This window comes from Muntiacus reevesi, chromosome 1, assembly GCF_963930625.1.
Source record: "Muntiacus reevesi chromosome 1, mMunRee1.1, whole genome shotgun sequence".
Taxonomy (NCBI): domain Eukaryota; kingdom Metazoa; phylum Chordata; class Mammalia; order Artiodactyla; family Cervidae; genus Muntiacus; species Muntiacus reevesi.
This window is the reverse complement of record NC_089249.1, coordinates 164,347,484-164,465,024: the sequence shown is the minus strand read 5'-3', so window position 1 is coordinate 164,465,024 and position 117,541 is coordinate 164,347,484. Positions and strand designations below refer to the sequence as shown.

General features: G+C 43.1%; 4 protein-coding genes across 5 annotated transcripts; 2 read left to right on the top strand and 2 right to left on the bottom strand.

Moving 5' to 3' along the window:
* Window positions 1-1,667: 1,667 nt before the first annotated feature.
* TMCO2 (transmembrane and coiled-coil domains 2) lies at window positions 1,668-4,487 on the top strand. Its single transcript, XM_065915665.1, has 2 exons — window positions 1,668-2,049; window positions 4,128-4,487. Exons 1-2 carry the CDS (start codon window positions 1,816-1,818, stop codon window positions 4,440-4,442), a joined length of 549 nt encoding a protein of 182 aa, XP_065771737.1. The 5' UTR covers window positions 1,668-1,815; the 3' UTR covers window positions 4,443-4,487.
* Window positions 4,488-7,509: 3,022 nt separating this feature from the next.
* Window positions 7,510-17,837, bottom strand: LOC136153637 (uncharacterized). Its single transcript, XM_065915652.1, has 2 exons — window positions 17,414-17,837; window positions 7,510-8,191 (listed from the first exon to the last, which is right to left on the bottom strand). The coding sequence occupies exons 1-2, from the start codon at window positions 17,832-17,834 to the stop codon at window positions 8,004-8,006; spliced, it is 609 nt and encodes a 202-aa protein (XP_065771724.1). The 5' UTR covers window positions 17,835-17,837; the 3' UTR covers window positions 7,510-8,003.
* A 184-nt stretch (window positions 17,838-18,021) lies between these two features.
* ZMPSTE24 (zinc metallopeptidase STE24) lies at window positions 18,022-60,634 on the top strand. 2 transcript variants are annotated; one of them, XM_065915601.1, is made up of 10 exons: window positions 18,022-18,220; window positions 20,413-20,559; window positions 28,209-28,295; window positions 34,140-34,256; window positions 34,792-34,944; window positions 36,235-36,376; window positions 40,975-41,159; window positions 53,962-54,066; window positions 55,679-55,822; window positions 58,932-60,634. In XM_065915601.1, the coding sequence occupies exons 1-10, from the start codon at window positions 18,098-18,100 to the stop codon at window positions 59,154-59,156; spliced, it is 1,428 nt and encodes a 475-aa protein (XP_065771673.1). In that variant the 5' UTR covers window positions 18,022-18,097; the 3' UTR covers window positions 59,157-60,634. The 2 variants fall into 2 exon arrangements, with proteins under 2 accessions (XP_065771673.1, XP_065771681.1); XM_065915609.1 differs by lacking the exon at window positions 20,413-20,559.
* A 7,434-nt stretch (window positions 60,635-68,068) lies between these two features.
* COL9A2 (collagen type IX alpha 2 chain) lies at window positions 68,069-82,936 on the bottom strand. The gene is made up of 32 exons (XM_065913103.1): window positions 82,865-82,936; window positions 81,528-81,602; window positions 80,298-80,333; window positions 80,151-80,213; window positions 79,058-79,111; window positions 78,899-78,934; window positions 78,782-78,805; window positions 78,399-78,452; window positions 78,096-78,149; window positions 77,928-77,975; window positions 77,644-77,700; window positions 77,508-77,561; window positions 77,116-77,169; window positions 76,685-76,738; window positions 76,528-76,581; window positions 76,354-76,407; window positions 74,741-74,794; window positions 74,292-74,345; window positions 74,007-74,060; window positions 73,003-73,047; window positions 72,566-72,619; window positions 71,923-71,976; window positions 71,606-71,659; window positions 71,449-71,520; window positions 71,171-71,206; window positions 70,931-70,975; window positions 70,809-70,841; window positions 70,451-70,597; window positions 70,176-70,230; window positions 69,674-69,862; window positions 68,870-68,947; window positions 68,069-68,427 (listed from the first exon to the last, which is right to left on the bottom strand). Exons 1-32 carry the CDS (start codon window positions 82,934-82,936, stop codon window positions 68,228-68,230), a joined length of 2,067 nt encoding a protein of 688 aa, XP_065769175.1. The 3' UTR covers window positions 68,069-68,227.
* Between the last annotated feature and the right edge of the window lie 34,605 nt (window positions 82,937-117,541).

Below are 117,541 nucleotides of genomic sequence, written 5' to 3'. Positions count from 1 at the left end.
TACAAGTCGTCTGTTGGATTCTTGCTGTCTTCATAACTGATCTCACAATTTATATGATAACACTTGTGTGTGAACTACCTTTTTTCATGTAAGACTTTTAGGAACAGACCTTGTATTTTATCTTTTCATACCTCCTTGTCAAGTGCATAGGGACTAGTCAGTAAATAATGGATTTGATAACATGGCATATAGGTTATGGGACAGCATGCTAACCCTATATCTTATGAAGCAGAGATAAATAGATGAGCACAATGAGGCTCAAATATGTCAAAAGCTTTCCCAAAGATACAATTTCTAAGCAATCAGTTCAGTTCAGGTCAGTCGCTCAGTCGTGTCCAACTCTTTGTGACTTCATGAATCGCAGCACGCCAGGCCTCCCTGTCCATCACCAACTGCTGGAGTTTACTCAAACTCATGTCCATCGAATCAGTGATGCCATCCGACCATCTCATCCTCTGTCGTCCCCTTCTGCTCCTGCCCCCAATCCCTCCCAGCATCAGGGTCTTTTCCAATGAGTCAACTCTTCACATCAGGTGGCCAAAGTATTGGAGTTTCAGCTTCAGCATCAGTCCTTCCAATGAACACCCAGGACTGATCTCCTTTAGGATGGACTGGTTGGATGTCCTTGCAGTCCAAGGGACTCTCAAGAGTTTTCTCCAACACCACAGTTCAAAAGCATCAATTTTTTGGCGCTCAGCTTTCTTCACAGTCCAACTCTCACATCCATACATGACCCCTGGAAAAACCATAGCCTTGACTAGACGGACCTTTGTTGGCAAAGTAATGTCTCTGCTTTTTAATATGTTATCCAGGTTGGTCATAACTTTCCTTCCAAGGAGTAAGCATCTTTTAATTTCATGGCTGCAATCACCATCTGCAGTGATTTTGAAGCCCCCAAAAATAAACTCTTGACACTGTTTCTACTGTTTCCCTGTCCATTTCCCAGGACGTGATGGGACCAGATGCCATAGTGACATACAAAAAAGGAAATGCTACAAAATGATCCAGTAATAACCTCCCTCCACATTTCCCAAGTCAACTATTAGCTTGGGTGTGTGTGTGTGTGTGTGTGTGTGTGTGTATGTTTAGTCATGTTCGACTCTTAGCGACCTTGTGGACTGTAACCTGTCAGGCTTCTCTGTCCCTGGGCTCTTCCCAGGCAAGAATACTGGAGTGGGTTGCCATTTCCTTCTCCAGGGGATCTTTTCAGTCCAGAGATCAAACCCATGTCTCCTGTATTGGCAGGCAGATTCTTTACCACTGAGCCACCCGGGAAGCCCAGCTCTTTAGAAAGTCCCTCTTTAAATCCTATCTCCTCAAATCTCCACTTAACCTCACTTTTCTCATTTGAAATGTGAAAATAACTGTTCTCCATCCCGTGGATTGTTGGAAATGCACTATACACTAAGAGGTAACCACATGTGGCTACTTAAATTTAATTAAAGTTAAATAAAATGTAAAATTCACTTCCTCAGCCACACTCACCACATTTCAAGTGACTAGTGGCTTCCATGTTTGAAACTGCAAATATATCATTACCGAAAGTTCTATTGAACAGTGCTGTGTCAGCGCTAGAACTGATCAAAGATCAGAGAAAGTGATATGATTGAGGACTCAGGCCATTGCCTGGTTGGTTTTGAGTGAGAAGGTTCAGTGGGTGGGTGGGAAGCAAGCTGACCTTCAGAACAGTGACATCACAAAGAACAGCTCACAGTGGCTCTGGGACACCTGGACTCCCAGACCACTCTTCCTAACTCATATCTAGGTTCCTGAAGCCTCTGCACATGTAGTTCCTGGAGCTGCTGGTATATTAAAATGTCATCTTCATCTTCTATCTGGGACACCATCATAGATTATCTCTCTCTGAGCACGATATGGAATTATCTACAAGCAACTCTTCTGGGAGAGACTAGTGCGCCTCAGCAAACAAATTTGGGGCCACTAGATAACCTTGCTCCGGCTGTGCAAGTTATCCTGGGAATTTCCTTTTTGATTTTGTTGGGAGTGGGAATGTATGCCTTATGGAAACGCAGTGTTCAGTCAATTCAGGTTATACTCTTTTGTTATGGAGAAATTTAAATAGTTAAGCATTGTGAAATTTGATCAGTTCTCTCCCATATTGCTGCCACCCAGTTTTAAGACCATGCAGATGAGCCAGAGTGCACCTTTTGTCTCTGAAGTTGGTTGAAATTAGGTTAGCCTTAAAATTTTTCCTTCAATTAGGTTTTTGACATAAAAAAGCTTTCTCACAATGATCTTTGCCTTGCTTATAATAAAACAGATTAAAGAAGCTTACAACATGAGAAGGCAGCCTTATCTCCAGATTTCTTTGATCACGTATTTGTATTCATCTTTGAGTGTCTAACCGTGTGCCAGACACCATGTGGAGTACTTCTTATAGAATAGCACCACAAGTGTAACTGGGATCTTGGGTTTTGCCTTTCTGTTCTTACTGTGCCTTTGCTCTGTAACTGATGAGGAAGCATGTATATGTTTATTTAGTCATTGCAATGAATGTACAGGGGCTCTTTGGGGGATTAGGAGTATAACTGGCTGGAATTACAAGAAACATTTAGGATTTTATATACTTCTGTTTAATTACCAATAATAACAGCTATATTTATAATATAGTTAAAATCTTTTGAGAATCTCAACAATTCCATGAAATGGATAGAGTTTCTTTTCATGTGACAAACAAGGAAAGAGGTGCATTGACATTCAGCCTAAATTTAAGAAGATGGGCTTTAAAGAGGGCTTTGTTAAGAAGTGACTGGTTTACTTGGTAAATGTTGGAAGTTATTATTGGATTATTTTGTAGCATTCACTTATTTTCATGCCACTCCTCTTGAGAAATCACTCACCTGCATTTCTCTCAACCTTCGAAAACCTTGCATGGTAGGCAGGGCAGGGATTATTGACTCCATTTTGTAGGTGGGGGAATTTGGTTATCACCTACCCAAGGTGACATAGATTGTAAATGCTGGCCAAGCTGAGATTCAAACCCGATTTTTAGCATTCCAAATTACATTCTCCAAAATCTCATTTACTATAGTCCAACTGATCGAAATCCTTAACAGGGATTTGTGTGTCTACATATTCATATTCTGCATTTCAATTAGCTAATAAAAGAAGAGAAGCCAAAACACCAAACTCTTATCTGTGCTACTCGGTTTTGCTCGTCTGATTATTGCTTAATTCAATCAGATGAATTCGCAGCCCTCCAGGCACTTCATCCAAGAAAAAGCGGTGCATAACAATAGTGGTTAATAAATTCTGGAATCAGACTACAGGGGTTTCTTGGTTTTGCCACTTCCTGAGTGAACTGAGAGCAATCACTTAGGCCCTAAACCCCAGTTTCCTTATCTGTGAAATGGGTTTGATAACAGTGCCCCCTTGGGGTTTTTGTGAGGATTAAAGGAGGTATTGTATGTATAAAACTTAGCACATAACAGTGCTCAATAAGCAATGCTAGTTATTATAAGGAAAAAAGGTGATTTTTTTCCCTTTTCCTAGTTAGACTCTGTCCTAGCACCCTAAAAAAAAAATTTCCATGACCAAGAAATCCAGCATTTCAGACTGCTGTGTCCTAAAAGAATGTACATGGAAGTCAGAATTCCTGGATTCCAGTCATGGCTCTACCATTTCCAAGTATATGACAATGACAGGGTACCAACTGGAAGGTATCTAAATGATTACCTGGTGGTTTTTTTTTTTTTCCTACATAAATAGGTCATGCACAGGCAAGGAAACTCCTAGCTTGGACATGGACAATGACAGGGTACCAAATGGAAGGTATCTAAATGATTACCTGTTTTTTTTCCCCCTACATAAATAGGTCATGCACAGGCAAGGAAACTCCTAGCACAGAGCCTTGCATGAAGCAAGCTTTCAGCAAACATTATCTACTATTATAATCTTTATTAATTAGATGCAAATAATAATCTCTGATCTGCCTACCTCTCCACTTTGTGGTAAGTAAAGATCAAAAGACACAATAGCTGTGAGGATGTTTTGTTAGGAATGAGGAATTATTATTACTATTAGAGGTGTTTTTTTGCATTTACAGTAGACTGTGGCATTTCACGTGAATAAACAAGTAACATTCAACTTCTGTTGTTTTATTTTAGAAAATACTGTTGTTTGCAATCACACTCTACAAACTTTACAAGAAAGGCTCAGATTTTTTTCAGGCTTTGCTGGTCAACCCAGAAGGGAGTGGTCTCACACTTCAAGACAATAATATTTTCCTGTCTTTGGGTCTGCAAGAGAAGATTCTGAAAAAGCTTCAGACAGTGGAAAACAAAGTGAAGGACTTGGAGGGGATGATCATTTCCCAAAAACCGACCGCGAAGAGGGACTACTCCTCCGAGCACTACTGCAGCTGCTCCGACTGCCAGAGCCGCCTGCCTGCCTCGGGCTTTACGTCCACGTCTGAGCTGTGACGGACGCCAGCTTCCTAGGAGAGCGCTGTTTTCCTCATGTGTGCGGCGGCGTATCAATAAAGACAGAGATCTATACTGAAATTACCTGGCCAGGAGTGGTTCTCTCTTTAGCAGGGCTGTTTCCACTTGTGTGTGTGGTGGGGTCACGAGGGGGATCATGGTGGCTACAAATGGCTGAGCTTGTGGGGCCGGCTTGACAGGCTGGAGACCATAAGCAGCCATACAGAAAAGGAACCATGGGCGAGGGACTAGAAAGGAGAATGGTCAGGGTTGTGACCTTGAGTTCCATGCTGAAGAGGTTGGATTAGATACAATAAAAACAGTCATTGAAACACTTTAACACCTAAGTGAAATATTTTATGTGCAAATAAAGTGACTTGTTGCCATACTCAAGAAAAACTGGCTGCCTTGTTCCACAGGAGACAATATAGCAGTCTCCCAAGTGGCGTCTTCCTAAGGGATTTCTGCAGGTAACTCTGATCATAACTTTTGTCTAGTGCACAGGAATTAAAATGCAACTGCTGAATAAAGATGAGACCATGCAAAAATTGGCTAGTGAATACAGGGTGCGGGCCAGGAAAGGCTTTGCAGAGAAAGTGAAACTCTGCAGAGAAACTTTGCAGAGTTATCCCATAAAGGGTTACATAGGCAGACAATGACATGGAAAGTATTCCTACTTGGAATAACATGGGGTTAACACACAGCCAGAGACAAAAGAGGATGGTTGACCTGGTGGACAGAAAACTAAGATCATGGCATCTGGCCCCATTACCTCATGGGAAATAGATGGGGAGACAGTGGAAACAGTGTCAGACTTTATTTTTTGGGGTTTCAAAATCACTGCAGATGGTGACAGCAGCCATGAAATTAAAAGATGCTTACTCCTTGGAAGGAAAGTTATGACCAACCCAGACAGCATATTAAAAAGCAGAGACATTACTTTGCCAACAAAGGTCCATCTAGTCAAGGCTATGGTTTTTCCAGTGGTCATGTATGGATGTGAGAGTTGGACTGTGAAGAAAGCTGAGCACTGAAAAATTGATGCTTTTGAACTGTGGTGTTGGAGAAGACTCTTGAGAGTCCCTTGGACTGCAAGGAGATCCAACAGTCCATCCTAAAGGAGATCAGTCCTGGGTGTTCATTGGAAGGACTGATGCTGAAGCTGAAACTCCAATACTTTGGCCACCTCACGCGAAGAGCTGACTCATTGGAAAAGACCCTGATGCTTGGAGGGATTGGGGGCAGGAGCAGAAGGGGACGACAGAGGATGAGATGGCTGGATGGCATCACCGACTCGATGGGCATGAGTTTGAGTAAACTCTGGGAGTTTGTGATGGACAGGGAGGCCTGGCGTGCTGCAATTCATGGGGTTGCAGAGTCGTGAGCGACTGAACCGAACTGACCTGGTGGACAAAGAGAATTTCGGGATGACTGAGAACTGGCTATTTCCAGAGCTACCATGAAGGATTTTGGCTTCAGGCAAGGACACATCCTCAAATCAGCTTTAATTCATGATGTGAACAGAACAGATGGGGTTTATCAATAATGTACATTAGCTGACAGTGTAGGTGGGAAGGTTTTTAATTGTGCTGCTGAAGGAGTGCCAATCAATCTTTTAAAGTCAGTGTCTCAATTTTTGTGCTAATTTTCAGTGCCTTCCTGCAAATTTCTAGTTTTCGTGTCTTGGTTACCAATCTGGGCTATATCAAAAGGACCTAGAAGAGTACAGTGATGTTGAAACAGGGCATACATTTTAAAAGAATGGCCCGAGGACATGACATAAACTGATTAGACCCAAATAGGTCCAAGATGGTGGACAAGTCAACTTCCACTATACCTGGTGCTTCAGTATACACTCATTTTAACACATCAGAAAGCTAAATGAACACCCACAGGCATCATGAGAGTTCTGAGACTGACCATCAAAGATCAAAAAGTGGGTATTGGCCCAATTCCTGGAACTCCCCACCCCTTCCCAAAATAATTGGAATAATTCTCCCACTCATGAGCCTCTGAAATTACCCAGCCCCTAAAAAATAACCAGTCTGTCTGTTATGGCCCAGTCATATGGCCCAGTCGCTGTCTGTGGGGTGTGCTTCTCTCTAAACAAATCCATTTCTTACCTATCACTTTGTCTTTCACTGAATTTTTTCTGCTCTGAGACACAAAGAACCTGATCCTCAGTAAGTCTAGACACCAGGTGAGTGATTCTAATGAAAAAACTATGGACTCAAGTTCCAATCAGAGGTGCACCGTTTCAATGTCAGGTAATGAAGGGCCTTAAAGTTCGTACCATTACTCTTGGAAATGGCCCAGTATAGGTTTTTAAACAGGGGAGTAACATAGATTTGGTAGTCTGTGAGGGAGACAGAGGATACAATGAGCTAGATGCAAAAGAAACTGATGGGTGTCACCTTGTTCCTAGCTCTCAGTTCCAGAAAAGATAGGTGATTCACACTACAATCATAAGACATTGATACCGAACAACTCATTCCTAGTTGGGGAGGGTCATTCTTTTCTTGAGATCAAATCACTTATGTAAAATACATCAATTAAGAGATCTTGGATGCTTGGCAAGCGGAGAATCAAGGCAAAATAGGGAAAAGGTTTGAGAGCTACTTTATCATTCAGGTTAGATGGGGTACATGAACTACCTTATACCAGTGGCCACCACTCTAAGGAGGAGAATCCTTACCCACCAAATTCAGTCTCTCTTCTTTGGCAAAACCCAGACAACAGCCTGTTTTGAGGCTTCCGTGTCAGTCTCCACGCAGGCAAGCCCATCTTTTTTTATTTTTTTGGTAGATGAAGGCTTGTTTTTTAATGAATGAGTGATCTATGCAATTGCTGAAGCCACTATGTACAGAGAAGAAGGGGAAAACTTTATTTCTTGGTCTCTGTCTTCTTGGACAGAGTCTTGATGATTTCCTCCTTTTTGGCCTGGAGATGCTCTTCATGGGGCTTACAGGCTTCCTTGGTCTTAGACCTACGAGCCTCAGCCTGGTCCACCAGAAGTTTCTTTTGAGTCTTGTCTACCTTCAGCTTGTGGATATGTTCCATGGGGATCTGCTTGTTTTTGAACATGTTATCCTTCACCTTCAGGTACAGGCTGTGATATATGTGGCGGTCAATCTTAGATTCACGGTACCAGCTGAGCAGCTGGCACAGAATTATCAATCTCCTCATCCAGGTTACCTTCCCAGGCATTTGAACACTAGTAGTACAAGGCAATGGCACCCCACTCCAGTCCTCTTGCCTGGAAAGTCCCATGGATGGAGGAGCCTGGTGGGCTGCGGTCCATGGGGTCACTAAGAGTCGGACACGACTGAGCGACTTCACTTTCACTTTTCACTTTTCCACATTGGAGAAGGAAATGGCAACCCACTCCAGTGTTCTTGCCTGGAGAATCCCGGGGACAGCGGAGCCTGGTGGGCTGCCGTCTATGGGATCACACAGAGTCGGACATGACTGAAGTGACTTAGCAGCAGCAGCAATACCCTTTTGCTTACCTATGCCTATATGCCTGCCCTTCTGGCAAGCCAATGTTTTCAGGCATCAACCCTAGGAATGGACAGTCACAGGCTTCCCCATGATCAGCCTATCTTTGATCAGCTTCCAGATCTGCTGATGGGAGGTGGCACTGGCAATTTCATTAGTCTCACTGGGATCCAACCGGACCTTCTTTTTGCCACAGCGGAGGACCCTGGAGGCAAGCCTCTCCTGAAGTCTGAGTATACTCATGGCTGCAACTGCAGTGGCAAAAAGAAAAAAAAGTATTATTATTTTTTTTTTTCACTGATGAATTGACATTTATGGAGCCCCTTTCTTGTTCCAGGTTCAGGGCTAAAGTTACAAAGGATGAATAGGGGCTGCCTCATGGAGCTCTCCAGCCCATCTATCAATACTATTTTTCTGCAAAGGGGAACAAGTTATTACTCATTTTCCATGATTTACTTCTCTAGAGCTACACCCCTACCACCCAAGTCCCAGCCACAAACATTTCTCATCTGGATCTTCTATGAATTGGGCTCCTAACTGGACCCCCTACTTTCATCTTTGTCCCCTTTCAATTTATTCTTTACAGAGTAGCTGAAGACATCATATTACTCCTTTTATCAAAACTTTTTAATAGGTTGTTTCCTTCTGTGTAAAGGTCAAATTCTTAAGTAAAAGACTGTGCATTACGGCAAGACCCACACTGCCCTCTCCTTACTTTTCCCACTCTTCCCCAGTTCCTTCCTCCTCAAACATGCTCAACATTTTCAGACCTCAGGGCCTTTGCTCTTGCTGTTCGCTGTGCATGGCACACTTTTCCTGGACCCACAGTTTTTCTCTTACTTTCTTTGGGTCTGTCTGTACTCAAATGTCAGTTAATCTTGTAAAGAGATAACATATGAGGCCCTCAGAGAAAAAGAACCAGACATGGCTTTCTTGACATAAGAAAGAATCCATTTTTCGCCTAAGCCATTTTGTGATCTAAGCCTGGCAAAAATGGTTGCCCTTGAACAAGCCTGAGTAATTAATGGGCTTAAGTCATGTTCAGATGTCAGATCTGGACCATAAAGAAGGCGAAACGCAAATTATTGATGCTTTTGAACTGTGGAGAGTCCCTTGTATTTGAGAGTCCCTTGGACAGCAAGGAGATGAAACCAGTCAATCCTAAAGCAAATCAACCCTGAATATTCACTGGAAGGACTGATGCTGAAGCTGAAGCTCCAATACTTTGGCCACCTGATGCACAGAGTCAACTCAGTGGAAAAGACCCTGATGCTGGGAAAGATTGAGGGCAAGAGAAGTGGGTGACAGAGGATGAGATGGTTGGATGGCATCACTGACTCAATGGACATGAGTTTGAGCAAACTCCAGGAAATAGTTAAGGACAGGGAAGCCTGACATGCTGCAGTTCATGGGGTCACAAAGAGTGGGAAAAAAGAAGGCAGCAACATAGGAAAAGCAGTCAAGAAACAATAGTTCAGTGCTAAAACAGAGTCTTTTAACAGTCTGATGTATATCTTTGAGCTGTTCTTCAGGAACTAAGGTCTCCACCTTAGTGGCTTCCCTCGTTGCTCAGATGGTAAAGAATCTGCCTGCAATGCGGGAGAGCTGGGGTCGATCCCTGAGCTGGGAAGATCCCCTGAAGAAGGTAATGGCTACCCACTCCTGTATTCTTGCTGAAGGTCCTGAGAACCCCTATCTCTTATGTCTCCTGCACTGGCAGATGGATTCTTTACCACTAGTGCCACCTGGGAATAGGAATAGAATAGAAGTTATACAGGTAGCTGTGAAAGTTCCAGTTTTTGTTGTTCAGTTGCTAAGTCATGTCCAACTCTTTGTGACCCCCATGGATTGCAGCATGCCAGACTTCCTTGTCCTTCACTGTCTCCTAGAGTTTGCCCAAATTCATGTCCAGTGAGTTGGTGATGCCATCTAACCATCGCATCCTCTGCAACTCCCTTCTCCTTTTGCCTTCAATATTTCCCAGCATTGTTACCCAAGGGAGGTGTTGGGGGGGGGGCTGGGGGGGGGCGGGGGTGGAGGAGGGTGTCCAGTTGCTCAGCGCTCAAAAGCCAAAAAGCAAAAAAAAAAAAAAAAAAAAAGCCAATAAGCAGACCAGGTTGGTGGAAAGTTTGTTTTATTTCAGATGCTGGCAACTGGGGGGGAGGGTGGCAGACATCTGTCCAACGGCCAATTCCCCCCAGCTCCCTGCCAATAAGGAGGGAGTGAGAGTTTTTATAAATAGAGTGGGTTGAGGGGCAGTGGGTTACATGCAGCAACAGCACAGTCATCTCTAACAGTCATGTTCAATTGGTCATCAGTGGTCTGACCAGCATCATCTTGGTTGTTTTAGGTACAGTTAAATCTTCAGTTCCAGGGTACACTTGCTCCCATTTCTTTGAGGTCAGTTCTCAAAACTGTGACAGCTCAAGTCCTGAGTACAGTCTGGTCAGCATGTAGTTAACTTCTCCACCTGGTGTTTTGGTATCTGTAAGACAGCTCACAGGATATGGCTCAGAACATGTATCTATAGCTCTTGAGAAAGAACTAAAGGTCCTTGACTACGGTTAAAGACTATGCTTAATGACTACATTATTATCATTTAGTCTCCTTTGTTTTCCTTTGTTTCAGCATTTCTCACTTCTCTGATTAAACTTATTCTTTGACTAAAGTTTTCCACAGCCAAAAGACAGGCAGAGGACATGGTGTGGGGTCAAGGACCATATGGTCCTGCTCTGTTTCATCATCAGGGTCTTTTCCAATGAGTTGGCTCTTTGCATCAGGTGGTCAAAGTATTGAAGCCACCTCCAATGAATATCCAGGGTTGATTTCCTTTAAGACTGATATATAGAGGGAAACCTAGGAAATTTTGGGAGACCACTGTATGTCAATGATCACTCAAGAAAGCTAACAGAACAAGGTCATGAAATTAAGTAGTCTTGCTTAACTATAAAGCCAATAAGAGCACAAGATATGCCTCCAGGTCATTAGGTGAAAGAAAAATGTCACTACCCTTCTACTGATTTGAATAAGCACTATGATAACCCTAGTTTGACCTCATAGGGTCAGACACTGTCTTCCCGATATTAAGGAGGAGATAATGATGTAAGCCTGATGTCTACTCAGAAAAGGGGGTCTTTCCTACTCCAAAACTTTCCTTTGATTATAAAACTGTAGCCCACTTAATCCTTGGGGCAGAGGTCCCTCACCTGCCCACTTTCATCTCTTACAAGCTTCCTATACTAATAAATCTACTTCTTGCCTATCAGTTTGTCTCTCAAGGAATTCTTTCTGTGATGAGACATCAAGAACTTGAGCTTCACTAAGTTCTGAAATCAGGTGTGTGATCTTAGATGGAAGACCATGGGTTTTGCCAGGGTTCAAGTCTCAATCTGACACGGACAGTTTCATCTGGACTGCCAGGGAATTTCCATTGGTTGTGTTCTTTGGCTCGATACCCACCATAAAGACTGGTGACCCAGTTTTTTGCATAACAACCTGAGAGGTTTTCCTTGACTATCTAATATGAAATAGTGCCCATCCCAACACACTGCCTCCCTCTTTCTCTACTTTTTCTTCATAGAACTTATTACATTCTCAGCTTTTATTGCTGTATATATGCTTCTTAGCTATCAACTCCTCATCCATTTCAGCCCATTACGAAAGTTAAGTTTCAGGAGAGGAAGGGGCTTTGTTTGGTTCATTGTAATATCCTCAGCACCTAGAACACTGTCTAGTACTTCAGTTCAGTTGCTCAGTCATGCCTGTCTCTGTTACCCCATGAACCACAGCACACCAGGTCTCCCTGTCCATCACCTTAGCAGACATATATTTGTTAAATAAATGACTGAATTCCAGTTTTGACTTTTAGAAATCTCATACCAGCTTTCTGATCCCCTGTCTTCTCAGACTAATGGTGACAGATCAACTAAGGTGCGATTCTCCGAAGTATGGTGAGCTAGTAGTTAATCCTTATTGGATACTTACTCAGAGCCAGACACATGACTAAGTGCTCTACATGATTTTCCTCATTTAATCCTCACAAAATGGTGGGGTAATACTATTATTCTCATTTTACTGATAAGGAAATGATGCACAGAGGTGTTAAGCTACTAATATGTGGTGTAGCTGTTAAGTCCTAGCATGCAAGCAGTGACTCTACATCTGTACCTTTAGCCTAGGTGGCAGGGGCTTCTGTGAGGTTCTGAACTAAATGCAGCAGGCTGGATGAATCGAGAGAGAGGAGACAAGATTGAAGAGGACACAGCAATGAAAGTCCAAGAAAGCATTTTGAGAAAATGATTATCTCCTTGCATTTTAAAGTTGATATCTAATTTATCTTCTAAAAGAAGGCTGAGGACCGAACAATTGATGCTTCCAAACTGTGGTGCTGGAGAAGACTCTTGAAGTCCCTTGGACTGAAAGGAGATCAATCCTAAAGGAAACCTACCCTGAATATTCATTGGAAGGACTTTGCTGAAGCTGAAGTTCCAATGCTTTGGCCACCTAACCTTGAAGAGCAGACTCATTAGGAAAGACCTTGATGCTGGGAAAGATTGAAGGCAAAAGAAGAGGACGGCAGAGGATGAGATGGTTAGATAGCATCACTAACTCAATGGTCATGAATTTGAGCAAACTATGGGAGATAGTGAAGGACAGGGAAGGACAGCACACCCCCTGGTGTGCTGCAGTCAATGCGGATACAAACAGTCAGACACGACTTAGTGACTGAACAACATCTAAAAGTTTTCAGCATCAATTGGAATAGTTGCAATGTATGTAAATCCTGGAAAATTGTCAGTCAGTTCAGCTGCTCACTCGTGTCCAACTCTGCGACCCCATGGACTGCAGCACGCCAGGCTTTCCTATACATCACCAACTCCCGGAACTTACTCAAACTCATGTCCATAGAGTTGGTGATACCATCCAACCATCTCATCCTCTGTCATCCCATTCTCCTCCTGCCTTCAATCTTTCCCCCATCAGGGTCTTTTCCAGTGAGTCAGTGCTTCACATCAGGTGGCCAAAGTATTGGAGTTTCAGCTTCAGCATCAGTCCTTCCAATAAATATTCAGGACTGATTTCCTTTAGGATGGACTGGTTGGATCTCCTTGTAGTCAAAGGGACTCTCAACAGTCTTCTCCTACACCACAGTTCAGAAGCATCAATTCTTTGGCGCTCAGTCTTCTTCATGGTCCAACTCTCACATCCATACATGACTACTGGAAATACCATAACTTTGACTAGACGGACCTTTGTTGGCAAAGTAATGTCTCTGCTTTATAATATGCTGTCTAGGTTGGTCATAACTTTTCTTCCAAGGAACATGCGTCTTTTAATTTAATGGCTGCAGTCACCATCTGCAGTGATTTTGGAGTCCCCCCAAATCAAGTCTGTCACTGTTTCCATTGTTTCCCCATCTATGTGCCATGAAGTGATGGCATCACTGACTCGATGGAAATGAATTTGGGTAAACTCTGGGAGCTGGTGATGGACAGGGAGGCCTGGCGTGCTGCAGTCCATGGGGTCACAAAGAGTCGGACATGACGGAGCGACTGAACTGATGGGACCAGATGTCATGATCTTAGTTTTCTGAATGTTGAGTTTTAAGCCAACTTTTTCACCCTCCTCTTTCATTTTCATCAAGAGGCTCTTTAGTTCTTCTAAGGGTGGTGTCATCTGCATATCTGAGGTTATTGATATTTCTCCCAGCAATCTTGATTCCCGCTTGTGCTTCATCCAGCCCAGTATTTCTCATGATGTACTCTGTGTAAAAGTTAAATAAGCAGGGTGACAATATACAGCCTTGATGTACTCCTTTCCCAATTTGGAACCAGTCTGTTGTTCCATGTCCAGTTCTAATTCTTGCTTCTTGACCTGCATATAGATTTCTCAGGAGGCAGCTCAGGTGGTCTGGTATTCCCATCTCTTGAAGAACTGTCCACAGTTTGTTGTGATCCACACAGTCAAAGGCTTTGGCATAGTCAATGAAGCAGAAATAGATGTTTTTCTGGAACTCTCTTGCTTTTTTGATGTAATTGTAAATTGTAAACAATGACAATTTAAGATAAAACTTAAATCATTCATCATAATATCTCCAACAGGATCTACATAACTGAATAACCATCAATCATTTAAAATTACATAAATGAGGTCTTCAACATTCTGTAATTCTACACTGTTCTTTTATAACTTATATTTATGTTCTACTTCCCCATAGAATGGTATCCAAATGTAATATGTTTTATGTTTGAAAAACATTTTACTGATCACATCGTTGCAATAAAAATATGTATATAGGTAAAACTTTAAAATATTTTCTGTAATTGTATGACTGTATTAGAAAGAATCCTTCTGAACTAATTATTATAGTCATCTTTAAAATGTAGCTGCTCAAAATAACATGATTACAAATTTGTTAATGCATAAACAAAAAAGGTAAAATTCTACTGGAAATGCAACTCTCAGTGAGATAGATGGGGCCTCTCTACTAATTAATTCATGTATCTGAATGACTACTTCTTGCTGTTAGATAAAAGGTTTCCCTTTCAATTTTATTTCTTCTTTGTTTTAGCTGATACAGTGCTGAGGAATGTTACTCACAAGAATATATGATAATGCTGGTAGTTTTGTTAGAAGAATATTAATCAGTTCTTTGGTTTTATGGACAACAAAATGCTGCCTACTATTTCAGTAAACAAAGAATGTTGCCTGCAAGAATTCCCTGCTGCCCCTGTGGTTAGGGATTTGTGCTTTCACTACAGTGGCGCTGGGTTCAAATCCTGGCCAGGGAACTAAGATCCTGAAAGCTGCAAGTGGTCAAAAAATGAGAAAACAACAACAGAAAAAACAGAGACTGTTGCCTGCCATCAAGCCATCAGCTACTGCAGCCACCCCAACATTGCACCCTGAAAGGAATTTAGGATGGAGAAAATTTGAGCATACTGGCCCTAGATAGTAAGACGCTATATCAAAGGGAATAATTTCAATGAGCCCAGAATCTTACATCTTCCCATTCATAGAGAATTGATGCTTTTGAACTGCGGTGTTGGAGAAGACTCTTGAGAGTCCCTTGGACTGCAAGGAGATCCAACCAGTCCATTCTAAAGGAAATCAGTCCTGAATATTCACTGAGAGGACAGATGCTGAAGCTGAAACTCCAATACTTTGGCTACCTGATGCGAAGAACTGACTCACTGGAAAAGACCCCGATGCTGGGAAAGACTGAAGGCAGGAGGAGAACGGGATGACAGAGGATGAGATGGTTGGATGGCATCACTGACTCGATGGACACGAGTTTGAGTAAGCTCCAGGAGTTAGAGATGGACATGGAAGCCTCAAGTGCTAGTCCATGGAGTCGCAGAGTTGGACACAACTGAGTGACTGAACTGAACTGATTCATAGAGAAGCACTGAAACCATTAACTTGAGATGCCTGTTTTTTGTGCTGAGCAGTAATCTTTTCGTGTTTGACTACATGTTTTGTTTTGTTTTTTTCCCCAGCAAAAACTCACTTATCCTGGCTTACCCCTTACTTCTTTGAAACAATCCCTCAGTTCTGAGAGGCCTTCCCAGGTTATAGTCTTCAGCAATGTCCTCAAAAAAAAAGAGATAATTCTCAGCTTTTAAGTTTTCCATTTTTTTCATTGGACAATTTCCTTCTGACTTTATGTCAAAAATCCAATAGTGTTCCTTCATCAGCTGACAGGTCAATTAGCTTCACTACTAATTTTATTGAAAGAAAAGAACTTATAACCATTTGACATGCAAAAAAATTTGTTATTCTGTCATTAGATTCATTAACTTTCTCAAGGGACCTTTAATTATACTGATCACTCTCACTGAGAGGCATTTAGGAAGAGATGAGAAATTCGAGATACTGTTAATTGCAACACATCTTTAGCATTAAAATATCACTTTAAATATATCTTAGCTGCAGCTGCAGCTTTAGCTCAATTGATTGTAAATAAGAACCACGCAAATTAGCAAGGCCAGTTCCTTTGTCAAACTAGTTAAATCAGACTTCAGTCAGAAAAATTTTCAAGTCAAATCAATGTGCTAACAGGTATTATTGTGACCACAAGTCATTTGTAAATTTCAAGACACACATGGCATGGAGTTTTGATAGAAATCTGTTCTTAGATAATGAGTAAAGCTCTTTCACTTTAGGTAATTTTTTAAAAACTTTTCATTTTATATTGGAGTATAACTGATGGACACTGTTGTTGACACTTGTAGGTGCACAGCAAAGCACTCAGCTATATATATGTATCTATTCTCCCCCTCCCCTGGAACCAATCATCATTTGTTCTCTAAGTCTGCCAGTCTGCTTCTGTCTTGCAAATAAGTTCATTTGTATCATTTCTTTTCAGGTTTTGCATATAAACAATATCATATGATACTCCTCTTTCTGTGACTTCACTCAGTATGACAATCTCTAGGTTCATGCTTGTTACTGCAAATGGCATTATTTCATTCTTTTTAACGGATGAGCAATATCCCATTATATATATACTATATATATACCATGTCTTCTTTACCCATTCCTCTGTTGGTTGATATTTAGGTTGCTTCCCAGCACTGGCTATTGTAAACAGTGCTCCAGTGGACACTGGGTGTATGTATCCTTTCATACTGTGTTTTTCTCTGGATATTTGCCCATGAATGGGACTGCAGGATATGGTAGCTGTTCTTAAAGGAAACTCCATACTGTTCTCCATAGTGGCTGTATCAATTTAAATTCTCAATTTAAGTTTAAACGGTATAGGAGAGTTCCTTCACTTCAGATACGTCTAATGTAGCTCCTTGCTTTAATCCAGGGCACACTCTGTTTGGCAAAATGCCACATCTGACTTCACTTGGGATGGGACCCTAAATGAACATTCCCGTCTGCTGCAACTACTGAACCAGCCTGCTGCAACTAGCAAAGCCCCCCGTTAGGACTCAAGACTTTCACTGCTATTGCCTGGGTTCAATTCCTGGTGAGGAACTAAGATCTTCTAAGAGCTTGTTGTTTCGTCGCTAAGTGTTGTCCAACTCTTTTGAGACCCCATGGACATTAGCGCCCCCCCCCCCCCGCCCCGCCCCTCGTCCCCAGACTCCTCTGTCCATGGAATTTCCCAGGTGAACATACTGGAGTGGGTTGCCATTTCCTCCTCCAAGCGATCTTCCAGACCCAGCGATTGAGCCTGCAGCTCCTGTGTCTCCTACATTGGCAGGTGGATTCTTTACCACTAAGCCACCCGGTAGCCCATACCGTGCCTTACCTCTTCCATTTGGCTATTCCTCAGTTGTATTCTTATAACAAACCTGTAAAGTAAGTGAGGTGTTTTCCTTAGTTCTATGCGACGTTCTAGAAAATTTGTGAACCTAACTGGTACAAAGTGGCGAAAGAAAACAAAAAATCCCTTACTACCGCCCACCCTCTAACATGCCTAAATTCAGAACAGCTCAATAAAGTAAAAATACTACACTTACAATGTCTACTCCCGCTCTTAACTATTCCTTTAGTCTTAAAATTTCCCCGGGATGCACACCACGCTCTGCGAAGCACCAGTTTAGGGGAATGATTCCTAGAGCCTGGGAAGCCGGCTCGTCTTCCGTTTTTCCTCAGGGCTGGAGCAGCGGTCCACTCTGTTCGTTCCCAGTTAGCCCCAAATACAGTGGACTGGTCCTGGCCGCGGAAAGTACAGCAGAGGTTGTAGCCCAACCAGGACAAGACCCGGAAGAAGAAGTAATTTCCCCTCTGGAGGCTAGAAAGCGGAGATTCCACCTCACTGCCTGGGATAGAAGGGAAACCGGAACACTTAGCAGGCACCCGGCGTGAAGTGGAGGGTGGGAATGTTGGTGCAACGCAGCAACAGGGACGCTGGGGCTGGCGGAGGCCGGAAATCGGCATCTGGACCTTCTTCGGGCCGGAAGTGAGAAAGGCGGGTCTTGTCCTGCTCCAGCAGACACTAGGCGGCCCTAGGGAGCGTCAGTATGGGGAAGACTGTCTGTGTAACACTGCGGGCTGAACGGAGAGAATGGGATGGGCGGGGTGTCGGTATAGAGGCGTTCGGGAGGGACGCGTATTGCTGTGACACTGCGGGGACTCTCTGCGGGGACGGGTGTCGGTGTGGCACCAGTGCACGCTGAAGGAGCCGGCGGAACCGGGTGGCCATGGGGATGTGGTCATTGCTGGACGCGATGTGGGAGATGCCGGCCGAGAAGCGTATCTTCGGGGCCGTGCTGCTCTTCTCCTGGACAGTGTATCTCTGGGAGACCTTCCTAGCACAGCGGCAGGTGAGCCTAGACAGGGCCCACCTGACCCCGACACCCGGCCTGCCCTAGGCCAGCCTCGTTCTCCATCCAAGTCGCTGGATGATTGCTGCGGCCACAGCAGCAGCCTTGACCTGATGGGTCCCTCTGAGCCTCCTAACTTGGCCCGATGGTGGCGTAGGCCCTGAGGGAATCCGGTGCTTCAGGATGTTTTCCGCAACGTGGTCATGGCCCCAGGCCGCTTAGGGCCTGGTGAAAGGGGAATCAGGGCTTCCGCCTTGTCAGGCCTGAGCTCTTGTACCTGCCCCACAGCTTCTGAGATTCTCGGACCCAGACTTTCCTCCTTTATGTTTGGCAGCAACCCATAAGCCTTTAGAAGGAAGGTGCTGAAAGTTTAGAATCACAGCTTCCCCATGACATTTGTGTCTCGCTTAACCGTAGGACTAGGAAGCCGTTTTCTGAAAATAAAGATTTATCAGTCCTTCCAAGGACCTGAACTTTTTTCCCTTAAAAAAAGAAACAAGTATGTTGGTTTTTGCCCAAAGAGCAGTATTTTCTTAAAAGCATATTTATTGTTTTTTTTCAAACAAACAGTAAAGTAGAAAGTGAAAGTTAACCTAGTAACAGTTCCCTGGAGATAATCAGAATTAACAGTTTGATGGATTACAGATCTGAACTTTTCTTTTTCTGGCAGCACGGTACTGCTTGAGGGATCTTAGTTTCCCTACTCACCCTGGCAGTGGAAGGGCAGAAGTTCTAACCACTTAACCACCAGGGAATTCCTGAAATGTGAACTTTTAAGTAAGATAGATTTTTAAGTGTAATTGACCATTTTAGTTGACCAGTCTGGTTTTCTTCTATGTTGGCACTGAATTGTCAACTGTGATGGTTAGGAAGACCTTTCCTTTTTTAACTGTTGGAACATTTTTCTTGAGCATTACATTCTTTTTCCTCTGCAATTTTTTCCTCTCAGATTGCATTCTATATGAATCTTTAAATCAAAATTTTAATTTTTCTATATCATGTCTGGATTCTATCTAGATTTCTTTTTTTTAGTCCGCGATATTCAAAGAGGTGTTAAACTGTATAGCACTAGGTTCTCTGACTAAGCTCTTAGAATAGCTTCATTAGTACAGAATCTTAGGCCTAGAAGAAGTACCTTTGCAGAAAGTAAGCACACAGGATCTAGTGTCTAAATTGAAGATGGGGTATTGAACATCTACCTATCTTTAATTATAAGCCTAGTTATAGTAACTACTTTTTGGTAGTCTTCTTTATTCAATTATGCTTTAATGTAATGCCAGTTATCAAGGGTTTGTTAAGGTGTCCAATAATAAATAGAAAAGCCATTTGTTATAAAACCATTGTAGAAAATGCTGTCCATTATATTGTTTGGAATCTGTTCCCTCTATTACGTACCATGGAATGAAATTACTTTTTAGAGTTTGGTATAATGAGTTTCTTTCTTGAAGACCTGATCTGTTTCTGTCATTTCTCAAATTTCCCTTAATTTGGCTTCTAGAATCAAATTTAATGACTAGTCCCAGTAGCCATTAATACCCATGGTTAGCATATTTACTTTCCTCTATCCAGAGATTTGTTTTCTGTGTTATAGGATATATGTTATTCCTGGGATAATTGGTAGCCTTTGTAATGTTACAGTTTTGGTTTACCTGTGCAAACTTAAGTGTGATGACAGCTTTGATTTTAATTTCACCTAGTCAACTAGTTTCAGGTTTTCTCCTTTTACTTTCTTCTACCAGTTGTTTTAGTGGTCAGTGTATTTGACCAAATGCAGTATTTGTGCATGTATAGAGCAAATTCTGAAACTCTAATACTTTGGCCACCTCATGTGAAGAGCTGACTCATTGGAAAAGACCCTGATGCTGGGAGGGATTGGGAGCAGGAGGAGAAGGGGACAACAGAGGCTGAGATGGCTGGATGGCATCACCGATTCGATGGACATGAGTTTGGGTAAACTCTGGGAGTTGGTGATAGACAGGGAGGCCTGTGGCCTCCTGTGATTCATGAAGTTGCAAAGAGTCGAACACGACTGAGCGACTGAACTGAACCGAACTGAACTGAGAGCAAATTCATCAGGCTTAAGTGGCAGGTTAATGTTATAAGCCAGTCAATGTTTCATTGTAAACAACTATTGTAAAAGTAACAAGTTGGCTTGACTGTTTCCTTAAGGTGTTTTCTTCAAAATATTTCAGAGACGGGTATATAAAACTACAACTCATGTACCGCTGGAGTTAGGACAGATCATGGATTCAGAAACATTTGAGAAATCTCGACTGTATCAGCTGGATAAAAGTACTTTCAGCTTCTGGTCAGGACTCTATTCAGAGGTTGAAGGCACTGTGAGTACCTTACTTCTTGGAGAGACAGTCTCTCAAATTACTTAATACCTTGTAATGTTTATTTTCATTTTTGTGTTTTGTGACACAAAAGAGGGTAGGTACCACACCTAAAATCCCAGAATAATTTCTTAACCTTTATTGTTGATAGTAATGAGTGGGAGCAAAAGAGGCAGAAACATAACTGTCTATAGACAGTTGAAAATTGTGGAATATGGTAACTGTCACCCTGAGGCCATGTATGAAAAAGAACCTTACATTGTAAGTTATTTTTGTAACAATTTCAGCTTGTCTTCTTGCTTCACTCATAACTCTAACCCGTTCTCCACATTGCAGCCCAAGGAATCCTGAAGCACAATTCTGGTCGTGTTATTCTACATAAAACCTTTTTGCTAGCCCACTGTTTCCTTCAGAGTAAAGTCTAAATTTCCTGGCATGATTTAAGAGGTCCTTTTGACTGGGGCATTGCTTACTTGAGCCTCATCTTTTTATTTCTTTCCCCAAATTCTTCTCACTTCTTTATTGTCCATCTCACACCCAGATTGGTTTTTTATGACCTTGCGTCTTTTCACATGCTGTTATCTCTGTCTGGGCTGCCCTTCCTGTCTCCGTTCATCTCCACTCTTGCACTGGGGCCTGATTAATCCCTATTCTTTCACTAGAATCCAGCTGAGACATCATCTTTTCTAAGAAATTCTTTGAAATTTCCCCATCCCTCAAGTCTGGGTTAGGCAGCATCCCATTATTATTCCCATCAGAGTACTTAACTTGGCACATTGTATTGAATTTGCCTGTTTGGATTACAGACTGGTAGTTCCTTAAAGACAGGGTACTTTAAAGTCTTGTTCATCATTTTATACCTAGTATCTGACATATAGTAAGCATATAATTCATATTTACTGAGTTAAGTAATGAGTGACAGATAGTTTTTACTTAGTAAAACAGGGCCAGTCTTTCCCCATACTAAAAGAAGAGAGGCTATACAATACTGAGCCGTTTCTCTGTCTTCTTCTTATGATCTTTCCTGGCCCCTGACCCTGGTACTTTTTTAGCCAGTTTTCCTAACTGCCCCTCCACAGATATCTGTATGTCTGTTTCTGTACTGTCTGTGTATATAAAATTGTGCTTTACACATAAAATGAGTAAGATTTTTTCACGACCACACCCTAAGCCTGATTCTTCGTTTTCCACCCCTGAGAACCATGCACCCTGGAGAAGGAAATGGCAGCCCACTGCAGTACTCTTGCCTGGAAAATCCCATGGACAGAGGAGCCTGACAGGTTATGTCCGTGGGATCACAAAGAGTTGGACATGACTGAGCAAGTAAACAGCAGGAACAATGGAAAGTACATGCTGTTGAGGTTAAGAGCTGACTGAACTGCAGTGGCTTGAGTTTGAATCTCAGCTCAATCACACTAGCTTTGTGACCTCAAGCAAGTCATTCAGCATTTCTGTGCCTAAAATTTTCCATTAAAATCGTATGGTAATAATAGTTCCTCATTCATATGTTGTTGAGAGGATTGACAATTATTTAATATCTGTAGGATGCTTAGAGCAATTCCAGATCTACTGTAAGGTGCTCCATGAGTGTTGTCTATTGTGTATTTTATCATCATAGTCGTGGTTATCACTGTGCCCCCAGAACTCTTTTATTTACATTTTTATTATTTTTATTTATTTTTTTTTAAAGACAGAGCTGCTACTCTTTATCCATTTATAAAACTTAGTTTAAAACCCAGCACCATTCTGTTATTCTGAAATGTGACTCATTCTATGTATCTATCATATATCTAACTGAGCCAAAACACCATACTCTACTTATTTCATTAGGCACAAAATTAAGTTATAAAACTTAAATTTTGTTGACGTTTTTAAGAGCTACTGTTGATAAATAGTACAATATAGAGTGATATATATATGAATAGAATCCACAAGTTTATATTCATGAAAAATGGATATATATTCTTTTTTAAAAAATAGACTATTTTTTAGAGCAGTTTTAGGTTGACAGCAAAACTGAGTGAAAAGTACAGACATCCCCATACACCCTGAGCCCCCACATATGTGCAGAACTCTCCCACTGTCCACATCCTGAGTTTGTTTCAATGGATTAACCTAAACTGACACATCGCTATCACTCAGAATCCATCATTACATTACCATCGCCCTTGGTGTTTTCCGTTCTGTAGGTCTGGACTAAAGTATAATGACAAATATTCACCATTACTGTACCATACAGAATAGTTTCACTGGCCTGTGCTCTGCCTGTTCGTCCCTGCCTGCCCTCTCATCCTCAGCAACAACTGATCTTTTTATTATTCCCATAGTTTTGCGTTTTCCAGAATGTCATGTAATTGGAATCTTACAGCTTATAACCTTTTCAGATTGAGTGCCTATTACTTGAGTGCCTATTATTAAGTCTCCTGTGTCTTTTCATGGCTTGATTTTACATTCTTTTTCAGAGAATACTCTGTCATAATTTCTCCAGAACTCTTTTAGATCCCTCAGTATCACTACGAGAAAGATTCCTAAATTGAAAATAAGATTTTAGGTACTTTTACTGTAAGCATCTTTGCTGCAGACATTTTCTTCACATAACCAATTGACTGTAAGGCATTTTTGCCATAAAAGATAAAATAATGAAAAATAAGAGAGACATTAAAAAAGACATAATGAAGCATGTAAAATTAATACCAAAATTAAGAAGACATTATTGCAAAATGTAGAACATTTGAATGCATTTAAAATGTGTGTGAATTCATGTCAATACTGTGTAACAACTAATGTTATTTTGTGAATTGTACATAAGCATTTTTGTCTTCCAAGTCTTTTGTTCATAGTATTGTATACATTTTTTTCTTGTTGATTTGTTTCATTGTTTAGTATTGTACTTTTTCACTAAAACTTATTCCTTTGTTAAGAGAAGTATTGGTCTACAAATACTAGGATGCATATTTGTAATTGAGCCCTGTATTGCTTTGTTAAAGCCTCTATACTGTATTTTTTTCTGGTGTATAGTAATATGTCCACTGATAGATGTTCCAAAATTCTATGGAAAATGTGGGTTCAACTGTGCACCTTTGAGATGCTCAATACCTCTTTCTCCTGTGAAGTAGTATGTTTCAAAGTAAGAAGCCAATTCATTAAAACCATTAATAACATCAGGTTATGCTGCAGGTTATGCTAACTAATTTTAGGCAGTTGAAACCAAACTGTCAACCCCCAAACTGTCAACCAGTTGTTTTATCTTTCACAAGAAATTTCACTTACAACCAGTTGGTTATGCAGTGAAAATGTTCGCAGCAACTTATTTAAGGCAAAGAAGCTTACGGCAAAAATACAGACATGGGAAAGTAATTGAGATTAGATACCATAATTGTTTCATCAGTTAAAGAAACCCGCTGTTTGTGGCTTTGTTAAATGATTATGGAATTGTCTAGTAAGTCACAAAATTTGCATTGACAAATATGTATTGTTAAGACTAGTATGGTTAAAACTGAGTTGTTAGGAACCTCTCTAATTTCCTTAAGAGTATGGAAAATGGCAAAGATTCTGGAAAAGTTAAATCTTGGCATTTTAGAAAAATTAATAAATGGTCTGAAAAATAAAATTATATTGCCTTTTAGGGTCCAGAGTGATTGCTAGTAATTAGTCTTTTCAGAATTGACTTTTTATTATATTTTTACTAGTCCAAGCCACGTTTACTGAGATATTGAGGATTAATATTAAAACTCAGTCCCTTCCAGCTAAGCCAGGACAGGTATACATGTGTGATATATGTGGATTGTATCTGGTTTTGGCTAATTTATCTGAAGCATTTCTCCTATTAGAGACATGGTCCAAGTAGGAAATCTGCCTTCAGATGGAAGTAGAGGGGCAAAATTTAGACACTGTCCTCTTCCCTCAATGATGTTTGATTCTTTGAAATTCATTCACTTACCCCTACAAGGCCATTATACAATGACAGGGAAAATATTTTCAGTCTCCTTAGCTGTCACATAAACGGTTCTAGGAAAGATGCGTGGTAGCTTGTTTATTATGCTTAGTGGCCATGAGAATGGCTCAGTTTGTTCTAGGAGATGACAGAGGTAGGGAGAATCCATATGTAGAATGAGAGACCTTTGTAATGTGCTACGGCTCAAACTAGAAGCTGTACTGATGGGCTAAAGCTGGGAACAGTAACAGTCATCTTCATGATAATTGTATGGGTTGTGATTTTCACTTCATATGTTGCTTTTATATTTATTGTTTTGTTTGATATTTACAACAGTGCTCTGGGGTTCTAGAAGGGCTTCCCAGGTGGCACTAGTAAAGAACTGGCCTGTCATTGCAGCAGACGTAAGAGACATGGGTTCAGTCCCTTGGTCAGGAAGATCCCCTGGAGGAAGGCATGGCAACCCACTCCAGTATTCTTGCCTGGAGAATCCCCTGGACAGAGGGGCCATAGGGCCGCACAGAGTTGGACTTGACTGAAGCGACTTAGCCACACACACATTGAGGTTGAAAGTATATAGGCATTATTATTCTCTTTTTATGGATGAGAAAGCAAAGGCTCAGAGAAATTAAACAGCTTGACCATATAATGGCCAGGTGACACTCACTGCCAAATGAGAGAATGGAGTTTCAGACTCTGTTCTTCTGAATCTAAAGAAAAAACCATTCTTGAAACTCTTGGGACTGCAACATGGATATAGTAAATTTACCCTTGGGGAATTAACAAGCTATATTTGCCATCAGATAAGAAGTGTTTTGTGTTACTTTGAAATTCTGTTCTGTTTGAAAGCAAATTCATTAGTTCCCATTTTGTGTTGATTATAATTAATTGGTTTGTAAGCTTTGATCACAAAGAAAAAGTACAGAGATTAAATAGACTTTTTTTTGCTGTGCTACTTTCTACCCAAGGGAACGTAAAAGGCCCATGTGACCAGTTACAGATGCCGCTGTTCACACAAATGTGACAGAGCACCCATATATAAAATGTCCCCCCTCTCTGAGACAAACTTTCCTGATATCTCATAGGTGTCACTAAAGAGTCCTCTCAAGAAATGGAATGGGTGGGGAGTAGAGTAGGGTAGAGTGGAAGAATTTCAAACTGTAGCTTCTCTAATTTCTGATCACTTCTGAGTGAGCAATTCATCCTCTTTAAGTCTCATTTTTTCTCCTCTTTTAAGATGAGAAGCAGGTTGATTAATATCGTGTTTCATATGGTTTGTGGCAAGGACTGAGTAAGGTAATATAAATGAAGCAATGAGTACAGTACTCAACACAAAGCAATGACTTAGTCATTGGGTTTCTCTGGGCAAGTTACTTTAACATTCTGAGTGTCAGTCGCCTTATCTATAAGATAGAGATTACTGTGCTCCCTAGCCTGGCTGCTTTTCAAGACTAGTGAAATAATATATGTGAAAGCAGGTGACTTGTTTTTCTTGGCATCATTAGTTCTTTTTGAAGGACATCCTATCTATACAGAGAAACTTTACCGTTGGCTGTGTTTTGTTTTTCATTCCCCGAAGCATGCTAAACAACATTAGCAATAGCTGTTTCCAAATGCATTCAGAGTTCATATTAAAGCTACCCTTGATACTTACTTAAAAGCTGGACTTTTAATCATAGGTGTTCCAGCCTTTTCCCCAAAGCATTATAAATCCTTAATTCTGCATTATTTATTAGTATTGAGAAATAGGATGAAGGAAATGCCATTCCAAGTCAATTAGTTCAACAAGTGGAGCATATACCACATAAAATGGTGCCAAAGCATGTCCTCTGGGAAAATAGTTTATATCCAAGATTGAGTTAGTTAAAGTGGAAGTGACTGGATGTAGAGTTAAGGGGGCCTTACTTTTATAAAGCAGTTTATTAAAATAGTGATTTTCAGACTTTGGTTGTACATCACATATAACAGGAGACTGACTCTCGGGTCCCTCTACCAGTTTCTGATTCTGGTTCTAGGGTGGAGCCGGAGACGTATTTCTAACAGATTCCGGCAAGGCTGATGCTGCTGTCCAGAGACCATATTTGAAACCTGTGGTATTATATTAATCCCCTGCATACTGGTAAAACTCCAAAAGATGGGGACTTCTCTCATGGTCCAGTGGTTAAGAATCTGCGTTGCAGTGCAGGGAATGTGAGTTCGATCCCTGGTTGGGGAACTAAGATCTCACATGCTGCTGGGCAGCTAAGTTCACACAGTATAACTACTGAGCCTGTGTGCCGCAACGAAAGATCCCACGTGCAGCAACTAAGACCTGAGGTAGCCAAATAAATATTTTTAAAAATCTGAAAGATGAATAGATCAAGTATGAGTGAGATAGTGGGGAAAACAGGAATGCTCTAATGGGAATGTAATTTGGTATAAACGCTTTAGAGAACAGGCTGATGATGCCAAATAAAGTTAAAACTCACCATTTATGTATCTAAAAAGATGTAGAGTGTAAAAAGTAAGTTGTAGAATGATAAATACAATATGATCTCATTTATATATATTCTTAAAAGGCATAGGTAAACCATTATATTAGGCTTTCCTGGTGGCTCCAGTGGTAAAGAATCCTCCTGCCAAGCAGGAGATGCAGGTTTGATCCCCGGGTTGGGAAGATCCCCTGAAGAAGGAAATGGCAACCCACTCTAGTATTCTTGCTTGGGAAATCCCATGGACAGAGTAGCCTGGCAAGCTACAGTCCATGGGGTCAGACAGAGTCGGACATGACTTAGCAACAAAACGATACCAGTAGCGCCAAACCACTATGTTATTTATGGATATATAAGTGGAAAGTGGGTTGGAAGGACACCTGTGCAATATATAATAATGCCCCAAACTCTCAAAGCCACAAGGAACCATGTCTGAATGGATGGGAATATTGTGCTTCTAACCAAGGAGTGTGATCATTGTGTTTCCAAGGCTCCATGGGTGAAGAAACAATATATTGATGACTCTGGCCAAAGTGCTTCCACAGACTTGGTATTTGTTGTGAGAAGTCGTGTTTTGTAAGCATATATCCTTTTCACATTTTAAGAGCTGCTCCCTCATTCATATGTCCTGTTGGTTTGGTGGATATCTCTGTTCACTTTATCTGCTCAAGACAAAGGGTGGTGCTGAGAAAGGGGCCTACTCCTGTGAAACCCTGATTCCCACCTCAGGATTCACTTTTTCCTTATTGAAAGATGACTCTGATAGCCTATTCTGTCCCCAGATTTGGTAGGTGGACATGTTTAGTTACACCTATACTAATACTTTGTCCTAACCAAGAGAACTGTTTCCTTTTAAGGAGAAGCCAGTTATAGAGCCATAGAGCCTGGCTTAAATCCCATTTCTGTCACTCATAGGATTTTTGATAAGTTGACTCAGTCATTCTAAGCTTAGTTCCTAATTCCTAAGGTCTTTTGTGGTCTTTTGACAACAGTTTTTTTTTTTTCCTCTGTCTCTAAACAGCTTTATTGAGATAAAATAACATATACAATTCATCCATATAAAATGTATAGGCAAAAAACTTTTGCTTAACAGTCTAACCTTAGTATATCAGTTGGTTTGTATTTGTCTAAATGTGTATTTTATCCTAAATAAGATAGATCTCTCTCTCTCTTTTTTTTTTTAACATCTCTCATATGGTAGTTTCTAGTACTGCTTAAATGTGACCAACATATGCTTTGTTTTACAGCTTATTCTTCTCTTTGGAGGAATTCCGTACCTCTGGAGACTCTCTGGGCGCTTCTGTGGTTATGCTGGCTTTGGACCAGAGTATGAGGTATGTCATTCATTAGCATATATTTGTCAGTCTTTTCTTCTTCCTTGGCCAGCTTTCTACTCAAGTTAATTTTTTGGCATCTACCTAATGAAGGCTTCTCTGTGTAGTGCTCATCCACTTATGTTAAGATAATGCACATTACTGTAGTAAACTCCTGAATTTCAATGGCTTATCACAGTAGTTTATTTCTCAATCACATAATAGTCCAGTGTGAGTATTTTGGGAGTCAACAGGTGACATCCTTTTATGTAGTAAGCCAGAGACCCAGTCTTTTCTTATATGGCTCTGCCACTCCCTAAGTTCCCCTATGTTCTCTGCATCCAACAGGCAAAAGGAATGAGAGGGTGGAGAAAGTGCATCCCCTTCTTAACTCCCTTGGCTCCGAAGTGATACCTGTTCTTGGCATTCATGTTTCACTGGTGAACCAGTCATTTAGTCTCAGATGCAAGGGAGCTAGGTAATGTAGCCTCTGGGTAGGCATCTGATTCTTAGAAACCACTCTGTGCAATCAGTGAAAAGTGAAGCATGAATTTTGTTGAACTTAATGCTAAGCAGATTCCTGTGACACACATGTATAGCAGATACTTTGAACAGAGACAAAATATATCTCCTAGTATCTTCACTGAGCTCCTTGAGTTGGTGGCCCACTCTTCTGGGGATTCTAGGAACAGTGTTGGAATAAAAGCCTTAGACCTGAGACTTTGCCTGTACTGGATGCTGGGACACTGTTTTTGACTTTTTCTCAGTAATTAGTCTGTTCTCTCCTTCCTGTTTATTTGAAATGATGCACCTCTTCAACATGACATGTGTAGGTACCTTGGGCTTTAATTCAGCTCATACTGAGTCACATTTTGTATACCATTTTCTAAGGAAGCCAAACTCTTTTAAGACCTCTTCTTCCTGTGATATCTCTGTATCTTTGTAGACATGCCCTGACCTGCCATTGCACTGTTGCTGTTTACTTGCTTGTTCTCTGCATTGTTTTGTAAATAGTTTAAGGTGGTTTTCTATAAACATGACTGGTTCCTAAGAGGCCTTCTTTGACCACTATCAGCTAAAATAGCATCCCTCTATCACTCTTTAGTGAAGCACATCACCTTATTTTATTTTCTTTACAAATGCATTTACCACTCTCTGCACTTATCTTTACTGTCTGAGCCACCAGGGAAGCCCTCTATCTATCTTGTTGTTTATTTGTTTACTTTTGATCTATCACCCTGACAAAACTTGTAGGTTATAAGGGGACAGAGATCTTACATATTTTCTTCACTGCTGTGACTTGTGCCTAGAACAATGCTAGTCACAGAGTAGGTACTTCATAAATATTTGTTGAGTTAATGAACCCAATCTATATACATACATATAAAAATATTCCTTACCTTAACAGGAAGTTTTTTATATAATGTTCTTAGATGTTATCTTTGCATTTAACAATGTTTTAGAGCTCTCTTTCTGTCTGTGTATATAGATCTTCATTTTCTTTGATGGGTGCATGGTACTGGCAGCAGTCCTCACTCTGCACCATTCTGATATACACACATTTCAGTTTCCCTGGTTTAGTTAATGACACCAGCCCCTCAGCAGTTTCAAATTTCACTTACCAAAATATGTTATATGTGTAACTGCATAAAGTACAAGTTCCCTGCTAGCTCTTCAGTTCATAAATTGCTGTGCAAATAACAGATGCTCATACAGTGACTGATCACATCACTCTTTTCAAATTCTGCCAGTGACTGGTCACTGCCCAACTGCTGCTCAGTGATTCAGAGTGTGCAGTTGTGTTGTCTCCTGTCTCCCAGCTATAAACCCACATGACATTTTACAAAGATGGATCATTGAAAGAGGGAATTGGCCAACAAAGATGAAAGAATAGGGACTTCCCTGGTGGCCCAGTGGTTAAGAGTCTGCCTTCCAATGCAGGGGGCATGGGTTCCATCCCTGCTCCGGGAAGATCTCACGTGCCGCAAAGCAGCTAAGCCTGTGGGTGACATGACTGGAGAGCCCGTGTGTTCTGAAGCCCATGTGCTACAACTGGAGAGGAGCCTACAGGCTGCAACAAAGAGCCTGTGTACCACAGCTAAGACCCGATGCAGCCAAATGAATAAATACTTAAAAAAAAAGAAAGTAAAGAAATGAAAAATGATAACATTGGTATTGAAATTCATATCTAATGTACATGATATGGAGGAAATAGCTGACCAAATTTCTACCTGAAACAGCTCTTCTTGGTTTATGTTTTTTCATAGTGTATGAAGTACTAAAATGCCTCTTTCTTGGGTCCCAACAGTACTTATTATATACATGATATTCTTATTTTTGCCAGTTGGACAGGGAGAAAATATTATTGTACTATTATTTCATATAACTTATTGTTGAATGGAAAAGTCAGTAATGAAGCAGCATATGAAAGTAAAAGTATGTGTGAATATCCATACAGATTTTTCATATAACTAGTGTCCTAGTGATGAATATTTAAGTTGGTTCAATTTTTCTTGATTGCATATAGAGGTGTCCATTGTTGTAGACAGGTTTCAAATCTATAAGAAACCTGAACTAGTACATACCAAAATTCGAAAAGTAGTTTCGTCTGGAGAGAATTTGGCAGTTTTTATTTCCTTATTTTTGCTTATCTCTTAAGAAAATTCAGTAATGAGCATGTACTTCTTATATAATGAAAACCAATTTCTTCACTAAAAAAAGAAGAGAACAAAGTGGACCTCAACCTATCCTTAGGCATAGGTAGTGTGTTTTTCGGCAGGACTTTCTGCTTTCCAGGATTCCCTGATAGCTCAGTTGGTAAAGAATCCGCCTGCATTGTGGGAGACCTGGGTTCGATCCCTGGGATGGGAAGATCCCCTGGAGAAGGGAAAGGTTACCCACTCCAGTAAACTGGCCTAGAGAATTCCATGAACTGCATAGTCCAGGAGGTTGCAATGAGTCAGACACGACTGAGTGACTTGCACTCACTTTTCTGCTTTCCAGAATACCAACAAGTGGTCTCATAATTAGTGTCCTTACTTTTTGACAGTGAGATTTGGCCCAGCCTTTTCCAGCAAGTGCTCAACTTAAAGACTCAGAATGCTCCAGAGTTCTGTTGCCACGTTATGAATATGAGCTGGAATGAGCAGGTTCATCTCAGACAAGAGGTGAAGTGTGCCATCAGGCCATTTTGGTCTGGATCACTCCACCCTCATGGCGCAGGACTTTATAATACTCTGTGTCTGGAACCTTAAGTTATTCACTTATGGGGCTAGAGCCCAGATCTTTTTGCCCTTGAGAGGCTATAAGTCAAAACCCTTTCCCCTCACTGCCCAGTAGATCTTGTTTCTAAGATATTTTCTCCTTTCTGAGTTAGAATTAGGGTTCTTCTGAGAAAAGGTCCTGGGCTTTTGTGTATTCTCCAATTTTCCCAATGTGACTGTCACACCTCCTTTTTTCACCTAGAGTATTAATATCTTCCTTAACTCAATCATCTTCCTTAAATATTAGCTTACAGTTACCTGTTAGAAGTAGAAGGGTCTTAGAAAAGAGTAGTGAAAAGTAGCATTTTGGGATTGGATTATGAAAATTGTTAAAAGTGTAATGAGTTTGCAGTCTTTTAGAGCCATTACAAGTTTTTCAAGTAGAGAAGTGGCGTTTTAGATTCATCTGGTGTGTATGTAGGATGGATTGGAAGGGGAGGGATTGATAATAGGCAGGGAATGGTGCCGGCTGTTTTAGTGTTTAAGGCAAAATAATTTAAAACACCCTTGGAATCTTAGTGTTTAAGGGGGATATAAGCTCAGTGATTAGGGAATTAGACTTATTAATTAATTAATTAATTAATTAATTGACTACATCACATGTGGGATCTTTGTTGCAGCACCCAGACTCTAGTTGTGGCACATGGGCTCTGGAGCTTGTGGGCTTCGGAAGTTGCAGCAAGCATATCCTATACCAACATTACATTATGCTCTGTTATTTAATATGGTTATATATATATTTTTTTGAGGGGGTGTTTTTACATTTTAATATTTAACTTGCAATTTGGTTTTAATTTATTTATTAATTTTTTTCATTTATCTTTATTAGTTGGAGGCTAATTACTTTACAGTATTGTAGTGGTTTTTGTCATACATTGACATGAATCAGCCATGGATTTACATGTATTCCCCATCCTGATCCCCCCTCCCACCTCCCTCTCTACCCGATCCCTCTGGGTCTTCCCAGTGCACCAGGCCCCAGCACTTGTCTCATGCATCCAACCTGGGCTGGTGAGCTGCTTCACCCTAAATAATATACATGTTTCGATGCTGTTCTCTCGAAACATCCCACCCTCGCCTTCGCCCACAGAGTCCAAAAGTCTGTTCTGTACATCTGTGTCTCTTTTTCTGTTTTGCATATAGGGTTATCATTACCATCTTTCTAAATTCCATAATATGGTTATATTTTTTGAAGATGGGATTCTGACTCAGTAGTTCTGAAGAAGGTCCTGGAATCTGTTTTTTGTTTGTTTGTTTGTTTTTTTAAAAAATATCTCATTTTCCATTTGGGGACAAATGCTGAAATAAATCACCTGCATGTTGTAGCCAAATCTCCTTTCTTCCTATTCCCTTCTCCCTTTTTCTACGTTTAGAAACATAGTGGCTGCATCTTTACTACCAAATCAAATATGCTTTGGTGGTATGCTCCCATTTAAAAGAATTCAGTTTTAGGGACTTCCCTGGTGGCACATTGGATAAGAATCTGCCTGCCAATGTAGGAGACCCAGGTTTGATCCTAGTCCAGGAAGATCCCACATGCCTTGGGGTAACTAAGCCCATGTACCGCAACTATTGAGCCTATACCCTAGAGCCAGTGAGCTGCAACTACTGATCTCCCTGCCTCGGCTGCTGAAGCCTGCAAGCCCTATAGCCTGTGCTCCGCAAGAGAAGCCACTGCATTGAGAGGCCCACACACTGCACCTGGAGAGTAGCCCGTGCTCACGGCAACTAGAGAAAACCCCGTACATCAATGAAGACCCAGCACAGCAAGCAGTTAATTGATTTTTTTAAAAAAAGAAAGAATTCAGTTGTCCACTGCGGAGTAAGAGGGAGAGTGATAATGTGGTGGGAGGGAAGGAGAGGGTTCTGTTTGCTTCATTGCCCTTTCCCCCTCCCTACAAGTCCCTTTATGCTAATTAGTCCTTGTTCTCCACTATCATAGGAAAATGTTTGTGAAGAAAAATGAGGCAGTTCTTAGCTTTTGCTTTCCTAAGGATCTGTTGTAAAGGCAATGAAAGGAATCCTTGAGAACAATTGTCTCTATTGGATTTGGGCTCTGTGAAAGTTTCAGCACACTCTGCCCCACCTGCCCTGGCCCAGCTTTTCTGATGCTCCATTATGTTTCTCCGCCTGGTCCCAACCAGGCCCATCATCTTGTCATCTTTCACTTTCAGGACGCTGTTTTCTTTCTGCTTGCTTTTTCAAATTGTGTGGAATTCCTCTTTGTCTTTTCTGTTCCACTAATTTATCTCTTTCTTCAGAGTAGCACTCCAAGTCTCATCAGCTTTGTAAACCTCTTGAATTCATTAGCGTGTGTGGCTGTCTCTCATTTTTAAGTTCTTTTAACCATTTTGTCTGTATGACTTCAAGTTAACTTTCATATGGTGCTTGTGTAATTAAAGAAGTATTTTATTGCCTCCCTATCTTACAAATAAGCCCTGAGGGTGGAGGTGATGTTTTAGACCTTGTGTTACCCATAGAATCAAGCACATTGCTTGAGTTATAGTAAGTACTTAGTGTATACTCATTGATTTGTTCCCTAGTAATTTGTTTGAAGAATGAATTAATATTTAAAAACTGCCTTTTTTTCTCTTGTGTTTAGATCACTCAGTCCTTGGTGTTTCTGCTGTTGGCTACACTTTTCAGTGCATTGACTGGTTTGCCATGGAGTCTTTATAATACTTTCGTGATAGAAGAAAAACATGGTTTCAATCAACAGGTAAAATAGAGAATGCAAATGTTGTCTTTTCAGTGCGAAGATCTTCTGTGCTTTTGTCCTCTGCTAGTAATAATTAAAACGTAATTTGCTATTTTGGAGAAGGAAATGGCAACCCACTCCAGTATTCTTACCTGGAGAATCCCATGGACAGAGGAGCCTGCCAGGCTACAGTCCATGGGGTGACAAAGAGTCAGACACGACTGAGTGACTAACAACAACAACAATCTGCTATTTTAGAGCATGAATCTAGAAAAAAGGAACTGCAGATATGGTAAAGATCATAGTTTAAGGTCTTGCCATAAATTCTTCTACTACTAACGTCTAGTGTTTTTCAGCTAATAACGTTTAAATAAGTTTATTTTAAACTGTAAAATGCAAGGCATTGACTTATTGTCTTAGGCTACCTGTTGTCATATAGTCTTTATATGACTGCCTTTTCATTTTTAAACTTGCTTTAATGATATATCCTTTGCTATTCACTCATTATTTTAAAAGCAGTTTCTTAGTTTCTTATGATGACTTTTTATTTTTTCAGACTTTGGGGTTCTTCATGAAAGATGCAATCAAGAAATTTGTTGTGACTCAGTGCATTTTATTACCTGTATCTTCACTTCTACTTTACATTATTAAAATTGGAGGAGACTATTTTTTTATTTATGCCTGGCTGTTCACGCTAGTTGTATCTCTGGTGAGTGAAATCTTTGTTTCGATTTTCTTTTACAAAGCGTACCTTGGTGAGAAAACTGTGACTTAATCTTTGTTAGCATCTATACGGTTCTTAAGAAGCAGAAGAAATATAAATAGGTGCTCATATAAACTCCCCTTTTATTTTCTGCTTTTAGCTATAGAAATAGGAGAGCTGACTCTGACCATAGATTTTCTTCTCCTTATACTGACTCTTACAGATTCTAGAAGCTAGTTGTTAGTTACTTTTAATTATCCAGTTGTCAGGCAGTTTGGGGCTGTGCATTTGTGAGTTGCCACCAGAGTGATGACTGACAATTTTGATGACCCTTGACTGAGCTCCAGTGTCTAAAAACCATGGGTATTTTGAAGAGAGAACAGATGTAAGTGGGATGAGAAGAAGAAAGCATGACTGTATTTGCTTTCTTCTGCCCTCCTTCCCCGCCTTTCCCTTCCTCCTCCTCCCCTTTCCCCGCTACCTTTTCTTCCCCGTCCCCTGTGCCCGTCCCTTCCCCATCTCCTCCCTTCTCTCCCCTGCAGCTCCCTTTTCTTCCTTCTCATCCTCCTCCCTCCCTCTCTCCTCTCCCCCATGATCCCTGCCTCACGTCTTCTTTTCCTCTTCTCTTTCCCAAATTCTAAACTGCTTCATGGTACAAACACTACTACAACAGAATCAAAATGGTCTATTAACAGCCCCCAGAAAATGCCACCTATCAGCTGCACTCATGATGAGTTACTATGGTGCTCATTGCTTCACTTCCAGCCAGTGGATTATAACTGCAAAACGGGTGTTGGTTGGACTTACAAATATATGTTGTATGGCTAATTGAAATGAGAGGGGAGAGAGCACAAGAAATGCTCCCAAGATGCTTAAAGAAGTGCTGTTTCAGCCAGTGTGTACACTTGTGAGCTGCAGGTCATTAGTGTTAGCAGGCAAATTAAGCTCTAGTAGTTCTTTTTTTAGCGAGCACTTCAAGTCTATTATGATTACCCTGAAAGAATTCCAAGTTATGATGGGCTTATGAAGTGTCAGAAATACCCAAGATAGTTTTGAGCAGACCATTTGGCTTCTTAATTATTATCATCTAGGGACTACTCATTTTGATTTATTTCATCAAACGCATATTAAGTGCTTACTGTCCTATACTATTTGGGGCTGGGAATACCAGAACAAATAAGATAAGGTCCCTGCTTTCAGGGCTTGGAATTACATAATTGTTTTTGTGTTGAATTTGTATAGTGAGTTGTTTCTCTTTAAGGACATAATCAGGTTGATCTAACATTTGCTTTTCAGGTGCTTGTCACCATCTATGCTGATTACATTGCCCCTTTATTTGACAAATTCACCCCTCTTCCTGAGGGAAAGCTGAAACAAGAAATCGAAGTCATGGCGAAGAGTATTGACTTCCCTTTGACTAAGGTGTATGTTGTTGAAGGTAAGGCTCCCTGGGGTAAGAAGGTTTTATTTGAGTAATTTGTTTTAGTTGAGTACTTTATTCTTAAAACTTTAGTAAAAGAGCACATCAGTTGGTTTTTGGGGGGTGGGTGTTTGTTATTGTCCTTTAAAGAGTAGGATTTTCCATTTTGGCTTTTGAAGATTTATAAGAATTGATAACATAGTCCAGGGATAGAAACTGGTGGCCTGATGCCAAATCCTGCTCTTGCCTCTAACTGCATTTGTTTGGCCTTACAGTATTGTTAATTCTGGGCCAAGGCCTTTTTCAGTCCTTGTTATGTCATGATACTAGACTGATTTATTCACTTCTGTTACCTACCTGGCTTCTTTAGGTAATTGAACTGGACTCTTGCTTTGTCAGATTCCATTTGGCATGGTTTGGGGGCTTGGAAACAAAACCAGTGTTATTGACTTTATCTCCCCCAAGAAGACTTCCAATGTTCTGCTAGACTCTGATTTCACCTGCAAATTACCCAAGGCTGGTCCCACTGAATACTTTATATTAGTTATATTCTGCTTTTCTGATGATTACTTTTGAGAGTTAAGCTATCTGTGTTAGCTTGTGTAAGACTACTAAAGTCTCAAGGAGTCTTTCATCTAGGAAAGATGAGTTAACAGTAACCAGAAGAGTAAAGAAATCTTAGACATTTAGTGGCCAACTGAAGGCACAATTGGAACATATCTTTGGGGAAATGGTAGAAAAATAAGCCAATGCATACTACTTCTTTAGCCTCTGAGATTATTATTCTTTTAATTAATATTAAACCAGTAGCGCAATGATGAGTATAGTAGAACAGTCTCTGAGGCACTTTTACTGAGGGAGCAACCTAAGTTGCTGACCACTTAAGTTATAATCAGAAAATGTGAATGCTAATGCTATGACAATAGAGGTAATTGAGAAGATATGTGAAATATACTATCAGTACTATATGATGTTAGCTGAAATAGAGAAGGCTTTATGGAGGGTTATATGGGACTTTGTGGGAAAATCAAGTTTTGAGTAGGTGGGGATAGCATTTCAGAGGTCAGGTTGTAGAGCCAATAGGCTTGGATTTAAATTCTAGTTCTATCACACAGTCCCTTTTTTACTTTGGGGAACTTACCTCTGCTAAACAGAAGTTACTCATCTGTAATGCATATTTTTGTTGTTGTTAATAATGGTAACAATCCTCAAAAATATTTTGAGTGAATGAATATTGTCACTAACAGCAACACATATTATGGATTTGTAAACTGAAAGGAAAAACCAAGTGAAAAACTAATAGTCTTGATCCCAGAAAATATCAGGGAGCAAGTATTGCACAGAGAATTAAACTGGTGTGAAGTGACGAAGAATGACTGAGTAGATACTTTAGATTAGGTCATTAGACAAGACTTCTCCAAGCAAATGAATTTAAACTGAGATCTGAAGGAAGGAGCCATCCATGGGGAGACTATCCAGAGCTTGGTATCTTCAAGAAACAGAAAAAAGTCCAGTGTGGCTGCCGCATGGCAGGAAAGTGTTTTGACATAAAATCTGAGACATAGGCCAGAGTCAGACCACACAGGCCTTTATAAATCAGGGTGAGAATCTTGAATTTTCAGTCCACAGATAAGCTGTGGAAGGTTTTAGGCAGGAAAGTGACATGGCCTGGGTTTTTACTTTTTAACCCATCTCAGGTTGCCATACAGAGAAGGTGGTAGGGAGGCGAGGGCAGAAGCAGGGTGAGCAGTTAGAGGCTGGTGCCGTTCAGGAGAGAAGGTTAATTAGGCCAGAGCTGTCTGTCCTGAGGGCTCAGTGGTAGAGAGTCCATCTGCCAGCCTGGGAGACCTGGGTTCCATCCCTGGATCAGAAAGATTCCCTGGAGGAAGAAGTAGCAGCCCACTCCCGTATGCTTGCCTCCGAAATCCCATGGACAGAGGAGCCTGGTGGGCTACAGTCCATGGAGTTGCAAAGAATTGGACACAATTTAGCGACTGAACCACAACAACAGTAGTAATTGATGGAGAGAAGTGGGTGTATCAAGGATGTGTTTTAGAGGTAGGGTTGATGGAATTTGATAATAGATGATGTGTAAAAGAATAAGGGAGCTAGAGACCTTAAAGATAATGCCTTAGATTTTTGGCCTAAGCAGTTGGATAAATGGTAGGCTACTGAGATGGGAGAAAACTGGGAGAAGAACAAGTGTGTGAGAGTTGGAGTTCTGTTAGGTGTGTTATAATTTGAGATACCTATTGAATATCATACTGGAGTTCTACAAGCAATAATTAGTTGCAAGTCAGCCATAGAAACCAACTATGGCTAATTTAACATGAAAAATTCCTTTTGAAACAATATTTGATAACTCACAAGGTCACAGGAAAGTTAAATTTGCCAAACTTGGGAAATGGGCTCTTCACCGGGAGACTAGGAACTCAGAATCACCCTGAATAACCAGTCTAGTGAGGACAATGCTGTTGGAATTTAGCAGTTTTCATCTCTAACATCCCTCCCACTAGTACCTGCAGAATTAATTTCTCACCGCCTTGCTTCCTCGTGTAATTAGCTACTATTCAGAGTCCCCAGTGGGTGCATCTGATGGACTGAGCCAGGGCACTGGACTAGCTGTCAGGAGTGCTGGGGAAGCAGATATCTAGCTTTTTTCGATTTCTTAAATGAGAAGCATTCTCTCACAAGTCTTGCATGATGCTAAATTCCCTAAACTCTGCAAGGGGATTCGAATACTGGTCAGGGAAAAAATGACATGTGAGAATATAAACAGGAAAGGTGTACTATAGACATTCTTGTGGAGATGTAAGCATGTCAAATAGGCAGCTGGATATATGACTCCAGAGTTCTAGGGAGAGGCCAGGACTGGACATAGTAGTCTAGAAAGTGTCTGACATGTAGATACTTCGATGGATGAGGGCGTTCAGAGAAGAGAAGGGGGCTCAGGTCAGGGTCAGCAGAAGGGGAAGAGCGGGCAAAGGAGGCTGAGGAGGAGAGACCACTGAGGTAGGAAGAAAATGAGGAGAAGATGGTGTTTCTTTTGGGATAAGAGAAAAAAGTGTTTCAAGGAGGGAATGGCCAACTGTGTCAGATGCTGCTGAGAGGTTGATTAAGATAAGACATCATTAAAAAAAGATGAAGAGACAGCCGGCAGTGCCGTACAGTCACATAGGACATTTTGGTGTTCAGAATTCTCAGATACATTATTTCATACCTCAAATGGTACAATAAATCTATTCAGTAAACAAGCATTATTGAATAAATGCTACATGCAAGGCACAGTGATACAAGAGCTTATTTTCTTAAACTTTAGTGAGTATAACAATTCCCTGGAAAATCTGTTAAAAGATTCCTTGGCCCCATTCCCAGACATTTTGACTTATTGGATATTTCTGCTGTTTACATCTAACAAGTACCTGCAGGTGGTTTTGGTGTAGGCATTCTTTGGGCCATACTTTGAGATTCTTCGACCAGTGGGAGATACTAAGACATTAATTTCGTTTTGCTTATTTTTCTACTTCCATAGATAACTTCAGGTAACTTCTAAGAAATATTTTTAAATTAATTAAAAAATTTGAAAAAATAGGAATGAGATAGAAATACAAGATGAAGATACACAACTTTGCAGATACACAACTTTGCAGATGCTAAGATCCTCTATCATTGATGAAATTGGACCACATGTTTGGCTCTTAACTTCCAGGCAATCAAACCAAAAAGTCCTAGCCTCATATCATAAACAGGAAAATAAAGCTTAAAGAAATTAAGAAAATTTCTTGCATTTATATGAATAATACATGGCAGAGTCAAGATTTGAACTTAAAGTTTATCATTAACCAATTAATTCACTGCACATGGCAGGACATAAAATATAATGAAAACAAAGAAAAATATAAAGAAGAAAATAAATGTCAACCATAGTTTAGCTATTGTTAGCCACTGCTAAAAATTTAGGGCTTTTTTTTTCCAGTTGATTTTAAGATAGTTTTAATTTTTCTGATTAAATAAGTATACTTTAAAAGCTTTGGAAGAAAAAATAAAAAATAAAAAAAATAAAATAAAAGCTTTGGAAGAGAAGAAAGTATAAAGGAGGGAGCAAAAATCCATGTTTCTATAAGCCAGTGATAAACACTTCAGTATTTTAATATATTTCTTAATAGTCTTGTGTTAGGCTTTTCTATTTACATGTACATTTTTTCACAACAGTAATGGGACTTTGTGTACATGAGGTTTTATATCCTTTTCAGTATGTTGGTGAGCTTTTCCAATCTTGTTAAAATATTTCAATAGTATAGTTTTTTTCTGGCTGCTTAAAATTCCAACTCATAGCTTTATCATAATTGAATCATTCCACGACCGTTGGATATTTAGGCTTTATTTATTTATTTATTGTTAGAAAGCTGCAATGAGCTTAAATATTTGTTGTTAAGACTGAAGAAAAACAGACACTCTCCACTGCTGGTGGTGATTTACGTTGATATAATATTCTTCAGGTATTAAACAATTTGAAAATGTTAACGTCCTTTCTAGTAATTCAGTTTCTAGGCATCTCTCCAAAAGACCCCAGACTTTTTAATTATTTTCCATGCTTTGAACTGTCTTTTCCTTAGGATCTAAACGCTCTTCCCACAGCAATGCTTATTTTTATGGCTTCTTCAAGAACAAGCGAATAGTTTTGTTTGACACTCTACTAGAAGAGTATTCTGTACTAAACAAAGACATCCAGGAGGAGTCTGGCATGGAACCCCGCAATGATGGAGAAGGGGACAGTGAAGAAATAAAAGCTAAAGTTAAAGTGAGTTCTTCTTTTCCTAAGAGACCCTGGCTTAGTTTTTATAAACAGTTTCTATGACAACTCAAAATAATATTAATTTCTATGTAGTGAGTGTTGAACTCAGGGAGACTATCAAATAAAAATATAACTGCCCCTTTATAATTGTGGTATTTGGGAAAGAATATCACTGTTGTTACATGTTAACTATCTTTCAAGTTTTCACAGAATGTGCACAAGTATAAGATAGGAAAATTTGTATGATTATAAACTTTTTAAAAACAGGGACTTTATATATAATTCCTAATATGTTTATGATTGAAGAATTCCCACAGACAAGACAAAGAGGAGATAATAATCATCTCATTTTTAACTTCACTGAGATGTAGTAATTATAGTCTTTGGTGATGGAGACTTAAATCTGAATCCTGGTTGTCATTTAGTAGCTGTGCATTTTGGAGTATACTGTGTAACTTGGTCAGTTTTCTTTTGTTTGCTTAACAAACATTTATGAATTGTAAACTCTGCTGAGATACTTTCTTTGGAATTCAGAAACGAAGAGGGAAACCTTGCTGTCAAGGAGCTTATAGTCTAAAGGGGAGAAAATCATACAAGCACAGCTCCATATGGTGGTTACTGCAGCGAAGCTATATATACTTGTGAGAGCATAAGAAATGCAGTGAGAGCCTAAGAGAAGACATTTCTTTAATCTGACTTTATAGTCTGAGAAAGCTTCTTCTGAATTTTCTCCTAGGTGAGGTCAACTGATGGTAATTAGCAAAATCTAAAGTATACCACGACTAAATGGGGAAGGGGAGACAGTGATAAGAAAATAATTCATGTTTAATCAGAAACAGTCTCTAGTAGTTGCATATGTGATGGGATGTGCCATTGGCTTTGATGGCATTCAGAGATGATTTGAGATCTGTGTAACTGTGCAAATAAGTTAAGCTGTCTAAATCTTTGATTTCTTAACTGATAGACAATGCCAGCAGGGCCTCTCATCTTGAAACTATTGACATCTTGGACCAAATAGTTTTTCACTGTGGGAGGCTGTCTTGTGCCTCATGAGATGTTTAGCAGCATCCTTGGCCTCTCCCTACCAGGTGCCAGTATCAGTCCCTCCTTTCCCAGCAATTGTGACCATGGAAAATGTCACTAGATATTCCCAGATGTCCCCAGGGTTGGGAGAGAAGAGGCAAGATCACTGCTAATTGAAAAACACTGAGATGAAGATGCCTACCTTTTAGGGTTGTGGAGATTCAATGAAATAATATATGTGAAAAACCTGTGTACTCTGAGTACCAGTGGAAAAAACTATTATCATTGAGCATCTGTTTTGATTTTAAAGAGACGGTCTAATAGAGTGCCTGGACTGTTATAAATATCTAGACTGTATTATAAATATCACAAAATGTGGAGGGGTTAAATAGCATTGGATGAGGGTTAACTCTTTGGATTGTATTTTTTTTTTTTTAAAGTAGATTTATTTTATCAGGCTATTGGGATAAAAGTCATTTTGATTTGACCAACAATCATAGGATTTTAAGCTAGGAAGAGCTCTTAAGGTCATCTTATAGATAGGAAAACTGAAGCCCAGAGAGTAACCAGGTAAGAACACTGGGGAATCATGCACGTTCAGCAAGTCAACCTGCTGAAGTGGTATCTACATACAGGGTAGATGACTATAGTCAGACCTGGGTGTTAGATAGTGAGTGGTCTGCTGGTTTCAAGCAATCTAATGAAATTACTGACCTTTAGTATCTATGAGCCTCTGGAGGAAGAAATGACAACCCACTCCAGTATTCTTGCCTGGAGAATCCCATGAGCAGAGGAGCCTGGTGGGCTACAGTCCATGGGGTCACAAAGAGTCGAACATGACTGAAGTGACTTGCATGCATAACACAGTATCTATGAGAACAGTATTCTTTGGTTTAGATCTTAGAAAAGGTTAGTCTTTTGAACTGTGTTGAATGGAGTTTGAGTTATTTTGTTAGCCTCTTGAAGAGCCTGCTTTATTTCATTGATACCTGCAAAAATTTTATTTTTTTAAATTAAAAAAAAAAATCATTTTATTTGTGGTTGTGCTGGGTCTTCATTGCTGCATGCAGGCTTTCTCTAGTTGTGGTGAGTGGAGGCTACTCTTTGTTGTGGTGTGCGGCCTTCTCATTGCTTCTCTCGTTGTGGAGCACAGGCTTCAGTAGTTGTCACATACAGGCTTAATTGCGCCTCAGTATGTGGAATCTTCCCAGACCAGGGATTGAACCGGTGTCCCCTGCTTTGGCAGGCGGATTTTTATCCACTCTACCACAAGGAAGTTCAGATGCAAATGTTTTAGCATCTTTATATAAATTACATAGTCCTACCGTAGAGAACCTGTAGTAGAGGAGACTAGATTTGGCTCATAGTTTAAGGCAGGGGGTGGTAAATAAGTGGCTGAAATAGTGTGACTTTTAGAAATTCAGAAATGAATGCAGATTCTAATGGTCAGACAGATTTCTTAAAAGAGAGGATATTTGAACTAGGCAGAATTTTGATTTGGGGCTGGAGCTTTTCAGGATGAAGATGTGTAATGAATAAAGCTATAAAAACAACTGCACAATGGCTACTCTAAGACTAATGAATAAATGGATTCTTATAGAAGGGGATAGAAAGGTAGGCCAGGACCAGTTTGTAAAGTACTTCTTCCTGAAGACATTCTAGTGGTTGTTTTCAGTGACCTGGAAAGTTTCGATTGATTTGGGTAAAGACCAAGGGGCTTCTCTGGTGTTTCGAATGGTAAAGAATCTGCCTGCAATGAGGGAGACCCAGGTTCGATTCCTGGGTCAGGAAGATCCCTTGGGAAAAAGAGTCCAAAGCTTGTTTTAGGAAGTTTAAGATTTGATGGCAACATATATGATAGAGCAAAGATTAGAGGCAAAGGGGACTGCTAGGGACTTACTGCATCAAGATAACCCAGATAGGCATGAAGTAAGGGCCTACACCAGAGTGAGAGGTCAGAATAAGTGAGGAGTCATAATAAAAGATGGACTTAACGGTGATTGCTATTATGGATACTGAAGGAGAAAGTCAAAGATTGACCCAAGTCTCATGTATTGCTTTTCAGTGCATGTATACAGGTGAGGTGATTTTTGTAGGATATCAGTATTTGAAATTTGAATGGCTATATGTGTATTAATGTATATTAGGAAAAAGATCAAACTAGTGTATCATGATTTCATGAAAGTTGTCATTTGGGATAAGCTAAGTTTTAAAAAGTGAATTTATTTTTTAAAAGATATTAAATAATTACACAGCAAGTTACACAAGTGTGGCAGAAGTTTAGGACATGGTGGTTTATTCAGCACTTGGTACTATATATCTACTACGTGTTGATACAACACAGTGGGGAATGCAGAAATGGTTTTAAGTCTGGATAGTGTAGAGAAGATGAAGTGTTTCAATTTGAGCAGATGTTTAAAGAAAAAAACTAAATCCCTCTTCTTAGAGATAACTATTATTAACAATTTCGATGAGTATCTCCATACTGGATATTCACATTTTAAAAGATGTCTAGGAAACTTTCTCCCTGCAGTTTATCCTTCAGAAGACAAATTCAGTAATTAGAACAACCTGTCTCAAAAGCATTTTAAGTGAAAGGAAAATTTTAAATATATAAAAACTGTCCTTTTATAGAAGAAAACAAGTATTTCCCCAACAAGAGCTAGGGTCATGTGAATGTCTTCCCAGGTGATAAGTATAATAGAAAGAGGACAAGATCCAGAGGTGTGAGTTTGGGTTTTACCCACTGCTTATCAGCATGATAATCTTAAGATATTTTAACTTCCTGCCGTCCATCATCTCTAAAATGAAGATAATACTTCCCATCTTGCCCAGCTTGCTGTTGTGACGATCAAACGAATCAGCATGTGAATTTTATTTTATGAAAAGGAAAGTGCTATATAAAAGAGAAAGATACTTATTTTTTTTCTTATATGTAAAATTAACATGGGAAAAGAAAATCCAATTTTATCTAAGAATCTACCACAAATAAACAGATTTCATTTTTGCAAAAAATGACCCTTATTTAAGCTCTTGTCATTCCATATCTTTGAACATGACTCCATGGAGTTCTGAATAGCTTCCTAAATGCAGACATCAAACCAAGATACAAGAACCTATGTTTTCTAATAGAGACCTGCTTGTTTTATAAAAGAATTAATTCATAGTTCAGATTAAGAACCAATGAGACTGATGATAGCTGCCTTGTAGTAGTGGAGATTAACTGTTTGTAAAATATGTAATAATACAATGTCTGGTACATAGGTCATTTAATGAATGGAAATTGTTAATCATTATTATTAAACATAGCAGCCTATTTTGCTTATTACTAAAGTAATAGATAAATTAGAAAACATGAATAATCCAACTAGCCATAAACATCTTGCTATATATATTTCTGTTTTTTTTATTAAAAATCATTTTTCCTCTTATTGGGTATATGGGTTTCCAGTTTTTTGCTGTTAAAAAAGTTCTTGTAATGAATATTTTTGTATGGAAATCTTCAGTTGCATCTCTTAATTTCCCCCTTAGAATAGATGTCTGTTAATTAGTGCTTTGTTCTCCCCTCTTGATGGCCATTGCCTGAAGGTACAGGTACACGTGTCTCTGAGCCATTTAAGAAACTAGGCTAGTTAGCTCATTCTTTACTTTCTCTACCAAGTGTATTCTGACCTAGATTCTCATGTTTAAAAGGAAAAGAGATAGTGAATGTAAAAGCTGTCTTGCCAGTCACTTTTAATCTATCCCTCTTTTTCATGCATCTACCCAGCCTTGTTTTTAAGTGGTCATTTTCCTTAAAAATTAGGAATTGGTGAAGAAATGCAAAACTGGTTGAATATCTAGATTCCAGTATTTTGCAGCCTGTGTTCCCATTAGGTTGTGTTTTTCTAAGGTGTATAAAACAAAATCAGTTCCATGTTCATCTGTTTGTACTTCACTTTTTTAAGTAGCTGGAGTTTATTTCAAAACCATTAGCCTTCACTTTCTAGGATATATATTCTCTCATTGTTTGCTGCAGAACTGATATGTCTCCCATAGATGAAGCTTTTTTTTAAGCTTTTTTATTATTTTGTTTAAATCTTTATATCTTTGTTGACATTTTATTTGTTTGATGTCTTAATTGATAACGATGTGTTAACATTCTCTATTATGATACATTTGTCAGATTTTCTTTGTATATCTGATAATTTTGAATGAATATATCCTGAGGCATTAGTATTAGGAACATACAAATTTAGAATTATGTGTCCTCCTGGTAAATTGAATCTTTTATCATTCTTTTGTGACTTTCTTTAATAGTCTTTTTTCCTTTAAGTTGATTTTGTCTGGTGTTAATACAGTGACACCAAATGCCTATTGGTTAATATTTGCTGGATGTCATCCTTTAACTTTTTAACAATAGTATTGAGATAGAATTTACCATTGTAACCATTTTAAAGTGTACAATTTAGTGTTTTTTTAAGTATATTCTTAATGTGCAGCCATATTACTTTATGGCTGCACCATAATATGGTGATATGGATATCACCATATCACTTTCATCCTTTTACTTTTAACCTTACCATGTATCTTTGTCTCATACATAGATATACTTTGTTCTTATGATTGCTTTTAAATCCAAACTGACACTATCCTTTTTTTGATGAGCTTTGTTTGTTCATATATATTGTGATTACTGGTATATTTGGAATTATTTCTGCCATATTATTTTGTGGCCTTTTTTCCCCTTTATCCTTTTTATATCCCCTACCCCACCTCCACCCTAAACATGCACACACCTCCTTCTGCTTTATTTTTAGAACTGACGGAAGGTTTTTAAAAAATTATATTTGAGTTTTCATTTAGGTTTGAAGGTTCATATGTGACTATTCTTTTATGGTTGCTGTTAAAAATAGATCATGCCCACAAGGCCTAAAATCTTAAAATATACAGTATCTTCACTGCTTCCTAAACAATCTAGGAACCTTAAATAAACAGTTTGATCTAATTACCCCTTTCATGTTATATTTTAGTTTTATCTTGTTTATTTTTCTTTGCTTTTTTTTTTTTTTGGCTGCATGCAGCATGTGTGATCGTAGCTCCCCAACTGAGGATCAAACTCACGTCCCCTGCAGTGGAAACATGGAGTCTTAACCACTGGATCACTAGGGAAGTCCCTCACACCTTCCTTTTAGAAATTACTTTGGTTCTTCCAGAAGTATATGCTGGTTTTGTTTTTATTTTGCTCTCATTCTTGATGTCAATTCAAGATTAACAACTATTTATCCTAGCACTTTAAAGATACTATTCTATTTTGTCCTGGTTTCCTTTGTTCCTGTTGAAAAAGTCTGCTCTAAGCTTAGTTGTGTTTTACTTATTTATTTTTTAGTTCTTTCTGGTTATTCTTAAGATTTCTCTTTGATTTTGTGTTGTGCAAGTATGAACTTTATCCCAGTCCTACTTGGGATATATTTTGAGCCCCTATAAGGACTCATGTCTTTTCCTGAAGTTTAAAAAATTTTTTCCGTTATATCTTTGAGTATTGCTTCTTTCCCATTCTCCCCAGTTTATCTTTCTGAAATTCCAATTAGATGAATGTTGTACCATCTCATTCTGTCTCCCACAGGTACTGACACTTTTAAATTTGTTTCTTGGAGCTCCACATTCCAGTTCACAGGTTCTTTCTTTAGCTATGTTTAGTCTGTTTTCTGACCAGTCCATTGTGTTTTAAAGTTCTGTTTGGTTCTTTTTCAAATCAGTCATTTCTGGCAGCCTCCTTTTCCTTCCTTGTGTTTTTAGTTCCCTTGTTTGTATGTGTGCTGGGCTAAGTCGCTTCAGTCGTGTCCGACTCTTTGCGACCCCGTGGACTGCAGCCTGCCAGGCTTCTCTGTCCATGGAATTCTCCAGGCAAGAAGACTGGAGTGGGTAGTCATTCCCTTCTCCAGGGGATCTTCCCGACCCAGGGATTGAACCCACATCTCTTACATCTCCTGCATCAGCAGGCAGGTTCTTTACTACTAGTGCTACCTGGGAAGCCCACTCTTCTCTGTATAAAACATGTTTATTTCATATTCTGTATCTGATGGTTCCGTTATCTGAAGTCTTAAGGAACTACTGCAATTCTGTATTGTTTCTGCTAACTCTTATTTACTGTGGCTTGTTTTCTGAAGTATTTGGTAATTTTTACTGTAAATTCATAATAGTTCAGTAATCTTAATCTTCAGGAATCTTGAAGGGTCTGGGTTTAGGGTACGTTCCTCAATAGAGCATATGCATTTGCTTCCGTCAGTTGCCCCTAGTGCTAGCAAGCCAGCTTGGCATTTTCTGGTCCAGGCAGATCATGTTTTTGAATTTTTTTTTCTTTCTTTTTTTTTGCCGTGTATGCCATTGGGCATGCAGGATCTTAGTTCCCCATCCAGGGATCGAATCCATGCTCCCTGCAGTGGAAGTGTGGACCACTGGACCACTAGGGAATTCCCATGTTTTTTAATTTCATTAAGAGACTTTTCTTTTTCTCCACTTTAGGTGAACTTGACACAATTGGGTTATTTTGCCAGCATTTTTCCCCCCTAGCTCACTCTTTGACTCAGAGTATAGCGGTTCATAGTTTTATACAAGGAATGTTAATTTCACCTCCTCAGCTTTTCCTTACTTTAAAATGAACTAAACTGTATGTTTAAAAGAATATTTGTTTTACCTTATTAAGCATTTTTTAGATGTTTTTCAGAGTGTGTGTGTATTGGTGAGTGAATGTGGGTAGGCACATGTGAGTGTGTGTATAAGAAATTGTTCATTGTGTCTTGGCACTATTTAAATTGAACCTGGAAGGTTTATAAACAATGAGAGTTTTATTTGGTTTTGTAAACATTATATTGTATCATTCATATGACCACCTACCATTTATGTTTATTTTAAAAGCAGTACTATAACAATATACAAATGATTACATATCTGTTAACTAAAAATTATTTATTTGATAAATGTTGAATAATTTATTTTTCTATCTGTAGTTGTGTGAAAGTTGAAAGTACAGGTCTCTGGCATCAGACTACTTGGCTTCAAATCCCAGGTTTTCTATTTGTTGGCTGTGTGGCCATAGGAAAATTAGCTAATCTCTCTGTACCTAGATTTTCTCATCTGTAAAATAGTAATAAGTATACTTATTTCATATCATGATTATGATGTATAAATAACACAGTATATAGCACAGAGGGCCTGGTACATGGTCAGTGTTTAATACATGTTAGCAACTTTTGTTGTTATTTTTTAAATCTTTCCTGGCCTATTCTTCATGTGTGTTGAAGGAAAAAATATATGTATGCATGTGTGTATATATATTTTTGTGTATACATATATATGTATTTACATATATGCATTTTTAATGTTGGTTTGAGGAGCTATGATAAAATTAGGGAAGTAGAACGCCGATAAATTTTAACATTAAATTTGGCTTTATTAAAGTAATGTAAACGTATTGTTTAAAAGTTAAGAGTACAAAAAAGCATATGAGGAAATATAGTAGTTTCATGTTTCTCCCTTCTCTATGCCTCTCACCCCGTCAGGCTCCTCTCCCTACAGATTTCAGCTCTGTTAGCTTCTTCTGACATTTATGCATATCGTTTATATACAATATATGTATACCATTATCTACTGATAGTATCTTGACTTTTAGTTATGGTAGATGAGGACTTAGTTCTTGCCTAACATGTGCTCTGCTCCTACCTTCCCCCAATTCTTCCAGTATAGTCCAGTTACAGTTCTTGTGGGTTTTTTAAAATTTATTTAGTTTTAATTGAGAGATAATTGCTTTACAATTTTGTGTTGGTTTCTGCCATATATCAACATAAATCAGCTGTAGGCATACATATGTCCCCTTTCTCTTGAACCTCCCTCCCACCTCCCACCCCATCCTATCCCTCTAGGTTGTCACAGAGCCCCAGTTTGAGCTCCCTAAGCCATACAGCACATTCCCACTGGCTGTCTTATTTTATATATGGTCGTGTACTGTTTCCATGCTACTCTCTCCATTCATCCCACTCTTTCCTCCCTCCCCACCACACATCCCACCCCCACCCCGCCCATAAGTCTGTTCTCTGTCTGTCTCTCAACCAGTATCAAAACATTATTGAAAACATTATTGTTAAACAATATTGTACCTTTTCACTGCTGAGAAATGTTACCTTTCTCCCCCTCTTGCTTAATAATTGCTTTTTTTTTTTTAAATGTGCTTAGTGTTCCTTTTTCTTTTTGCTAATTCTTCTCACAACTTTTGCTATCTCTCAATATAATCTCCTACAAGGTTAATTGCATGATTAACCTTATTAGTTTTAGTCCCCCTCATCCCTCCTACACCCTGGGGGAGATTTCTGTTCTCTTTCTTTGGGGCATTTCTCTGAAGTCCTGCTCTCCAGCTCTCACAGTAGACTTCCCCTGTGGTTATTCTTCTATATTTGGCTGAGCCAGGTCTTAGTTGCGCGTGTGGGGTGGCATGTGGGGTCTAGTTCCCTTACCAGGAGTCAAACCCAGGCCTCCTGCTTTGGGAGCACGGAGTCTCAGCTGCAGGACCACCAGGTCATTCTTGATATTTCTTTTCCTTTTCTTTAGGTTGAAATCAGTGTTGATCTACTGTGTTCTCTTAGCAGTGTACATCTTCTCCAGATTTCTTCAGGTTAAAAGATGCTATGGTGACTGAAAGAATGCGATCATGGCAGTCCTCAGCAGATTTGTCTTTTGAGTCACATTGTTCAAGTCTGAATAGGTTTTCCTCTTATCTGGTGTACAGTTGTCGTTCTGTGGTTGTCCTTTACCATTAGAGGATTCCCTTCACTTCCCTCCTTCCCTGGGTCTCCTGTGTTCTATGTTCCATGACTATTTGTTCTTAATTTGCTCCTTCATTTTAGTAAAGAACATCCTCCAGCACCTTCCTGAGAAAGGTTACATAGTAAAGTTCTTGAGTTCTTGCATGAAAATGCCTTCATTTTTCTGTCACATGTTTTTCCTGTCACTTTGACTAGGGTTTAGATTTCTAGATTGAAAATACTTTTTCTTCAGGATTGTAAAGGCACTGTTTCATCACCATCTTGATTCCAACATTGCTGGTGAGGTGTCTGAAACCATTCAAATTCCTGATCCTTATTATGTTACCTTAATTTTATTCTTCTGGAAAATTGTTGAATCCTTTCTCTGTGTTCTGAAATTTCACATACCTTGGTGTGTGCCTTTTGTTTTTTAAAATTGAAGTATAGTTGATATACAATTTTATACTAGTTTCCAGTGTACAACCTTGTGAGTCTGTTTTTACCCATTGTGCTGGGTATGTATTTGGCCCTTTTAATTTGGAAATTGAAGTTCATTGGTTCTAGGAGACTTATTGAAATTGTTTTGTTGATGATTTTCTCCTCTCTATTTTTTCTTCTTTCTTTTCAGAGTTCCTGTTGTTTGAATGTTGGCTTCCTTATACTGAACTTTCTTACCTTTTCTTCCCTGCTTTTCCATTTGTTTATCTCTTTCTTCTGTTTTCTGGGTGATACCATCATCTTCCAATCATTCTCTTAAGCTTAAATTTCTAAGAATTATTTTTCTCTGAATGTCCTTTTTTTTTTTTAACTTATTTTTAGATTTTTTTTTTTTTTTGGCTGCTCTAAGTCTTTGTTGCTGCACGCAGGCTTTCTCTAGTTGCGACCAGCGAGGGCTCCTCTCTGGCTGTGGTGCACCGGCTTCTCACTGCAGGGGCTTCTCTTTAAAGCACAGGCTCGGTAGTTGTGGTGTACAGACTTAGTTGCCCTCAGATGTGTAGAATCTTCCCAGGACCAAACCTGTGTCCTCTGCATTGGCAGTTGGATTCTTAACCTCTGAACCACCAGGGAAGTCCTGAATTTCCCATTTTTTGTAGTATCTTCAATTTTCCCATGAAAGCAGTGTCTCTCTCAGTTTTCTCCTTAGGTAATTTGTTTCTTCCATATTGCATTTTTTCTGTATCTGGTCTTCCATCTTGACCCTTACCTTGTATATCTTATATACAATTGTTTGTCTACTCCTTAGTAAGAGAATGGGCTTCCCTAGTGGCTCAGTTGGGAAGGAATCTGCTTGCAATGCAGGAGACTTGGGTTCAATCCCTGGGTTGGGAAGATTCCCTTGGAGAAGGAAATGGTAACGCACTCCAATACTCTTGCCTGGAGAATTTCATGGACAGAGGAGCCAAGCAGGCTACAGTCCATGGATTAGCAAAGAGTCAGACACGACTGTGCAACTTTCACTTTCTTTCATTTTAGTAAGAAAATGGGACTAAAAACCTGGTTGATTCTCTGAGCCTGTAGATAAGGCTTATCAAGTTTGAGCTTCACTGTGGTGTGTCCTAGGGGTGCTTGCAGTTGGGGGATTCCTGCGTTAGTATCTTCTGATCTTTTCTGGTAGAGGGATCAGAGTTCCCAGGGAGTACTCTTCCAGTCTTTTGCCTGGAGGGGAGTGTTTTGGGAGCCAGGTATGGGGAGAGGGCTAGCTTGGGAGCGGGAGTGCTCAGTAGTCAGTGTACCATACCATTAGGTAAGCAAATCCATGGTCTGTTGATGTACCCAGGCCTTCAACTATGCTGAACTCCACTTGAAGTGTCCTTTTCTTTGCCCTATCTAAAATGAGCTTTCAGGCTTTTGCCAGGATGAGGGACGAGCATTTGCCTTTTGCTCAAGTGTGGAGTTGGAGAGGAATCTGTACCATTTCTCAAACAGCTCTCACCCAATTCTTATATTTGCCACAACCTCCTTCCTGTTCCTCCCATTTCAGAAATACCTGGTTACTGTTAGTATTCGAGTCCTTTGAAGACACTGTAGTGTAAATCAGATTGGTTCTATATATTTTCTCCACTGCTGGCTTATGATTCTTCTTGACCTGCCTAGTCCATTTTTATTTGTCTGTCTGCTTTCCTGCTTCGAAAATCTTGTTACTATTGCCAGCTCTCCTGTTTTCCCTATCCTTTTCTCTATCCTGTTTATGTCTTAAAAAAAAAAAAAACTCTTGATTGTAGTTTTACTGGGGTTTTTGGAGGGAATAAAATTAGATGTGAATGTTCCTTTTGCCATTTTAACTTGGAGGTCTCAGTTTTTAAAACAGCAATTCATGATGTTTTTGGAGGTCACAAGTGACAGGTACTTATTTGTAGATCATTTGGAAAATAGGAATGATCTGAGATAGTTAAACATCACTGTATTTCTACCATACAGAAAAAACTGTTAACATTTTGATACACTTTCAGTCTGTTTTCTTTGTGTATTCTTACATACACATTTGTCTCTTTTCATAATTGGAATCATACTATTTATTTTTAGTTTTATTTCCTGCTTTCTTCATCTAATGAACCATTTTCCCCTTGTCAGAACATAATCTTTCAAAACATTTCTAATGGATGTATAATATAGATGTTGTTTGGCACTATCATGAGCAGTTTCCCATGTTATAACATAATCTTTGAAAGCAAAATTTCTGGTGGGTTTATAGTATGACTGTTACATGACTTTGTCATGATTTATTTAACTCTTTTCCTATTGATAAAGATTTATATGTTTTCTAACCTAAATTAGACTCATGTAATCAGAATATGTGTGTCTTCTTCATGATTCTATGTTTGAGCTTAACCCAGTATCTAATGTGGAGTGGCTGGGGGAATAATGTTTTGTTCAGTGGATGAACAGTTTTGCACAAAAGTCTGATTGTTTCCTTAAGTTAGAATCTAAGAAGGGCTCTTACTTGGTTAAAAGGTATAAACTTTTTGAAGCTTCTTGATGGTTTATTTTCAATTTGTTTTTTGATTCAGAATAAGAAACAAGGATGTAAAAATGAGGAGGTGCTTGCTGTACTAGGCCATGAACTGGGGCACTGGAAGTTGGGACACACAGTCAAAAATATCATTATTAGCCAGGTAAGTCTGGAGTAATTCTCTCTCTACCCCTTTCTCTTGGCCACACCGCCAGCTTTTCCAACCAGGGATTGAATCCATGCCCCCTGCAGTAGAAGCACAGAGTCTTGACCACTGGACCACTAGGGAAGTCCCAACAATTCTCTTTTTATGGCAGGAGAGTCAAATAATAAGTATAGCAGGCATGAGAGTTCACATAGTAGAGAAGTGAAGACAAACTCTGTAGCCAGGCTTCACATCACAGCTTGCTGACTTAGTGCCTTTGTGACCTCACACAAGTTCCTGAGCCTCTCTGTGCCTCCATTCCCTTGTTGAGTGATGATACCTCATAAGACTGAAAGAATTAAATGAGTTCATATATGTAAAGAATTTGGAGTAGTACCTGAAATGTGGTAAATACTACATAAATATTTATTGTTGTTATCAGTTGCTCAGCTGTAAGAGCTATAAAGATCAAAAAGAGTGAACCTAGATAAGTTGGACATTAAAATGCTTTTTAAAAACCATTTTTTTTCTCTTTTAAAAAAGTCATTGTACAATCATTGAAAAGAAATTGCAAAAAGTAGTAAATATAAAGAAGAAAATACTTTCTGTAACATTCCTCTTCTGGGTATTAATACCGCTAAACCAACAGAATGACCATAGTTTTCAGGCTCTGAGTGAAATAGCACTTTTTTTTTTACTGGTTCTGAGCATGTATGGTCTCAGTTGCATCTTTAATGGTCTTTGTAGCTTTCTAAAAGGTCAGCTGGTTCTGGGTGATGGATTGCATGGGAAGACTTATGTACCTGCTCCTATAGGCACTTCTTTGTTGCCTTACATCTGTAGGTATAAAAATGAGTGCCTTGGCTGGAAACTATGTTGTATGGATACATGGCAGTGAGTAAGACATTAAATTAAATAAGTCCAAATCCAAGTTTTATTTAAGTACTCAGTTTAATAAGGAAAATCACTGGGCCATTCATGAAAGAAGGGGTCCAGTAGCCTACTGTGAGGGTAGTGGCTGATCCCTGAGGTGCCTCATCGGGGCTGGAATTGATTGCCTCTTCTAATACATTGGGCACTTCAGCTAGAGCCAGTGGGGAATGTCTGTGTTGCTGATTAATGCATTGACTCCATCCCTGTCACTATGGCCACTCTTTTCATGAGCAATTGACCAAGTCCTAGAGTGGCTGGGCAAAGAAGCTGGCTTACATCCACAGAGCAGGTATCTTCTCTACCTGAGCATTGAGAGAGCTGCTTCTGCTGTGGATTAGTTTCGGTGAAACTTCACATTAGACCTAAGTATTATCATATTCTGGGCTAGTTTTGGAAGTTTTCCCATATACCTCTTTTCCAAATCTCCTTGTTAGCCATCCTCTAGTTTGTTCCAAGGCCCTAATCATCCAGCTAAACCATTATTTGCTCACTAATAATGAATTAGTATATATATATATCCTCAACTCAGGCCCTCTCTACTTCTAGAATAAAAGCAAAACCATAAAACCACCTAAGTAACTTTTTCTGTGGTCACGCTAACATCATTCTTAAAATCACATCATGATGTCTTGTTCTACTGATCCCACAATGAAATTAGCTTAGTAATAACTTAGAAATTTTGTGTCCTTCTTTCTAGATGAATTCTTTCCTGTGTTTTTTCTTGTTTGCTGTGTTAATTGGTCGAAAGGAACTTTTTGTTGCATTTGGTTTTAATGACAGCCAGCCCACTCTAATTGGACTGTTGATCATCTTCCAGTTTATTTTTTCACCTTATAACGAGGTAATGTATAATCTTTAAAATTATCTCACCTATGCTCTTGTCTATTTCAAATCTACTACCTTGAGAGTAGTGAAAAAAGAAACAAAACTATAGTTTTAACAAGCAGATAAAACAAAGTTTTAGTCCCTTTATTTACTGGCCAGTATAAGAATGTAGCAGAAAAACCCAGTCCCAAATAATAAGTGCTTCTATATTGTTAGGGGAAAAAAAGTGGAGAATTAGACTTTAGTGGTGAAAACCTCAATGTAGCATGTACCTCAGAGACTTGGTAGATGGAAATTAACTATTGGAACACTATGTCCTAGACCACATTTCTCCAAGTACTGGTGAAAATCTGTGTGTGAGGGGACAAAACTACTGATAGTTGAGTGTGTGTATAACTGGATAAGAGAGATTGTATGACTGTTCCTCTGGTTGCATTTCCTGACCACCTGCTTCATAACAGACTTAGCATCCCACTCCAGACCCTCTGAAGCAGAGTTGGATGTTTTATGGTAAGCAAAGTTTGAGAACCACTGGTCCATGACTGGTCAGTAGGGGAACGCCATATAGGTTAAGACATGGATTAATGAGACTATGTATGAATAAATCCAGTGATGGCAACATACTACTTGATTAGGCTTCCAGAGTAAGCCAAGAGATCAGGGATCTTGAGATATCTCCATTCAGAAGAATTCTTTCTTTGGGACAAGTTGTAGAGTTTAGGTTTTAACTTTCTCCTTAAAAGGTGGGGGTAGGGTGAGGTATAAGGCACCAGGAAAGAAAAACGGGGAGGAAGAGATCATGTTTATATAACATTGTCCACAGAATCTACATTCATTTTCCAGAGAAATAATATTTATTATCATTAAACTCTAAATGTTTTAATTTTTTAACTTTTGTTGAGAATATTTATAAAGTGCTGTATGCTGATTGTTACTTCTTAAAGAGGTATAGAACCGCTTGTAATGGTATTGTGGAGAAGGAAATGGCAACCCATTCCAGTATTCTTGCTTGGAGAATCCCATGGACAGAGGAACCTGGCAGGCTACAGTCCATGGGACATAACTTAGCAGCTAAACTACCATCATAATGATATTGTCATTTCTGTCTTCAGTCACAATTCAGGAATGCCGTAAAGACATAGAGCTGTGTGTATGAAATGCCCCAGAATCCTCTGCTCTTTATGCAGTCATGCTATTTATTTACATAGCTGATTTTCTTATAATCTCTTCGTTGACTGTCAGGCTGATAATCCTTGCTAATGTCAGTGTAACTTTCTGATATGGTCATTATTTTTTTCTAATTTTCTTCTTCAACCAACTATAGACTGGGGAATCAGATAATCAAGCTCATTAGGTAAAAGTTACTGGATTCTGACTGAGTGTAAGTGTCCTCTGATAAATAAGGCACCAGTAATGTTCGTCTGCTTTGGGCATCTAATTTGGCCTCTCAGTTTTTGGTTTTATCTCCTTCTATTTTGAGTAGTTGAGTTCACTTCAAAAAATAGCTAAGTAAATTAGATATTTACTTAGGGATATTAGAGTGATTTGAAATATAATTAATTTAGAGATATTAGCAACTGTTTTAAAAACCTCAATGAGTCCAGGGTACTCATTTCAAAAAGACTAAGTATTTAAATGAAAGATTGAGGGCAGGAGGAGAAGGGGACGACAGAGGATGAGATGATTGGATGGCATCACCGACACAATGGACATGGGTTTGGGTGGACTCCGGGAGTTGGTGATGGACAGGGAGGCCTGGCGTGCTGCGGTTCATGGGGTTGCAAAGAGTCGGACAGGACTGAGTGACTGAACTGAACTGAAGTATTTAAACAGAGAACTGTATGTTTAATGTCTGCATTTAAGAGGTCATAATAAGGAAGAGATATTTTCCTGGGAAATGGGAAACATACCTTATTGAGAAGGGTCTGAAAACCTACAGTGGAGCAGATGAATGCGGGCTAGTGTCTGCTCAGGGTTTATTTGTGTCATGGTGAGGTTCAAGGGACAGCTGCCCTGGGACACTTGAAATCAGGAGACACATAGACAGACAGATTAGTTAATGATTATAACTCAAAAAGTACATTCAAGATTTGGAAAGAAATTTCAGGTAGGAGCCAGATATTAGCTTTGAACATGTCTAAGAAAATATCAGGAGCTCCCAGACTTTATGTTGAAGCTCTGGATCTGCTGATGGCAATATGAGGTACAGTTGAGAGATTTAAACTTTTTTTTTTTTGCTTTATTGCTTGATGTATTTTAAGGTAAGAGACAGACATCATGTCATCCAGCTTGTAATATTAATACGTCAGTATGCAAATAAATTATTTTTCCCTCAGAAATTTCTATTTTCAAATGAAACTTGTCCCCTTCATAGTTGTCACCCTCGGAGACTGAATATTCTAATGAAGCTACCATAGCTCAGAACACTCTAGAAAATTCTATTTTGAGGCCATCATTAGAGGCTATAGCATGTTTGTATACATGTATATACACCTATACATGTATATTTGTGTGTGTATATATATATATATATATACATATATATATATATATATATATTAGAATATTCTCAGTGAAGACTGTTGTTAACATCTAAAGGTGGGTAAGTGAGCAAGTATTTTTTTTTTTTAATGAAAAAAAGAGTCTGAATATAAATCCCCACATCTTACCTCTGAGAAAGATGGTGTCATGGGCTTTGGAGTCATCAAGAATGTCAGCACTACCACCTTTTAGTTGTGTGACCCCGAACAAGTTGTGTCACTCCTGAGACATGCCTTCTTCATCTGTAAAACAGGAGTAAGAGTAATCACCTTGTCGGATTGCTGGAGAATGTAAAATGCCAACTCAGTACCTGGCCCATGACAGGTTCTCAGAAGTCAGTATCTCTTCATTAAGATTGACATGTCTTTGGATATATATCTGTTTCTGATCTATTTGCTTAGAGGGGGAAAGGCTCAATTTCTAATAAATCCCCCACCCTAGGGTCTCCAAAATACAAGTGATGTTTCTTTTGGCTTGCTGTTTCTCTTATCCTGAGCTGAACTTCCTCTGCAGTTTTGGCTCATGAAAGCTTTAGTGACAACAAAGAGGGGAAGTGGTTAAAATGCTTTTATTTCCTTTTTCAGGTTCTTTCTTTTTGCCTAACAGTCCTCAGCCGAAGATTTGAGTTTCAAGCCGATGCATTTGCAAAGAAACTTGGGAAGGCCAAAGACTTATATTCTGCTTTAATCAAACTAAACAAAGACAATTTGGGATTCCCTGTTTCTGACTGGTTGTTTTCCATGTGGCATTATTCTCATCCTCCTCTACTAGAGAGACTTCAAGCTCTGAAAAATTCAAAACAAGACTGAGTTGCCCAGGATCTGCAACTGAAGACATTTCTGATTATTTTCCATCCTGGCAGCATGTTCTGGCTCTTGATGTTTTTAACTTTTTTTTTTCTTTTTTTAGGAAAAATGATTAAGTACAGAAAAGCCAAGATTTAAATACATTTAATATCTCATTTCAAAAATGATTTTAATATTCCATTTCTTAAAGAAAACACTGGATGAAATTTTGAGGCTTAATGTTTTTAAAGGCATAGTTTTATCTTTAAAATCTAGTTTACCGTCAACTTGTAAAATTGAGAAAATACAGAACTTGTTTTATTTACATGCTTATATGGAACCTGCATATAAGGTATTTGGGGGCATATGTTTAAAAGGGAACACCACCTCTGAATTCTCTCTGTAAGGCAGAAACGGGTCCCGAATCACCGTGCTCATACCTAAGTTGAAACTTATTTCTACTTTTAAACTGTTATGATTTAAGCTGGCCAATCAGTGTTTTAAATAAGGAAGAAAGATAATAATTCATAAGGCTGATGTTATGTAACTGAAAGTAGTTAGAAATACGCTCTCTACTATTCTACCAAATTTCTCTGTTCCCTCTCTTGTTATACACTGATCAGGAATTTCTAATAATGTTTTGAAATTAGAAATTATGTACGGAGTATTTGGGTTTTATTTTTCTTTTTTAGAAAATCTCAGTCTTTATCTTTCTTTCCACCTGGTGGGTATGATCCCATTAGGGGTAATATAGTATTTTCCCAAGCATTCAGCTTTTTTCATTCATACTCTTAAGTATTCAATAAATAGTGCATCCTTTTACTTAGCCGAAATTGCCATATTGAACAGGTTTTCTGTTAAAAGTGGGAGAATGTGGAAAGAAGAAGAAATGACATTTTAAGAGACATAATGGTGAAATATTGATCATTCTCTTATCATGTTACAGGAAGAAATATAATTTTCTATCTCTTTGGACAGAAGAGTTTCTGTTTTTATTTTTCTAATTTTTATTAGTAAGTCATGAGTACTATTTTATTTAATCAGACCTAATTCCATTTTAGAAAATTTTAGTTCTTGATATGCAGGCAATTTTTATTTTCAAAACAAATGTCATGAAAGATTTACAGTTTTTGAAGCTGCATGTTTGACTCACACCTCTGTTCACTTTCTGAATGAGACCCCACTTTGTGCCCAGAGTCCCACTCACTGGTGATGTGTACCTTCTAGGCATTTATTCCAAAGTGGGATCAACTGTGTGTACTTGGCCTCTGGCCAGAAAGTCTTTTGCTCAGCTGATATTTGGATGATGTCTCTACATGGAAACATAATAAAAATAAACCTCTAGTTTAGTACCACATTATTTATTTTCCTAAGGAACAGTCCTATGATTTTATCCAGCTTCTTTTACCTATGAATTCATGATAACTGCCTTTCCTTCTTTCCTTGCCTTTAAATACAAATTTCAGTTCTACACCAGTGAAACATTAAAAATTGCCAATGCAGATTGATGTACTTTGTCTTTGATTTGACAAAATCTGTGTCATTTGTTACCTAGGATGTATGTGTATTACCCTAGGGGAGCTGAGCGCCACTAGTGAAGAGCAGGTGAAGGAACTGCCGCAGTGCTTCATGGTGGCAGGACCATGGCTGTACCTCACCCAGAGCCCTCTTCACTGCCTTCCTCCTGAGCCACTCCAGAGCATCACCAATTCTTGCTGATGTCTCCTCAGACGCGTCGTTCAGAACCATTCCTTATCCATTCCCATAACCTCTCATTGTCTTGGTCTGTTTGGTCTACTCCAGCTGCCTCTTCGGTCTTCCTTTCATGTGGCAGCAGTAACTAGCTTTTTAATATGTGATTGTTTTGACCTGGTCCCCTACAGTTTATGGGAGGCCTAGGGATGGCCAGACGATACTACTGGTAGTTCCTGAGGTATTGGCCAATCAAGGGAGGGAGAAAGGCCAGCCATGGAGGGAAGGAGGTTACACTCTATACCCTAATACTTGGTGGACAGAATGAAGTAGATCAAGGCCTCCGATAAAATGGCATGACCTCAGCGGAGTTGATTTCTGAATCTAAGGCAGAGTCCTTGTTGTGTGTATATACTGCCTTTGTCTGACTTGGTCCTCTGCTAAAGTCTGAGAGCTACTAGTAAATGATACCTCTGTTTAGGATAGGAGCTGGGATCAAGTTAGTGATTTTAATAGCAATGCTGGTCCCAGCTTGCCCTCTAACCTGTATATCCTCATGGTCACCCCAATCCTTTGTGTGGTAACTCCACTCCCTGAGGACTGCTTCTTCCACTCGGTCTTTGTCATCCATTTTTTGGTTTCTTTTGTGCATATGTACTTCATGTAGTTTTGATTGTTTTGAGAGTTCTACCATCGTTTGCAGAAAAGTTTTCCCATAGCAGAAAGCTTACCTTGAAGGTCTTAAGTTCTGTCTTAGATGCCATACAAAGAAAAAGTACAGAGAACCCCTTCCTAAAAACTCCTGATTCAGGATCATGATGATGTGAGCAAGTAACTTCTGTGCCAGGCTCTGTACAGTCTGGTGGATGACCTGGAACAATTCACAGTGGGATGGTATAGCCCTATTCAGACGATATGGATAGGAAGACCTCTGCTCTTCTATTATTATCCAGGGTGGTTTCCAGGGAGGAGGGTTTCCCAAACAATTTGAACAGATAGGAAGACACCTCCATGTGTCCTAAAAACCCTGTGAAACCAGGACTGTTCCCACCTGGCGAGGAGGATGAAGCCTGCACCTTCAGGAGAGAGCTCCCCTCTGGCTCTCTGCCTGATGAGTGACAAACAGGGAAGCTTCACTTAGGCTTAAGATCCAGGGCAGGGCTCTAGAATGTAACACACCACTTACTAGGAAGACCTTGGGTAAGAAACTGACTGAGCTTTTATGTCTCTCGTCTGTTATTTAGTCAGCACATGTGGGGCCCCCACGCTGTACCAGGCTCTGCTCTAGGTGCTACGGGATGCATGAGCAGATAAACCATAAGAAGAGCCCCGCCTCGTGGGGTTTACATTCTAGGGTGGAGAAACAGTCAAAATAGAAATTCAATAGTGATACATGTCTTAGAGAAAAAGGAAGGCCTGAGGTGTTTGTGGAGTTGGGAATATGTGAAAGTTGTCATTTTAAACAGGATGGTTGAAAAAAGTGTCACTGAAGGTAGTGTTTGAACAAAGGCCTGGAGGAAGGGAGTGATCGCTTGCTACAGGTGTTTGGAGGAAGAGCATTCCAGGAAGAGTGAACATGAACAGCAAGTGTAAAAGCCTTGATGTGGGAGTGAGCCTGGCGTTTGAGAGACACCACAAGGCCAGAGAGGCTGGGATGAGGTGTTCTAAGAAGATATGGCAGGAGATAAAGTCGGAGGGGTAGAAATGCAGCAGATTTAGAGGGCCTTGTAGGCCACTGGAGGGACTCGGACTTTGATTAGACTGCAGAGGGGAAGCCATTGGAGGGCTTGCGGTCAGGGAATGACATGATCTAAGTGTTAACAGGATCGCTGGCTACTAGGTTGAGGAGCAAAGGTACAAGCCGGGGACTAGTTGGGAAGCTCTTTCAATACTAACAGCAAAAAGTAAAAATGGATACTAGGGTGATAGTGATGAGAAGTGGTTGGATTCTGGAAATATTTTGAAGGCTGAGCCAACAGGATTTGCTGATGGATCAGTCCGAGGTACAAGAAAGAGTGGAGGAGAGAATGCCTCCAGCATATTTAGCTTAAGTCACAGAGAGAATGGCATTGCCAGTAACTGCGATGGCGAGGAGGGGGATTTTGGAGGGGCAGAGCATCTTAACATTTTCCTTATATTAAAATTGAGATATCTACTAGGCATCTAAGGGGGGATGTTGAGTGGGCAGTCCAATAAATGAATTAAGGGGAGCGAGTCAACCTAGGGAGTTACAGGCGGAATTGAAAGCCACTAAACTCAATGAGACCACAAGTGGAGTGAGAGAAAAAGATGTGTCCCAGCCATGTGGTCCTCTGACTTTCACGTGCCGGGGAGACGAGAGACCCAGCAGAGGAATCTGAGTAGGACAGGTGGTGAGCTAGCAGCCAAAGTTTGTTTTGACTTTTTTCAAACAACTTTTTATTCTCATACAAAGGAGCAACAATGTGGGATGGTAGCTGTCAGGAGACATGGGATTGAGAGAGATTCATTTTTTAACATGACAAATGAGGCTATTACCTGGTTTTTAGGAGCTGTCTTAAGGGTTGAATGAGATCACGTTTGCAGGATGTTTAGCACAACAGATGATAAGAGCTCAATAGCTGATTAATAATGGTGATAATGATATTAATAATTCATCATAATTGCTATGGTGTAAATAAGCACAAAAACAGAAGTGCCTAATGCAGCTGGCAGTTGGGGTGAGGAGAGGATTACTAGAGGACATGATTAAATTTTCAAAGAGAAGGAATCAGGTAGACAAGGGCAAGGGGGTACAAAACTATGAGAACATGGGGCACTTGGGGGACTATGAGATATTAGAGTGGGAAGTGAGGCTGGAGAGGAAGAGGGCCACATGTAAAGGCCTGTGTGCTATAATAAAGCAAATGGATATTATCCTGAATAATACAATCAGGCATTTAGCTGATACGTATTAAATCCCTGCCAAATGCCATACATTGTTATAGGCTCTGAGGGTACATCAGGGAACAGGACAAGATCCCTTGTTTCATGTAGCTTATATTCTTGTTGAGGAGACAAAGAACAGCATTCAAAGAATGAATGAATAAATATTTGCTAAACAAATGAGTGAAAAGGTGGTCAACAGGGTTGGAGATGAATTTGCAAGACAAGGTGAAGGCAGATAGAGTTAAAGATGATGCAGGTTTCACAGTCCTGGGTACTAGGTGGATGGTAGAACTAGATACTAAGATAAGGGACCCTAAGGAGCTGGTTAGGGGCAGGGGTGACCAGTTTTGGATGAGCTGAGTTTGAGGTGCTTAGCAGAGAGGTATTCAAAGGGGCACAGGACACATTTCTCCTCATCCACTATAGTTGATTGTAACCTCATGAACATCATGAGAGTGGTGGCTCCAAAATCACTCCAGATGGTGACTGCAGCCATGAAATTAAAAGACGCTTACTCCTTGGAAGGAAAGTTATGACCAACCTAGACAGCATATTAAAAAGCAGAGACATTACTTTGCTAATAAAAGTCCATCTAGTCAAGGATATGGTTTTTCCAGTAGTCATGTATGGATGTGAGAGTTGGACTATAAAGAAAGCTAAGCGCCGAAGAATTGATGCTTTCGAACTGTGGTGTTGGAGAAGACTCTTGAGGGTCCCTTGGACTGCAAGGAGATCCAACCAGTCCATCCTGAAGGAGATCAGTCCTGGGTGTTCATTGGAAGGACTGATGTTGAAGCTGAAACTCTGATACTTTGGCCACCTGATGTGAAGAGCTGACTCATTGGAAAAGACCCTGATGCTGGGAGGGATTGGGGGCAGGAGGAGAAGGGGGCGACAGAGGATGAGATGATTGGATGGCATCACCAACTCAATGGACATGGGTTTAGGTAGACTCTGGGAGTTGGTGATGGACAGGGAGGCCTGGTGTGCTGCAGTTCATGGGGTCGCAGAGTCGGACACGACTGAGCGACAGAACTGAACTGAACTAACTGAACTAATTCTGCCCCTACCAGAAACAGGGTAGCCTTTCTACTGCTGCTCTACTGCTCTTGCCAGTGCTTACCCGACGAAGTCTTTGTCAGCTTCTAAGCCCACCCAATGCCATCATACTGAGACCTACTCTTGGTGGTGGAGGGAATAACCTGGATGCTCTCGGCCAGGGGTCCTCCACCCACAGAAGTACAGCAGGCAGTGAGCAGTGAGCGAGCAAGCAAAGCTTCATTTGTATTTACAGCTGCTGCTCATCACTCGGGCTTCCCTGGTGTCTCAGTTGGTAAAGAATCCGCCTGCACTGCAGGAGACCTGAGATCCATCCCTGGGTTGGGAAGATCCCTTGAAGGAGGGCATGGCAACCCACTCCAGTATTCTTGCCTGGAGAATCCCTGTGGACAGAGGAGCCTGGCGGGCTACAGTCCATGGGGTCACAAAGAATCGGACACGACTGAGAGACTCAACGCAAGCTCATCACTCACATTACTGCCTGAGCTCCGCCTCCTGTCAGATCAGCAATGCTATTATAGTCTCACAGGAGCATGAACCCTTCTGTGAACTGCACATGTGAAGGATCTAGATTGCTCGCTCCTCATGAAAATCATCTCAAAACCACCCCCCCCCCCAATCCCCCCAGTCTGTGGAAAAATTGTCTTCCAAGAAACCAGTCCCTGGTGCCAGAAAGGTTGGTGACTGCTGCTCTGGACCATCTTAAGAAATGCCTCAGCCACACACAAGCTGAGACCAAATCCCTTCCTGGTTTGATGATTGGTGGAGTCCTCTCTGAGCATCCTGAACATAATTACGCGTTCACTTAATCACTATTTTATTGAGTACGTGATATGTGCCAGGCACTGTTTTAGTCTTTGAAACTCTTATTTTTCTCTTTACACATGATTTTTTTCATATGTATAGAGTATGTATGCATATATGTATCTTTGGTGAAACATTTGAATTCTACTCTCAGCAAATTTCCATTATATAGTCTTATCAACTATATAGTCACGTATGTTTTACATAAGCTCCCTACCAGGCACTGTTCTACGTGGTGGGGAATGGAGTGGCCAATGAGACCAGAGTTTCTGCCCGTATATGTTATATGTTGACTAGGGGTAAGTGCTAAGGAAAAATAGTAAAACCCAAGATGAGTATCAACACTGGGGTAGGGATGAGAAGGTCACTTTTGAGTAAAGACCTGACCTGAGATCGTGGACTATATTTTGGAAAAGAGCTTTCCAGTTTCAGAGCATAAATAGCAAGCAAGTGGCACAGCATGTTTGAGGAGCAGCGCAGGGGCTCGAGTGGCTGGAAGGAAACGAACCAGGGTCCAAGCATGGACATGAGATCAGAGAGTCTTATAGATCACAGTAAGGATGTGGGTTTTTCCTGAGTGAACCACCCTCCAGGAAGTATCAGAAAGGCTCCCTGCCACTAGTCCCTGGGAGTCAGCCCCCTTTTGGCTCCTTCAAATGCCTCTGAGTCATAAGGAATGAAGTGTAACCCTGCTTAAGACCTGTGAATCATGTAATTCAAATCCTCCAGTGGACCTACTCAGAAAGTCACAGAGAGGGACAAGAAGGGAGGCCAGGAAACCTCAAGGACTAAGTAGACTGGCTCTTTAAGTCCAAAGTCTCAGGCACCAGGAGAAGTAAAGAGCCATGGCTTTGGAAAGGAGAACACTTCCCCATCAGATACTATAGACCTGGGAGCCAGCTCCGGGCCAGTCTTCACTGCCTCCTGCAGCCCTCATCCGCTTCCCCAGCACTGAACGCTTGATTCTCTCTGCATTCCAAGCATTCCCCCAGCAGCCTACGGCAGCACCGGGGCCTTCTGTGGGGTCTGGGATGCCATGATTCAGGATTTGCAAAAGCACTGGGGGTAAAGCCACCTCTGTGGGCCCTAGGGCTACCTAGGAGTAGCCCTCTGTCCCTGGAGGAGTAATGGAGCTGAGAAGTCACCCACGGTGTGTGTGTGTATGCGGGCAGGGAAGGCTGTTTAGGGGAGTCCCGGCCTCTGCTGGCCAGGGGAAGAGGAGGTTGCTTCAGTACAAATGGGGACATACAGCCAAGTTTAGGGTGAGATGTAGGAGGGCCCAGATTTCCTCAGATGCTGGGACCTCAGGCTGGAGTTCTTATGTCTCCTGGAGGGAGCCAGCAGAACTCTTCATTTGGGGAATAAATGCCCAGATCAATAATGGAGCCAAGGGGTTGGTCACTCGATGAATTTCAACAGCTCCCACTGTCACATGGGCCAGAGGCACCTGCCACACCCTTTCCTGTTCCTGCTGCTTGGAGCAGCCTTGCTGGCCTACATGGCTAATGAGGCTGGGAGCCCCCAGACGGACACATCCGAGCCAGTCTCCCCTGGATGTCCCCTCAGTGAAAGTGGCGTGACTGAATGTCACTTCTGCTCTCATCATCCAGGTTCAGGTCTGTTTGTCTCACGGACCTGGTAACCCCTGGAAGGCAAGAGCCAGGTCCTCCCATCTTTGGCTGCCAGCTCCTGCCCCAAGGCCAGCACATGCTGAGTGCCAAAACTCACAGAGGACCTCCTGTGGGCCGGGCTCTGGCAAGACACTGGGTACTCTCTACAGGATAAATGAGGCGAGCTGGGTCCTTGCCCAGCTATACAAAGGTTGGGAAGGGATCTGCCCACACCTTGACAGCAGGTCACCGTCCTGACTCTACCTGCAGGTTTATCCCATAGGCGTTCCTAAAATAGGCCAGGCCACCCTCACAGTTCAGGATGTGCCCAGAGGAAAGTACCCCACCTTTCACCCTCCCCCTTCTAGAACCCCTGACCATCCTGCTCAGGTCGTGGGGGCCCACCCCTAACCCATGAGAAATTAAGCTCAGCACTCACATATTGGCTTGTACCCAAGTTGAGGGTTTTTATTTACAGAAAGGCCTGGGTGGATCTAGGGTTTGATGGGAAAGGGTGATGCCAGGAAGGGAAGGGAGATGGGTGTTTAAATACTCAGATGGGAGGAAGGCAGGTAGGAAGTAGAGGATTGGCTTAAGGATGGCCCCCTCTGGGCAGTCAGCCAGTAAGCCTGGGGGTGAAAATGGGATCAGGAACTAGCAAAGGCCTCAGTCCACTTGCCCCAAGGACAAGATGGCCAGTGGAGGATGATGCAGATTAAGGACACGTTTGTTTTGATGACATCCGAGTGGTGCTCCAGGAACAAAGGCCACCCCATCCTCTCTGGACCATGGACTCTCCAGTGCCATGTGCCCTCTTGCCCTCACCTTTTCATCTGATGCCCTCCCTTCCCTTCCCTTCCCCCATGTTTTAGAATTTCCTTTTCCTCAGGACTCCTGGATCCCAGATGGAAGGTCCTGGAAAAGCTAGTTTCCTGGACTGAGGCATGGGGTGCATGTCCACCCAGAGGGGCCCGAGTCCTTTCCCCCCCAGGATGCCCACTGGGCTCTGTCTTGGCTTGATGCTCATGGCCCTTTGATGGATCCAGGCTCCGTGAGGCGTGCAGAGGCGTAGGCTGAGGCTCCAAGGCAGGCTGCAGGCTCACAGAAGCCTGGCAGCCCCATGGGGCCTGGCAGGCCAGGTCGACCTGCCTCTCCTGGGGCCCCTGGAGCCCCTCGATCTCCGTCTTTGCCGTTGATTGCCTGACCAGGCCGGCCAGGCAGTCCTGTGGAAGGAAAGAGATCAAGACATCAAGGCCTCCTTCTATCTCAGCCTTCGAATTCCTCAGTCTCTCAGGGAAACTGAAGTCAAGGACACCAGAGAAAGAAGGGACTCTGCCCCAGACACAGGTTCTAAGAGAGTCATGTCTCATGGTCCATTACTCCCAGTGAGTCAGGGGAATAAATGCCCCTTCCCTTCCCTCCGTGAAGCAGATTTTTGTGTAACCCAGGAAGTCCTCGGAATCCCAGCTGTCCAGTTCCCAGCCAGACCTGACCCAGAGGCTCCTGGCTGCTCCAAAGGGATGCAAAAATTAGATGCCTGGGACTGAGTTGGCCTCATGTTGTGAGAGCACGAGGGAGGCCTCCATGGAAGAGACCGAGTTGTCTCAGGTCATTAATCCCAGGACTGAGGGACAGGACTGCTACTGGGCAGGGCCAAGGTCTTACCTGGGATCCCGGGGGGCCCAGGCATCCCGGGGTGCCCGCGGCCAACTTCTCCCTGATCGCCCTTCTCTCCACGTTTTCCTGCAGAGAAAGAACCGAGCCTTAGTTTTTAAGAATAAGAAATTTTTTTCTTCCTGACTTGATATTTAATTTCTATTTCATACACAATTATTTCTATTTTGTGCTAGTTTATAATAGGAGACAGTTGGAAATGACTGCAGAACTGATTAAGTAAAGGCAAGTCCAAAGGATGGAAGACTATAAAGCTGATAAAGTTCATTACAGGAAAGTGTCTGGTAATGTCAATAGCCGGCATTTACCAACTCCATGTAAATTACCTCTAAATGTAATCCTCCTGGCAATTATGAGATTGTTACTATAAATAACTCCATTTCACAGATGATAAATCTAAGACCCAGGAATATTAATGGGTATCTTGTCCAAGAGCCACAATGAGAAAGTGGCACAGTCTGGACTCAACACCTGCTCTGACTCAAGCTTGCCTTCTTTACTGTTTTATTCATCTGCCTCCCCACTTCTAGAGACATGGAGGGATGTTTATGGAGTACCACTAAGTCAATTTAAAACAGAAACAACATTCCCCCCACCCCCCAAAAAAACCCAGGCTATAAATTAGTACATTTGTTTCTATCAATTTGCTACTGAAAAAGCAAGCCCAGGAGTTATATGGGAGAGCCTCATCCTAGGAAGGGGAATGATGCAAGATAAAACAGGAGGCTGAGCCATTAGCTGGTATAACTGAGCACAGTGGTCCCATCTCCCCGACCACCACAGAACAGCACTCACCCTTGGGCCCGGTGTTGCCAATCTGACCCACGGCTCCCACGATGCCAGGAATGCCCCGAGGGCCAGGGTGCCCATGGGGTCCCTGCTTGCCTGGGTACCCAGGAGGCCCAGGGGGTCCTGGGGGACCCATCATCCCAGTCGCACCCAGGGCCTCCCGCTTGGCACTCACAGCCATTTCTGCCAGTTGCTCTGGAGGGAGGGAGGAGACAGAGGAGTCTAAGATGGGTGTGGCTCAGTAAAACCAGCAAGGCAGAGCATCCTGGCCTCTGGCCACTAGGTGTGCAGACAGAACAACAGGGGGTCAACCTCCCCCTTCCTCAGGCTGTTCTGCAGACATCAAAGGTCTTGAGCGGGTGAGGACATAGGTAAGATCCCCAGCCCCTTGGAGGCAGAGCTGGAATGGCCACCCACGACTCGTGACTCTCCCACAAGGCCACATGGAGAGTCTTCTGAAGGGTGGCGATGCCCTGGAGGTGAGAAGGAGGAGTTGGTGCCCCCTCACCTTGCAGCATCTTCAGAACCACGTCCTCGATGTGCTGGTCACTGGCATCTCGGCCCTGAAAGCAGAGGAGGTCTTTCAGGAAGAAAGACCTGCCTGCCAGGTCTGACTGCTCTGATGCTATGACCCCTTCCTTTTCCCATTTTCTCACCCGAGGTATTTTCAGCATCTGACTGAAACCCCTCCAGCACCCACACCCATGGAGCTCCCAGCCTTTGAGAGGATAAGCAGCAACCAATCCAAAGAGACGACTCCTCCTCCCCTGGAGGCCAACTCACCGCCACGCCCTGCCTCCCGGGCTGTCCGGGCAAGCCTCGGTCTCCAACCAGTCCTCGAGGGCCCGGGGGCCCCGGGTAGCCCTGCACCCCCGGGGCGCCCGCATCTCCACTGGGGCCGGGGTAGCCAGGTTCTCCGCGGACTCCTTGCTGCGGGGCGGGGTGGGTTCCCAGTGGGAATCAGGGGACGCAAGCGCAGGGGTGGGGGTTGGGGGGTTATGCAGGAGTAGGGGAAGGATGGGGTGGGGTGCAGGGAAGCCAGGGCAGTCGCGGTCCTAGTCCCCAGCGGCGCTGAGGCAACAAGTTGGGGGCGGGGGGCGGCAGGAGCCGGGGAAGGTGGCGTCACAGCTGCAGGACTCACCTGTCCCTTGGGTCCTGGTTCGCCCGACTCGCCCTGTAGGCACAAGAAGGTGCTGTCCCGAGGCGGTGGGGTACCCGGGCCCGCCCGCTGCTCCCCTCCTCCACCCTGCGCAGCCCGCTCACCTTCTCGCCTTTTTCTCCTGGGAGGCCAGCCACCCCCGGGTCGCCCTGCAGATTGAGACACAGTCAGATCGCGGTGGCCCCGCATGACATGGGAACAGAGGCTGCACTGGCCTGTGACACCCGCGCCCCCCCACCCCGATGCGAAGCGAGAGGTGATGCCTTGATGGCGTGGGGCGGGCGCGGGGCGGGGGGTGCGGGTAGAGGAGGCTGGTGCCGGGAAGGCAGGTTGCTGGCACTCACCACTCCACCGCGGGGCCCGGTCTTCCCTGGGGAGCCCTGTTGAAATTGGGGAGTCCAGAGCCTGGTGAGCTCCGATCCAGGGCAGGCTGGGCCCACAGGCTCCCCCAACCCCGACTCCCAGCCACAGCGCCCTCCCAGGCTCCACCTCGTCCCCCAGGGTCCCTGGGGATCCACACGGGGTCCTTTTTCCAGGTGGATTTGAGGCTCTGGAGCTCCAGTGACCCCTCCCTCAAATTTGAAGGCCTCTTTCCCTGGTATTTTTCAGTCCCAGTTAGTACCTTGTCTCCCTTGATGCCTGGCAAGCCTTGGGCCCCTGGAATTCCGGGGGGACCCTGTTCCCCTTTGGGGCCCTGAGGAGAAAAGAAACCAGAGGAATAAGTCAGACAAGGTGCCCAGACATACTCCCAGAGCCCATCTCAGCTGCCCTGTACTTACCTGCCGGCCTTGAGGGCCTGGCTGCCCCACTGGCCCCCTCTCACCATGGTCACCCTGAAATGGAAAGTGAAGGTCACACTCCAGCCACCAGCCAGGGCAGCATCTCCCTGCCAGATCCCAGACCCTGCATGGTCAGAGTGCCCTCTGTTCCTGCTATCACCACCATGGAGGTCCTTGGCTCCACTTCACAGACCAGCAAACTGAGGCCCTGTCTGGGGAGGCCTCACAATGGAGCCTTGAGAGAACCCAGATCCTGGGTCCAGCAGTGCCAGCTGCTACAGAGGCCCCAGGGAGGGACCACTGTGCCAGACACTTACCTTCTGCCCCATGATGCCCTGGGGGCCGATTTCTCCTCGAGGCCCTGGCTCTCCCTGGGGGACAGAGAAATCCGGAGGTGAGCAGTAGCCTGGAGGGTCCCTCCTTTCTACACCTGACCAACCCCTACCCACACCTGGGGCTCAGCTAATTTGCTTCATCAGGGAAGACTTCCTTCACCTTCTTTCTTTGGGTCCCGTCCTTTTCTTTCATAAGACCCAATACATTTGGGGTCTTTATTTAATTCAATGTCTCTCTCATGAATCTGTAAGCTCTATGTAAATAGGAGACTGTCTATCTCAGTGTCTAGTGGGTTGCAGATATTTGGTGAATGTTTATGCAATGAGTGAATGATTCTGTCTGCTGGATTGTCAGCCCCAGTCATCTGGAGAGGTCATACCCCAGGACAGAAGCAGCCCCATCCTCTCTGCACTGTACATAGGGAAATGGGGGCAGGGAGAGGTGAGAGCTTTCCTGGGTCAGCGGCAGAGCCCTGAGTGGCCCCGAGGGCACTCCGCGGCTAGGGCTCCACCCCACAGTCTCACTCTGCCCCGTACGCTGAAAGCAGAGTCCTCAGGCCTGGAGAGAGAGATGGGGAGGAAGGAAAGCAAGAAGAGCCCTTGAGTCAGAGGAGGGGGAACTTACCTCCTTCCCGGGGGGACCAGAGACTCCAGGGAATCCCTGCCTGCCCGGCTCACCCTGCAGGAAAAGAGTTCTAAGGTCAGTCTGTGTAGCCTGGTTAGGCCCTTGCTTGGCCTCGGAGAAGCCAGGTGAACGCTAAACAGACTCTGGAACCAAATGAGTTGAGAAGCAGAGCGGGTTCTTAGGCCCTCTGGACTCCACTGATTTGCAGCCATGCCATCCTGTTCTCTAGCCAGGATGAGAGGTGGAAGGGAGGCGACCGGAGGGAGGTGGTTAGGCCCAATGAACCTGTGTTCACTGGGTCATTGGCCCAATGACCCAATCTCTGAGCCTGAGAAGGCCTGGACCTTGCAGTCTTTAAGCCATGCCCCTGGTCCCCGCCCTCAGGCTCCTTGCTCAGATGAAGCCAACTCTCTGTCCCTAGCCTGGGGTCACCTTACCTTGTCTCCAGGGCCTCCTTTTGTCCCAGGCATACCAGGCACTCCCTGTAGAAGGAAGCTGATGTCAGTTTCTCCCCTGGCAGTGGGGAGCCCCGAGCATCTGCTACTTTGCCTCCCAGATTCCTCCCTCGCCTTCTGGGAGCTGAAGAGCAGAAGGCCCAGCCATGAACTTGATGGTGCCCAGCCCTGAATCCCTGGTGAGACAGGACATAGAGACAGAAGGACCTGCTTTCCAAGGCCTGTGGTCCATGGGGAGAAGCGGAGCACACGCAAGTACACACAGGAACACAGTCTGCACCTGGATATGTTAGCAGTCCTCAACTTAAGTATCCCTGGCAGGGAAGGATGGGGGTTCCCAGAAGGTGGGGGACGGAGGTGGGCCTGGACTGTGAGAAGACTCAGAGATGGGAAGGGCATCCCAATAAGGGGGACCAGTAAAGGCCTGAAGGTATGGCGGTAGAAAGGCTGAGGCGCTGTTGAGAAGGGAGAGGGTGAAGAGGGGCAGTGGCTGACGAGTCAGATTACGGTGGTCCTTGGATGCTGCCATAAGCTGTGAGGATGAGGAGTGTAGCTATCCTGGTCATACTGTTCCCCTGCCACTTTCTGTACCTCAGTGACTCTGCCAAATGACTGGACAGAAGGACATTTTCCTGGAGGCGGTGGTGTGGGGGGGCGGGGTTTGGGGAACAGGGAGGGTGGAGCACCATGGAAGGTATTTAGCAGGGAAATGGTCAGATTCCACTTAGCCAACATGGAGGGGTGGTATAATCTAAGAGAAGGCTGGGGCAGCTGTCCAAATGATGAGGCCTAAGCCAGGCCAGAGTTGGTGAGAAGGCCTGAGCTGAGCAGGGACAAGGTCCAGAGCACGAGTCCTGGGTATGTGACTTCCACCTCATCAGCCACTCACACCACTTTGGGGAGGTGGGCCGCAGAGTGCCTGGCCTCTCGGTGGAGGAGAAGCGACGTGCCCTGTGGCGGCCCCCACGGCTCCACCCTGTACTCACCGCTAGGCCCTGGTGGCCTGGGTTTCCCGGCCGCCCCGCCTGTCCTGCACTGCCCTGCAAGAGATGGAAGCGGAGGCACAAATGAGAGCTCCAGCCGGGGGTCCATGGCCCCCACCCGAGTGCAGGCAGGGAAACAGAGGCCCCGAAGCAAGAAGGAACGTGTTGGTGACACACCTGAGGATCCCAGGCTCCAAGGCCTCCAGGCTCAGTGCAATGGGACTCAGAGCCTCAGCTGGGAGGACCCCTGACCCTCACCCCCACCCCAGGGGCCGTCCCCTCTCCTACCTTCACTCCAGGCATGCCTGGGGTCCCGTCCTTGCCGTCAATGCCTGGGGGTCCCTGCTCAGCAGGAAAATTGAAGGGAGATTCACAATGAGGAGATGCCTGGGGTCAGGGCCCCCACCCACGTCCTTCTGTGGGGGGCAGTGTGCAGGTGGGAAGTGGGCCTGGTCATCTTGGGAAGCCCCAGCAGCTAACTGGGGGAGGGGAATGGAAGTAGGAAGGGATTTCTTGGGATGGATGACAGTCCTTCCCTTGTGTGGGTGATGAGTGTCCCAAGACCCCTCCTACATCACCACTCTATTTACAGGTGAAAAAAACTGAGGCACAGAAAGAGGGCATTTCCCGAGGTGACAGAGCCAGCCCACTGGCAACAGAGTGCAGTCTGGAACCCCAGGCTCCTCCTCCGCTGGGGGCTTGGAGAACCCCCTGGACCCTGCCCTCTGCCCACTTACAGTTACTCCCTTTGGGCCTGTTATTCCCTGGGGTCCTCGAACTCCTTGGCTCCCCTGCAAAGTAGACAGAGAGCAGACCACCCTCAGCAGGCTGAATCCCAGTCTGGCTATTCGGAGAACTGCTGAGGACAGTGACCTCCGAGTCCCAGGGTCCCCGTGGCACAGGCCATGCTGGGCAGGGGCTGGTGGAGAGGGTTCTAGTTGTGTGACTTTGCCCTGGACCCTGCGGGAGGGAGTAGAGTTGGGCGCCAAGCAAGCTGGGCGGGAGCAGCGGCAGGACAGGGGAGGAGCCAGTGTGACCCACCAAGGCCCTGAGCAAAACTGATGTGAAGAAACCCAGCAAGCAATGACAATGTGTGGACTTGGTTTGGGTCTTGATTTGAACAAGAACCCTGAAAAGACATTGTTGAAATCATTAGGAAAAATGGAGCACAAGCTGATGATTAGATTATGTTCAGGGATAACTGGATAATTTTGCTGGTGTCATAGTGATATTGTGGCTATGTGAGGAACCTTATTTTTAAGAGATACATTGAGAAGTGAAATGGGTAACATGACATAATGTTAAGAATTTGCTTGAAAATATCAGAGCAAAGCAATGAAGGAAAGAAGGGGAGAAGGAGATGGATGAAGTGAGTGTGGCAAAAGATTAATTTGGGGAGAGAGGGACATAAGGGCTCACTATATTATTCTCCCTACTTTTGAATATGTTTAAAAACTTGCATTTTTAAACATATTCAAAAGTTTTTAAACATATTCAAAAGTACGGAGAATAATATAGTGAGCCCTTACGTGTTCATTGGAAGGACTGATGCTGAAGCTGAAACTCCAATACTTTGGCCACCTCATGTGAAGAGCTGACTCATTGGAAAAGACCCTGATGCTGGGAGGGATTGGGGGCAGGAGGAGAAGGGGACAACAGAGGATGAGATGGCTGGATGGCATCACCGACTCGATGGGCATGAGTTTGAGTAAACTCTGGGAGTTGGTGATGGACAGGGAGGCCTGGCGTGCTGCGATTCATGGGGTTGCAAAGAGTAAGACACAACTGAGAGACTGAACTGAACTGAACTGAAAAACTTGCATAACAAAAAAAAAACTAACAATAACAACAAAACCCCTAACTTTACTTTCTGCTCAATTTTTCTGTAAACTCAAAATTGCTCAGAAGAAATACTCTTATTAATTTAATTTAATTTTTTAATTTTTTTTTCTCTTATTAATTTTAAAAAGGAGAGAGTTAAGAGAACTGGGATCTGGGCCAAATCCCATTAGCCCCATGACTGATTTGCTGGAATTTCATTGTCTGGCCTGGTGACCGTGGGACTGGTCCTACCGCTTCTCCCTAAGCCTGAATTTGACCAGCAGTAGGCGGGGCCTGGAGGAAGGAGCTGCTGGAGCTAGCTGGGCTACGGGAACAGATGTTCCGCCTTCACATCAGCCACCCACACGCAGAGACACACAGAATAACATATGGGCATGGGTGTCTACATGTGCACACACTCAGACACACGTGTACACCTCAGTATATACACATGAGCCTTGGGTGGAGCTGAGTCTACCCAGTTCTCCCCCCAGGGCCCTGACTGCAATAGGGATGACTGAGGACTCACCACATCACCCTTCTCTCCAGCTCGGCCTGGTGGTCCCCGTGGACCTTCCTCACCCTGGCAAGAAGGACAGACAGAAATCCAAGTTACATGGGCTTGGGGAAGTCACACCTTTTGCAGCTCCAGAAGCTGTGTCCAGGGGAGGAAGGTGGGGGCAGGGAATAGGAGCAGACTCACAGGTGACCCAGCAGCGCCGATGGAGCCCACCATGCCTTTGTAACCCTGAGGGCCCTGGGGAGAGCAGAGATTGTGGGTCAGTCCTGGTTGGACCCCAGAGGCCAGAGAGCTGGTCCCGGCAGCTCTTTCTTGCAGGACACCCCCCAGACCCACTCACCGTCTCTCCTTTGGGTCCCGCCATGCCTGGGTAGCCCCTGATGCCCTGGGGACCCTGTCAAGACAGAAGAATGACAGTGATGGCAACTAGAAGGCCCACGTCATGACACCTTCCCTGAACCTCAGTCCAGCCTTCTTGATGTCTTCCTGAGGCAGGCACAGAGTCCCTGTTACAGATGGTCAGTGAGGCTCAGAGATGCCAGGGACTCGCCAGGGTCACTCAAAGGAACAGTGGCAGAACCAGGCCCTCAGCTGAGCCTTTTGGCTGACCGCAGCCTTGGTTCCAGTCCCCCAGTGTCTCACAGCCAGCCTCATCCAGAGCCTCACCAGCTGGACACAGGTATCTCTTCCACCAGTTAGAGGCCAGAGCAAGGGAATAACTCCACTGAGGTCTCCTAGGGGGATGGGAGGAGCAGGGAAAGTGTTCCTTACCGGTGGTCCAGGGATGCCTTGCTCTCCAGAGACACCTACATCTCCCTTGGGACCCTAAGGGCCAGGAAAGAGAGATCAGATAGAGGGGCAGATCGACAGACAAATATTCAGACAACCAAAGGCAACATCCTCTTCTCGGCAAGAGCAGACAGGAAGGCGTCCTGGAAAGCACAGGGTCCCAGGGATGACAGATAGGGAAATGGGGGCACAGCAAGGGAAGGAGCTTGCCCAGGGACACACTGACTTAGAGCCTAGGCCTCCTGCCTCCCAGCTCAAGGCCTCATTCCCGGAGCCCCACAGGGGAGGGGAAGGGAAGGGAGAAGGATGCGGGGAGGCTCCAGTAGGGTCCGCTTCACACACACCCTCCCACGGCCCTCTGCCCTCGCACTCACCGGCTTCCCCTGGCGGCCGGAATCTCCCAGAAGCCCGCGTCTGCCTGGATGCCCCTGCGGGGAAGGAGAGAGCTTAGAGTACCTCCCGTCCCCCGCTCCCCTGCTCCCCCCTCCAAGACTTGGGCCAGAAGCTCACCTTCACGCCCTGCAGCCCTGGGGGCCCTTTCACGCCCGCTGGACAGTTGGTTGGACACTGGAAGAGAAATTCCGCAGGGTTCTGTGTCACTGGCCTGCCCCAGGCCAACAGGGCAGTGCTTCCTAAGACCGCTCCTCCGCCCGCACCAGGCCGCCCCTCTCCGCTGCAGCCCCTCCGGTCTCCCAGGGACCCTACCTTCCGAGGGCACCTGTCTCCCTGCCCGCCCCTCTCAAGATGACCCGCCCCTTCCCCGGACTAGCCCCGCCCCAGGCCCCGCCTCTCACCAGGAAATCCGCGCTGCCTTCCAGGCCCTGAATGGTTCCAGGGCGGCCCTGAGAAAAGATGTATGGAGATGGCACCTGACTCGACCCGTCCCCACCCCAGGCTCGTGCCGAAGACCCTTGTCCTTCCCCAGCCACACCCTGCCATGTGGGAGGTCTGAGGACACTTACCGGTTTCCCAGGGGGTCCCGGGGGCCCTGATGGTCCTTCTGGTCCAGGATCCCCCTGGAAGCAAGAGAGGCCCAAATCATACCCTTGTCCATCCTGCCCTCCAGGTCCCCTCCTGAGATCTGGGGAGATCAAAGCCTGATCCGCAGAGGGTGGTGTGTGCTCAGCAGGAGGGGTTTCTGCCCACACCTGGAGGAGATTCCTGGTGGCCAGAAGCAGGCCCAGGAACTCCTGGAGAGGTGCTCAGCTTGCGCTTGAAGACAGAGGGCAGGAGACAGAGTGAGCAGAGGGGTGGCTGGGGCTTACCTTGGGGCCTGTGAGTCCAATCTCACCCGGGAGGCCGACAGGTCCAGGTGGTCCCTAGGGGCAGAGACATCAGTGGCTAGGATGCCTCAGAGGGTTAGCCCAGCCCTGCCACAAAGACAGGAACAGCGGCCCAGAGCCCCTTTCCCCACTTTCACCTTGCAACCAGCCCCAGAGAAGCTGACAAGTTAGGACAAATTAGGGCTTCAAGGACCAGAGAATCTCAGAGCCAGTGGATAGGCCCAGGGTTCTCTGACAAGTTTGCCCATTTCTGACACCATCACAGTATGCTGGCCCCTCCCCACGCTGGCCAGTCCCCTGGAAGCCCTTCTCTACCCTCCTCCTCTGAGAGTCCCAGGGACCCTGCCACATCCCTGAGGACTTACAGGAGGTCCAGCAAAGCCAGGGCCCTGAAACAGAAGGAAAGATTAAGTTCATGGCTCCTTTTACAAGTCCCCCTACCTACAAAAGGGTCCCTTAAAGCCATTATAGGTTATACTCACTGGCAGGCCGGGGGGCCCTGGGAGCCCAGGCTGGCCCTGCAAAAGCAATGGGAGAGGCTCAGAGGCTAGGGTCTCCTGCATTTCTGCTCCTCTCTGCCACAGCCCCTCCAGACTCTGGTACCTAGATTGCCCATGCTGAACCTCTAGCAGGCCACTTACCTTGACTCCAGGGATCCCCGCGGGACCGGGCTCACCCTTGGCTCCAGTTAGACCCTGGGGAAGAAAGAGAAGATACATCTGTGAGAGGCAAACCTGCTCCCTGACCCATGGGGCAGGGTGGGTCCAGAGGTCTCTCCTGGTTGGGCCCAGGCTGCTTTTCACCACACTCCGGGAGGGCCTATGGGCATCAACACCTCACTTTCCTTTCTTCCAGTTCCCACACTAGCCCTTGATGATTATCCTCTTTTGAAAGATGAGAAACCAAGGCCCAATGATTTGTCAGCCCAGACCTCACATCCCCAGTCTAGAAGTCTAGAAAACCTAGATAAATATGGGTCTGGATTAGCCATTTTCTTACTGTCTGCCCTTGACAACTTTTTCTGAGCCTTGGTTTTCTCATCTGCAATATGGATTAATAATCAATGCTTGCTTCTCTGGGTGGTTATGAAAATCGATGTGTAAGGCAATATGCTTTGTAATCTTTGCAGGGTGTGGATGAGTTGGAGTGACCCTGTGGCTACTCACAGCCCTAATGGGCACTTCTTGAGCCAGCAGGTCATTCAGGGGGGGCCACTTTTTTCTCCCATCTTTTAGTGATTGACTCAAGTATCTCCCCAACCAGATGACTTCCCAATGACCCTGTCCAGGAGCCAGTGACCTTGGAGCCTGTGTCCAGGAGCCTGTGACCTTGAGCCCATGAACCCCTGGAACTGCATGCTCTCAGCCAAATGATGTTCTTCTCCTGAGTAGTGCCTGGGGCTGTAAGGGGGTGGGGTGGGGAAGGGAAAAGGGGAGGAAAGGAGAGGATGCAAAAGGACAGTTCCGCCCAGGGAATTAAGTGTCATACTTGGAGGCCAGGAATGTGAGGTTAAATTCTGACTGCTGCTGAGCCCTCCGGAGCCCCATCTGCCCTTGATTCAGTGTTCTTGGCGTGGGTGTGAGGTCACAAGTCACATGAAGGTAAGGGGAGCTCACAGCTGTAGAGTCTCCATCCTGCTCTGCACAGCAGATCAGGGAAGATGCCAGAACTAGGTTTTGGAAGTCAGGGGCTGGAGCCTTAGCCTACTCTACCTGACGCTCAGTAGGTACTCACATCAATCCCGGGCTTCCCGTCTGGTCCATCTGTCCCCGCTTTGCCAGGCTCTCCCTTAGGTCCCTTGAAAACAGAGGTGAAGCAAATATTAGCCACAGGCAGGAGAGACCTGGAAGCATCAAAGGTCAACGGGGAAGAAGCACTCACCGGAGGGCCAGCTTTCCCAGGGGGCCCTTTGTCACCCTGCAAGATATAAGTTGTTGAGAAAGCTTACCATGGCTTGTGCTACTCCAAATGGGCACACACAAGCCCTGGTTGACCTGCCCACATGCTCCTCTCCTCTTCTGTCCTGGGTCCTCTCAAACCTCGTGCTTTTTAGGAAAATAGCTCCCTTTCCTTCAAGAAAACCATAGATGGATCGAGACCAACCCCATGCAGGCTGGAGAGGGTGATATCAACATACAAGTGAGTTCTAGACATGCCAGCATTGGGATGGTGCCAGTCATGAGATCTGTGAATGGGTTGCCTTGGAGAGCTGTGCCTCTTGGATTTAAGCAAGTGTGGGAAGAAACTTTGGGGCTTTTAGGAAAACACGAAGAGGAGGTAAGCGAAGGGGGAAGTGGTGGATTGGGGTCAGGAGAATGAGATGGGGCAGGGGCAGGGACCAAGGGGGCAGCTTCAATCTGTCTCCAAGGCAGGAAGGACCTCCTTCCCCTGTGACAAAGGATCCTCGGTGGAGAACAGACGTGGCCTGTGGAATCACATTCAGCCCCACAGAGGCCTCCAGGCATTTCAGGGCCTGTGGCAGCCAGAGAACCTGGCAGGGGCCCAGCGCCCCTGTTTGGAGGGTGGGGGCACCAAATTGAATAGAAAGCTGTGGAGATGGGTAAATATGGGGCTGACCTCCTGGGGGAGCATCCAGAATGAGGTATTTAACTCTCACCACGGTGGGGAGAGTAGGGAACCAGCCCAGCTGCTTCTAAATCGGGAAGAAAAATGTAAAGGGAAGAGACTGGAGTCTGGCCCCGGCCGGACAGTGGTCTGGCCAAGCCTCCCAAGCTACCCTGAAGAAGCATCCAGACGTGCCCGGAGGAGTTAAGGCGTCTCCCACCCCAGAAAAGGGAGGAGGGGGCGGGGGATGAGGAATCTCTGTGAGCTGTGGCAGGTAGACAGAACAGCAGCTCCTTGTCAACCGGCAGCTATAACGGGCGCTGCCGCTCCAAGCTGGTTTGAGGTTTTTGTAGAACAAACGGGCTCCTTGTGGGGCGGGCCGGCGCTGCCTACTGGCAACAGGGGGCACTGCAGCTCCAGGCACCGACCTCACCGCCGCCACCCCCTGCCTCCTCTCCCAGAGCTCACAAAGTCCCCCTTTGTCCGCAGCCTCTCGCCCCCCGCGCCCCACCCCCCACAACCCCGGTCCCGGGTTAGAGAGCTCACGTCGATTCCGTCGGATCCAGGCACTCCCGGTGGCCCTGGGGGACCCGGAGGCCCCGGCTCTCCGGGCAGACCTCTCTGAAAACACAAAGAGGGCAGCCCTCAGACATTGCAGGGAACTGGGCATCCAGAGGCGCGCCTCCCCCCCGGGGAGCCGTGAACTCCCCTTCACTGAGAACACACTGGGGCCCTTTACATATATAATCTTATTGATTGGCTCAGAACTGTGAGCCGAAACTAACGAGCCCCAGTTTGCAGGTGAGGAAACAAGCTCCGTAAGATTCAGGGGTCCATGATCACAGGAGGTAAACTGTGGAGCTACAATTCCGTCCTAGGTTTGCCCAGCTCCTTCCACTGTACCGCGCTGCCGCTGCGCGGTCGTGGGTGGAGAATAGTAGATGTTGAGGACTCAAATAACGGATGGTTAAGGAAGATGGTACCTAGAGATGCTTGATCCTCGATGAGTGGTTGCTTGGATTATTTTTAGACGGACGACAGATATTGAAGACGGATAGGTACCCCCTACTTCTTCCCCTGGTGCGGATAAAGCCCGACGGGAAAGTTGGGGAGGCGCAGAGAGATGGGGCCGTTAGGGGGCGAGGTGTCTAGGGAGGGCAAGCCTGTTCTCTTCTACTCAGAGCACCCTTCTCCCAGCACCCCTCCTCCGTCCTCGGTTGGATGGCGCTCTTAGGCGACCCATCCTAGACCCAGGCAGGGGTCCGGCGTTTGCCAGGTGCCCGCGCTCCCACCCCCACCTCCAGGCCGAGAAGTGCCAGGTTGGCGCCCCACGGGCGAGCTGCGAACCTCCCAAGGCCCCAGACGGCGCCCCGGCCCTGCCCCTCCGCGCCCGCATCCCATGGGGCCCCCTGCCTCCAGCGGCCCTCGGAAGTGAGACGCGGGCGCGCGAGCCCGACGGAGACCGCCAGCCGAGCGGGAGCGGCGTCTGGCTGGAGCCGGCGCCCCCTGGGAGGCGGCGGGGGCGGAGGATCCGGAGCCCCGTGAATGGGCACCATTGTCTCCCCCGCCACCTGGGCTCTCCAGGCTGCCAGGACCCGGCGCCAGCTCCTGCCCCACGCCGCCGGGCCCGGGCAAGGCCGAGCATCTCCGGACAGGGTCCCTCCGGCTCCCCGGCTCGTCCGCCTTTTTCACGGTGCCGAGATCCAACCTCTTACCCCCGTTTGTGCCCCTACTGAAGGGACGTGAGCGGCTGCCCCTCAGGCTAGGGGGTGTCAATAGAGGGTGGGGGTCAGGCCGAACACTCCCCCAGACCCCTGGATCCGGAACCCCGGGCCCAGACCCCGCACTCCGGAGCCCGGCTCGGGAGTGGCCGCAGGACTTACGATCTGCGCCAGGGCGAGCCCCAGCACCTGCAGGAGAACCAGGAGGTTGCGGAGGGCGGCCGCGGGGGCCATGGCGGGTGTCGGGCTCGAGGTGGACTCAGGCGGGCACCGACGGCTGAAGCTCCCGGCGCGACGGCTCCGGCTGCTCTCGGACCCCGCGGGCCGGGCCTCCTGAATATGCGGCGGGGCGGGGCGGGGGGCCCGCGGGGTCTGTCACCTGAGAGGACCCGGGGATGGAGGCTGGCGTTCCCGGCCCAGCTCCGCCCCGCTCTGTCCAACCGCCAGCGCCCACCCTCCATCCTCTCCCTGGGCTTCCCGGAGGCCTCGGCCGGGTGATCCGAAGAGTGGCCAGGATGCGGGACCGGGACCACAGTTCCGTTCCTCCATGAAGAGGAAGAGGGCCGTCCGCGTTGCCTGTCCAGCCTGATCCCAGTTTTCTGTCCGGGAGCGCGTTTTCCCGACCCGCAGCCTGCCTTCCATCACCTGCGCCTGTCCTCAGCCACTTCAGCCTGCGAGCCCGGGCCTGGGTGCCCTGCTCCAGGGCCAGGGCCGAGGACACCGCAGGTTCTGCCGACCTTGTAGCAGGCTTTGCCCAGCTCTCCATCCACCTCGTTTCTCTCCAGGTACGATCAATCAGGCCTCGTCCCTATTAAAACATACCGCAGAGGATGAGATGTTTGGATGGCATCATCCATTTAATGGCCGTGAGTCTGGGCAAACTCTAGGAGATAGTGAAGGACAGGGAAGCCTGGTGTGCTGTAGTCCATGGGGTCAGCAAAGAGCTGGACAAGACTGAGCAACTGAACAACAACTAAGGCTCTTCCTGGACCAGCCATGCTATGAATACTCCTTCACCCTCTCCCCCTGGCTTCACTGCTAATACTAGCCAAGCTGTCTGCACCCCATTTCTAAACTTCCTCATCTCCCTCTCATCTCTTTGCTTCCACCCTAGCTGGGAGACCAGTGAGGCTCTTTAGTCCTCCAGTCATGAAGCTGTTGGCATCTGGGTCTGCCTTGGCCATTCTATCCTTGAAGTTTTCACTGCCCAGGTGTCCACCATTCAACCTTCCTCCTCCTCCTTCGGCTTACTCATCTTTCTTAAAGAAAAAATTTTTTTTTTGTTTGGCTGCTCTGGGTCTTGGTTGTAGTACTCTGGATCTTTGATCTTTGCTGGAGTGTGTGGAATCTTTAGTTGAATCGTATGGAATCTAGCTCCCTGACCAGGTGTTGAACCAAGGTCCCCTGAATTGGGAGGGCTGAGTCTTAGCCACTGGATCACCAGGCAAATCCCAAGCCCTTCTTTTTCTATTGCTTTTTTTTCTCTGCAGCTCCCTTAAGCACCAGGGTCTGTAGGACTGACCGTTCCCCTACCTCCAGGTGATCTCCTCCATGTTCACAGAAACAACCCACACCTTATTTACCAGAGTTTCCAAAACCTACTTGTCAAGTGTAGCCTCTCTCCAGCCTCCTGCCTTCTCTTTCATTCACGTAAGCAATGTTGGTTTAATGCTTTGGTATCTGACTCTGTCACTAAGTATGACCACGGGCCCTAAAACTGTGTGAAGTCTTTGCTGCTGCTGTTGTTTAGTCACCAAGTTGTGTCTGACTCTTTCCCAGCTCCATAGACTGTAGCCTGCCAGGCTCCTCAGTTCATGGGATTCTCTAGGCAAGAATACTGGAGTGGGTTGCCATTTCCTTCTCCAGGGGATCTTTCTGACCCAGGGATCACACTTGTGTCTCCTGCATTGGCAGGCAGATTCTTTACCATTGAGCCACTTGGTAAGTCTCAGATTGCTCTTCTGTAAAAGGGGACAGTAGTAGTTCCTATCTTATGGGGTTTTGTGAAGATTGAATGAGATGATGCATGTGAAGTATTTAACCTAACAAGCAGCACATAGTAGGTGCTTGCTACATTTCTGCTTTCATTATGATTTATTGAGGACTCTTTGTATCAGTCCTGTTGTGTGAGGAAGACGATCACAAGCAGGTCAGCTAAAATAGTGAAGGAGAATACTCTCTGGAACCTGGGAAAGTTCGACTCCATTGGGCATGTTCGCAAAGGGCCCTGGATTTTGAAAAGTGTACCTGAGTTTGGGAGAAAGGGTTTGAGAGAACTGAATTGCTCTGCTTGACAGAGTGATGGGGAATTTGGAGTTTGTAGGAAGAAAAGATGAGAGGAGGAGATAGAGAGCTGATAGGCACTGCCTGGGTGCATGGAGTTATATGTAAAGGATGTCTAAGTAACAATATGTCCAAAGTTGTTGGTTTCATGTTCATTTCTTCCTCTCTTTGTGGGCTGACCACACAAAAGCCTCTGGGGAGTAAGTACTGTTTTTTTCCTGTGTGTGGAAATGATGGAGCTTCATCTTTGAACAGCACACATGAGTGTATTCATTGTCTATTGCAGCATCTATTGCATCTAAAAACTGAGTGGCTTAAAACAACCACTGCTTAGCGTGGAAATTCAAGAATGGCTCTGTTGCTTGGTTTTTGACTTGAGGTCTGACTTGAGGTTGCAGTCAGATGGTGGCTGGAGTTGGGGTCACTAGAAGGCTTTTTCACTCATGTGTCTGGTATCTGTACTGGGAATCCTTCAATAGCTAGGGCTGGAATAAGTGGAATTTCTTGGGTGGCTGTCTCCTTGATCCTTTGGTGGGCTTGCCACAGGGTCTCTCCCACGTGGCAGCTTCAGTGTATCTGAACTTCTTTTTTTTCCCCCCATTTATTTTTATTAGTTGAAGGCTAATTACTTTACAATATTGTAGTGGTTTTTGCCATACATTGACATGAATCAGCCATGGATTTACATGTGTGTATCTGAACTTCTTACATAGCAGCTCAGAGAAAGTGGGATGATACCAGACTGTAGCAGAATTGCCACCCAGGAGCTAGTTTTGGAAGTCACACAGCTTCAACTTCACTGCATTTTTTTGGTCCAGGCAATTACAAAGATTTGCCCAGTTTCATGGGGAGAGAACAGGGACTCCCACCTCTTGACGGAGTGTCACTGACACATTTCAAGAGTATGGGGGCCCAAGCAAGATCTTAGCCTTTGGGTGAGTACTCCAGGGTATGCACGCCACCAGCTTTCATGTCTCAAGAGAGAGCCGCAGCCTCCCCAGGAGACCCTCCAAGACCAACAGGAAGAAGCAGAGACGCGAGGAATGCACATACATAAAAGGCCACGTGAAGACACAGTGAAGAGGCAACCACTGCAACATGAGAAGGGAGAGGTCTCAAGAGAAACCAGTCCTGCCAGCGCCCTGACCTTGAATTACCAACCTCCAGAACTGTGAGAAAATGAACTTCTGTTGTTTAAGCAAAAAAAAAAAAAAAAGCATGGAAGATAGAACATATATTGGTTCAAGTATTTTTGGAAAATACAATCAACCACACTTGGGCTTATAAAATGAACCAATTCAGTGGAAGCTTAAGCTCCAAGCAGGAGCTGATCAGGAGAAATCTTAGACACAAGTCATGAACCAGATGTTCCAGCTAATCTCATATAGCTATTAAGGAGCAGGGAATAAATGGAGAGTCATATATTGACATTCCTGGATAGGAAGACTAACGTTGCAAAGAGGTCAGCTTAGTCTATGAATTCCATGCCATCCCAATCAAAATTGGAATGCGGTTTATAAAAAATAATTTTATTTATTTCTTTTTGGCTGTGCGGGCTTTTCTCTAGTTGTAGCGAGCTGCAGCTACTCTTCGTTGTGGTGCAGGGGCTTCTCATTGCTATGGCTTCTCCAGCATGCAGGCCTCAGTAACTGCAGCACATGGCCTCAGGAGTTGTGATTTCCAGGCTTAGTTGCTCTGTGGCATGTGGCATCTTCCCAGACCAGGGTTCAAATCCGTGTCTCCTGCCTTGGCAGGTGGATTCTTTACCACGGAGTCACCAGGGAAACCCTGGAATGTAGTCTTTATGAAATTTGACAAACTGATTCTAAAGAGATTCTAGGAGAGAAGTGGGAATGAAAATAGCCAAAAAAAGTTTTAAAGTAAGTGAGAAACATCTTTACCACCAGAGATCAAAACATACTCTATAGCAAGTAGAGTTTTATCAGTCCAAGGATAGAAGAAAGAGAGAGAACACATATTCACACTCATCACACACATTTAATATCTGATAAAGGCCTATATATTTAGTTTATGATAAATGTTAAATTTAAGGTCATTGAGGAAAGGGTAGATTAGTCAAAAATTTTTGAAGCAATTGGATATATAGTCAGAAAAAAAGTCAGTTTTATAGTAAGGAATACTTTTCTGAGCAATAGACAAAACCGTGAAAAGATGTTTAAATTTGACTTCTTAACACTTTTTAAATTGAAACATGTAAACTATCATATGTGAAACGAATCGCCAGTCCAGGTTTGATGCATGATACAGGGTGCTTGGGGCTGGTGCACTGGGATGACCCAGAGGGATGGGATGGGCAGGGGGTTGGGAGGGGGGTTCAGGATGGGGAACACATGTACACCCATGGCGGATTCAAGTCAATGTATGGCAAAACCAATACGATGTTGTAAAGGAAAATAAATAAATAATTTAAATAAAAATAAATAAATAAATAAATGTCTTTATATTAAACATGTTTAGATAAAATTAAAAACAAAAAAGGAAATATTCATCATGTACATTATCAAAGACTTAATATGAATAACATACAAAAGATTCTTACAAGTCAATAAAACAAACTCTGACAAACACTTCAAAGGATTATCTAATTCGAATCTTCTACAAGCTTTTTAGAGAATGGAAAAATAAGTAATACTCTCAAGCTCATTTTATGGGGCTAATAAAACCTTAATATCCAAAGCAGTGATGGACTGTAACAGAAAGGAATATTGGAGGCCAATCTGTCGTATGAACACAGATGGAAAAATCCTATTTAAAATATTAGCACATTGAGTATCTATTAAAGGAAACATCATGACCAAGTTGGTTTTATACCGGGTTTAAAATTAGAAAACCTATTAATGTGATTCACCACATTATTAAAGAAGTTAAGATGATTTCAAAATGCCAAAAAAAGAAACTCAAATGTCTGCTCTTGTCTTTCCACCTGCCATAGTCATTACCTCTGCAAGAATAACCGGAAAACGGGGGCCCAAGAAGCCAGATACCAGACCAGAGGGAAACGATGACATCACACCCTTTCACCCTCATCTCTCCCAACGGGTGCGCAGAGCCTGGACACAGCATCATTAGTCGTTAGTGAAGTCACTCAGTCGTGTTCGACTCTTTGTGACCCCGTGGACTGTAGCCGACCAGGCTCCTCGGTCCAGGGGATTTTCCAGGCAAGAATACTGGAGTGGGCTGCAGTTAGGGAAATGCAAAGCAAAACCACTAGTAATGGGCTGCTACATCACACTCACTGGTGTGGCTATAATATAAAATCAGATAATGAAAATGTGAGCAAGGATGAGGAGAAATTGGAACCCTCATACACTGCTAAGAGGAATGTAAAATGGTACTGCCAATTTGGAAACAGCCTGGCAATTCCTTGTTCATAAATGTCCATTATAGCATTACTCACAATGGTCAAAAAGTGGAAACAACCCCAGTGTCCATCAACTAATGAATGAATAAATAAAGTACAAAGTAGTATATACATACAATGGCATGTACATATAATGTAATATTAACTGGCAATTAAAGGAAGTACTGATACAGGCTACAACATGAATGAACCTTGAAGACATCCTGAGTAATGGAAGCCAGTCACAAAGGACCTCATATTCTATTATTTTATTTATACAAAATGTTCCTGATGGATAGGTGAATCTGTAAAGGCGGAAATCAGATCAACGATTGACTAGAGCTGAGAGAAGGAAGTGGTTGAGGAGAAATGGGTTGTGACTCTTATAGGTAGGGGTTTCTTTTTCTGAGATGATGAAAATATTCTAAAATTAACTGTGGTGATGATTGTACTACTTTGTGAAAATACTAGATATTATTAAATTATATGCTTTAAGTAGATGAGTTGTGTGAATGTGGATTCTATCTCAACAAAACTGTTATTTAAAAAACTTACAGAATTGAAAAACAGAAATAAACAAATGCACAGTTTGAGTTGAAGACTTCAACATCCTTCTCTCAACAACTGATACAACAGCTAGAAAATCAGCAGGAATACAGAAGAACTCAACAATCTTCTCCAGAAAATAGGAGAAAACACTTTTCAGTTCATTTTAGGAAGCTACCATTGGTCTGAAAGCAAAACTATAGAGATATTATGTTATAAATAAATAACATCATATTTTATCAGTTTCAGGGAAATGTATAAAACTTATCTCCCTTTATGTCCTTTTAGCCTCCCTTATTTATCCTCCTCAATTATCCTAAACGTTTTTTTGACATACACCTAGAACCACATCAAAAATTGTTACAATTTTTGCTTCAACCTCCAAACACAATTTGGATCTATCAGTTCAGTTCAGTTCAGTCGCTCAGTTGTGTCCAACTCTTTGCGACCCCATGAACCGCAGCACACCATGCCTCCCTGTCCATCACCAACTCCCGGAGTTTACCCAAGCTCATGTCCATTGAGTCGGTGATGCCATCCAACCATCTCATCCTCTGTCGCCCCCTTCTCCTCCTGCCCCCAATCCCTCCCAGCATCAGGGTCTTTTCAAATGAGTCAGCTTTTTGCATGAGGTGGCCAAAGTATTGGAGCTTCAGCTTCAGCATCAGTCCTTCCAATGAACACCCAGGACTGATCTCCTTCAGGATGGACTGGTTGGATCTCCTTGCAGTCCAAGGGACTCTCAAGAGTCTTCTCCAACACCACAGTTCAAAAGCATCAATTTTTCGGCACTCAGCTTTCTTTATGGTCCAACTCTCACATCCATACATGACTAATGGAAAAACCATAGCCTTGACTAGACCGACCTTTGTTGACAAAATAATGTCTCTGCTTTTTAATATGCTGTCTAGGTTGGTCATAACTTTCCTTACAAGGAGTAAACGTCTTTTAATTTCATGGCTGCAATCACCATCTGCAGTGATTTTGGAGCCCAGAAATATCTGGGCTCCCCATCTATTTGCCATGAAGTGATGGGACCGGATGCCATGATCTTAGTTTTCTGAATGTTGAGCTTTAAGCCAACTTTTTCACTCTCCTCTTTCGCTTTCATCAAGAGGCTCTTTAGTTCTTCTTCACTTTCTGCCATAAGGCTGGTGTCATCGGCACATCTGAGGTTATTGATATTTCTCTCGGCAATCTTGATTCCAGCTTGTGCTTCTTCCAGCCCAGCGTTTCTCATGATGTACCCTGCATAGAAGTTAAATAAGCAGGGTGACAATATACAGCCTTGACGTACTCCTTTTCCTATTTGGAACCAGTCTGTTGTTTCATGTTCAGTTCTTACTGTTGCTTCCTGACTACCTGCGTACAGATTTCTCAAAAGGCATGTCAGGTGGTCTGGTATTCCCATCTCTTTCAGAATTTTCCACAGCTTATAGATTGCTGCATTTTTAAAAAATTAAATTTAGAAGCTTGTCAGCAATATTTCCTCAAAATTTTGCTATTCCTCATAATCTCTCTCAAATTTTTCTGAAACTCCAATTATACACATATTAGAGCTTTCAATAGTGTCCCATAGGTCATAAAGTTTATGATTACTTTTTTGCAATCTTTTATTTTCCTTTGTGATTCAGGTTGCTTGATTCCTATTTTTTTGTTTTATATTTATGGATTATTTCTTTGTGTCAAATCTGTTATTAATATATCCAATACATTTTTAAATTTCAGATGTTATTTTTTCATTTCTAGGCTTTCCATGTGGTTCTCCTTTTTTTTTTTTTTTTTTTGACTGTTTCCAAGTCTCCCCAAACTTCCTCATTTTTTAACCTAATGTAAGTAATCATCCTTTCTTGTGGACTCTTAAACGTATTTCTCATGGTTATTTTAAAAGTCCTTGGCTGCTAATTCCAGTATATGAGTTGCCTATGGCTCTGTTCCTATTGATTTATTTTTCTATTTGACTATGAGCCACATTTTATTGATTTTGTTGTATATGTGCATATACTGAATATGAGTGATGTGTTATAGAGACTCTGAATTTTGTAATATTCCTCCAAAGAATGTCAAATATTTTTCTGCCTACGGCTAAATTACTGGAAGATCATCTTGAATTTGTGGATGTTTAGTTTCACTCTTTGTTAAAATAAGTCTACTTTTGGTTTTGCTCCTAGTTCTAGGATCTAACTCTTAGTTATAGGATATATAGCTTTTTCCTAAGGTGTGGTCCTTTTGTGACCTTAATAGAATATCCTGGGTATTTACTAAGGATTTCTAACTTGGCATAATTTAACTCCAAACTGTAATTCTTACTTTGGGCAGTAGCTGAAATCTTTGCTCAGTTCTCTCATCATTCATTATTGATTTCCCCGTGTGGTACTTGGAGTCTTGTTCATGCATGTGCTATTCGTTAGCTAAGGATTAGAACTCAACATTCAAAAGGTTAAAATCATGGCATCTGGTTTCAATCACTTCATGGAAAATAGTTGGGGAAACAATGAAAACAGTAACACTTTTATTTTCTTGGGCTACAAAATCACTGCAGACGGTGACTGCAGCCATGCAACTAAAAGATGCTTGCTCCTTGGAAGAAAAGCTATGACAAACCTACATAGCATATTAAAAAGCAGAGACATCACTTCGCTGACAAAGGTCTGTATAGTCAAAGCTATGGTTTTTCTAGTAGTCACATACGGATACGAGAGTTTGATCTTAACGCTGAGGGCCAAAGAATTGATGCTTTTGAACTGTGGTATTGGAGAAGATTCTTGAGAGTTCCTTGGACTGCAAGGAGATCAAACCAGTGAATCCTAAAGGAAATCAACCCTGACTATTCATTGGAAGGACTGCTGCTGAAGCTGAAGCTCCAATACTTTGGCCACCTGATGCGAAGAGCTGACTCATTGGAAAAGACCTGATCCTGGGAAAGATTGAAGGCGGGATCAGAAGGGGATGACAGAGGACAAGATGTTTTGGATGGCATCATCAACTTAATGGACATGAGTTTGAGCGAGCTCTGGGAGATGGTGAAGGACATGGAGACCTGGTGTGCTGCAGTCCATGGGGTTGGAAAGAGTAGGACAAGACTGACAGACTGAACAACAATGAAGGATTAGAGGGGAGTTTATGCATAGAGTTTTGGCCGTCTCTCCTTTTGGCTCTTTCGGTTTTGGAGTTTTCCCCTCAATTTTAGACACTGTGATAATCCTGAACTTTGTCCTCTGATTTATCAAACAATAGGTTTCTGGATTTCTGCCTGAAATTTAGCTCCCCTGTGCTGTGAAGATTGGGGAATACCTTCAGCAGAAAATCCGTATTCAGTGTAGCTCCTTTATTTTATTTTTAAATTTATTTATTTATTTTATTTTTGGTTGTGTTGGGTCTTCATTGCTGCTCATGGGCTTTCTCTAGTTGCCAAGAGCAGGAAGTACTCTGTACTCTGTGCTGCAGTGCATGGGCTTCTCATTGCAGCGGTTTCTCCTGTGAAGCGAAGGCTCTAGGTGCGCGAGCTTCAGTAGTTGTAACCTGTGGGCTCAGTAGTTGCGACTTGCGGGCTTAGTTGTTCCTCAGCAGGTAGGATCTTCCCGAACCAGGGCTCGAACCCATGTCCCCTGCATTGGCAGGCAGACTCTTATCCACTGTACCACGAGGGAAGTCCCTCCCTTATTTTAAACGCTAAACTTTTCCTTCAGTTTATGCCTGCTTCTGGTCACTTTCCTGTTACATAGTTCAGTTGTTGTTTTTTTTTTTTTTAAATTTTCAGTGGGTTTTGTCATACATTGATATGAATCAGCCATAGATAGTTCAGCTGTTATGTTAAATACTTTGACATCCACTGTTACCAGAACTGAAACTCAGCCCATTTTAGGAATTTAACAGCTATTTAGTGAACACCCGCTTTATACTGGGGAGGGATAACTGAACAAGGTAGACACTTCACAGAGCTCACACCTGCGGCTGGGAGCTCAGATAAAAAGGAAGCCTGCTGGAGGCGGTGTGAGGGAAACTGGGAGGCCTCTGGAGGCCCAGGGACTATTGATGTCAACTCTAGTGGAGACTTTACTAGGGATCCTATTTATAGCTCCTTCTCAGATGTGCTTAGCACAACCAAAAAAGTTCCCTGCATTTTTCATTATGCTCTTCCTCTTTTCCTTCCTTCCTTTCATCCTCTTTTACTTTCTTCTTTCTAAAATACTGGTAAGGAATCCACCTGCCGTGCAGAAGACTCTGGTTCAATTCCTGGGTCGGGAAGATCTGCTGGAGAAGGGATAGGCTACCCGCTCCAGTATTCTTGGGCTTCTCTTGTGGCTCAGCTGGTTAAGAATCCACCTGCAATATGGGAGACCTGAGTTCAATCCCTAGGTTGGGAAAATACCCTGGAAAGGGGAAAGGCTACCCACTACAGTATTCTGGCCTGGAGAACTCAAAGTGTTGGACATGACTGAGCGACTTTCACTTTTCTAAAATATTAACTTCCCTGGTGGTCCAGTGGTTAAGAATCTGCCTTCCAAAATGAGGATATGGGTTCCAGTCCCTAGATAGGAAACTAAGGTCCCACATGCCCCAGGGCAATTAAGCCCGTGCTCTGCAAATTATAAGAGTCCGTGTGCCACATAAAAGAGCTTGTGCATCACAACTAAGACTTTATGCATCCAAAAATAAATAAATAAATATTTAAAAGTAAAATAAAATATTCACAGCATGTTATCTCTGTACACAGACACTGTTCTGTAGACTATAGAGGGTGTGGTTATCTTTAGCTGGTCCTTAAAGACTCCACCCCCAGAAACTAAGCCTCTACAACCAGGATTAGCCCAGAGAACATGAACATTGTTTTTAAAAATGTTCATTTCACTAATATTTCCCAAGGACCTTCTTACTATGTGTCAGGCCCGAAGTGTGAGGAATTAACTAAATGACAAAAATCATAAAAATGGTAGCTAGAAATGACTATTAAGAACAACATTCATCATACATATATTTGTATTGTAATAATGTAATTATATATTTATAAGAATATACAAAGCACTTGCTATAAGACAGACATTGCACTCTTGTGTTATGTGCATTTGGTTAAGTCTCCAGAACCCCTCAATGAGATAGGTCCCTTGATTACTCCCATTTCATGAAAAGAAGACTGAGGCTTGGAGAAGTGATTTGCCCAAGAATGCTCAGCTGGGTTTCCCAGTTTCTGCCTTATGGTAGGTACCAGGAAGGTGCATTTTCTCCGTTTTCCACTGAGATCACAGTGTATGGCTGTGCAATTTGAGCTCCGCACAAAAGTGGATGACAGAACAAGGTGTGGAATGAAATCCGTCCCTGCCACAAGCCTGACATTGCTTTCACTGCTCCTCCTAGTCCTTATGGCACTAGTGGTAAAGAATCCTTCTGCCAATGCAGGAGATGCAAGAGACGTGGGTTCAATTCCTGGGTTGGGATTGGGAAGATCCCCGGGAGAAGGGAATGGCAATCCACTCCGGTATTCTGATCTGAAGAATCCCACGGACAGAGAAGCCTGGCAGGCTACAGTCTTCGGGGTCGCAAAGAGTCGGACATGACTGAGAGACTGAGCGTCAGCACTGCTCTCCTTAGAGGCAAATTCTTAAGTCTTTTTGAGTTAAGGCCTGGAGCACTCAAGTTTACATTCCTCAGACCTCTTATCTCTAAGCTTCCAATCTCCTGATCCTTTCTCTGCATTTTTATGGGGAGGAGGTTCAGAAGAAAAGGCAGGCTCCCTTCCCCACCCATTCCTCCCTACCTGGGAGAGCCCAACTCCATTGTTGTTCAGTTGCTCAGTCCTGACTCTTTGCGACTCCATGGACTGCAGCAGGCCAGGGTTCCCCTGTCCTTCCCCATCTCCCGGAGCTTGCTCAGACTCATGTCCATTCAGTCAGTGATGCCATCCAACTATCTTGTCCTCTATGGTTCCCTTCTCCTCCTGCCTTCAATCTTTCCCAGCATCAGGGTCTTTTCCAATGAGTCGGCTCTTTGCATTAGGTGGCCAAAGTATTGGAGCTTTAGCTTCAGCATCAGTCCTTCCAATGAATATTCAGGATTGATTTTCTTTAGGGTTGACTGGTTTGATCTCCTTGCAGTCCAAGGAACTGTCAAGAGTTCTCCAACACCACAGCTCAAAAGCATCAATTCTTCCGCGCGCCTGGCCTGCCTGAATCATGCTTCTGGTACTCTGCCGTCACCTAGTGGTTATCGGCCTCATCACACCATACTGAAAACAAGGTGAATGGAAAGCCCTTTTCTCAGGCAGAATTCTAGGGAGATGGAAAGGAGAGAGAAGATAAAACACGGTGGGAACTCAGTGAGGGAAAAGACCATGACTTCTGCGGAACTGCGACTTAGAATTTGTATTCAGCTAGACTTGGGTCGTGATTCTACCACAAACTGTGTGACCTTGGGCAAGTCATGTCGCCTCTTTGAACCTGTTTCTTCATTTGTAAATGCAGGGAACACTCATTGCCTCTTGATGGCCATGAAGTGCTTAGCATAGTGCCCAGCAAGCTTTGGATAGTTATTTTAGGTAGAAGGAACTTTGTAAGCAAAGGCGGGGAACAGGATGAATGTTCAGAATACCAGGTAGATGGCACGATCCCTCTTCCCTGCTGGAGTGGGGTGGCAGGGGGTGGGGGTGGAGGTCACACATCTCTCAGCCACAGCAAATGGGGGGAGCTGGAAGCCCTTCCTGGAATCAGCTGTGTATTCTAAGCTGAGCCCCCGTCTTAAGCAGGTTTGCTCCCCTGGACTCTGGCAGTCCTCATATATAACTGGACAGAAAATGCTAACCGTCATACTTCGTTGTCAAGCTTCAACAAATCTCCTACAAATTCCTGTGACCTGCCAAATTCTGGTTCTGGTTCCATGTCTCCCCCTATTTTTCTCCATCTGAGTCTTTCTCAGTTCTGGTATGATATTGATAAACTGCAGTGCTGGATTTCCCTGAGCTATGAAGTGAAGTGAAAGTTGCTCAGTTGTGTCCGACTCTTTGTGACCCCATGGACTATATGTTTATCAGTCCATCCCCGTTGCAACCCTAGACTCCATTCTTTTTTGCTTGAATTTGAGTTTTTTGTTTGAATTTGTCTGAATTTGACTCTTTGCCTAGGTTTGGCCCCTTGTTTGTTTCTTGTGTTCTCTTCTGGAAGTTCCAGGGCAGAGTCTATTTCCTAGCCTTTTCCAGCTTCTTGAGGCTTCCCTGATTCTGTGGTTCATAACCCCTTTCCTCCATCTTCAAAGCCAGAAGACTTACATCTCTCTTACCATTCTTTCATAGATTCCTCTCTGCTTCTGTCTTCTGTTTTCTTCTTCTACTTTTCTTTTTTAAATCACATTTCCTTGTGATTGCACTGGACCCACTGTGTAATCTAGGGTAATCTCTCCATCTCAAGATCCTTAACTTCATGATATCTACAAAGACCCTCTTGCCATGTAGTTTAACATATTCACAGACTCCGGGGATTGGGATGTGGACATCTTTCAGTTCAGTTCAGTCGCTGAGCTGTGTCTGACTCTTTGTGACCCCATGAACTGCAGCACGCCAGGCCTCCCTGTCCATCACCAACTCCCAGAGTGCACCCAAACCCATGTCCATTGAGTCGTTGAAGCCATCCAACCAGCTCATCCTCTGTTGTCCCCTTCTCCTCCTGCCCTCAATCTTTCCCAGCATCAGGGTCTTTTCAAATGAGTCAGCTCTTCACATCAGGTGGCCAAAGTATTGGAGTTTCAACTTCAACATCAGTCCTTCCAATGAACATCTTTGGAGGGCTATTATTCAACCTACCATAGTCTTCTCTCTGCTCTTGAAACATTCGTGTCTGTCCTACATGAAAAATACACTCACCTATTCAAAAGTTCCTTCAAAGTCTCAACCTTTTAAATTATCAACTCAAAGTCCAAAAATTTTATCCAAATCTCTCAAGCTCAAAAGTCTCAAATCTCATCATTGAAATTATCTGTGTTAGAAATTGGATGACACTCAGTATAATCTATCCTGAGGCAAAGTTTCTCTCCATCTGTGGACTTGTGAAACTAGAAAACAAGTTTTCTGCTCCCAAAATAGAATGGTGGTGCTGGCATAAGGCAATAGTTATAGACATTTGCATGCAAAAAAAGAGAAAAAGAAAAGATAAAGGAATCACCAGTCCCAAGCAATTTCAGAATTAAGTTGGACAAACCCCATTAGATTTCAAGGCTTAGGAATAATACTCTGAAGCTCAAGGTTCAGCCCTCTGGGCCTACAGCTTTGCCTTCTGATTCATTTTTCCTTTTTCTTTAAAGATAGCACCTGTTTCAGACTTCCCTGGTGGCTCAGAGAGTAAAAGCATCTGCCTAGAACTCAGGAGACTTGGGTTTGATCCTGGGTTGGGAAGATTCCCTGGAGAAGGAAATGGCAACCCACTCCAGTACTCTTGCCTTGGAAATCCCATGGACGGAGGAGCCTGGTAGGCTTCAGTCCATGGGGTCACAAAGAGTCAGACACGACTGAGCGACTTCACTTTCACTTTTCAGGCTAGGTTTTTTTTTTTTTTTTTTTTTTAAGATTTTATTATATATATATATTTTAATATTTATTTTTGTCTTTTCATACTGTTCATGGGGTTCTCAAGGCAAGAATGCTGAAGTGGTTTGCCGTTCCCTTCTCCAGTGGACCACATTTTGTCAGGAAAGGAGTACGACAAGGCTGTATATTGTCACCCTCTTTATTTAACTTATATGCAGAGTACATCATGCGAAATGCTGGGTTAGATGAAGCATAAGCTGGAATCAAGATTGCTGGGAGAAATATCAATAACCTCAGATAGCAGATGACACCACCATTATGACAGAAAGCGAAGAAGAACTAAAGAGCCTCTTGATGAAAATGAAAGAGGAGAGTGAAAAAGTGGGCTTAAAACTCAACATTCAGAAAACTAAGATCATGGCATCTGGTCCCATCACTTCATGGCATATAGGGAAACAATGGAAACAGTGAGAGATTTTATTTTTTTTGGCTCCAAAATCACTGCAGACGGTGACTGTAGACATGAAATTAAAAGACGCTTGCTCCTTGGAAGAAAAACTCTGACCAACCTAGACAGCATATTGAAAAGCAGAGACATTACTTTGCCGACAAAGATCCATCTAGTCAAAGCTATGGTTTTTTCAGTGGTCGTGTATGGATGTGAGAGTTGGACTATAAAGAAAGCTGAGTGCTAAAGAATTGATGCTTTTTTTTTTTTTGAAAAAAAAAATTTTTTTTGAATTGATGCTTTTGAACTGTGGTGTTGGAGAAGACTCTTCAGAGTCCCTTGGACTGCAAGGAGGTCTAACCAGTCCATCCTAAAGGAGATCTGTCCTGAATATTCATTGGCGGAACTGATACTGAAGCTGAAACTCCAGTATTTTGGCCACCTGATGTGAAAAACGGACTCATTAGAAAAGACCCTGATGCTGGGAAGGATTGAAGGCGGGAGGAGAAGGGGACGATAGAGGATGAGATGGCTGGATGGCATCACCGACTTGATGGACTTGAGTTTGAGTAAGCTCTGGGAGTTGGTGATGGACAGGGAAACCTGGCCTGCTGTGGTTCATGGGGTCACAAAGGGTCAGACATTACTGAGAGACTGAATTGAACTGAATATTTATTTATTTGTTATGTGTAGCTGCACTGGGTCTTTGTTGCTGTGTGTAGGCTTTCTCTAGTTGCAGCGAGCAGAGACTACTCTTCATTGTGGCGTGTGGGCTTCTCACTGCTGTTGTGTCTCTTGTGGAGAGCATTCTCGAGGTGCACGGGCTTCAGTAGTTGCAGCACGAAGGTTCAGTAGTTGAGGCACATGGCCTCAGTTGCTCCGCAGCATGTGAAATCTTCCCAGATCAGAGGTTGAACCCTGCATTGTTAGGTGGATTCTTATCCAGTGCACCACCAGGGAAGTCCCTCAGGTCTAGTTTTATCAGCCCGTTTCTTGCCTATAGAATTTTGGGAGTCGTGTAGTCTTTTATTTCATTCTCTCTGTCCCTTTCAGTCCAAGTTCCACTGTTTCTCCTGGTGTAAAATTCTCAAGAACTTTATAGATCTCTCATGTACATCCCAAGAATGCACTCCACTAGACAAGAAGATCCATAGATCTTCCCTAGATAATTTCATTTCTATTTTTGGCTTCTGTTGAGATACCTGAGGGGAATCTGTGGGTTACATACTTTATCTCTCCAAAACACCTTGTGTGACTGAATACTCCAGTCTTTTGATCTTTCGGAGAAATTAATAAGAGATTGTCGAATACATCCTCAGCTTTTCCCCTACAGGAGCTTTCGTGGCAATGAATCTTTTCATGTTCACATCATATGCAATTTAGATAGGCTGAGAACTCCCCAAATCAAGTCCTGGTTCTTATTTGTTGGTCAGTTCTTCCCTCAATTTATGTGTTTCCCCTCTCATTTTACCAAAAGTAACAAGAAACCAGACCACACCCTTCAACTCTTTGCCTGGAAATCTCCGCAGCTAAATATCCGAGTTCATTGTTGATTAAGTTCTGCTTTCCACAGAACTGCAGTGCACACAGTTCTAATTTGGGCGGGAGGGTGGGGAGCTCCTGAGTATCACCCTTTCTCCAGTTTCCAGTGACACGTCCCTCATCTCCTCCGAGCGGAGCGGAGCTCTCCCAGGCAGCGCCTCTAGCACCCGTATTGCTACAAGTATATTCATGTGCTTTAGGTATTCTTCCAGTTGTTTATGTTTTCTTGGCCGTGCTTTTTTCTGAGTCCTCACCGGCAGTCCACCCATATTTCTCCTAAGGTCTGTCCAAGGTGATCCAGGGTTTTTTGTTTCATGTCTCTCAGAGTTTTTCCTGCCTCTTCCCACTGTCCAACTCCAGTCACTTCCGCTTGTTTAGGTATCTGTTACAGCAGATGTTATTAGTTCTTATTGCTGTTGTAAAAAATTACCCAAAATTTAGTGGCCCAGAACAACACAAGTTTGTTATGTCAAAATTCTGTGGGTCAGAAGTCCAATGCTGGGCTAAAATCAAGAGGTGAGCACAGCTGCCTTCCTTTCTGGAGACTCTAGCGGAGAGTCTATTTCCTTTCCTTTCCTTTTCTACCTTCTCTCTCTCTCTCTCTTTTTTATTCTGGCCACGCCATGTGGCATGTGAAATCCTAGTTCCCTGACCGGGGATCAAACCTGTGCACCCCACATTGGGAGCATAGAGTCTTAACCACTGGACCGCCAGGGAAGTCTCCTTTTTCTACCTTCTAAGGGCTTCCCACATTCCTTGGCTCACAGTTTGTCCCTTCCATTTCTCACAGCCAGTAGTGTTACATCTTTCTTACCACTCTTCCATAGCAAAAACTCCTCTGCCTCTGTCTTCTGCTCCTCACCCCACACTTTCACTTTTAAGAATGTTTGTGGTTACATTGAACTCATCTGCTTAATCTAGGATAGTCTCCACATCTCAGGAGCATTAATTTAATCATGCCTGCAAAATCCCTTTGGTCACATAATGTAACATATTCATAAATTCTAGAGATTAGGATGTGAACATGTTTGGGAGGTCATTATTCTGCCTACCACCACACCCATGCAAATTTTAGCCAGCATGGCCTCCCCAGACAAATTCGATCATGTTAGTCTCCTGTTTAAAATTCTTAAAATGAGTTTTGCCTTGGGGGCATGATGCTGAGTGAAAGAAGCCAGACTGAGAAAGAGAACAACCATATGATCTCACTTATATGTGGGACCAAAAAATGAAAAACAAAAAATCTCATGGATACAGAGAACAGATTGGTGGTGGCCAGAGGCAGGGACTGGTGATGGTGGAGTGGGTAAAATAGGTGAAGGCGATCAAAAGTTATAAACTTCCAGTTGTAAAATAAGTAATCCTTGGAAATGTAGAGTTCAGCATGATGGTGATAGTTAATAATATTGTATTACATAAGTGAAAGTTGCTAGGAGACTAAATCTTAAATGTTATCACAAGAAAAAAAAATTGAAACTTTGTATAGTGATGGATGCTAAGTAGACTTATTTCGGCGATCATTCCATGATATATATAAATATCAAAACATGCTGTAAACCTGAAACTAATACGTTACATGTCAATTATACCCCAATTAAAAAACCCAAAACCAACATTAGAAAAAACCTCTTAAGTGGCTCCCTGTAGACTTTGGGATGGACTTCCCAGGTGGTGCTAGTGGTAAAGAACCTGCCTGCAAGGCAGGAGACGTGGGTTCGATCCGTGGATCAGGAAAATCCTCTGGAGGAGGCAGTGGCAACCCACTCCAGTATTCTTGGCTGGAGAATCCCATGGACAGAGGAGCCTGGCAGGACCATGGGGTCACAAGGAGTCAGACACAACTGAGGGACTGAGCACAGACTTCGAGTTACTGATCAGATTCCTACCGTAGCTGTTATAAAGCAACTTTTTACAATCTGTTCATCCCTATCTCCTGGACACTCTCACCTTCCCCCTCTGTCCAGCCTCAAGCATCCTACTAGACAGCTACACTGAACTGTTGCAGCTACACAGTTCCATGACCGCGGTCACTGTTCATCAAGTTCAGTGTCAGGTCCAGTTGAGTATCATCCTCTTCTGGACCTTCCCTGGGCTAGGTATCCCCCTGCAACACCCTCCAGCACTTTCCCCAAGGCAGGGTGTGTTTTATGGCATTGGAGTGACCGTGGACTTTTCAGTGTCTCCCCTAGATTGTAAGTCTGTGAGGGCAGGGACTGTGCCTGCCCCGCTGCCGTGTCCTCTCTGCGTGGCCCCGCTAGGGTCCATTGTGAAGTAGGCTCTTCCTGAGTTTTCTCTGAGAAGTGATGGACACGATTCCTTCCAGCTCACACATTCTGTTCTGTGAACTCCACTGCAGGGTATGCTGGAGGATTTTGGCAGAGGTGTCCAAGGCAGTCACCGCGCTTGTGGGAGTGATGCGAGCTTTGAATGACAGAGGCAGAAGTGAGAGTGCTGGGTGGCCAGACTGTTGCTGCTTTAATGATTGCTGCTGAGTCCCAGCTCAGAAGGCAACACTTCCAGCCCCAGCTGTCACACCCCAGGATATTCAAGGAGTTTCCTTTCTGCTGATGGAATGGAGACTTCTCAACTCTAAAAGTTCCCATTTATTTGTTTTAATTTTGTTTTTTGTGAAAAACAAAATAGTAAGTAACATCCAGATTCCCACCTCTTAAAAATTCTTTCTTTCTCAAGCTCTCTCTCTCCACATTCACAGACACACAAATGTAATCTGCTTTTCTTCAACATATCAGCATATCATGGATTTCATTGATCAGTACATACTCTTTTTTTTAATGCCTGCATCTATTGTATGCAATCATGTGATGTTAAAACCATATTCCACAAATGAAGGATACTATTGTGGCTTCCAATTATTTTTTTTTGCAGTTACCAATGTGGTTCTTCAATCTGAACCTTAGGAACAATCCATCCCCAACCAAATTCAAGTCTGTTTTTGCTCAGCTTCTCCTCTTACCCTGCCTCTATCTTGCCTTCTACACAAATTTCTGTCCGTTCCCAGGTTTTTTTTATTCCAAACCAGGTACAGGTAGAGAGAGGAAGTGGAAGAGGTCAGAGAAAAAGGTTGAAGCCTCGAGGCTTTTGGAGATTAGGCCAGTGAGAGGCCTGGAGAATAGGGGATGAAGTGTGGCTGCGACTTTCCTTCAGCGCCCTTTGGGAAATAAAGCATTGAAATTTTTTTCTACTGGAACTTGATTTTTTAAAATTTTCTTTATCAAAAAAAACCTTTTTATTTTGTAGTGGGGTATAGCCGATTAACAGTGTTGTGATAGTTTCTGGTGTACAGCCAAGGACATGGTGTAGATGTGCGTGTCTCCATCGTCCCCCAATCCCTCCTCCCAGCCAGGCTACCACATAACATTGAGCAGAGGTCCATGTGCTATAGAGGAGGACCTTGTCAGTTATCCATGTTCAATATAGCAGCGTGTACATGTTCATCCCAAACTCCCTAATTATCCCTTACCCCCATTCTTCTCCCTGGCAACCCTGTTTGTTTTCTAAGTCTGTGAGCCTAGTTCTGTTTAACAAGTAAGTTCATTTATATCATTTCTTTTCAGATTCCACATATATAAGAAATGTGATATGATATTCCTCCTTCTCTGTATGATTTACTTCACTCAGTATGACAATCTCTGTGTCCATCCATGTTGCTGCAAATGGCATTATTTCATTTTTTTTTAACAGCTGAGTAATGTTCCATTGTATCTAAGTACCAAATCTTCTTTATCCATTCCTCTGTTGATGGACATTTAGGTTAGGTTGCTTCCATGTCTTAGCTATTGTAAGCAGTGCTGCAATGAACATTGAGGTGCATGTATCTTTTCAGATCATGTTTTTCCCTAGATATATGCCAGTGGCATTGCAGGGTCATGTGGTAGCTCTGTTTTGAGTTTTTTAAGGAACCTCCATACTGTCCTACATAGTGGCTGCACCAATCTACATTCCCAGCAACAGTGCGGGAGGGTTCCCTTCTCTCCACACCCTCTCCAGCATTTGTTGTTCATGGATTTTTTGATAACAGGCATTTTGGCTGGTGTGAGATGATATCTCATTGTAGCTTTGATTTGCATTTCTCTAATAATTAGTGATGTTGAACATCTTTTCATGAACTGGCATTTAATTTTGATTGCTGAGCATTTTTTCTGAAATATAGTTGATTTACAATCTTGTGTTAGCTTCAGCTGCACAGTAAAGTGATTCAGTTATACACATGTATTAATATGTATATATCTGTATTCTTTTTCCTAGATTCTTTTCCAGTAGAGTTTGTTACAAGATACTGGATATAGTCCTTGTGCTATACAGTAAATCCTTGTTGTTTATCTATTTTATATATAGCAGTGTGCATCTGTTAATCCTATAGTCCTAATTTATCTCCCATTCCCCTTTCCCTTTAGCAACCATAAATTTGTTTTCTATGTCTGTGAGTCTGTTTCTGTTTTGAATATAGATTCATTTGCATCATATTTAGATTCTGCCTGTAAGTGATATCATATAATATTTGTCTGTGTCTGACTTCATAAGTATGATGATTTCTAGGTCCATCCATGATTGCTGAGCATCTTTGAATGTGACTCCATGTGAAGACTGGCCTGTTTGGATATGTGAGGATTACCAAACAATACTGCAGTGGATACCATTGAATGTGTTTCTTAAGGTGTTTTTGCTATTATTTCTGTAGGATCCATCGCCAGATGAGGACTCCCTTGTTCAGTAGTATGTGCATTTAAATATCACTCCAAAAAAGGTATCAAACCACTTTCCAAAAAGTTTGTAGCCCCTTTTATGTTCCCACCATGGTTTGTGAGCCTGGCCATTTTTCTACACCCTCACCAACACCAGACCTTATCTATCTTTCATGTGTTTGCTTCTGATAGGAAAAACATGCTCTAGCCAAGTGATTGCTTTTCTTTTATTAGTAGGGAGGTTGTGCCAGACATTTCAATGACACAATTTTGATGAAGTTGACATTTTCACTCTATGTTTATGAATATGAATGTTTTAATCAGAATTGTACCCAGGGTTTTACAGACCTAATACTTTTAATTCCTCCAGAGTTCCAATGAGTTATCCAAAATTGTACCATAAATGGCAGAAATAGACTTAGAAATCAGCTCTCATAAACTCTAATTCAAAAAGATACATACACCTCAATGTTCATAGCAGCACTGTTTACAATAAACATGACATGGAAGCAACCTAAATGTCCGCTAACAGATGAATGGATAAAGTAGGTGGTACATATATACAGTGGAATACTGTGTTGTTCAGTCACTCAGACATGTCCAGTTCTTTGCAACCCCATGGATGGCAGCACGCCAGGCTCCCCTCTCCTTCACAGTATCCTGGAGTTTGCTCAAACTTATGTCCCACTGATGCCATCCAACCGTCTCATCCTCTGTTGTCCCCTTCTCCTCCTGCTTTCAGTCTTTCCCAGCATCAGGGTCTTTTCCAATAAGTTGGCCCTTGGCATCAGGTGGCCAAAGTATTGGAGTTTCAGCTTCAGCATCAGTCCTTCCAATGAATATTCAAGACTGACTTCCTTTAGGATTGACTGATTTGATCTCCTTGCTGTCCAAGTGACTCTCAAGAGTCTTCTCCAGCACCATAATTTGAAGGCATCAGTTCTTTGGCGGTCAGCCTATTTTATTGTCTAGCTCTCACATCTGTACACGACTACTGGAAAAACCATAACTTTGAATATATGGACCTTTGTAGACAAAGTAATGTCTCTGCTTTTTAAAACGCTGTCTAGGCTTGTCATTGCTTTTCTTCCAAGGAGCAAGCATCTTTTAATTTCATGTCTACAGTCACTGTCCACAGTGATTTTGGAGCCCAAGAAAATAAAGTCTGCCACTGTTTCATTGTTTCCCCATCTATTTGCCATGAAGTGATGGGGCCAGATGCCATGATCTTAGTTTTCTGAATGTTGAGCTTTAAGCCAACTTTTTCACTCTCCTCTTTCACTTTCATCAAGAGGCTCTTTAGTTCTTCTTCACTTTTTGCCATAAGAGTGGTGTCATCTGCATATATGAGGTTATTGATATTTCCCTCGGCAATCTTGAATCCAGCTTGTGCTTCATCCAGCCCAGCATTTCTCATGATGTACTCTGCATAGAAGTTAAATAAGCAGGGTGACAGTATAAAGACTTGACGTACTCCTTTTCCAATTTGGAACCAGTCTGTTGTTCCATGTCCAGTTCTAACTGTTGCTTTCTGACCTGCATACAGATTTCTCAAGAGGCAGGTCAGGTGGTTTGGTATTCCCATCTCTTTCAGAATTTTCCACAGTTTACTGTGATCCACACAGTCAAAGGTTTTGGCATAGTCAATAAAGCAGAAATAGATGTTTTTCTGGAACTCTCTTCCTTTTTTGATGATCCAGCAGATGTTGGCAATTTGATCTCTGGTTCCTCTTCCTTTTCTAAAACCAGCTTGAACAACTGGAAGTTCATGGTTCACGTGTTGTTGAAGCCTGGCTTGGAAAATTTTGAGCATTACTTTACTAGCGTGTGAGATGAGTGCAATTGTGAGGTAGTTTGAGCATTCTTTGGGATTGCATTTCTTCGGGCTTGGAATGAAAACTGACCTTTTTCAGTCCTGTGGCCACTGCTCAGTTTTCCATATTTGCTGGCATCTTGAGTGCAGCACTTTCACAGCATCATCTTTTCGGATTTGAAATAGTTCAACTGGAATTCCATCACCTACACTAGCTTTGTTCATGGTGATGCTTCCTAAGGCCCACTTGACTTTGCATCCCAGGATGTCTGCCTCTAGGTGAGTGATCACACCATCGAGATTATCTGGGTTGTGAAGATCTTTATTGTACAGTTCTTCCATGTATTCTTGCCACCTCTTCTTAATATCTTCTGCTTCTGTTAGGTTCATACCATTTCTGTCCTTTATTGAGCCCATCTTTGCATGAAATTTTCCCTTGGTATCTCTAATTTGGAAAGTCCCACAATCATCCTTTTATCCCATGTTAGAGATGAGGACACCAAGGCACATAGAGGTTAAGTAGATTGCCTGCAGTCAAGCAAAAAGTAAGTGGAAAGCTCTTCATTATTTCTCATCCTCATGACAACATGTGCAGAGTTATTTTCTCTGCAATTCAAACACCCATTTTCCATCCTTTCTAACGTCACTCACAGCAGCACCTTTTCCATTATGGCATCTCACAGGCACTTGTTGGAAATAGAAGAGGACTGGTGAGTCAGATAGACAGCAAGAATTTTCTCCAACTTTTCCAGAGAGTCCAGGTTGGTGGGGGGGACAGTACTCCCCACAGGTCCTCTCAGAGGATGTGGGGGTAAATTCCCCACCAGTAAGGGGGAGCAGGTGTCTGGTCATGAGATTCCTGTCTCAAGAAGTCAGGGAATAGCTGCCCGGCTGGATCCAGTACCAGAGACCAGGCCAGAGGAGCCAAAAGAAAAGTCATGAGTTCCCCCAGCCATGACCTTCAGCAGGGTACCCAAACAGAACCAGCTGAATCTCAGGGTACCTCAGCACTGGGTATATAGGAATCGGGTCAGACCCATCACACTGTTTTGAAGATCAGCAAAAAGGACAGAAGGCAACGCACAAATCTGAGATCCCTGCCTATGACACTATAAGAGCCTGGCCAGATGAGGTCCAGGAATCAGTGAGTACTTCAAGAGCAGACCAAAGTTCAACAAAGGGTGATACATCTGTTTACTGGCAAGAGACAAAACCAAGAGGAAGATTGTTTTACTGGTGCAAAACTGAACTTGTGTGGCAATTTGCAAATCTGGGCTACTTCCTGTTTAGGCACTAGTTGTGCAATATATTTGGGTAATAGGCCCTGCTTTGCTAGATCAAGGGAAATTCCCACCCGGCTCAAGGGTGCTGACAGTTACCTGGAGGTTTGTTGAGTTTACTGGATGAATGTTTTAAGGATGTGGTACTTGAAGGGCTAAGAACCTAAAAGCCTTCTTAAACTCAGGAACTGATTGAAAAGAACCAAAAGAACACCATTGTCAAACAGTTTAGTCCTGTGAAGAATGTTTCTGTATAATCTTCTAAAACATTTTTTATAAAGTAATTTCTCTGAGTTAAGAAAAATAAGTAATAATATTCTGCCCTACTCTGCTGGTTCATTCATCATAAGTAATGGTTGTAAGCTGCCAGAGTTGGAAGACTTCTGAAGACACAAGGGAGGGAAGAGATCCAACTGATCCTACTCTTAAAAAAAAATAAAAGTACATATATTTATTTGGCCACACCAGCTCTTAGTTGCAGCACCCAGGATCTTCAATCTTCATTGTAGCATGTGGGATCTTAGTTCTCTGACCAGGGATGAAACCTGCAACACATGCATTAGGAGCACGGAGTCTCAGCCCACTGCACCACCATGCAAGTCCCCAGTTAATCCTACTGTTTATGGGGAATCACAGGGACAAGTCACAGGTGACAAGTTCTTTTCCACTTATTCCACTTGCCTTGGAAACATTCACTCCTGTTCTATTTTTCTGGTGACTTCTTGGTGCAAAGGGTGCCATTCTGGAGTGTCCCATCCTTGATGGATAGCAGTGGTTCTTACATTGTAGATGTTCCATCGCCTCCTTTTTCATCATTTGAAAGAGGCAATAGAGGGCAGGACTGAGAGGTTTGTGGAAAGAGGAGGAACTGTAGGACCTAGCAGGTGTTTCTCACACACTGGAGGAATACCCATCTCTCTGGGTATCTGTTGGAGAGTGCCCATTTCAGAGATTTCACAGGAAAGGACTCTGGACAGGAAAATGGAACTCTGGTGCTAGTCTGAGCTCTGTCCTTCTCTAGTTAACCTGGACCTCGAATCTGGTTGGAGACTGAATTTATTCTGGTGATAAATACAAAATCTAATGACTAATTCTTTGATTCCTCAAAGAAGTGATTCTTAACCTCATTTGGGTTGTGTATATCTTAGCATAATTTAGGGCCCACTTCTCAGAAAAGTGAACATAACCTGCACAGCCATGTTCTAATGAAATCCGTGTTCTAATTTCAGAGGATTGACAAGGTTTAAAGTCCATCTGTGGGCCCAGGTTAAGACATCCTCCAAGGTTTAATGATATTAGGAACAGTGTAGAGCTCAACCTCCTCAGCACAGCACACAAGGCCCTTTATAAAATGGCCCTTTGCTCTTTCTCCAGCTTCTCCTAATGCTCATCACCTGGACTCTTTCTAATAATTCACTGTTCTCCTTTCCCACCTCTGCTCTTTCAGGAATACTCATGTTTTTGTATGTTATGTGTACCAAAATAGGGCATCTTGATGGGCTGTTTGATCAATGGTATCAAAGCAGTTACTTTGTCAAATCTCCATGTTGACATGTAAAAACAGTGTTTCTTTCAGCCAGTGTGGCAGGACAGGATTTTCTGTCCCCTCTTTCCCCTGGGCAGGGATTCTTTCTGCATAAAGAATTATGGTAAGAAACACCATGCCATGAAAAGCAGATAATATTAATAAGAATTCAGTTTCTATGTCTTGTAGATTCTCCCATCTGAAGAATTTGCCAAGTTCTAAGGCTATTTTGGGGACTTCTTAGGTGGCGCTAGTGGTAAACAATCCTCCTGCCAATGTAGGAGATCCAAGAGATGCCGGTTCCATCTCTAGGTGGGGAAGATCCCCTGGAGAAGGAAAAGGCACCCCACTCCAGTATTCCTGCCTTGAAAATTCCATGGACTGAGGAGCCTGGTGGGTTACAGCCCAGGGGACTGCAAAGAGCGGGACATGACTGAGTGAGCACACACACAAAGCTATTTTTGCAGAAGAGTGACAAGATCTTCTGCTGCTTTTCCATGATGGGGTCAGGAATGATGCTGTCTATCGCCCTGACCATCATAAACCCTGTGGCAGATGCTGTCTGCTTACTGTATACAGCCATTCTCAGCCCTCTTCTCTGCTGCTGCCTTCAAGTCTAGGGCCTAGAAAACTATACATGCCTTCCCCATCATCTTTGTAGTTAGGGGTTGAGTCATGTAGCCTGATTCTGGCTAAGGAGTCTTAAGGGAAAGTATGCTGGAAAGTTCTGGGAAATTTTTTTTTTTCCTGATAAAAGGAATTTAAAGCATTCTTTTTCCCTCTTTCCATCTTCAAAGATAATGTGATGTTTGGCACTGTGACAACCGTTTTGTGACCATGAGGTGATGAACATGAGAGTGGTTCTCAAACTTGAGTGTGCACCAGAATCACCCAGAGGGCTTCTTTTGTTTTAATTTTTAATTAATTAATTAATTTTTGGCCGTGCTGGGTCTTCATTGCTGCACGTGGGCTTTCTCTAGTGGTGGCTGGGGGCTAATCTTTACCTGAGGTGCACTGCAGTGACTTCTTGTTGTGGAGCACAGGCTCTAGAGCCCACGGGCTTCAGTAGTTGTGGCTCACAGGTGCTATAGCATGGGTCTATTAGTTGTGGTTTACAGGCTTGGTTTCCCCGAGGCACGTAGACTCTTCCTGGACCAGGGATTGAACCTGTGTCCCTTGCATTGGCAGGAGGATTCTTAACCACTGAACCACAAGGCAAGTCCCAGAGGACTTCTTAAAACACAGACTGCTGGAACCTATCCCAGACCTATTCCTAGGTCTGGAATGAGCCTGGGAATTTGCATGGTTAGTAAGTTTTCACGTGATGCTGATGCTACTGAGCTGGGGACCACCCTTGAGAATCACTGAACATGAAGGTGAAAATTCAATAGCCTGATGAGGGCACAGCAGAAAGATAGAGTATGGGTGCTGATGGCCTTGTCAGGCAGCTGAATCAATGTAAATAACTGCCCTGCCTCTGGATTTCTTGTTCTGTGAGAAAATAAACCACTATTTGTTTAAGCCATGGTTATTTGGATTTCTTGTGACTCACATTCAAAAGCATTCTGAATTTACAGAGAGCGGAACTCTGTGCGGAGGGCAGATGGAGAGAAAAATCCAGGCAGATGCTTATCTGAGGCTAATTTAGCATGGAGTAAAAACCGCTTCAACAGGAAATGTTTTGAAACATCTCTCAGAGTTCATGGGTATTGATCATAGAAAGACTGTGGGTTTTTAAAAATATTATGTTAACTAAAAATGTTCTTATCAAAATAAAACATGTATAAAATTTAAAAAATCTGATTTTATGAAGCTTATAATGACAAAGAATGCCCTGCTCCACCCCTACCCATCCTGTCCCTACTCCTCTGAGGCAACCATTTTCAATTCTTCTTGTTTCTTCTGGAATTTACAAGTTTACCTAAATGACATGCTTATACTACAATTATATACCTTTTGGGCTTTGTTTATTCATGTCCTGCTGTGGAAGATGAGCACTTAGATTTCTTTCTTTATATCCTTCCCTACTCCACGCCACATGCTTCCTGTCCAACATTTCCCCAGTGTAGTTAAATAACAATGTTTTGTTCAGTTAATACTCAATCTCTCTCAGATTATGACTAAATATTATTGACAGCTGAGTCTTGTATTCATTGATCACATTTTTCTGGCTAATTTTCCCCCTCTGGAGTCAATAACTGCCCCATTTTTATTTGTTTAATTTTCCATGAATCTATGATAGACTCACTCCAGCTAATCTCTGAATTTCACTTTTCTTGGCCCTGGCCATTCAGTGCTGCAGTCTAGGGCGGCCGCTCTGCTGTATCACTGTCACCTTGGAATTTCCCTTCACCATCACCGTGGGAATAGCCTCTGTCCTCGTCCTCCTAAATATTCTCCTTTTTGGACTTAGTGTTTTCATTTTTCTTGATTTACTCTGTCATTTTGGACAAAGTATGCAGCAGTAAGGGTTCTGGGAAATGAATTAGTTAGTGTTCTAACAGGAAGCATGTGGCCAACACGAAGAGGGCAATTGGAGAGAATTTAAAGAAGGAATCATTTTACAAAATGTGGGCAGGGTTTAGAAAAAAAAAAAAAATCAAGGGGCGTGATGTACCCTGGGGTCAGCAACAACCAGAAGCTCTCACCCTTAAAGCCGGAAGGGGCAAGAGGAGCGGGTGTTCCCAGAACATGGCGAGAACCACAGCTACAGGAGAGGGCTGTCTCATAGGCACTCTGGCCGTCACTTAGGAACGTGGTAGTTCTGTCAGCAGGGAGAAAGCAGAGAAAATAAATAACTCATCATCTTCTTTTTTCAATTTTCTGGCCATGTTGCAATGTCATGTGGAATCTTAGCTCCCTGACCATGCACCCTGTGTTGACAATGTGGGGTCTGAACCACTGGACCACCAGGGAATTCCCTGAATGACTCAGCTTCTATCTGCTCCTGCCCTCTGATATTCTACTCATGCCTCCAGTTGGCTGAACCCAACCAGAAGTCAGTGTGCAGAGGAGCTGATACCAGGCACAGAGCCTCTTCGGCACAATGCAGGGTGAAGGGTGGAGAGTGGATACGGGGGCAGGAGGAGGCAATGAGGCACAGCTAGCATAGGAAGCCAAATTTTTAAATTTAGAGTATCTGAATGTGTCTTTACTCAGTGCTGCCTCTAGAGCAATAGTTTTGCTAGTATAGAATTCTGAGCTGGCAATTCTTTTTCCTTTGGGATTTTGGAGGCAATTTCCATTGTCCCCAGGCCTCCAGAGTTGCTCTTGAGAACTCTGTGCCATTCTGATTCTTGAATTCTTTTTGTGTGACTTGTTTTTCCTTTCTGGAAACTTAGGATCCTCTCTTCCCTGCAGTGTTCTGCTCTTTGATGAGGGTTAAGTTTCTGCTATTATGCAACAAGGTCCCCAGAGTAGGCCAGGCAAGGTTAGGCATACTTGCTCAATTCCTCCTAGGCCCTGAAGATGCAAGAAATACAAATATCAGTGCCCACTCTCCTGTCATTCCATAGCTGCAAATCCAACTGCTCACATGTGATGTCTGGTCACCATTATGCACCTGCGAGCAACATAGCAAGAAGGCTGTGATGGTGAATTAGGCAGGGATTCAGATACTGCTGGTACAGAAGGCTCTGCCTCCTCTCCCAGATTAGTAGTGGTTGATGATAGTCATGGGAAGTTTTCTTGTGAAACTAAGAAAGAGAAGAGGCTTCCCTTGTGGCTCAGTCAGTAAAGAATCCACCTAGAGGAGATGCAAGAGATGCGAGTTTGATCCCTGGGTCGGGAAGATCCCCTAGAGAAGGAAATGGCAACCGTCTCCAGTATTCTTGCCAGGGAAATCCCATGGATAGACGAGCCCTATAGTCCATGGAGTCACAAGTGTTGGACACGACTTAGCAACTAAACCACCACCATCACCTAGAGAGAGAAGAGAGTTCGAGACATTTAGCAGAGGTCAGAAGCTCAAGCTGTCTTGAGAAAAATGATGGGTTGATACAGTATTGAAGTCTGTGCCCCTCAGACTCCTTGGGTCTCTGGACAGTGGACCTGAGCCCCTAGGTGAGAGGGAGAGGTTCAAACACCAGCTAAGCTGCCTTTAAGCAAGACCTTGTAGGACTCACACCAGTCACTTGGGCCCAGATGACAACGTGTGAAGGAGCTGGAGAGGAGCCATCTCTCTGTCCTTGCAGGGGACTATACAGCTGATCACCTGGAGTCCTGAAAAGTGCTGTGAGCAGCGAGAAATAGTGCTGTTGACAGAGACATGGCTTTCTCACAGAGCATCCCATGAACAACAGAAAATTGAGGCTCTTCCTAGAGTCTCAGGCTGTGGAAATAGACAAATGGGAACTGGAGCAACAGAAGAGGGCACACAGCTCAGCCTCAGAGCTCAGAGAGTTGGCCTACAGAGCAGACATATGCTTGCGAGGCAGTGGAAGCTTTTAAATAATCACAAGTTCTCTATACTGAGAAAAAATTGAGAGTTGACTGAAGAAAGCTATTGAATAGATTATGAGTTCACTTGAGACACTGAGTTCATTTACATGTGATAACATGGTAATAAAGTGGGAAACCTAATTATCCAGCTTCAGTTTCAATTTTTATTTTATATTGGAGGGCTTCCCTTGTAGCTCAGTTGGTAAAGAATCTGCCTGCAGTGCAGAGACCTGAGTTCGATTCCTGGATCGGGGAGATCCCCTGGAGAAGGAAATGGCAACCCACTCCAGTATTCTTGCCTGGAGAATTCCATGGACAGAGGAGCCTGGCAGGCTATAGTTCATGGGGCTCCAAATGTCAGGCACAACTTACTAACTAAACCACCATTTTATAATGGAGTATAATTAATTTATAATGTTGTGTTAGTTTCAGGTGTATAGGAAAGTGATATAGTTTTACATACACATATTTCTATTCTTTTTCAAATTCTTTTACCATATAGGTTGTTGCAGAGTACTGAGTAGAGTTCCGGGTTCCCACCTATGCTGTGGGTCCTGGTTGGTTATCTCAGTTTTCTTGACTAAGGTCATTTTATTGAGTATTACCTTGAATAGGCAAAGTGTCTGCCAGCGGATTAGAAACTGCTTTATTTCAGTATATGACTCAGGAGATCTGATCTCTTAGCAAGAAGATACACTAATAATAGTTTCCAATAACACCAATCCCAAAATATTCACCATATCATTTTTTTGGGCGTAGTATTCTGGACAGTTTACCACAGTGACTGTTCTAATATAACAGTTTAAAAACAAGTTTCTATTTTGTACTTGTATTTATGTGAGTTGGGGTTTCAAAATATTCTGATATAAAGACCAAGAAGAGAAATCACCTGGAAGTTGAGTATATGTGGTGTCAGGTCTCTTCAATTTATCCCAGTTTTCTGAACTTCATAGGTATAATGCAACCAAACTGTGTCCAGTAGCCACTGAGACAGATTAGAAACTCCTCTCTGGTAGTAGCTAATGTGAAACAGTTTAGTGACAAGATAACACAGTCACAGTATGGAATAGAGGGAACATTTTTGCAAGAATTGTCAAGGAAAAATTCAAGACATCAAAACAAATATGTGTACTTGAGAAGAGAAGAAGTTTGGTTTGGCCATATTCTGAGACCCTGGAATATGCATTCACTTTCCTCTGCTTTTTTTTTTTTTTGACTGCATCACCTGGGATTTTAGTTTCCTGAAAGTGAAAATGAAGTCGTGTCCGACTCTTTGCAACCTCGTGGACCCACCAGGCTCCTCCGTCCATGGGATTCTCCAGGCAATAATACTGGAGTGGGTTGCCATTTCCTTCTCCAGGGGATCTTCCCAACCCAGGGATCGAACCCAGGTCTCCCACATTGCAGGCAGACACTGTAACCTCTGAGTCACCAGGGAAGCCCTCCACCTTATGAGGACTCAGTGTTAAATCCCCTGCTGTGAACCAGGAAGTGGGCTCTCACAGAAACTTTCAGCGCCTTGATCTTTTACTTCCCAGTCTCCAGAGCTATGAGAAATACATTTCTATTTATAAGCCCCCCAGTCTATGGTATTCTGTTATGGTACTAAGACAAACACCATCTTGAATGTTGATGGTTTCCATGTCAGAGGGAAAGAGAATCTGAGGAGTCTCAAAGGAGCGAGTAAATGCTTAACGCATGAAGGGACACATAACCTTTCTGCTCAAACTCATTGGCCACACCCAACGGTAAGAGAGCCAGGAAATAAAATCCTACCATGCGCCCAGAAGGCAGAAGGCCAGAAATATTTAGTGAAGAGCATTGATTGTCTATCACTCACTGTGTGCCAAGAGCTATTCTAAGTATACTACAAGCATTATCTCAGTTAAGCTTCACAAAAATCCTGTGAAAGAGGTGTTTAATATCACTGTCGTTCACAGTTTGTAGATGAAACAACCGAGGCACAGAGAGGTTAGGTTACCTGGTAGAAGTCATATAGATAGTAAGTGGTAAAGCTCAGGATTTAAACCCAGTCATTCTGGTCCCATAATCTATGTGCTTAACTACTAGACTAGACAATCTCTCTCAAGATGGGAAATTTTGAGAAGTGTTGCCATAAGTCATGGAGAGGCGCTAAAGGGTTTTTAAGCAGGAGACAGTCAACCAGATTTGCCATTTAGAAAGCTCTCTCCATAGAGTCAGCCTGCTTATTTAACTTATATGCAGAGTACACCAAGTGAAATGCCAGACTGGATGAATCACAAGTTGGAATCAAGATTGCTAGGAGAAATCTCACCAACCTCAGATACGAAGATGATTCCACTCTAATGGCAGAAAGTGAAGAGGAACTAAAGAGACTCTTGAGGGTAAAAGAGGAGAGAGGAAAAGCTGGCTTAAAACTCAACATTCAAAAAACTAAGATCATGGCATTTGGTCCCATCACTTCATGGCAAATAGAAGGTGGAAAGTAGAAGCAGTGACAGATTTTCTTTTCTTGGGCTGCAGTCCATAGAGTCACAAAGAGTGATCACGACTTAGTGACTGAACAACAACTACTCCAAAGAGTACAGTGAACGATCAAATTAACTAAAATGCTGCTGCTAAATCACTTCAGTCGTGTCCGACTCTGTGCGACTCCATAGACGGCAGCCCACCAGGCTCCCCCATCCCTGGGACTCTCCAGGCAAGAACACTGGAGTGGGTTGACTAAAATGAGACTAAAGCAAAAAGTCTATTTGCGGAGAGTTGGGATGAAGATGAGAACTTGAACTAAGGCACAGTGATCACAATTTACTGGGTAAGCCTGAGCCTTTCTTTCATCTATTTGAGACTCTGTTTCATCATTTTTTTGGAAAAATTGTTATGTTAATATTACTACCTATCCTGTTGGGGCTTTCTCTGGATTATGATAGATAACATAAGCAAAAACTCTCACAGTACTAAGGCTGTGGGATCATAGAGATCTAGGTTAAAAATCCCAGCTCTACTACTCCCTAGATGAAGGAGTTTATTATTCTAAGTCTCAGTTTGCTCATTAGTAAAATAAGTGTTAAAATAAGAAAATCTAAGTAAGTTAATGGAAGAAAAATGATTACAAATGGGATATAGGTTGAGAATATTAGTTTCAGAGGAAGGCAGAATTTCTTCTAGAGAAAGAACTGAGAATTTATTTAGGAAAAATACCTTAATGAACTTATGTGTTTATGAAAGTCAAATCTCCTTAGTGGTTTAGAAGGAAAGACGTTTAGACAGAGAATCAGATTGTTTTGATTAATACAGTAGTAGAAAATTTTAGTTTTTTTCTCATGAAAGTTTTGCTTTGGGGGGAAAGTGATGAGATGGTATGGTAAGTTTAGTCACTAAGCTGTGTCTGACTCTTGCAACCCCATGGACTGTAACCCACCCATGGGCTTTCCTGGGATTTCCTGGGCAAGAATATTGGAGTGGGTTGCTATTTCCTTCTCCAGGGAATCTCCCCAACCCAGGGATTGAAACTGTGTCTCCTGGATTGTAAGTGGATTCTTTACCGATGAGCCATCAGGGAAGCAAAGAGATGGAGGAGAGTTTGACTAGAGATAATTCTGAACATCTGGTCTTACCAGCTTCCCAAATCCACTCTTCCCATAGCAACCAGACTGACCTCTTAAAACCACTAATTGAATCACATTGTTCCCTCTCACCCCACCCCAGGACAGTGCCTCATACTTAGAAGTTTCTCAGTAACAATTTATTAGGTGATTGAAAGAATGAATGAGTGAATGAAAACATTTGCCAGATGGCAGATGGGTCCCTAAAGAAAAGGACAGCCACTGAGAAATTCTGTACTTACTCCACTCTGTAGTAAGGTGGTTATAGACAATGATGCTTAATAATCATTTTAATTAGTTATCTATTCTTGTGTTTTACTGTAATCACCCCTCCTCTCCACCTCACCTCTCCAAATAACTTTCAGTAAAGGTCTTCTGCACAAAACTGCACATTTTGGGAGAACTGGGGAATTAAACAAGAAAGCGTTGAAGCAAAACAATGTCCAAAGATGTCAATAATCATAAGAGGGGACCTAATGAACAGAGAAGCCCAGAATTCAGAAAGAGCATGCATACCAAGAGGTAACCAGAATCCTCTGAAAATTTGGGGGAGGTTGTGATTGATGTTCCCTTATTCTGTGTTAGGAGGTTGTTGTTGTTATTCAGTCACTATATCATGTCCGACTCTGTGACCCCATGGGCTGCAGCATGCCAAACTTCCCTTTCACCATCTCCAGGAGTTTGCTCGAACTCATGGCCAACGAGTTGGTGACGCCATTCAACCATCTCATCCTCCATCACTCCCTTCTCCTCCTGCCCTCAATCTTACCCAGCATCAGGATATTTTCCAATAAGTCAGCTC

What these genes read in the sequence shown, in the direction of transcription:
- TMCO2 (XM_065915665.1), top strand. Translation starts at nt 1,816, where the DNA reads ATGTCATCTTCATCTTCTATCTGGGACACCATCATAGATTATCTCTCT. An exon ending in GCAGTGTTCAGTCAATTCAG is followed by an intron (nt 2,050 to 4,127) that starts GTTATACTCTTT and finishes GTTTTATTTTAG; the next exon opens with AAAATACTGTTGTTTGCAAT.
- LOC136153637 (XM_065915652.1), bottom strand. Translation starts at nt 17,834, where the DNA reads ATGCCGATTTCCGGCCTCCGCCAGCCCCAGCGTCCCTGTTGCTGCGTT. An exon ending in TAAGAGCGGGAGTAGACATT is followed by an intron (nt 8,192 to 17,413) that starts GTAAGTGTAGTA and finishes TTGCCACTGCAG; the next exon opens with TTGCAGCCATGAGTATACTC.
- ZMPSTE24 (XM_065915601.1), top strand. Translation starts at nt 18,098, where the DNA reads ATGGGGATGTGGTCATTGCTGGACGCGATGTGGGAGATGCCGGCCGAG. An exon ending in GCTTTGGACCAGAGTATGAG is followed by an intron (nt 28,296 to 34,139) that starts GTATGTCATTCA and finishes TCTTGTGTTTAG; the next exon opens with ATCACTCAGTCCTTGGTGTT. An exon ending in AAAATATCATTATTAGCCAG is followed by an intron (nt 54,067 to 55,678) that starts GTAAGTCTGGAG and finishes CCTTCTTTCTAG; the next exon opens with ATGAATTCTTTCCTGTGTTT.
- COL9A2 (XM_065913103.1), bottom strand. Translation starts at nt 82,936, where the DNA reads ATGGCCCCCGCGGCCGCCCTCCGCAACCTCCTGGTTCTCCTGCAGGTG. An exon ending in CTGGGAAAGCTGGCCCTCCG is followed by an intron (nt 80,214 to 80,297) that starts GTGAGTGCTTCT and finishes TCTGTTTTCAAG; the next exon opens with GGACCTAAGGGAGAGCCTGG. An exon ending in CTGGCTTTGCTGGACCTCCT is followed by an intron (nt 78,453 to 78,781) that starts GTAAGTCCTCAG and finishes CTCTGCCCCTAG; the next exon opens with GGACCACCTGGACCTGTCGG.